This window comes from Humulus lupulus, chromosome 6 (genome assembly GCF_963169125.1).
Source record: "Humulus lupulus chromosome 6, drHumLupu1.1, whole genome shotgun sequence".
Taxonomy (NCBI): domain Eukaryota; kingdom Viridiplantae; phylum Streptophyta; class Magnoliopsida; order Rosales; family Cannabaceae; genus Humulus; species Humulus lupulus.
This window is the reverse complement of record NC_084798.1, coordinates 93,470,677-93,614,855: the sequence shown is the minus strand read 5'-3', so window position 1 is coordinate 93,614,855 and position 144,179 is coordinate 93,470,677. Positions and strand designations below refer to the sequence as shown.

Below are 144,179 nucleotides of genomic sequence, written 5' to 3'. Positions count from 1 at the left end.
AGATCAGGAAAAACATGGAAGTGTACGTTGATGACATGCTAGTCAAGTCAAAGACTGCCGATAACCATGTTTCCGACCTGGAAGAATGTTTTAAGATACTACAGGAGTATGGCATGAGGCTCAATCCACAGAAATGCACTTTTGGAGTCTCGTCGGGGAAATTCCTGGGGTTCATTGTCAACACTCGAGGAATCGAGGCAAACCCCGACAAGATCAGATCACTACTCGAGCTTCCTTATCCCAGGTCGCAAAAAGATGTCCAAGGCCTGACAGGAAGAGTGGCAGCCCTCAACCGGTTTATTTCCAAGTCCACCGATAAGTGTTTGCCCTTCTTTAACCTGCTCCGAGGAAACCAGAAGTTTGAATGGACAGTAGAGTGCAAAAGCGCATTCCTCGACCTGAAGGCACATCTGGCTGAGCCGCCCGTGCTATCCAAACCCAAGGTAGGAGAGCCTCTTTTTCTCTACCTGGCTGTTACTGAGGACGCAGCTAGTGCCGTATTGGTACGAGAAGAGGACCGAGTTCAGAAGCCAGTCTACTACATCAGCAAGAGACTTCTCGGGGCTGAATCCTGATACCCGCTGATGGAGAAATTGGCATTATCACGGCTTCACGAAAGCTCAGGCCATACTTCCAGTCCCACTCAATTCACATCATGACCGATCAACCTTTAAGGCAGGTTTTGCAAAAATCTGAAGCATCGGGACGTTTGTTGAAATGGGCGATCGAACTCAATCAATTCAAGATTTTTTACACTCCACGAACTGCTATAAAGAGTCAGGCCCTGGCCGATTTCATGGCAGAGTGCACGGGATTCCAGGGGGATCCCGCAGAAAACTCACCCCAAATCAGCTCTCCCCAGGCTTCGTGGAGGGTCTTTGTAGATGGTTCATCCAACGAAAACGGCTCCGGAGCTTGAATCATTTTGATATCCCCCAAGGGACATAGATTCCACTCAGCGCTGAGATTAGGATTCAAAGCCTCCAACAACGAGGCCGAATACGAAGCTTTGCTGGCCGGGCTAAGGGTAGCCCAGGAGTTGAAGGCAAACTCCGTCCAGTGCTTCAGTGACTCCCAGCTCGTGGTAAACCAAGTTCTGGGCAAATATCAAGCACGGGGACCCAGGATGGCTGCCTATCTGGCAAAGGTAAAATCTGAGCTGTCCACGTTTGAGCGAGGCTCGATCGAACAGATACCTCGGGAGCAGAACGCTAACGCAGACGCTCTTGCCAAGATCGCCACCTCTAGGGAAACGGAGACCTTGGGGCTAGTACTAGTCGAATTCTTGGAGAAACCAAGTGTAGAAGATCTCAGGACGGAGGTCGAGATGATCGATGCCAGACCGACCTGGGTGACCCCCATCCTTGAATATCTCGCCGAAGGCAAGCTGCCTGAAGGATGTAACGATGCACGGCGGGTCCTGTACCAAGCTCCTAGGTATACGATAGTCGATGGGGTGTTGTACCGACGTGGGCACTCCCTACCTCTCCTCCAGTGTGTTCTTCCAGGCGAGGCAAAGGCCATCCTGCAGGAAGTGCACGAAGGATTTTGCGGAGACCACATTGGGGGGCAAAGCTTGGCCTTAAAGGTCCTGAGGCAAGGATATTACTGGCCAACTCTGTCCAAAGACTCGATCTCATACATGAAGAAGTGCGACAAATGCCTGCGGTTCGCCGCAGTTGCCCGAGCTCCTCCAGTCGAGCTGAAGATGATCTCGTCCCCATGGCCGTTTGCCATTTGGGGGATAGACTTGGTTGGCGCCCTCCCCACTGGAAAAGGCGGGGTCTGTTACGCCGTGGTAGCCATCAACTACTTTACGAAGTGGGCTGAGGCAGAGCCCTTGGCGACGATAACGTCCAAAAAAGTGCTTGACTTCGTGGTTAAAAGCATTATCTGTCGGTTCGGCCTGCCCAAGAAGATCGTTTCTGATAACGGCACTCAGTTCGACAGCGACATGTTCACCGAATTTTGTGAAAGGTACGGAATTGTGAAAAGTTTCTCCTTCGTGGCCTATCCTCAGGCTAATGGCCAGGTTGAAGCTGTCAACAAGACCCTAAAGGAGAGCCTCAAGAAGAGATTAGATGAAGCGAAGGGGGTCTGGCCAGAACAGCTCCCCCAGGTCCTATGGGCATACCGGACCTCACATCGGACTCCTACGGGTCATACTCCTTTCTCCTTGACCTTTGGGAGTGAGGCAGTCCTCCCCGTGGAAATTAAGGTGCTTTCGCATAGGGTCCAATCTTACGACCAGGACCGTAACCACGAGCTCCTGTCCAATTCCCTCGATCTAGTTGATGAAAGGCGAGAAGATTCGCAACTCCAGCTCGCCCACTATCAGCAAAAGATCACTCGCTATTTCAACTCCAAAGTCAAAAAGCGCGCCTTCAGCGTTGGCGACCTGGTCCTAAGGAGAGTCTTCTTAGCCAGTAAGGACCCCAAAGATGGAGTCTTGGGACCAAACTGGGAAGGACCATACCAGGTCATCAAAATCATTAAGGAGGGAACTTATAAGTTAGCTCGGCTTGATGGAGGGGCAGTCCCGCGGACTTGGAACGCTATCCATTTAAAGAAATATTATCAATGATTCACTTGTAAGGCCTAGGAGGGTCATTTTTTATGTATTAATGAGAATCAGCTTTTTATGCATGTTTGCAAGTGTAATCTAAAGTAACCACGAAAGACCCTTTCCCAGTTACTTGGGGGGCATATGGTACCTGGATATAACCAGGTCTCCTTAATGACTTAGAAGTTGATTCATATCGATTGACCGGTGTTCTTCCTAAAGAGCTCGAGATATTGATAAGGATTAACGCTAACTAAGTCCCATCCTGGATATAACCGGGTCATAAAACTTAGAAGTTGATTTAAATCTATTGATCGTTGTTCTTCTTAAAGAGCGCGAGATATGGATAAAAGTTAACGCGAACTAAGTTTTCAAATTAAGTTCCTGGTCCTAACCGGGTCATAAAACTTAGAAGTTGATTTAAATCTATTGATCGTTGTTCTTCTTAAAGAGCTCGAGATATGGATAAAAGTTAACGCGAACTACATTTTTCAAAAAATTGTAACCATAATGCGTAAAGGCAAGAAAGAGGATCAATTAAAAGCGTTAAATCAAATTGTCTCAAGGTGGAAGCACCTCATGCAAAGGTTACATAAAAAGTATTTAAAAATATTGAAGAGAAGAAACGCCCTAAGCTCCGCCAGGTGGCCCCTTGGAGGTCACCGTCTCGCCTTGCTCAGCTGCGCCAGAGCCTTCCCCGGTCTCGGAGGGCGCCTCTTTATCAAGGCGAGCTTGGAACTTCACCAGCAAGCACTCCCAGAGGCTCGCTGACATGAAGAAGAAGTATGCATCTGGATTGTAGGCCCAGCAATGGTAGAATAGATCTTCCATGGACTTTTCCGAAGTTGTCCGCTCGGCCTCTAGGGCAACCTGGGCGGCCTGAACCTCGGCCTTAGCGGCATCTAGGTCCGTCCTCGAGGTGGCAAGGGAGGTCTCGAGCTCTTGGACCTTCGAGCGAGTTTTCTCCAACTCGACCTGCAAGGCCGACAAGGCATCCTTAGCCGCCTGCAGGGTAGTCTGGTGCTCGCTCCTCATGTCCTCGAGCTGAGTTTTGGTCCTGAAGATGCTCCGGTGAAGGGCAACAGCGCTCTGCGAAGGTGAAAAGACAATTGCCTTAGAAAAAAGGGCAAGAAAAAGCAAGGCAAAGTGTAATGATAAAAACCACAAAAAAGTAAGTTAGTTTACCGTCATGGCCATGCCCAATGAAGACTCCAGCATGCCCACCGGGCTCAATGTCTCGATGGCCCGGAGCTCCTTCTCCGTGAACTTGTATATGTGGCGAACGGCGTAGTTCGCCGACTCATACACCGTCCCCCGGAAGGCCTCGGGGATCTTCTCTAGGTCCTCGAGATTGACTGGGATGCGTACATCAGAGGGTACGAGGGCCGAAGTCCTGACCTCCATTCCTGCGTCCCGGGCGGTGGCTGGAGCTCGCGGAGCCGGTGGAGGCATGTTGCTTCCCCCTGCAGCAGGAAGAACCGCTCCCGCGACCTGTGCAACTGGGGCTTACTCCTTCTCCTTTGCAGGAGACTTGGTGGGGGTCCCAGCGGCGTTCTTGGACGTCCGGAGCCTCTTCATTCTTGGCCCAGCGACCCTAGCTGCGGCGTTCCCCCCGAAGACCGCACCTTGCAGGCTCTCCTCGGGCTGAGACATCTCTTCTGTCAAAACAAAAACATGGTTAGTATGAGTTAGCAACCATACAGAGACAAAAACAAAGGGGTAAAGACAAATTCAAGTATATGTATACTAAGTGAATCCTACCCCCCAGGCTAGAAGATGAATCTAAGTTGATTACTTCTCGAGCTGGCGCAAGTTCTGGGTCCGAGTCTGACTCAGGGCTAGATTCCTCTACGTATTGCCTAAGCCCTGGAGCTACGGCACCCCTCCGAAGTGATGACCATGTCCGAAGGTTGGTCCCATACTCCTCGAATAGGATCGACCTAAAAGCTAGGGTATTATCTACTACTACGGTACCCCTAGGCCAGCTATCTTGGTAATCCAGCACAAGCCGGTCGACACAATGGAGCAGGGTTGTATTCAGGTCCGGATCACTTCAGTGACGATGGACGAGCTACCTAGGATTGAACCTAGCCAGCCAGGGGTCTGCTATGGCCCTATCTAGATTCCTAAACATGTAAGGGTTACCTTGGCCAGAAGGACCCGCGACTGCTCCGGACTGGGTCCTCTCCTCGCCCGTCCCCGGGACGACCTCCAGAGCCCGCTTCCTATTCCTCACGAGCAGAACTTCACTATCCTCGACCTCCTCATCTTCATCTCCCGCGACCTCCTCCACGATGATGGGTCTGGTGTCGCGAGCTGGGGGGAGCCCCCGGGGACTTTTTAGGTTCAAAGTCTGATTTGGGAAAATCAGCTTGCAGGCCACCATCATCTCGTCTGTCACGAGCACGCGATAATCTTTCTCACTGGGGGGCAAGCCCGCCAGTGTCTCGTATTGGGCCCCGAGGGTCACAGATTTCTCTGTCGTCGCGAAGATGGCTGCATGATTGGTCTAAGTCAGAAAGGGATACGGGAGGAGCTAAAAGGACACTTAACTTACGAGCTAAGGATAAAAAACACTTACGAGGACGATTGAAGTAGTGGAGCTCGCAGTTTCTGAACCCCGTCGACATGAAGAACTGGTCCTTGAAGTCGTTGGGGTGGCTGGGCAGCTCGATGACCGTAGCCGTATTGGAAAATTGGGTTAAGTAGTAAAATCCGTCGCCTCGCCCCCGCTGATCCGGGCTGGCCTTGAGGCAGAAAAAGTATAGTATGTCCGCAGGAGTGGGGACCTCCCACTCGTGCTTCTGAAATAAATATCTCAACCCCGCCAACAATCGATAAGAGTTGGGGGGGAGCTGAAATGGGGCCAACCTCACGTAATTCAGGAAGTCAGCAAAATACTGATCCAACGGGAGGAAGGCCCCCGCCTTAAAATGCTCGCCGCTCCAGGCCGCGAACGATTCATCGAGCGGCGCACAGCTCCGCTCGCCTTCTGCGGGAGGTCGGGTAATCACTGACGTCCTCCCTAGCGCAATGTTGTGGGAGAGGAATATCTTATTGATCTTCGTCTGGTCGGTAATCTTTGAGACGATCCTCTCCGCCTCAAAAAATTCATCAGGAGCCACCTCGAGCTCCTTCTCCACTGCCGGCCCAAAGTAGGGGATTGGGGAGTCAGGCATCACCGCTTTGCCTTTGTCCTGCTGGGAGGCCGAACTGTCGATGGTCTTCTGTGGGGCATTCCTCTTTGGTGCCATCTGGTCGCCTAGCGAACAAAAAAAAAAGGATTTTAGAAAAGGCGACCTAAGTATGAGGAAGAATCAAAGTGTTATTTGCACGAGCTGAGGTAAGCCCAGCCCGTGGAGAGTGAGACCACGCGGATCTATGTACACGCGCCTGTGCTCCCAACAGATCCCAGATTACTCAGAATTCGTGTGTCAGGAGGGTCAGGATAAAATTTTCCTTGGGGGGGAAGTTTCGATAGGCAAGGAAGGCAAAACCGCCTGTGAGGCGTGTCCCCTAAGCTACCCGGTTTTGCACCCAAAATATGTCAAAAGTCCTACCCAGAAATTGTCCCCAGAAAAAGCATCCTGTAAACCATACTCTTAAGTGATTTCCTACAGCAAAAATACCTTAACCTAAAAGGCTTTCACCCTCCGTATCCACAAAACCCAGTAAACCCTTGCATGCGGCTACAGTAAAATATTTACCTAAGCTACAGTGAAATATATTTTCAAAACACACATGGTCAGGAAACTTACAGTGTTTGGCTGGGAGGTGGATGAAGGTGTCACCTAGGTGGGAGCTTCATCGGAGTGTTTGTTTCCAAAGCTTTGAAGGAGTCCTCACGGCTGAGCTTCTTGAACGCTGAAAATAGCAGTCTCAGAGAAGAGGGTTTTTCTTCTGAGATGAAGAGAGAAGAAGGAGAGAATTCTTGAGGAATTTCAAATGAAAGGGTGGCCCATGCTTGGGGTGGCCATCCCTTTTATATACGTGAAGGATCACGTAAAGAGGGCTGTTGGATGGCCTTGATGTGGGATCCAAGGCCCTCCACTCGAAATACGAAACGACGGCCAGGCATAGGCTAGGCCATTAAATGCGGTTCTCGTAAGACATACCGTCACCAACCACGATGTTCCACGTATCAGGCACCTGCGTAAGGTGTGGAATGCGAAGAGTTCATGGGGAAGCCTAAAAGCCCCTACTGTGGCCTTATCCGACGTCGTATACCACGAGCAAGGGCTTGGGGGAAGATGTACGCCCTGATTTTCCCATGGGCTGATTAGCGAGCTAAGTTGGGGCCTAATCATGATTATCTCGAGGACCTCCCCAAGACCGGAGCTTCCATCATAAGTTCGTACCTCCTTAGCTCGAGACAACCCAGGGGTTCGCCAAGATTGCCTAAGACTTGAGTCCGGACTCTGAAGGCCGAAGGTCGAGTTAAGTATCCAGCTCGCGGTACGAGCTGGATATGGAGGCTATGACCCTTTGTAAAGTCAACACACGCAAGGTAAACGTGCATATATCAGGCATCACGTGTCTGATATGCCCCTGACTTCTCGGACACGCAGCAGGAACGTGCGTATTCTGAACACCCACGACTGGGTTGGGCCATGCGGCCCATTATCCCCTTACCTGTTGATTTGACCACACTTATGTGTCAGGTTTAGGAATTAATTATGAATGTCATAGAGTTGATATGATAGGTAAGAAGGTCACGGGATGACCTTTTTACCAACTCCCAGGTGCCTTCTCCTATAAATATGGAGACCCTGGGAGTAAATAAGGGTTGGACTATCTCTTGTAAGAAATATCCTGTAATCATATACCCAGAATAGAGCAATAATATTGACTAGTGGAGTAGAAGGATTTTAACCTTTGAACCACTTAAAAACCGTGTCTTGAGTCACCTTTCCATTTTCTAAGATCATATATATGTTTCGGTTCATTATCAACACTAGTCCCTTTCTCTTCTTTTCTTAATTACCTGTTGGCGAAGAACCACGTCAACAGACTCAATTAGGCCATTTAATTTAATTAAAAAATCAATAAAATAATATCCATTTGGAAGCCCTAGGTCGAAATTATCATAGGCTATAGGCCCGTGAAATTTCCCATTTGATTATAAGCCCATTGGACTTAAAATCAAGGCCTGTATTATTTTCTATTGATTTAATTGATTAAATAATTATTTAAATCCTTTATCAAATTAATTATTTATAATTTGAACCTTGATTTAAATTTATTTATTAATTTAGATACCAATTTATCTTAATTAATAAATCTGCCATAATTTCTCTTTTCTTCTCAAAATTACACAACTCTCTGAAACTATCCAAAATTGACCTGGTCAACTTTGATAATTCTAATTGATGATTAAATCAATTAATTGAGACTATCTAGATGATTTTATCCAAGGTACAATGGGGACCATGGGCCTATGAAATCAAGCTCCAATAAGTTATCATAAATCTAACAAATAAATTTACTAACTTATTAATTCCTCGTGACTCCACTATAGACTTGGAATTGCACTCTTGAATTCATAGAACGCTCTATAACAAATATAGATACGCTATTAATTATCCATTGTTACAACCATAATTGTCACTCAATCCTCTATAGACGGTCTACAATGAGATATGACTAAAATACCGTTTTACCCCTTATTGTATTTTATCCTTAAAACACTTAGTTCCTTGTAAATGATATTTCAGTAAACTAATTTAATTACTGAAATGAGATCTCTATCATTTAACACCTTGAACCAAACTAAAAGGAAACCATCATTTCACTTCTTCATCAGAAGCTATAGATGTTCATATCTATGATTAACACTCCCACTCAATTATACTACCGAGTTCCCAAGATGTAAGTATGGGCTAGTCTGTAGGGTAAGCTGGTAACGAACAAGTCAAAGAACTCAAATAATACAATAAGTTAGAATACTAACCACTCAGAATTGAGATTGAATTGACCTATGGTCAACTATATGATATGACTAGAATAGATAATAACGATATGTTTACTTATCTTATCAACTGTCAATATCAGTCCTATCCGATGTAACAAATACATCCGATTTTATCTACTTTGCTAATGTTATGGAAAGAACATAACACTGTAATGTGTAAGTAGATCATATCGTAGATTGGCAAGTCAATGTAAATCTGATGCACTGATTAATCTTAGGACTAACTTATTTTGAACATATAATCATATTTATATTCCACTGTGATTACGTCACTATAAATAAGATTAGCTATATGCTCGGGATTTAATAGAAGTTTATATTAAACAAATAATCATGAAAATAAAACATGTGAGCAAAGTGATTGACCAAGTCAAAAAATGATTTCTATTCTTTTATTGATAATAAAATGAGATTACGAAGAATTTGGGTTTTAATTAGGGCAGAAAACCCCAACAAACTCCCACTTGCACTAATTGAAACTAATACCTTAATTCTACTAATCCCATTTCCTTGATATGCTTATCAAATGTAGCTTCTGGTAGTGTCTTTGTAAACGGATCCGCAAGATTGTCTTCAGTTGCAATCTTCATAACCTTCACATCTCCCCTGGCCACATATTCTCGAATAATGTGATACTTCCTTTCTATATGCTTACTCCTCTTGTGACTTCGAGGTTCTTTTGAGTTGGCTATCGCTCCTGTATTGTCACAAAACAACACAAGCGGTTTATCCATTTCTGGAATAACACCAAGATCTAAATAGATCTTCTTTAGCTAGACTATTTCCTTAGCTGCTTTTGACGCGGCTATGTACTCAGCCTCCATGGTGGAATCTGAAATTGCAGACTGCTCTACGCTTCTCCAAATCACAACTCCACCCCCAAGAGTAAACACCATTCCAGAAGTAGACTTTCTGTCATCGACATCAGTCTGAAAATCTGAACCGGTGTAGCCTATAGGGTTCAGAACACCACCCTTGTAGACTAACATATAATCCCTAGTCTGTCTCAAATACTTCAGGATATGCTTAACTGCTATCCAATGTTCCGGTCCTGGGTTTGACTGATACCTGCTCACTACTCCCACTGCATAGCAGATATCTGGTATAATCAAACGATCTTCCTATCCAACGAAAAGACTCACACCTTAGTCTTCCAAGTCGTTCCTCAAACACACAAGGACATGTGTGGGCATGTAGGATTCACAAGTTTGATTATTTAGGCTCTCTAGATGTTCTCAACACATGAGATCTAGAGAGTTTGGAGAAGAGAGAATGTTGTAGAAAGTTCTTGAATTTTTCATGTCTGGACAAATTCTATTGATACTTTTCTGAGAGTTTGATAACAACTTAAAAAATAATATTGAAAGAATCGCTTCTTTTTAGACAAGAGAATAAAATAATTTTATTTTCTTTTAAATTAATTCATTCAAATTGATCAGTTATCCTTTTTATTATAATTTTTTATTTCAATCAAATTAAGGCAATGATTAAATAATTGAATAAACAAATAATAGTTGAAATTCAAAATTCAAATCCCAGGCCATGTGGCATATGTTTGTGGCGTGTACCACATGTGTGTCTCCCTAATTTTTCTCATTTTTTTGTTTGATTATCCTTAAGATAATATATTTATTTCCAAAATATATTTATTCCCAAAAAATAAATATCAGTTAATTAAAAATTAACCTTATCTTAAAACTATCAGTTTGAATAATTATCTTATACTAGGATAATAATTAACTCTCTTTAATATTAATCCAAACACTACTTAATATTAATTTCAACTAATATAAAGTTTTTCAAATAAAAATTAATTAGTTAAATAAATAATTAATTAATTGCACATAATTATGATTAGTAAACTGTATTTGCAACCATTCATAAAAAGATTTTGTACTTTAATATGTTACTGACTATTTTATTCATTATATATGATCTTAATTCTCTTGTACGCATACAAGATCATATTCTCATAAATGAATATGAAATTTTCTTATATTTATATATAAATTATTCAAACAATAATTATAGTATTCAAATATAATAAAAATGTACTTTTATTTAAATCAATAAAATGTATTTTCACATGTTTTTAAGGCACCAACCCTGACAAGGAGAACTAACTACTTGTCAATTACACTTCTGAAACTTTCACCATTCCGAAGTCACCATGGAAGGTCACTAAAAACCCATTAAGGTAAGTTATTAAATTAGTTTCTGATTATTTTCTTTTCTTTGGGCAGAGAATAAAGATCATCCATTCATGCACACCCTTTTCTTTATTATTATTCATGTCCTCAAAGTTTTGATTTTGGAATATTCTTTGTCTCCATTTATATAATATAAAGTGTCGTCTGTATTTTCACTAACTGACACGTGGCATACTTTAAAAGGAATTAAGGTTCCACGGAAGCCGATGAAGTCTCCCGGTGCCTACTATGGGCACCACGGGAGGTAAACTCGTCCTTCAACTTAAATACACCACCACTGAAAGAGTACTTCCTCCCAGAAGAACCACCTCTCGAGGACCATGCTTCGAGATGGTGTTCCAAGTCTCACTACAAGACCATCTCCTCCATTCACTTCCCCCAGGTCTATGAGGACCTTCATCATACCCAAAAGAAGGGTAGTCAGGTGTCAAGCATAGTGACCCTGGACCATATACATTATTGTGACACCCACTGTCACATGGATCATGGTGTCAACTCCGTACAAGCGGCAAAATGGATACACCACAACGCCACCTGACATGGGAAAATGTGCAGCTACCACTCTAAAAGTGTCAGAGACGTTTCCCCCAAAAAAATAGTGGGCTAACATTCCTCACAATGTGTAATGTTCCGACTATTTCTAAGACCTCAGACCATTAAAAATTACTAAACATAGCTACTATTTTGAATACATATTTAAGAAATAACATAACTTTATTTAAAACCCAAAATATTGTGCCAAATACAAAGTAAAGCATGGGCACCCATTGTTTACATAAAACATAAACTAAATCAATTGTAAAAAAAACTAAGTGCGGAAATACATAAAACATAAATCAAAAGACTTAAAAACAACGTCATCCTTAATCTTCCAGCAGTCCATTCATCCTCAACACACATGCCAAGCTACCATGAATCCTTCCTGTCTTCCATGCTCATTTTCCTGCATCATCTAAAAAAAAGGAATGAGTCTAATGCCCGGCAAGAAAAATCTACTACAAACATAAACCATAATATCATATCATAAATTATATACCATAAACATATGACGTAAAAACATATATCATATAGGACTACAATATTAGTGGCCATTAACTCATTAACATGGTATGTGATAAAACCATCTAGGTCATCTGTCTACTAATTGAGGTAGGTTAGATCACAACTATAGTATATGATAACCCATCTAGGTCCTTTGTCTACTAATTAAGGTAGGGTAAATCATAACTCTAAACCATGAAAATGATCAAAATTCTTGGGGCTTGCTATCTAAGCAAGTCATGTGCCCAAGCGACTAAAAAACATATAACACATATCATATCATATCATATCATAGCATAAAACATGTCATAACATAAACATATAAACACATATAATCTAACCTATTTTCCTTACCAAAAACTGGAATATGGAGACAAGAATGGGATTGGAACACTCCTAAAAACAACAGTACAAACCATGAGTTTTCTAAAGAAAATGAAATGATAAGGGAACTAAATTATTCAAGTAGAAACTTACTAAAAACCTTAATGTTCAAGGAATTTAAACACCTAACCAAGAATCATAAACAAGAGTTAGGATTTGAAAGAAAACTAAAGAATCATGAAGAATTAAACTTAAGGATAGGAATATCTTGGATGAACTATGACTTGTTCTATACCTCAATACCGAAATAACACTATATCTTACTTCCCAAGTGTTTAGAAAAGCTTAGATTGGAAAAACTTTTAACCCAAAATCCAAGTGTTTCTCTCTATAGTAATCTTAGCAGCTTGGATGCTCTGAACAATGCTTGAATGATGAGTGAAATGGCTGAGTGCTAGGTCTTATTTATAGAGTTCAAGGAGTGAAACTAACCCCTTTTATTTTGAATAAATAAATCAATATAAAATGAAAAAGATTTGAATTTTCGTTCAACAGATGCCCAGAACTCGATCAAAATCGATCAAGAGCAAGTCCAAGTGGTTAAGGCTGTTTTTAAATTTAAAATCCTCAAGTAATCAAAAAATGTGTGCCAGGGGCGATATATCGCCTACCCTGGGTGATATATCGCCTAGACATATATCCCGAGCCCTCATGCTTTCATTCGTGCGAAGTCGACGTGCTTTCTGTATATCCCGTAGGCGATATATCGGCCCCTATAGCTGCGATATATCGGCATACACTGATATTTTAAACATGATTTTGTACTTTTCAGGATATTTTGAAATTGAGTAAAATAACTTTGACTGAGTAAAATGTGATCCTAACAGCTACTGGAAGGTTCTAGAGTTTCTGGATCTTTCTTTTAATTAAACTATTCATCAAAAATACTTAAATCGTTAACAAACATGCTTGTGACAAGTGTCACATTCTTAATAATTCTATCTAAACCTTAGGTTATAATAAATAATATTTTAAAACCAGCAATATTAATCAAACTTTATGTTATAATTAATATTTCTAACCTATATGTTAAACTTATAAAATCCATAACTATTGTTATGAGTTTCCAACTAAGTCCCGGCTTGAACTAAAATCCATGAAAACTAACATACTACAAGATACTACTAGCTACTACTACTACTATCTAGCTAAGTAAAATTTTGAGACGCTACACAATGGGCCCATCGAGATACACTGAAGACCACTAGCTCATTTACTACAAGGATGCTCATTTATTATGTAACAAATCGTCATTAAGGAAAAATAATTGTAATTAGCTCCAATTAATGGACTTAATTACCCCAGCTACTTATAAATAGGGCTAGGGCACATATTGTAAAATGACCAAATTTCTACTTTCAGAGTAAGCTCATACTCTGCATGAAATCCCCGAGAGAACTTGATCTTTGCAAATTCTTCACATCCTTAAACAAGTGACTCGTGGACTAGGGTTGATTTACAAACTGAACCGCATAAAAATCTAATGTTTAATCTTCTTTTCTTTAAGCTTTATTTTATTTACTCATTAGCAAAAAACTAGTCAACAAAAAGCATATATTTTTTTGACTTTGATTCTTTCTTTTGATTTTGGTAATATCATTCATATAAAGATTATATATATATATGTATGTAAATATGCATTCAAATTTCTAGTGTGTAATAGGATAATTTATATATATATATATATATATATGGTTGTATTGACCGATTTGTACAACTTAGTTAAATTTGTCATATGAAGAGTATGGGCGTTCCAAGAAATTTGTGCATTCTGGGTCTTTTTGTATCCTTAATAGAAAAAGAAAAAAAAAAAAAGAAAACAGTTAAATGAATTTTTTTTTTTGTGCAATGATAATATTTTTTATTTATTTACTTTTTCTGCCATTTTTGATTTATTGGTAAGTTTGAATTTTTAATGCTTGCCTCATATGAATTGACTTGAGTCCTTGAATTGGACGCTATTGATAATGTGGTGTATTTTGACTTTTGTGTTGTTATAATATAAACCAATGAATGTGTAATCATATCAGATTATAATTATTCTCTTTCTTTAATTTTTCTATTTCTTATTATGTTGTGTTTTGTGTCAAACCGATTTGCTTTGTTATGTGCCAAACTTATTTAAGTTTGGTCATGTGTCAAGTTTTAGCTTTGTTATTTGCTATGTTATATGTTATTATTGTATGTTAAGTTACTATCTTATTTCTTACTTTCTAGCCGCGACAGAAGGTTTCAAATCCTTTTATTTTTAATTTACATTTTTAAGCACTGGATGTTTGTGGTGTTGCTTGTATTTAGGAAATTTAATCATAAGATTTATCTACATGTTAATGAAAGATGTGGACAATATTTTTTTTGCTTGAACTATTGATATGTTATATCATTATAAATTTCATACTAAATGGGTTGAATGTTGCGGGTCAATGTATTCAACGTTCCAATTTTTTATTGGTTTTTTTTTAATATGAATGAATATGAAAGTGTTAAGCTAAGTTCTTTTATGTTTTTTCTGCTGATACCGTTGAAGAAAAGTGCAGCTTACTACTGGATTTTGTTATGCTTTTATTGAAATTGAAGATACCTACTATGCACTAGACACATTGTGTGTGAAATGATGAAAGCTAAACCAGTTTGACCCTGGAAGTTTGATGGAGTCAGTAAATTAGAGCGTCGTACGTATCATTTATAGATGATTTTAACTAATCTGATTATTGGAAACATTTCTCTTGTTAGTGTATCTCATTTGTTTCCCTCATGGTTATTAAATAATTAGATATTCATAAATTTGTAAACTGAGATTATATTTGTAGCAATATGATGTTATATATTTTGATTTATTTTGCTATGTATAATTTTTGTGTTATAGTTTTATGTAAATTGGATTTATTTATACGGACCCGGATGATGTCCCGCCCCGAGACATAGGCGGGACGGTTCTCGCAGGGTAATCCAGGCCATAGGATAAAGTTTTACTAATCCAGTAGTTGACAAAATATGTTAAGGAATAGATCTTGGCCATTGAAATATATAATAGCCATCATGTGGCTGGGGAGCTGAGTTGGGTGTTCATACTTAACTGACACCGGAAAGACAGTTGCCAAACTACAATAGTAGGGACAGCCTAAAAGTAATGGGAGCATGACTTACTCTCAACGTGTTACACTCAAATAACATTGTGGTCTAAACAAAAAAGGTGAACTTTTTTTACTTCTCAGTTTTTTGTTTTCGTTTCTTCTTCCTCCTCGTAATTTCTTCTTCATTCGTTGTTGATAGAAGCTTGGAAGTTTAGTAACTGGAGTGAGGCTTTTCTTGTGAAGGTCATCAAAAGGATTGCTCAGACAACGTCGGACCAATGGAGGATTTCAAAGGATTCTGGTAAGATGTTTTGTTACTTGATTTTTTTTTTTTGAAGTTTACTTCTACATTTGAGAAAAAAAATATCTTTGCATGTGGGTGTCATCGTTCATGGTCCAAGTTGAAGATTTATGAAAAATATTGAATTTTTATGATTTTGTTTTAACAGATTAGGGCAAGTAGAAAATTATTATTCTTACACTTAATAATTTATGTTTAGGTTGCATGTCTAGTATTTGATTTATTTATAAACTACTTTTGGATTTGTGATCAACTAATCCCTAATATTGTAATTTTATCTAGAAATATATCAACACTCTGATCATATTTTGTCAGTTTTTTCTATTATTTTGTTGTTTAATATATTTTTTTGAGCATATTGGAATCGTTTGACTGAAAATGAGCTTCTATAATTTGTTTTGTGGTGTAAAAATAGTTTGTTTTTTTTATACCTCTGTAATTTCCCAAACAAAGTTGTGACTTACAGCAACTATTCTTAGGGAAAAAGTAAGTTACCATCTTAATGTTGTCAATAGTTGAGTACTCATCCTCTAAATAGATTACTTAGTTGAATTTGTCATAGGCGTTAATTTTTATTACTATATATTTTGGTGCTTGTTTCTCATTCTTTATTGACTCAAAACAAAAATCTAAATAAATTGTGACATACAATGCAGCCTAAGGAGCTGCGTCAAAATCTAAATTATTGTAAAATAGAGACCTTATAACTAGATGTTAAGATGAGGAGAACAACTCATTTCAATTCTAGATTTTCTGGTCTTCAGTCAATTATAATAACTCCAACCACACACAAAGATGCAGAGTAGTTTTAGATTGAGAAATCTATAGAGATTTAGAAAGAAAAACTAGCCTTATATTAGTAGGGTAAACCACCACACTTATGTTAAAGGGGTCAAGTGTTATATATATGTATGTATAGATGTGTATGAAAAAAGGGTTCTAATTTAATAATATTAGTTATTTTGTTGAAAGAAAAATTTTAAAATAGATTAATGTGATCGTTTCCATGTAAATACATAATTTTTCTTGAGAAAGCTTAAGATATTATGTTGGCAAGTGTTGAGTGGTGGTGATATTGAGTGCTAGTGATACTATTATTCCACTAGTCCCACTCTATCTATTACCACCTATTTTTGCTTTTCCTTTGGCACTATGCATTATGCTAATTGTTAGAGCGCCTGCCACGCACAACAATGCCCCTACTATCTTTACTTTGTTGTATACGCAACTTAGTTTCACTTTCTCCAATATGTTATAAAACAACACAATACAAATACAAATACAATTATCATCTCCCCTTATATATTTATATATATTGTTCTAAGTAGTAAGGCCACATGTTCTACCTTAAATTCCAAGTAATTACAAAAATTATGCCTGGAGCTAGGTTTGGCATGGATGTTGCCATTGCTGGTGATGTTAGATTGATACCCTTTAGGAGAAAGACTGGAACAAAGTTACCCTATACCAAATAAAATAAACCATATTTATTCTATTCTATAATGATATTAATAAAGAAAATTCAATTAATTCACATACCCTCCAAAGGCTATCCACACCAACTGAATTATGAGCTTCAAGCTGAATTTCTTGGGCCATTTGCTTCTGTAAAAAAAGGTGTTAGGTAAACTCTTAATGCCTCAGTTGTAAGTTGTGATGTTTAGTTATTCTGTTGAAAGCAAAGTTTTAAAATAGAATAATGTGAACATTGCTATGCAAATACATAATTTTTCTTGAGAACGCTTAAGATATTAAAAACCAATGCTCAATTCTTCAAAAGGCATACTACATAGGCAGAAAAAATATATTCAAATGACAAGTTGGCATTAATGATAGTATAATTTCACCAGTTAGGTATCATTTTTTTTTGGGCTAATAGTTGATTGTTTCCATCCCATGTGTCAATTGAAAACAGTAAAAAAATAGTTGGCAATAATGATAGTATAATCAATGTGACCCTTTTATAGCAGAAACTAATAGTTTGACTTACACATAAAATAATAACACACACACACTAGTGTAAACCGAGACACTTCTCTGCTATGGTCTATCTATATATATTTATTAAATTGGCCAATAAAATAAGCTTTCAACTCTTTGCTTTTTGATGCAATTTTTCTCAAGTAATTGCCTCAGGATACTATTATTCTCTTCTTATCTATGCGTTGTATGATAACTCTTGTAAATTTCTTTGTCATCTATGTGACAATTAATAGATTAATATAGATGAATTATATGACTACCATAAAGCTAGTCTAGTGGCATGGATTGAAAAAAGAAAGAGAAGGTATGCTGTCAATATCAATACTCCAATTGGAGATTTGACCTAGAATGTTTGTGATGGTTTATTTATAAGAGTAGCATATTGTCTTAGTAACATTTAAAGTTGCAGTCCATCTAGGTGAAATTAGTTCAAAGAAGAACAGATTCATCAATCTTGTTAAATCTACTCTACTACTTGTTCTTCATTCTTGAACTTAGTAAAATCCTTGGGTTGGGTGTTATTGCTAGTCTGATTTACAGTTGAATGAACCTTCCTGCCAATGTGAAATATGATTGGCTAGGTTCAGCATAGTTCATCAACATACTCAAGTTAATATTATCATTCATTTAGTGCCACAAAAAATTTAAGCAGTTGGAACATTTTATGTTATCATTCATTTAGTGCCACAAAAAGTTTAATATTATCATTCGTTTAGTGACAGGTAGTGAATGTTGTTATTTTTATATGTAAAAAGTTGTTATTTTTTTCTAGGGAAATGACAGTTAAATGAAAACGGGGAACAACTGCAAAAAATGAAGAAAAAAAAGTTGATGTGACAAGATTCATGTGAGTTTTTTTTTAACATTATTGGTAAATTGGTATTTGGATATTTATTTTTGAAGATATTAGGTGTTTTTAACTTACATATTGTACCAATATTCTATGTTTTCCAGGAAAGACTTCGGCACAAATTAAATCTGAAAGAGGTCGAATGGAGACTTTATTAAGAGAGCAAAATAGATTACAAAATACTAAGGTATTGCTTCATATTTAGTACTTAATTTTTTTTACACCACATCTATTATATATGATAAATGTTTGATTGTAATTTTCTTCATGTTCTTAGATGCAAAAGGTTCTTTCTGGAAAGTGGAAGGCCGCTTTCAATTTGGTGCATACTACCCCCCCCCCCCCCCTATTTGACTATGTGGATGTTGGTGGCAACTGCATTAATATTTATGGGAAGAAGGTGCCAATGTCCTCGAGGATTTTCCAACGTGTTATGTCGCTTCCTGATGGGAATGTTTTTATCGACATTAAAGCAAAGGTTGACGAGACGGAGTTGAAGGATAAATTAATAGGGGGTAAAGCCAGAATTAGCTTGAAAACTTTGGAGAAGCAGTTGCTAGATTATAGTGAGGTTGATTCATTTTTCTTGGCAAGTTTTGTCCTCGTGATCCTTGGGAGCATCTTGGTTCTAGAAACCGGGAACACAGTGCGTTCGAGTTACATAAGCGTCGTCACTGATCTTGACAAGATCAAGTCCCAAAACTGGGCAACTCATGCATACAGTGAATTAATGAAATATGTGGGGAAGTACCAGGCTGGCCGTTTAATTCATGCAAAAGGATGCACAAGATTTTTGCAGCAGGTATTTAATATATTTTATGTGTAATTCTTGGTCATGTATTCTGGTATTTTTTATAAATTTTAATATGTTGATTTCTCTATTTAATATTTGTGTAGTTACTTTACTTCAATCACATTGACATTCCAAATATGTATGTCGACTGTAGTGTTTCTCCGATAAGACTTTGGACAAATAAGGCAACCAAGGGAGTGAAGACTTATGTCTGTCACAATGGGAGTTACAGTGGCTGCAAAACAGTAAGTGGTCTCCTTTCTTTAATGTTTTTTTCATGAAGTGTCAATGATTAAATTTTGAGTCTTATTCAATTTTTTTTTGCAGGTTCGTGCTGTTGACAAACTTCATCAACCCCCATAAATTGATCCAAGTGAGGATTGCGCAATGAAAGAGGTTGTTAGTTTTTTAAGCAAGAAGGTTATGAAAATGTCTTCTCAAATGGATTCATTGATGGTCGTGATTGGCAGATTACCTAAGAAAATCAGGGATATGATTGCAAGTGAGGTTAAGCACCTCAATTTCAACACTTCAGTGGCGGATGCCTCTGGAAAGGAGGGCTTTATGGGTGTGAAAAAGAATGATGGAAATGTTTGGCCTGAAGTAGGAGAAGAACATATAATGAATTTGACAAACCTTTGTGATGAGGTCAATGTTTTGGGTGATCATTTTAAACAACCACAAGAACAGCACAAGTGGGGGTTCATTGGTTATGACAATTTTCGGTCACACGAAGTGATCGTGGTTGGCACTTTCAAGCTTTCTATGGTCGTATCAATGTAGATGCTGAAATTGGTTGAGTACGTCTACAACCCTACCCTTCAAGACTTCTAAGTGTTTATTCATTTAACTTTATGTCCTTTTTTGTTAGTTAACTATATTTTATATTATTATTTCTTGTTGTTCCTGTTAAATCTAACAGATTTTGTGGTTACTTGTGTAGAGTCCCAGAATATTTACTTAACTAGGTAGTAGTAGTAGTAGTAGTATGCATGAGGTCACTTGTGTAGAGTCCCAGAATATTTACTTAACTAGCTAGGTGGTGGAGGTATTGGTTTGTAGTATGTTAGATTCCGTGGATTTTGTGGTGGTGGTATTATTAGTTTGTAGTATGTTAGATTTCGTGGATTTTGGTTTAAGTCAGGACTTAGTTGGAAACTCATAGCAATAGTTATGAATTTTATAAGTTTAACCTATAGTTTAAGAATATTAATTATAACATAAGGTTTGATTAATATTGCGGGTCCTAGGTGTATTATTTATTGTAACTTAAGGTTTAGATGAAGCCAATAAGAATATGACACTTGTCATAATCATGATTATTAGGGAATTAGAGTTTGTTATTTTATGGATAATTGTAGATTAGGTTGTTATTTAGATAATTAAATAGATTTTCTGTAACTTTAGGGTACTGTAACCGACCTATTTTTGACCTAGTTATATTATGAATTTCGAAAAATAGTATTTCTAGAAAGTTGTAGATAATTTAATTAGCTTTCTAACGGTATAAATATGGTCTAAATTGGAGTCCTGGAGCTCGAGTTATCTTTATTTTACTATGGGTGAGTTTAGAGTTACGAGATTTAGGAAGTTAGAAGTTAGAATTCTATTTTTTTTTTTTTTTAAAAAACAAGTTTTGACTCCTTAGACCTACTTCTGAACGATTTGACCAAGTCCTAAGCCTTTGATTGACGAATATTCAAATATTTTCATTTAATATTCATTATTTTTATTCAAAACCAAAAAGAAGATATTTATTCCTAGAACTCTATAAATAGGACCTAGTACCCAGCCCTTCCTCTCATTCTTCAAGCTGTGATCAGAGACTCCAAGGTACTAGTGAGACCATAAGAGTGATAAACATTTGGGTTGGGAAAAAGCTTTGCCATTCTTAAGCTTTATAAAATACTTGGGAAGTGAGGATTAGTGTATTTCGGTATTGAAGTTAGATCAATCCATAAGGTCAACTAAAGTATTCCTATTCTTAAGTCCAATTCTTTAAAACTCTTTAGTTTTCTTAATTTCTTTTATTCAGATCCTAACTTTCGTTATTGGTTCTTGATTAGGTTCTTGAAACTTAAGTTCTTTCTTGGTAAGTTTCTTCTTGATGGTTTAATTCCACATTCATTCTTTATTTGTAATGCCCCGGAATCCCTAATGCAGTTTAATGACTGGATTAGTAGGCCAGGAGGGCCATAACTGTTTAATTAAGTCATTAAATGAATATATGCATGTTTATGTGAATTATATTATAAAATGATGTTATATGCATGCATGTGAGTCCACATTTGATTATTAGGGTATTTTGGTAATTTGGGCCGTTGAGGGCATATTTGTGAATTTGGGTGCATATTATGATTTGTGAATGAGATTCCATTATTATAGAGATATATTCGAGCTATTCAACATGAGACAGTCTTATATTTAAAATTAGTGGTTTTGTCATAACGGGGGTCTTTTATTGGGATATTGAGTAATGAGAATGTTATTTGATGATAAATTGGGAGTTATTGAGATCAGGATGAAATTCTGGAGGTTTTGACTATAATGTCCCCGAGGGTTTTTTTTGGGATCCCGAGCCTTAGGTTTTATTTGAGGTTACTTAAACTTGAAGTAGCTTGTCAGATAGAACCGTACATTAGAAACCTCTCATTCTCTTCCCGTTAGTTCATTTTACCGTTCGAAGCATTTTCAAGGAAATCTCGAGTTCTAAGAGTCGGAATCAAGCGAGGATCGAGGCATAGCGATCCTAGGAAAGATTAGAAGCTTCTTGATCGAAGAATTTGACGAGAAACAACATAATCAAATGTAATCTAAGTTTTGAGTTTTTAGAGTATCTAAGCTTAGACTTGGCTTTTGTGAATCGTTGAGTTTTTGATTCGTTTGAGCCTTGGGATTTGATGGTTTTGGATTATTGGGAAGCTTGGGAACTTTGATTTGATGATTTGGAAGTGTTTAGGTATGTTTTTGGAGGGTTTGGGATGAAGGAGAATGAGTTTGGGGATGGTTCTGGGTTAGGGGCCACGGCCCTAACTCGAAGAAGCAGGTGGAGCAAGTTTGGCCTTGCTGGGCGCCGCGGCCCTTGCTCCTGGAGTGGCTGGGGGCCGCGGCCTAAGGTGTTAGGGTCGCAACCCTTGGACAAGTTTGAGCCCGTTTGAGTGTTTTGGCCTCGGGAACTTAGTTTTAGGCCTCGGGATGGTTCCTACTACCCGAATTAGAGGGGATTGATGTCCCGGAGGCTAGATCTTGGTTTGGGAACCTTTGATGTTCATTTTATTGATGGTATCCTATATTTTTTTATGACTTGTGACCGCTAAAGGACTAAAATTCAGATCGTTCGCAATGGTCGTTCTTTTATTCATTCTCGCTCGAATCAGAGGTAAGAAAACTGCACCCTGTGTATGTAACATGAATGATTGTAGTTGAGGCATGTTGGTTGATAAATGTGGACATTGATTGCATATTAAATGCTAGCGAATATTGTTTACTTGTATATGGCACTGACTAGTCAAGGACACTGACCTAAGAGTCAGAAACGGTATAAGCGTCCTGAACGCAGCGCCGAATGAAGATTGGATCTAATCGATTTCAGCGTTGAATGACTCTAAGACATTAATGTTGGACCGGCCCTAAGGTCGATGAAACTTATAAGCACTTGACTAGCCTAAGGTAGTTACTCAGAGCCAAGGCCTAGGTGACCGTTTGTCACATGGCTGGGGAACGATGTTCCATAGTTATGACTCTAGAGTCATGAGGAATGTTATGTTGGTGACTAGTCATCATGCACCTATCATGTTTACGCTAGTGAAAGGTTCACTTATCTGTTAATCCCCGGTGACCCTATCGTCACATGGCTAAAGGAAGTTGTACCCACATTAGTGACTTTTGCGACTGTCACTTACCTGTTTTGGACTGATAGTCCTGAATGATTATTATGATCATTTTTTATATTATTTCATGCTATATTGTGTTTTCTTGCTGGGCCTTGGCTCATGGGTGCTATGTGGTGCAGGTAAAGGGAAAAAAAATCTCACCCAGCCTTGAGTGGAGAGCTTAGGTGGTGATGTGTACATATGCGGTCGCTTGACCACCACGGCCAAGGAGTTCTCAGAGGAACTAGGGGGTTTACCCTATTTTTGTCACTTAGGTCGGCGAGTTTGTAAATTTGAAACAGTAATGACAAGTTTGAGTTGTAAATAACTTGTAAATGTTTTTGATGGGCCCATGAACAGTTTTATGTACTTAATAAAATATATAATTTCCTTTTTATTGGTTTTCCACCTTAGCCTGTTAATAACACTTAAAAGCACGTTTTTTAACCAAAGGGCTCGGGTGGCAAGTCAAATTTCCGGTTCACCGTAACTGTTCTGTGGTAACCAGGGCGTTACAACTTGGTATCAGAGCCTACCAAGGTTAGGGTTCCTGTAAACTGGCTGGGCATGTACACACATCACTGAAGTCAAGCTCGACTCATGGTTTGTTAACTTTTTATGTAGTTATATGTATAACTGCTTAAATATAGTATATATTCTTTACCTGTGTGCATGAGACACCATGTTAAACCTGTGCCCTGAAATATTATATATTTAGCAAATGTGTGCTAATTAGTACTGAGATTGTTGGAACATACTTATTAGTATGGTTGATTGTGAATTATTATGTGATACATGCTAAGTGCTAAATGCTATAAACATGTATATGCTTGTATATTTGTATGACTGTGGAATATGATAATTGTCTGCTTGTTCTTGGACCGTAAGGCGGCAAGAGGTTTAGTTATTACTACCTGATTGGCCGTATTGATCATTATTTCAGCAAGGTATAAGAGATAAGAATGAATCCAGGGCAAACAAATACTTCAGTTGGCCAGAGTGATCAAGGCCAGAATAATAATAGTTAGGGTCAGGAAAATGATCAGTCCTAGATTCCACAGCCAGCTCCTGTAAACTGGCAGCAGATAATCAGTGATTTGTAGACAATAGTGTTGAGACAGGGAGAAGAGCTTCGTCTCCTAAGACAACAATAAGCGCCTGCAGTGACTAGTGTATCAGAGGCACCCCTATGTCGGTGCCAGCAGCTAAGCAGCTGCCTGAGGTTGGAAATAAATGGGAGCCTCTTTATGAAAGGTTCAGGAAGCAACAACTTCCAGTTTTCGAGGGCAATGCAGATCCTGCCAAGGCAGAGCAATGGATGAGTATGATTACCACTATCCTTGATTTCATGAGGGTATCTGGTAATGAGAGGGTGTCCTGTGCTACTTATATGTTTCGGGAGGATGCCCGAATTTGGTGGGAGGTTATTACCCAGGCCAAGAATGTTAATGCCTTGAGTTGGGAAGAGTTTCAGACTCTGTTCAATGAAAAATATTACAATGATGCTATCAGGGCAGCTAAAGTTGATGAGTTTATTAGGCTACTTCAGGGAAATTTGTTAGTCACTGAGTATGCTTTAAAGTTTGATCGTTTGGCGAAATTTGCCATGGAGCTGGTGCCCACTGATGGGACCAGGAGAGAGAGATTTCTTCAGGGGCTACAGCCCAGATTAGTCCGTGATGTACGTATCACCAATGTGGCTGGGGTTACTACCTATGCACAGGTGGTCGAGAAGGCACTCACAGCAGAGAGTGGAGAGAACAGGCTCTGACGAGATAGTGCAGCCAGAAAGGATTTCAGGAGGACAGGTCCTCCATTTGTGGGTTCTGGTAGGGGTATAGGCCCCAGTGAGCAGAAGAGGAAGGTTCTTGACACCCTTCCCAGTTCCAGGTCCTGATAGGCAGCCCTGTGGTATTTCTATGGGTCGTCCAGGTGGTGGTGAAGCCTGGAAGTCTTATCCTGAGTTCCATAGATGCAAGAGGCATCATTTGGGAGAATGTAGGGCAAGGGTCTGCTTCTCATGTGGAGCAATGAGTCATCTTAAGAAGGATTTCCCTAAGGCAAGAAAGGAAGAACCCAGGAAAGCAGACAGCTCGGCCCCAGCTCAAGTGTTTGCATTGACTCAGGCAGAAGCTGAGGCTTCTCCCTCAGTTGTTACAGGTTAGCTTCTTAGTGTTGGAACCCCCTATAATGTATTGATTGATTCTGGTGTTACACATTCTTTTGTTGCTAGTAGTATTTTTGATAGACTGTGTAGACCTTTTGATTTCTATGTTGTGGGGTTTGGAACTTTGTTACCCACTAGAGAGTTAGTGGTATCCAGGAGATGGGTCAGATCTTTGCCAGTGACAGTGGAAGGCACGGAGTTATCGGTGGACTTGATAGAGTTGGTTATGACTGACTTCGATATGATATTGGGTATGGATTGGTTGGCAAAGTATGGGGCAACTATTGATTGCAGAAGGAAGATGGTCACCTTTGAGCCTGAAGGTGAGGATCCTTTTGTGTTTGTTGGTGCATTGCATGGACCTCGCATACCTATGATTTCTGTATTGAGGGTTAGGGATCTATTGCAAGGAGGTTGTATTGAATTCTTAGCCAGTGTGGTTGATACCACTCAGCTCGTGCCAGTGAGACCAGAAGAGACCAGACTTGTTTGTGAATTTCTGGATGTGTTTCCAGAAGATTTACCAGGGTTGCCACCGCACAGAGAAATTGAGTTCGTGATAGAACTGACACCAGGAACGGAGCCAGTGTCTAGAGCACCTTACAGAATGGCCCCAGCTGAGTTGAAAGAATTAAAAGTACAGTTGCAAGAGCTGTTGGATTTAAGTTTTATCAGACCTAGTTTCTCACTTTGGGGTGCGTCAGTCCTATTTGTAAAGAAGAATGATGGTTCTCTGAGGATGTGCATTGATTACAGAGAACGGAATAAGTTGACAATCAAGAATAAGTATCCTTTGCCAAGGATAGATGATCTGTTCGATCAGTTGCAAAGTAAGAAGGTATTCTCAAAGATCGACCTTCGTTCTGGTTATCATCAGTTAAGGGTCAAGGAGGGAGACATGCCGAAGACTGCTTTTCGTACCAGGTATGAGCATTATGGGTTCTTAGTTATGTCATTTTGATTGACTAATGCCCCTGCTGCTTTTATGGATCTAATGAACAGAGTGTTCAAGGATTATCTGGATCAGTTTGTGATCGTCTTCATCGATGATATTCTGGTATATTCTCAAACTGAGTCAGAGCATGAGCAACATCTGAGGTTGATTCTACAGAGATTGAGGGAACACAGACTGTTTGCTAAGTTCAAGAAATGTGAGTTCTGGTTATCTCAGGTATCATTTCTTGGGCACATTGTCAGTAAGGAGGGGATTAAGGTAGATCCAGTAAAGATTGAAGCGGTCAGAGATTGGCCAAGGCCAAAGAATTCTTCTGAGGTTAGAAGTTTCCTTGGATTGGCAGGTCATTATAGGCGTTTCGTGGAAGGGTTCTCAAAGATTGCTACTGCATTGACTGAGCTGACATGCAAAAGTCAGAAATTTGTGTGGTCAGATAAGTGTGAGAACAGCTTCCAGGAACTGAAGCAGAGATTTATTACAGCTCTGATTCTGAGTCTTCCGACAGATCGGGAGAAGTTTGTGATTTATTGCAATGCTTCTCATCAGGGTTTGGGCTGTGTTTTGATGCAGTCAGAGAAGGTAATTGTTTATGCCTCTCGTCAGTTGAAGGAGTATGAAAAGAGATATCCCACTCATGATTTAGAGTTAGCAGCTGTGGTTTTTGTTTTAAAGATATGGAGGCATTATCTTTATGGAGAGAAGTGTGAGATCTATACAGACCACAAGAGCCTGAAATACTTCTTCACCCAGAAAGACTTGAATACGAGACAAAGGCATTGGCTGGAGTTAGTAAAAGATTATGACTGTGAGATTCTGTATCATCCAGGAAAAGTCAACGTGGTAGCTGATGCTTTAAACCGGAAGAGTCAAGGTCAGATTTATGGTATGAGGTTGATAGCCAGAGAGTTAGCAGATAATATGACAAGAGCTGGTATAGAGTTGCTGGTGGGCCAGTTGGCAAATATTACGCTACAGTCTACACTGTTGGAGAGAATCAATGAGGTTCAGCTGAGTGATCCACAACTGATCAAGATCAGAGAGGATATTCTGGCTGGAGCATCCAAAGATTATACAGTGTCTGAGTTAGGCTTGTTGAGATACAAGTGGCGGATATGTGTTTCGTTAGACAATGCTTTGAGGCAAGAGATTCTGAATGAATCTCATACTACACCTTACTATTTTCATCCAGGCACCACAAAGATATATCAGGATGTGAGATTTTTGTATTGGTGGCCGGGGATGAAGAGGGATGTGGTAGAGTATGTGGCTAAGTGCTTGACATGTCAACAGGTAAAGGCTGAGCATCAGAGGCCTGCAAGGTTATTGCAGCCTCTGGATATCCCAGAGTGGAAGTGGGAGGACATTACGATGGATTTCATGGTGGGCTTACCCAGGACTGTTGGTCAGCATGATTCTATTTGGGTGATAGTGGATTGCTACACCAAGTCAGCTCACTTCTTGCCAGTGAGGACTACTTATATAGTTGACCAGTATGCAGATCTCTATGTGAGAGAGATCGTGCGCCTTCATGGAGCGCCCATGTCGATTGTGTCAGATCGGAACCCTACTTTTACTTCCAAGTTCTGGGGGAGTTTGCAAAAGGCCATGGGGACACAATTGAAGTTCAATACTGCTTATCATCCTCAGACAGATGGACAATCTGAGAGGACGATCCAGATAATGGAGGACATGCTACGGGCATGTGTACTGAACTTTGGTGGATCTTGGAGTAAGTATCTACCTTTGATAGAGTTCTCCTACAATAACAGTTATCAGTCTACCATTGGAGTTGCACCTTATGAGATGTTGTATGGTATGAAGTGTAGATCTTCCATTCATTGGGATGAGACAGGTGAAAGGAGATACTTAGGTCCTGAGGCAGTTCAGAGGACCAGTGAGGCCATTGAGAAGATTAGAGCTCGGATGCTCGCTTCTCAGAGTAGGCAGAAAAGTTATGCAGATCTCAAGCGCAGGAACGTGGAGTTCCAAGTGGGAGACTATGTCTTCCTTAGAGTCTCGCCATGGAAAGGGGTGAAAAGGTTTGGAAATAAAGGCAAGTTTAGCCTTAGATTTGTAGGTCCATTTGAGATTGTAACGACCCAAAATCGCTAATAAGGCTTAAGGGCCTTGATTAGTGTGCCAGGAGGGCATGTTGGGATTTATGTGTGATTTTTATGAGTTAAATGCATGGTTATGATTTAAAGCGTGTTATATGACTATTTGACTATTTGAGATGCATGACTATGTGTATTAAGTATGCATGTGGGCCTTGATTGTGTTAGAAGGGCATGATTGTAATTTTGGCCATGTTGGACATAACTGTATTGATATGTGCTGATTGTTGAGACCACAGTGGTATGTGGGTATGTCCGTGATTTGTGACTCGAGACGATCCTAGAAAGCAGGTTAGCGGAAAAGTCATGGCGGGAATTTATATTCGGCTCGGGGCGAGCCTGGGGGTATAAGCAGGAATTTAGAGAATAGATTGAGATTAATTTTGATGATGGGGAATACTTATTTGGTGATTATCAGGTGTTGGAAAGCAACGGGAAAATATTAGAGACACTTGAGGATTAGCGGGAATTAGGTAAAATGACTAAAATGGCCCTACTTGGACAAAAAGGGTTTAGAATTAATATGGAGGGCATTTTGGTCAATTGGCTTTTAGAGATTGATTTATGAGGCTTTATATACTTAGTGGGATTGGTAGAGAGAGTGAATGGCTGAGGAAAAGAAAGAAAATGAAGAAAAAGAAAAGAGAGAAAAACAGAGGGGTTTTGTTTCAAAGGATCGGTTTGGGGTTCTAGCACCATTTCTCTTCAAATTTCTTGGAGCAAAGCTCAATGGAGAGCTATGATAGGCTGAGCATCAAGGATCTTGAGTTAGACTTGAAGATTTGGCAAGGATTAGCAAGAACACATCAACTTTTGAGGTAAGTTCTTAGAGTTTTCAGTTTTAAGGGTTTGGCTGGTTTGAGCTGTGTTTTGGGCTGAGATGATGGGAATTTTAGGGAACTTCTGGGCAAGCTTTGAGGAAGAGCAAGCTAAGGAGGTTTAGGAAATGAATCAAGGTCGAAATTGCATCAACGGTATGAATTCTAAGCCTTTAACTTTGTTGTTTGACTGAATTTCTGGGTTTAGGGTTGATCATGGTGAATTTTGAGATTTGGGTTGAATGTGCTTGGGTTTTGAGGATTTGGGATGCTTGGGATGAGTGGAGAGTGTTTATAAGCTTGATTTTGAGTTTGGTAAAGATTTGGGGAAGTTTGGGTTGAGATTGGCTCAAAGAAATCGCAGAAAAGAAATTTGGGTTTTGCCTGCCTGCAACTAGCGCTACAGCGCTAGTCTTTGGGCGCTATAGCGCTAGGCCCTGTTTTTGGGGATGCTGATTCTGCTTGTAGCGCTATAGCGCCCCCTTTTGAGCGCTGTAGCGCTACCCTGTTCCCAGAAAGGGGTTTTTGGGTTATTTTTGAGGGATTTTGACCTAGGGTTCGGGGTTCGATTCCTCCATCTTGTTTTGTGGATCTAGGACTTCCCGGGGGCTCGGGATTGGCCCCGAGGCTAGGTTTTCGGACTTGGGGTTCGGTGTTGACTTTGACCTATGGCTGTGTTTAGGTGTGCGCTAAGGCTCGAGTGGGATCGTGTTCAAGGAGTCAAGTGTTGAAAGCTATCAAATTGACAGGTAAGAAAACTATAGCACCCGTAGGACAGGGCATGGGCCCATGATGTGATTGCAGGGCCCGGCCCTACATTGCATGCTGAGATGATTGCAGGGCACGGCCCTATATTGCATTACATGTTAGGGCGCAGACTTAATTGAATTGATATATGTTTGAATGCTACTTGAGTTATACTATTTGCATTTATAGTAGAGAGAACGGCAAGGGCCGAGAACGGCAAAGGCCAAGAACGGCAGTGGGGCCGGAAGTAACACTTAGCACGTGAAGTGATTGTAGTCAGGGTGGGACTCCATGGATACATGTGATATCCTTTCGATGGAGACCGAGACCCCAGGCTTTGGTAAGGCCTCTGGGACGGCATGGCCGTGTTTGTTTAGTCTAATGGAATACTTGGTTATCTGTGGATTATCTGATATGTTAACTGTATAAATCGCATATGTTATGTACTGTATGAGTTTTCTGTTGGGCTTCGGCTCACGGGTGCTCTGTGTTGCAGGTAAGGGCAAAGATTGAGTCAACCAGCCATGAGTACGGAGAGCGTGAAGCGACGCGTACATGTTTGGCCTGCCCGACTGCTTTGGTTGGGGGTATTTTCGAGAAATGGCTGTAATAACCTGTGATTTTAATAACGGACCAACTGTAAACTTATTTTAAGTTGTAAATGGTTTTCAAACCTTATTTTGGGATCCCAAATGTTTAATACTAGAAATTTTCAATGAAACAACGCATTTTCAAAGATTACAGCCTTAACTTTTGCTTAGTCACACTTTTGTTTTAAAAACCTCGGTTAGCGAGTTCATTGCACCTTTTTCGTTTTAAAACTCACTTAGTAACGGATCTAAGGAAGTAGGGCGTTACAGAGATCCTGGAGAGGGTTGGTCAAGTGGCTTACAGATTGGCTTTGCCTCCGGCATTGTCTATCGTGCATAATGTGTTTCATGTTTCAGTTCTTCGGAGGTATGTATTTGATGTGAATCATATTTTGAGTTATGAAGATCTGGAGCTTGAGGCAGATCTCTCCTTTGAGGAACAACCAGTCCAGATTCTTGAGAGAAAGGATAAGGTCCTCAGGAATAAGACGATACCTTTGGTTAAGGTATTGTGGAGGAACAACAAGGTCGAGGAAGCGACCTGGGAGCTGGAGTCAGAAATGCAGAGTTAGTATCCCGAGCTGTTCAGGTAACTTTCGATGACGAAATTTATGTAAGAAAGGGATAGTTGTAATGCCCTAGAATCCCTAATGTGGTTTAATGACTGGATTAGTAGGCCGGGAGGGCCATAACTGTTTAATTAAGTCATTAAATGAATATATGCATGTTTATGTGAATTATATTATAAAATGATGTTATATGCATGCATGTGGGTCCACGTTTTATTATTAGGGTGTTTTGGTAATTTGGGCCATTGATGGCATATTTGTGAATTTGGGTGCATATTATAATTTGTGAATGAGATCATATTATTATGGAGATATATTCAAGCTATTCGACATGAGACGGTCTTATATTTCAAATTAGTGGTTTTGTTATAACGGGGGTCTTTTATTGGGATATTGAGTAATGAGAATGTTATTTGATGATAAATTGGGAGTTATTGAGATCAGGATGAAATTCTGGAGGTTTTGACTATAATGTCCCTGGGGGTGTTTTCGGGACCCCGAGCCTTAGGTTTTATTTGAGGTTACTTAAGCTTGAAGTAGCTTGTCAGATAAAACTGTACGTTAGAAACCTCTCGTTCTCTTCCCGTTAGTTCATTTTACCGTTCGAAGCATTTTCAAGGAAATCTCGAGTTCTAGGAGTCGAAATCAAGCGAGGATCAAGGCATAGCGATCCTAGGAAAGATTAGAAGCTTCTTGACCGAAGGATTTGACAAGAAACAACCTAATCAAAGGTAATCTAAGTTTTAAGTTTTGAGTTTTTAGAGTTTCTAAGCTTAGAATTGGCTTTTGTGAATCGTTGAGTTTTTGGTTCGTTTGAGCCTTGGGATTTGATGATTTAGAAGTGTTTAGGTATGTTTTTGGAAGGTTTGGGATGAAGGAGAACGAGTTTGGGGATGGTTCTGGGTTGGGGGTCGCGTCCCTGTTCTTGGGCGCCGTGGCCCTAGCTCGAAGAAGCAGGTGGAGCAAGTTTGGCCTTGCTGGGCACCGCGGCCCATGCTCCTGAAGTGGCTAGGGGCCACGGCCCAAGGTGTTAGGGCCGCAACCCTTGGACAGGTTTGAGCTCGATTTAGTGTTTTGGCCCCGGGAACTTGGTTTTAGGCCTCGGGATGGTTCCTACTACCCGGATTAGAGGGGATTGATGTCCCGGAGGCTAGATCTTGGTTTAGGAACCTTTGATGGTCATTTTATTGATGGTATCCTATATTTGTTTATGACTAGGTGACCGCTAAAGGACTAAAAGTCATATCGTTCTTAAGGGTCATTCTTTTATTCATTTTCACTCGAATCAGATGTAAGAAAACTGCACCCTGTGTATGTGACATGCATGATTGTAGTTGAGGCATGTTGGTTGATAAATGTGGACATTGATTGCATATTAAATGCTAACGAATATTGTTTACTTGTATATGGCACTGACTAGTCAGGGACACTGACCTAAGAGTCAGAAACGGCATAAGCGTCCTGAACGCAGGGCCGAATGAAGATTAGATCTAATCTATTTCAGCATTGAATGACTCTAAGGCATTAATGCTGGACCGACCCTAAGGTCGATGAAACTTATAAGCGCTTGACTAGCCTAAGGTAGTTACTCAGAGCCAAGGCCTAAGGCCTAGGTGACCGTTTGTCACATGGCTGGGGAACAATGTTCCATAGTTATGACTCTAGAGTCATGAGGAAGGTTATGTTGGTGACTAGTCATCATTGTAACGACCCCAAATTCGGTGTTAAGGCTTAGGGCCTGAGATAGCGTGCCTGGAGGGCATAATGGAATTCTGTGTGGGTCTTTAATGGGTTTTATGCATGATTATGATTTAGTGCACGTTTTATGATTATGTGATTAATTGTGGTGCATGATTTTGTGAATTAATATGCATGTAGACCTGATTGAGCATATTTGTAATTTGGCCATGTTGGGCATGACTATGTTGATACCTGTGATCTATGACTCGAGACGATCCTAGAACGAGCGGGTTAGCGGGAAGTCAAAGCGGGAACCTGTACCAGGCTTGGGTTAAGCTTGGGGAGTTAATCGAGAATTTGGGAATGTATTTGGTGATTTATTAGGCATTGGGTAGCGAACGGGAATTATTAGGAACACTTGAGGAATTAGTGGGAATTTGGGTATTAGGACTAAAATGCCCTTTATGGACATAAAGGCTTAGAATTGATAAGAGAGGGTATTTTGGTCATTAGGCTTGCAAGAGATAAAATAAAGGAGGCCTTTATACTTAGTGGATTTAGTAGAGAAAATTTTAGGCTGAAAAGAAAGAAGGAAAGAAAGAAGAGAAAAGAAGAGAGGGAAAGCTGAAGGGTTGGCTTTGAAGGTTTGGTTTGTGGTTCTCCCACCCTTTTTCTTTGATTTTTCTTGAGGTGAAGCTCAGTGGTAAGCTAGGTTTGTGGATTTGCAAGAGATTAGCAAGATCAAATCAGAGATTTGAGGTAAGTTCTTGAGGTTTTCGGTTTTAGGGTTTTGCTGGTTTTGAACTGTGTTTTTGAGCTAAATGGATGGGGTTTTTGGGGAAATCAGGTCAAGGTTGTAAAGGTGCAAGCCAAGGAGGTCTAGGGTGCAGTTCAAGGTCGAAATTCCACCCACGGTATGATTTCTAAGACCCTATCCTTGTTGTTTGATTGATTTTTCTGGTTTTGGGGTTCATTGGGTTAGATTTTGAGTTGTGGGTTGCTTGAGCTTGGGATTGAGTTCTTGGGGTGCTTGGGATGAGTGTGTGGTGTATATATGTTTGTTTTTGGGCTTGGGAAAGAGTGGGAAAAGTTTGGGTTCGAAATGGGGGAAGAAAATCGCAAGATGCGATTTTTGGTTTTGCTGTGCTGCAACTAGCGCTACAACGCTAGGCAGGGGGCGCTGTAGCGCTAGCCCCTGTCTGGTGAGGGTGGTTCTGCTTGTAGCGCTACAGCGCTACCTTTTGAGCGCTGTAGCGCTGCACTGTTCACAGAGGGGATTTTTGGGCTTTTGTGAAGGGATTTTGACCTAGGGTTCGGGGCTCGATTCCGCCACTTTGTTTTGGGGATTTAGGACTTCCCGGGGGCTCGGGATTAGTCCCGAGGCTAGGTTTTGGACTTGAGGATTGGTGATGACTTTGACTTGTGGATTTTGCTTAGGTAAGCGCTAGGGCTCGGGTAAGATCGTGCTCAAGGAGTCAGGTTGATCAAGGCTACTTAATCTAAAGGTAAGAAAACCGTAACACCCGAGTTTAGGGCATGGCCCCACTGTGTGATTGTAGGGCGTGGCCCCGGATTGTATTACGTGCAAATGCTTAACCTTAAATGAACCATGATGTGTGTGAATGTTTATTTTGAATATACTATATGTGTTATTATGATGAAACGAGCGGCAGAGGCCGGGTACGGCATAGGCCGGGGCGGCCGTGGGCCGAAAGTAACACAGCACATGGGATGCTTATATTCAGGGTGGGACCCAAGGGATACATGAGTTATCCTCGCGGTGAGAACCGAAACTCCAGGCTTTGGTAAGGCCTTGGGAGCGGCATGGCCGTACTTGTTTATTATGGTGGTTTTCCTATGTATCAGTGAATTATTGCCAGTTATTTTCTTTGCATATGTTATGTGTTATTTGGGTTTTCTTGCTGGGCTTCGGCTCACGGGTGCTCCGTGTGGCAGGTAAAACCAAGGAGTCAGTCAACCGGCCATGAGTATGGAGAGCGTGGGGGCGGCGCGTACATGTTCGGCCTGCCCGACTGCTTTGGTTGGGGGCATTTTGTATATGGCTGTATTTAACCATTCTTTTGATAGATGATCAAGTGTAAATCTATTTTGGTGTTGTAAACATTTTGTAAACCTTATTTTGGGATCCCAGATGTTTTATATTTAACGTTTTCAATGAAGTCGACCATTTTAAAAGAATACAGCCTTAAACTCTGGTTTAATCACACTTTTGGTTTTAGAAACCACTTTGAGTCAATTAAACGCACAATTTCTGTTTTAAACTCACTTAGTAACGGCTCTAAGGTAGTAGGGCGTTACAACTTGGTATCAGAGCGAGCCAAGGTTTATTGGTTCTGGAGATTGACCGAACATGTACGCACGCTGCCATTGAAAAGCTCGACTCAGGGTGGTTTGGTATGGTCGATTGATATATTCATGAATATGTGTTTAATGCTTTGTGTGCCTGCCTAGATTGTTATGAGCATGATGATTCAATAACATATGCATGATGCCTGGGCGAGGCCCGTTGTATGCTGCATGATACTTGTATGTCATTCTGGTCGATTGATCTTGGTTGTTGTTGAGATGGAGAGGTGGAAATTGGACCTTGTTATCATGCCTAATGAGCGGTGTCATTGATTGCAGGCATTTAGTGGCAATGCCTCGCCAATCATCGAGACTCCGCGGCATTCAGGCCGAGAATGATAACCAGGGGCAGGACCCTCCACCTGCTCCTCAGAACTGGCAGCAGATTTTAGCAGAGATGGAGGCTAGGTTGAAGAAAACAGAGGATGAGTTTAGTCAGTACAGGCAACCAGCTCCTCCACCGGCCACTGTGACACCACCACCACCACCACCGCCTAGTGTGGTACTGGCTCCGGTTCAACCTGTGACCGGGAACAGGTTGGAACCTCTATATGAAAGATTCAGAAAACAACAACCTCCTACCTTTGAGGGGGGAGCAGACCCACTGCAGGCTGAGCAGTGGATGAGTACAATGTCTGTAATCCTGGACTTCATGAGGGTTGAAGGAAGGGATAGGGTTGATTGTGCAAGTTATATGCTTAGGCATGATGCACGAATATGGTGGGAGGTGGTAGGGCAGCGAAGGGATACTGCTATTATGACCTGGGAGGAATTCAAGAGCCTTTTCAACGAGAAATACTACAGCGTAGCCGTTCGAGCGGCAAAGGCGGATGAGTTTAACAGTCTGACTCAGGGCAGGTTATCTGTCACTGAGTATGCCTTGGTATTTGATAGACTGGCGAAGTTTGCGCCAGAGCTTGTGCCGACTGATACAGCCAAAAGAGACAGATTTGTACGGGGATTAGGTGCAATGATCGCCCGTGACGTGAGTATTACAATGGCTCCAGAGACTACCTATGCGCAAGTGGTGGACAAGGCCCTCACTGCTGAGAGGGCTGAGGATCAGATCTGGAAGGATAACGCTGCTAGGCGTGATACCAGGAGGGTAGTGCCTTCTTCTTCTGGGCCTAGTCGGGGCAGCGGCCCCAGTGAGCAGAAGAGGAGAGTACCAGACTCCTTTACTCCCTATGGTTCTGACAGGAGGGTTCGCGGTTCTGTGGGTGGCCGCCAGGGCGGTAATGACAACTGGAGGAGTTATCCATGGTGTCCTCGATGCAGGCGACGGCATCAGGGCGAGTGCCGGTCCGCCTCTGGGGCGGGTACCGGCATCAGGGCCTGTTTTGTTTGTGGAAGCACCAGTCACTTGAAGAAAGATTGCCCACAGGCTAAGAAGGAGGAGCCTAGGCAGGGGGACAGCCTCGCACCTGCTAGGGTCTTCACCTTGACTCAGACTGAGGCAGAGGCCAGTCCATCAGTGGTTACAGGTCAGATTTTTAGCGCTGGATCCTTGTTTACTGCATTGATTGATTCTGGTGCTACGCACTCATTTGTTTCTGCTAGGGTGATTGATCAGCTGTGTAGACCTAGTATTTTGTATGCTAGGGGTTTTCAGACTATATTGCCTACAGGGGAGCTGGTAGTCTCTAGGAGGTGGGTTAGAGCCTTACCAGTAGTGGTAGACGGTAGAGAATTGTTTGTTGACCTGATTGAACTAGATATGGACGATTTTGACATAATACTAGGGATGGATTGGTTGACGCGGTATGGAGCAACAATTGATTGTAGGCGACGAATGGTGACCTTCGAACCGGAGGGCGAGGCACCCTTTGTGTTCGTGGGAACGGTGGATGGACCGCGGGTGCCTGTGATCTCGGCACTGAAGGCTAGAGACCTGATGCAAGAGGGTTGCATAGGATTCCTAGCAAGTATAGTGGATTCCTCTAAGGTGGCGGCAGTGGGATCGAATGAAACCAGAGTCGTCTGCGAGTTTTCAGACTTGTTTCCAGCAGATCTACCGGGGTTGCCGCCACAGCGGGAGATTGAGTTCGTCATAGAGTTGGCTCCGGGAGCAGAGCCAGTTTCCAAGGCACCTTACAGAATGGCTCCAGCAGAATTAAAGGAATTGAAGATTCAGCTGCAGGAACTACTTGATTTGGGGTTTGTCAGACCGAGTTTCTCGCCGTGGGGTGCTCCAGTTTTATTTGTTAAGAAAAAGGATGGATCGCTCAGGATGTGCATCGATTACAGGGAGTTGAATAAGTTGACCATCAAGAACAAATATCCATTGCCTAGGATCGACGATTTATTTGATCAGCTTCAAGGGAGTACAGTGTTTTCGAAGATTGATCTCCGATCAGGCTACTATCAGTTGAGGATCAGAGATGAGGACATACCAAAGACTGCATTTCAGACACGGTATGGGCATTATGAATTTCTGGTTATGTCCTTTGGATTAACCAATGCCCCAGCGACATTTATGGATTTGATGAACAGAATTTTCAAGGATTACTTGGATAAGTTCGTGATTGTGTTTATTGATGATATCCTAGTATACTCCCAGTCAGAGTCAGAACATGAGCATCATCTGCACCTGGTGTTGCATCGGTTAAGAGAGCATAAGTTATATGCTAAGTTTAGCAAATGCGAGTTCTGGTTATCGCAAGTTTCATTTCTAGGCCACATTATCAGTAAGGATGGGTTCCTAGTCGACCCAAGCAAGACGGAAGCAGTAAGAGATTGGCCTAGACCCAGCAATGTTCCGGAAGTGAGAAGTTTCCTTGGACTAGCAGGTTACTACCGGCGGTTTGTAGAGGGGTTCTCCAGAATTGCTACTCCGTTGACAGAATTGACAAGGAAGAAGACCAAGTTTGTGTGGACAGATCGATGCGAGAATAACTTCAAAGAGCTGAAGCGGCGGTTGATTACTGCACCAGTGTTGAGCCTGCCAACAGATAATGAGAAGTTTGTGGTCTACTGTGACGCTTCCAAACAGGGTCTGGGATGCGTGTTGATGCAGGCTGGGAAAGTGATAGCGTACGCATCAAGGCAATTAAAGGAGTACGAGCAGAGGTATCCCACGCATGACCTGGAATTAGCTGCAGTGGTATTCGCACTTAAGATTTGGAGACACTATCTGTATGGAGAGAGGTGCGAGATATACACTGATCACAAGAGTCTAAAGTATTTCTTTACCCAGAAGGACTTGAACATGCGCCAGAGACGGTGGCTAGAGCTGGTAAAGGATTACGATTGTGATATCCTATACCATCCTGGGAAGGCTAATGTGGTGGCTGATGCATTGAGCCGGAGGGGCCCAGGACAGTTGTATAGTTTGAGGCAGATATCTGACAGACTAGCAGGAGAGATGACCAGAGCGGGTATAGAGCTAGTGGTTGGTAGGTTAGCCAACATTACTCTTCAGTCAACGCTCCTCGAGAGGATTAAGGAAGCACAGGGAAAGGACCCTCAGTTAGTTGAACGTAGAGAGAATGTCCTATCGGGAGCAGCTAAGGACTTCTCTATTTCTGAGATGGGTTTGTTGAAGTACAAAGGACGGATTTGCGTTCCGATTGATCCAGACATTCGGCGAGAGATTCTGGACGAGTCTCATACCACTCCTTACTCCTTACACCCAGGTTCTACGAAGATGTACCATGACCTGAAGGTTTTGTATTGGTGGTCAGGCATGAAGAGGGACGTGGTGGATTATGTGGCTAGATGCCTAACCTGTCAGCAGATTAAGGCAGAACACCAGAGGCCAGTAGGATTATTACAGCCTCTTGGGATTCCCGAGTGGAAATGGGAAGATATTGCCATGGACTTTGTGGTAGGATTGCCAAAGACCGTGGGTCAGCATGACTCGGTATGGGTGATTGTGGACAGGTATACGAAGTCCGCCCACTTCTTACCTGTGAAGACGACTTATACTGTGGAGCAGTATGCAGAGCTTTATGTTAAGGAGATTGTTCGACTTCATGGGGCTCCAAGGTCGATAGTATCCGACAGAGACCCCACTTTCACTTCCAAGTTTTGGAAGAGCCTGCAGAAGGCTATGGGCACGCAGCTTCGGTTTAGTACCGCTTATCATCCTCAGACGGATGGACAGTCTGAGAGGACAATTCAGATACTGGAGGACATGTTACGAGCGTGTGTGTTGGATTTTGAAGGATCTTGGAGTAAGTATCTCCCTCTGATTGAGTTCTCGTACAATAATAGTTATCAGGCGACTATCGGAGTGGCTCCGTATGAGATGCTGTATGGAAGAAAGTGCAGATCACCGATTCACTGGGAGGAGACAGGGGAGAGAAGGTATTTAGGTCCTGAGATGGTTCAGAGGACCAATGAGGCACTTGAGAAAATTAGAGCTCGTATGCTCGCCTCCCAGAGTCGCCAGAAGAGTTATTCAGATCTGAAACGCAGGAACGTGGAATTTCAGGTTGGTGACCATGTATTCCTCAGGGTTTCACCCCTGAGAGGAGTAAAACGATTTGGCGTTCGGGGCAAGCTGAGTCCCAGGTTTGTTGGTCCATTCGAAGTTCTAGAGCGAGTTGGGGAGGTGGCTTACAGGTTAGCAATGCCTCCAGCTCTATCAGGGGTTCATGACGTGTTTCATGTATCCATGCTTCGGAAGTATGTTTCGGACACTACTCATGTGTTGAGCTATGAGAACTTGGAGTTGGATCGGGAATTATCGTACGAAGAAAAGCCTGTTCAGATCCTTGATAGGAAGGACAAGGTCTTGAGGAGCAAGACAATCGCCTTAGTTAAAGTACTGTGGAGGAATAGCAAGGTCGAAGAGGCGACGTGGGAACTGGAATCGGATATGCGGGAGCGGTATCCCGAGTTATTCAGGTAAATTTCGAGGACGAAATTTTCATGAGGAGGGGATAGTTGTAACGACCCCAAATTCGGTGTTAAGGCTTAGGGCCTGAGATAGCGTGCCTGGAGGGCATAATGGAATTCTGTGTGGGTCTTTAATGGGTTTTATGCATGATTATGATTTAGTGCACGTTTTATGATTATGTGATTAATTGTGGTGCATGATTTTGTGAATTAATATGCATGTAGACCTGATTGAGCATATTTGTAATTTGGCCATGTTGGGCATGACTATGTTGATACCTGTGATCTATGACTCGAGACGATCCTAGAACGAGCGGGTTAGCGGGAAGTCAAAGCGGGAACCTGTACCAGGCTTGGGTTAAGCTTGGGGAGTTAATCGAGAATTTGGGAATGTATTTGGTGATTTATTAGGCATTGGGTAGCGAACGGGAATTATTAGGAACACTTGAGGAATTAGTGGGAATTTGGGTATTAGGACTAAAATGCCCTTTATGGACATAAAGGCTTAGAATTGATAAGAGAGGGTATTTTGGTCATTAGGCTTGCAAGAGATAAAATAAAGGAGGCCTTTATACTTAGTGGATTTAGTAGAGAAAATTTTAGGCTGAAAAGAAAGAAGGAAAGAAAGAAGAGAAAAGAAGAGAGGGAAAGCTGAAGGGTTGGCTTTGAAGGTTTGGTTTGTGGTTCTCCCACCCTTTTTCTTTGATTTTTCTTGAGGTGAAGCTCAGTGGTAAGCTAGGTTTGTGGATTTGCAAGAGATTAGCAAGATCAAATCAGAGATTTGAGGTAAGTTCTTGAGGTTTTCGGTTTTAGGGTTTTGCTGGTTTTGAACTGTGTTTTTGAGCTAAATGGATGGGGTTTTTGGGGAAATCAGGTCAAGGTTGTAAAGGTGCAAGCCAAGGAGGTCTAGGGTGCAGTTCAAGGTCGAAATTCCACCCACGGTATGATTTCTAAGACCCTATCCTTGTTGTTTGATTGATTTTTCTGGTTTTGGGGTTCATTGGGTTAGATTTTGAGTTGTGGGTTGCTTGAGCTTGGGATTGAGTTCTTGGGGTGCTTGGGATGAGTGTGTGGTGTATATATGTTTGTTTTTGGGCTTGGGAAAGAGTGGGAAAAGTTTGGGTTCGAAATGGGGGAAGAAAATCGCAAGATGCGATTTTTGGTTTTGCTGTGCTGTAACTAGCGCTACAACGCTAGGCAGGGGGCGCTGTAGCGCTAGCCCCTGTCTGGTGAGGGTGGTTCTGCTTGTAGCGCTACAGCGCTACCTTTTGAGCGCTGTAGCGCTGCACTGTTCACAGAGGGGATTTTTGGGCTTTTGTGAAGGGATTTTGACCTAGGGTTCGGGGCTCGATTCCGCCACTTTGTTTTGGGGATTTAGGACTTCCCGGGGGCTCGGGATTAGTCCCGAGGCTAGGTTTTGGACTTGAGGATTGGTGATGACTTTGACTTGTGGATTTTGCTTAGGTAAGCGCTAGGGCTCGGGTAAGATCGTGCTCAAGGAGTCAGGTTGATCAAGGCTACTTAATCTAAAGGTAAGAAAACCGTAACACCCGAGTTTAGGGCATGGCCCCACTGTGTGATTGTAGGGCGTGGCCCCGGATTGTATTACGTGCAAATGCTTAACCTTAAATGAACCATGATGTGTGTGAATGTTTATTTTGAATATACTATATGTGTTATTATGATGAAACGAGCGGCAGAGGCCGGGTACGGCATAGGCCGGGGCGGCCGTGGGCCGAAAGTAACACAGCACATGGGATGCTTATATTCAGGGTGGGACCCAAGGGATACATGAGTTATCCTCGCGGTGAGAACCGAAACTCCAGGCTTTGGTAAGGCCTTGGGAGCGGCATGGCCATACTTGTTTATTATGGTGGTTTTCCTATGTATCAGTGAATTATTGCCAGTTATTTTCTTTGCATATGTTATGTGTTATTTGGGTTTTCTTGCTGGGCTTCGGCTCACGGGTGCTCCGTGTGGCAGGTAAAACCAAGGAGTCAGTCAACCGGCCATGAGTATGGAGAGCGTGGGGGCGGCGCGTACATGTTCGGCCTGCCCGACTGCTTTGGTTGGGGGCATTTTGTATATGGCTGTATTTAACCATTCTTTTGATAGATGATCAAGTGTAAATCTATTTTGGTGTTGTAAACATTTTGTAAACCTTATTTTGGGATCCCAGATGTTTTATATTTAACGTTTTCAATGAAGTCGACCATTTTAAAAGAATACAGCCTTAAACTCTGGTTTAATCACACTTTTGGTTTTAGAAACCACTTTGAGTCAATTAAACGCACAATTTCTGTTTTAAACTCACTTAGTAACGACTCTAAGGTAGTAGGGCGTTACAATCATGCACCTATCATGTTTAAGCTAGTGAAAGGTTCACTTATCTGTTAAGCCCCGGTGACCCTATCGTCACATGGCTAAAGGAAGTTGTACCCACATTAGTGACTTTTGCGACTGTCACTTGCTTGTTTTGGACTGATAGTCCTAAATGATTATTATGATCATTGTTGATATTATTTCATGCTATATTGTGTTTTCTTGTTGGGCCTTGGCTCATGGGTGCTATGTGGTGCAGGTAAAGGGAAAGAAAATCTCACCCAGCCTTGAGTGGAGAGCTTAGGTGGTGATGTGTACATATGCGGCCGCTTGACCACCACGGCCATGGAGTTCTCAGAGGAACTAGGAGGTTTACCCTATTTTTGCCGCTTAGGTCGGCGGGTTTGTAAATTTGAAACAGTAATGACTAGTTTGAGTTGTAAATGTTTTTTATGGGCCCATGAACAGTTTTATGTACTTAATAGAATATATCATTTCCTTTTTATTGGTTTTCCACCTTAGCCTGGTAATAACACTTAGAAGCACGTTTTTTAACCAAAGGGCTCGGGTGGCGAGTCAAATTTCCAGTTCACCGTTCACCGTAACTGTTCTGGGGTAACCAGGGCGTTACATTATTCTTTAGAAATACTCCCCATTTGTATTGTTGGTTTTAGGAGTGTTCCAAATCCCGTCTTTGCTCTCAAATATCCTGGTGTTGGTAAGGAAAATAGGATAGATCTTGTATGCTTGTATGATATGTTATGCTTATATGTTATGTTTATGTATAATATGTTATGATAACTTATGTTATAATATGTTATGTTATGTTTTTATGTTATCTAGGGTTCATAGTTGCTTAGCTAGCAAGCCCTAGTGTTTATCATTTTCCTGGTTTAGAGTTATGATTTACCCTACCTCAGATATTAGATAGGGGACCTAAATGGGTTATCATATACTACCATGTGATCTAACCTACCTCAGATATTAGATAGGGGACCCAGATGGTTTATAACATGCCATGTTAATGAGTTAATGGCCATTAATATTGTAGTCCTATATGATATATGTTTTTATAGTCATATGTTTTATAGTGTATGCTTATATGGTATATGTTGTAGATAGTCTTATGTTCTTATAGTATATGATATAGTCTTATGCTTATGTTTGTGATGTATGTTTCTAGTAGATTTTCCTTGCTGGCATTAGGCTCATTCCTTTGTTTGATTTTAGTGTGATGCAGGAAACTAGATACGGAGGCGGAAATATTCTTGGTAGCTTGGCTTGTTTGTTGAGGATGAACGGACTGAGTGGACTGCATGTCGATCGAGGATGACGTTGTTTTTAGTTTTTTTTTAAATTATGTTTCTATGTATTTTCCGCATTTAGTTTTTTTTATACAATTGAATTAAAGTTTATGTTTTTCTTTTAAACAATGGGTACCCATGCCATATTTTCTATTATTATGTATTTGATACAATATTTTGAGATTTAATAAAGTTATATTATTTCTTGTGTATCTTTCCCAAAATAGTAGCTATGTCTAGTAGTTCTAATGGTCTAAGGTCTTAGAAATAGTTGGGTCATTACAACTTGAGCCTTCGAAAATGGTGCCGGAATAGGTAAGTGTTAAGACTCAAATTTTTGGTGTTCAAGCTTTTTTTTTATTATTCATTGATCATATGTGTTGTTTATAGTGTTTTATAAACTTAGAACTTTGTCCTAATTTATTTCAGATAATATCAGCCTTTGCTAGAATCATGACTTATAAGGAGCGGCTCAAATATCCAAACACCACACTTTTGGTGTGGTTCATGTCACCTAACATTTCAGTAATAAAATAACTTTTTTGTTATGTTAAATTTTTTTTGGATAGTAGATTGGCTCTTTTACTGTCAAGTGTAATAACCTTAAATTCTAATACAGTAATCCTTTTTTTGGCCAGCAAAAATACTTTGGTGAGGATTTCCCAGTTTGTTGGGCAGCTTATGAAAACAAATGAAAGCAACATCACTGTGGTGATTTTCGTAGATGTAATGAGGTGAGTAATTTCTCATATTGTTGTCTTTGAGATTTCCTTTGATCTAATAATTTCTTCTTTATTTAGATCACTACTTAAAATTTTGAGTAAATTATTGTGCAGATGTCGTATATTGGTTCATGGCAAGAGTGGACAAGGCCAACCAAAAAACTACAATTTGGGACTCCAAGAATTCTGAATCTGGGAGGGAAGTCATACTGGAACATACCAAAGAATTGGTAATTTTAAAAAATTTATGAAACTTATTAGGCAATAATATTTTTTTATACATGTATTGATTGTCTTGCTTTTCTATGTTAAATTAATTAATTTTTTTAGCTAGCCACGCTGGACGCGTTGTTCAAATTTGATATCTGTGGGATTCAATCCGACGGTTTTACATTCACACCCTTTACGATTGGTTTTGAAAGTGGTTGCCCCAACAAGAAAATGGTTTTGACTCTGGGATCTTTGTTTTAAAGTACATGGAAGCATTGGGGGATGGGAATAACGTTGTGTATGAGGTAAGAGTCTCAACCAATTATAATAAAGGACATCCATTATAAAATTTAAAATTTTTGTTTGCTGAGTTAGTTTAGTTGTATTCACAGTTTGATGCTATAAGTGAGCAATATCGTTTCGGTAACGAAATAGTCTTATATGAGCTTAATAAAATTGTGGAGCAAGTTGTGAGGGAAAGTGAGGACCATTTTCAGTTTGAATTTGGTTCCTCAATTGAGGCGACTGGGGTATATTCAATGGGGAAAGATGTTGCTGAACGTGAATCAATTCGCTGTCCAAGTCGGGACAACCCTGACAAGCGATTCTCAACAAAGAAAGCAAAGCGGACCAACATGATACCAACTATTTCATCTCGGACACGAAGTTCTGCAAAATACGCAGTTGCACGTAAGCTGAACGTCGGGGATACTAGTCCTTAATATGAACATTTGTTCCTTATATTTTGAGACATGGATTGGATGTGGAAATTCAAAGCTTGTGATGATGCTTATATTAGTTTTCATTTTTGTTTGTTGAATGTCACTGGTTGACTTTATTGGTGGCAGCCTACCTTTTTTGGGACAATATTTCTCTTACTTCAACTTAGTTATAGGATAGTATTTCACTTACATTAACTTATATGACTTGTTGCTTTATAAGGATATCACATGACAACTTTAATACATGAAAAAGGTTATGTAACATAAATCCAAAAAGGGTCAATTGGAATAGTGCTTCCAAAAAGAGATGTCAATAGTGGCTAACATTGTGGTTTTTCTAGTCAGATTTTTTTAATGTACCCCCACCTAATTATCAATCTTTGTAGTAGTATTACCAAATCTTGGCTTTAAAATGGATAAATAACTGTTAGGGATCATTAAAATAATGTCACTTACAAAGATGAGACTAATAAAGCAACCTAAGTATTCATAGTACAGCAGAGGAATTACTGAGACAAACCCATTCCCCAAACTCAAAGTGAGTGAATTAATACATGAATCAGAGTAACAACTCAAGTTAAACATAATTCATTAATCCAGATAATACGAGACCTACTTGTCACATAACTTGACAGGAGAACTACACCAAAAGACCCAACCACTACTTGGTTGACCACTAAATATTCAAAGTTAATAAAACATGAACTTAAACAAAAAAAAAGTTATGAATATAAGATACAAACAGAAAGTCAATATCTTCAGAATTTTATTAGTGACCATAAGTTTGGCATATTTTTTCTCGACTACATCAATCCGATCTAACAATGTGCAAAGGCGTTCGGTTGCCCAATTAGAAATTTTTGCCTCACACCAACTAAATTTCCACAACCCGCTTGATCAAACTTTGTCTATATCAATGGTATAAAACATTTCAAATGTAAGTAGTCAACATTTATACTCTAGTTTTGCAAAAAATACAATTAATTATTATGCATGAGTTTTAAAACTTACGCAGTTGGGGCATCCGTAAAATTGTCTTCCCAGGTTGTTCCTTGTCCATGAAATATGAATGACCCTTATCTTCCCACAATGACATTTTCTATTAATGTCCACATGTGCTTCAAATCCAGAGGTCGAACCTTCGGTGGAAGTCTCACTTGCTTAGTTAGGGTCCTTATCATTTTGTCTGGGTGGCTCCGAAAATAGCCTTGTAAAATCACGGGACTCTTCTTTCCTTTTCCTCTCCATGTGAATACTATGGTTCAAGAGAAGTTTAATGTAATATCTTATTTTATGACTTGTTTAAATTGTAACGACCTGTATTTTCGGGTACCTTAAAACGACTCGGGTCGGGATTTTTATCCCCGAGTTAAGAATATTATTTTAAATAATATTATATTTTTTTGGAAATTATTTCATGAGTTATTGCTGGCCATATTATGAATTTTGTGATTTAAAAGTCAAGATAAGACTTTCGGTTTTGGACCGATACAAAAAAACCTTGATCGGGTAAAAATCTCGTAAAATAAAATGAAAAATTATGGCAAATATATTTTGGGCATAAAATACATTCATAAAAATTAAAGTTTGGTAAAAAATAATAAACCTAAGAGAAAATGGAAATTTTAGGCAATTTTGTGTTAAATGCCTAATTTTACCGAAATGGAGAATTTTATTCCATAAATGGACCTTAGGTTAAATTTTATTGTGTGATTAATTAAATTAAATGTGAGAGACATTTAATTTAATTATTTAATGTTAAGTTTTGTGATTTAAAACTTAATAAGAGTGAAAAATGTATCAAAAGTCAATTTGGACTTTTCTTCTCATGAATTAATTATTCACCATTATAAAAAAATTTATAAATGGGTATTTTAGGATAGGTGGCCGGCCATGTGGGGTGTTAAAAAGGATAACAAAAAAAAATTATTTAAGTATAAATCCCATTTAATTTAGAATTCAAGTGGGCAAGTAGGTAGAAAAGCACTTAAGTATTTTGTGATATTTTGAAGAGTTTTGTGAGCCATTCTATACCCCAAACCGACCACACCTCTCTCCCATTCACTCTCATCTGATTTTGAGGACTCTCTCAAGTGCTCTCTCCTTTTTCAACCCCAAGAACACCAAGGAAACTTGGAAGCTAAGTCTTGGTCTAGGAAGGGGTAAAGTTTCATTCATCTAGACTTTTGTAAAGTTTTAATCATATAGTTTCAAATAGTAATTAACTATGTTATTGGGGGAATTTGGTTAGGGTTTTTGAAAGGTTTTGAAGGAGCTAAAGCTAATAGGAAGGTCCAAACCTTAAGCAAGAACAACAAGAGGTAAAAAGTTTACTTTTGATGATTTTTGTTGTAGGGTTTTTAGTTTTAAGCATTATTTTGTATATTTAATGCTTAAAGTTTCTTATTGGTGATTTAATAAGGTTATGGTAGCTATTTTATAATTTTTATGATGTTTGTGTATTGATTTTTGAAAATTGGAACCAAAACCCCCAAGGGTTTTGTAGGAAACCCTAAAACAAAACATGTTTTGAGCTGTGACTTCAAAGGGGTCAAGCAGCCACTGTATATTGATTTTGTAAAATTAAATTATACTGTGATGTTTTTGATATTGATTACACAAGATTGAGCTTTTAAAACACTTAAAAATGTATAGAAATTAGTAAGTTATGCTATTTCAAAGTTTAGGTAAAAAACTGTTTTTTCGTATTCTTATTTTCGGAACCAAGTTTGGACAGCCACTGTATAGAGAAAATGAATCTAGTTTTTTCTAAAATTTTGTGGACATATTGTTGGCATGACCTAGTATTCCACTGTAAAATTTAGTAAGAAAATACTGAACGGTTTGAAAGTTATTAACTGTCAAAGTTTGGAAAAACATAAGGACTTTAAAATAAGGTCATTTTTACCTCATTGTTGAAAAATAATTTTACCAATAAAAAATGCTCATTTTCACCTAAGATTTTACAAAGACCTAAATGGCATACCAAAAATAGAATTAGAAAATTTTGGTAACAATTGGGTAAGTAAATTTCAAGTTATAAACTAACGAAATATATAGTTAAAAATGTGAAAATTAGGTTTTTCACACTTAGTGTAAAAATGAGATTTTGGAACATAAAGTAAAAAGTAAAATTTTTCTTATTTCAAGATATAAACTTGGTAAGTCTTGAAAACTTATTTTCACTAAAATTACCACTTTGAGTTTAGTGTGAATTATTTTTATTCTTTTTAAAAATAAGAGAATTAATTTATTAATAGTTAATAAATTAAAAGAGGGTTTAAAACCCTATATTTTGATAAAATAATTAAGTAAATTATTTTTCTAGTAAGTAAAAATTGATTAATTGATTTGAGAAAAATTAACTAGTCAAGATGGGAAATTTTTAACGGTTTTCCTAATTAAGACAAATTAGGCAATTTTCTTAAAACGGTTTTTAGAGATTAAAACCTTAAGCAAAAAAAAGGGAAATTAAGAATTTATTTTCTTTAAAAATAATTAAGGAATTTAATTAGTGAGATATAATACCGGCTAAAATCTTACATATTTTAACCAACTTGTTGAAAGTGCGGGTTAATAGCGATACCTTTAAAAAAATAATATTTTTAGCGGATTGTGGGAAAATACTATTGTGATACCCGAGCCTAGGTATCGAGACCATAGGATAGATCTCCCCGAGACTTAGAGTGTAGTCTCAAATATTTTTGTATGAATTTCCTTAATGGGTTTCAAACAAAAGAAGGATCATAAATCCTTACAAATGATTTTGAAAATGAGCAAACTGCCCAAAATAATAATAATGAACTATGTGCCATAATTAATCCGAGTATACTGTATGGATAACTACAGTGTTGGCTAAGCGTAACTGGACTGAACGTTGGAGGGTTAAAACCTGCTGAGCGCTAAGGACTCCAAGTAAGTCAACTTATATTGTATCGCTGCAACATGAAACGATTATTGTATTGTATGTTAGTATAAGTATACATGCACATATATAGACTGTCGTAGAAAGTTTCTTAGAGACGTTAGTCTAGTGAGTGCTTATTTAGAAAATATGAATGGTAGATATCCGTCATATCCTAGACGGTTGATCCCCGTCACACTGCTTGATTTTATTATGTCCGGCTCATCACCGCGACGAGTGGCCAAGAGGTGAGGATAAGCTGGTTAAACCTAGGGGTGCCAAAATAAATGGGACCTAGGGGCCCTCATGCTTACTTAATCAGTGAATGGTTAGAACCCGAGCAAGTGCTCTGATAAGTTTTTCTCAGATAGCAGCCGTGAATATTGGCCATTCAGTGAGAGTGCCTAGAGATACTAGGGGTTGCCAGATTGAGTGAGGCTGAACACCATAGGGGTAACTGCTCACCAGCACCACTGATTAGCATAGAAGTCTCTGTAAAACTGTGTAAATTCGATTTAACTCTTGGATAAGTAGTGATGCCCTAGGTAACGCGATAGTTACCCTCGATGGAGATATTTATTGGCTAGATCTTAGTGTTGAGACTCGGTTCTCTCTTACAGATTTGCAATTATGTTGGAAGGCGCGTTACGCCTAAATTGTTGGAAATTTTCGAGCGTTGGTCTCGAATTATATTGTGATATGATATATCTATTTGCTCTGGGATTTTCTGAGTGCAGTGATATATTTGTTGATAAGATATAGTTGTGATATAATATATCTGCTTGCTCTGGGATTTTCTGAGTGCATGGATATACTTGTTGATAAGATATAGTTGTGATATATTATATCTGCTTACTCTAAGATTTTCTACGTGTAGGGTTTTATCTGTTTATAGGAATAATTTATCATTGGTTATCAGACATAACCATAAGTTTACCAGGATGCTTTGCGTTCTTGAAATTGATTTTGTAGGGTCCGGATTGATCCGGAACCGTAATTCTCTACATGCTTTTGTTTGAAAGTTGAACTTACTAAGCGTTTTCGCTTACCTAGTTGTTTCATGTTGTAGGTAAGAGCAAAGGCAAGGCAGAGCAGCGAGCGTTGTAGCTACCTTACAAATGTACATGTGGACCGACTTTTGGGAAGTCATTTTATTTTTGGAAATTTTGTGTAATTTTCCTAAACTATGCTCACTCTACTCTTTATAAAATATGCTTGTAAATAAATGTTAAGTATGTCCATATGACTTTTTAATAAGTTTTTTTTATACGGATTTTTGAAGCCTTTTGTTAAATGAAAACGTTTATATTTCCGCATTATCGAGTCTTGAAAGTCTAGGTCATTACATAAATAATACCTTTGATGCTTTTGGTTGAGTTCTTTTGGGAAGGATTTTGTTTATTAGCATTCAAAAATTGATAGAGTAAGTGGCGAGAAAAATAACTTGTATGAAATGGGTCTCTAAAGGTAAGTATACAGGCAAACTTTTACACATTTTTTTCCCTCCCAAGCATTCTTATTCCATAAAAGGCATATATTTTACTGTTGGACGTTTTTACCAATGTAAGAGCTTTTTTTGGCAAACTTTCTTCTCACCTTTATTACTATAATTTGATTTATGAAGAATGGAGGCAAACAATAATTAACACGTGGTCAACAACCTAACTACCAATTACCACATGCATGCTATAACAATTTTTTTGGATATAGTGATTCAAATCAAGACGTGCAAGTAGTATCATTTTACAAATAACATTAAATTAAAGTTGAGTTTTAGATTTTAAAGTTCAGTAGAAAAAGATTTTTTAGCTTACGTAGTGCTGAAAGTCAAACTATAATAATAAATCCATAAGTTAAATAAACACTAAATGTGTTCTAAGTAATATTTTTATTTGAAGCATTATTTAGCAAAAAAAATTGGAAAAAAGTGTTTTTGAAAAATATACAAAATAAATAATTAAATAATTACAACTCAATTTACCTCACCCAAAAGTGTGACAAGTGGCATCGAAACAAGTCCAACTCGAATGACCTCACCCTAATGTTTGTCTACGTGAATCGAAACTAGTCACAATCAGGTACAACCACCCTAATCGGTGTCTCAGTGAACCACAATGAGTTGCGAAGAAGGCGGCGCTCCTGAATTAGTGACACTAGACGTTAGCATCCTACTGCGGGATAAATGGCAACGAAACGAGTCAAACTCGAATGACCTCACCCAAAAGCATTCTAAAGGAATCGAAACGAGTCCTAATCAGGTACAACCACCCTAATCAGTGTCTCGGTGAACCACAATGAGTTGAAGAGAAGTCGACGCTTCCGAATTAATGACGCTAGGCGTTACCATCCTAATGCGGGACAAATGGCATCGAAAAGAGTCCAACTCAAATGACCTCACCCAAAAGCATTTCTAAAGGAATTGAAACGAGTCCCAATTGGGTACAATCACCCTAATTAGTGTCTTGGTGAACCACAATGAGTTGCAAAGAATTCGATGCTCCCGAATTAGTGCCACTAGGCATTACCACCCTAATGCAGGACAAGTGGCATCGAAACTAGTCCAACTCAAATGACCTCACCCTAATGTGTGTCTAGGTGAATCGAAATGAGTCACAATCAGGTACAACCAACCCAATCTGTGTCTCAGTGAACCACAATGGGTTGTAGAGAAGTAGGTGCTCGTGAATTAGTGCCGCTAGGCAGTACCATCCTAATGGGGGACAAGTGACATCGAAACGAGTCCAACTTGAATAGCCTCACCCTAATGTGTGTCTAGGAAAATTGAAATGAGTCCCAATCGGGTACAACCACCCTAATCAGTGTCTCAATGAACCATAATGAGTTGTAGAGAAGTCGACACTCCCAAATTACTGCCGCTAGGCATTACCACCCTATTGCAGGACAAGTGGCATCGAATCGAATCCAACTCGAATGACGTCACCCTAATGCATGTCTAGGCATATTGAAACGAGTCCCAATCACGTAAAATTACCCTAATCAGTGTCTCAGTGAACCACAATGAGCTGGAGAGAAGTCGGTGCTCCTGAATTAGTGACGCTAGGCGTTACCATCCTAATGCGGGACAAGTGGCAACGAAACTAGTCCAACTAGAATGACCTCACCTTAATGTATGTATAGATGAATCAAAACAAGTCTTAATCAGGTACAGCCATGCTAATCAGTGTCTCAGTGAACCACAATGAGTTGCAGAGAAGTCGGCGCACCCGAATTAGTGACGCTAAGCATTACCATCCTAATGCGGGACAAATGGCATCGAAATGAGTCCAACTCAAATGAACTCACCCAAAAGCATTTCTAAAGGAATTGAAATGAGTCCCAATCGGGTATAGCCACCCTAATCAGTGTCTTAGTGAACTACAATGAGTTGAAGAGAAGTCGGCGCTCCCAAATTAGTGACACTAGGTGTTACCATCCTAATGTCGGACAACTGGGATCGAAACGAGTTCAACTCGAATGAACTCAACTAAAAGCATTTCTAGAGGAATTGAAATGAGTCCCAATCGGGAACAAACACCCTAATTAGTGTCTCGATGAACCACAATGAGTTGCAGAGAAGTCGGTGCTCCCAAATTAGTGCTGCTAGGCATTACCACCCTAATGTGAGACAAGTGGCATCGAAACGAGTCCAACTCGAATAGCCTCACCCTAATGCGTCTAGGAAAATCAAAACGAGTCCCAATCAGCTACAACCACCCTAATCAGTGTCTTGGTGAACCACAATGAGTTGTAGAGAAGTTGGCGCTACCAAATTACTGTCGATAGGCATTACCACCCTAATGGGGGACAAGTGGCTTTGAAACGAGTCCAACTCGAATAGCCTCACTCTAACACGTCTAGGCGAATCAAAACGAGTCGCAATCAGGTAAAATCACCCTAATCAGTGTCTTGGTGAACCATAATGAGTTGCAGAGAAGTTGGCACTCCCGAATTACTGTCGATAGGCATTACCACCCTATTGCGGGACAAGTGGCATCGAAACGAGTCCAACTCGAATGACCTCACCCTAATGCATGTTTAGGCATATTGAAACGAGTCCAAATCGAGTAAAATTACCCTAATCAGTGTCTCGGTGAACCTCAATGAGTTTCAAAGAAGTCGGCGCTCCCAAATTAGTGACGCTAGGCGTTACCATCCTAATGTGGAACAAGTGGCAACGAAACTAGTCCAACTCGAATGACCTCACCCTAATCTGTGTCTAGGCGAATCAAAATGAGTCACAATCAGGTACAACGAGCCTAATCATTGTCTTGGTGAACCGCAATGAGTTGCAGAGAAGTCGCCGCTGTTGAATTACTGCCGCTAGGCGTTACCACCCTAATGGTGGACAAGAGGCATCGAAACGAGTCAAATTCTAATAGCCTCACCCTAATGTGAGTCTAGGCGAATCAAAATGAGTCCCAATTGGGTACAACCACCCTAATATATGTCTTGGTGAACCACAATGAGTTGTAGAGAAGTCAGCACTCCCAAGTTATTGCCAATAGGCATTACCACCCTATTGCTTGTCAAGGTGAATCGAAACGAGTTCGACTCGAATGACCTCACCCAAAAGCATTTCTAAAGGAATCTAAATGAGTCTCAATCAGTTACAACCACCTTTTTAGTGTCTTGATGAATCGCAATGAGTTGTAGAGAAGTCGGTGCTCCTGAATTAGTGTCGCTAGGCATTACCACCCTAATGTGGGACAAGTGGCATCGAAACTTGTCCAACTCGAATGACCTCACCCTAATGCATGTCTAGACAAATTGAAACAAGTCACAATCAGGTACAACAACCCTAATCAGTGTCTCGGTGAACCACAATGAGTTGCAGAGAATTCGGTGCTCCCGAATTGGTGCCATTAGGCATTACCACCCTAATGCAGGACAAGTGGCATCAAAACTAGTCCAACTTGAATGACCTCACCCTAATGTGTGTCTATGTGAATCAAAATGAGTCACAATCGGGTACAACCACCCTAATCAATGTCTTGGCTAACCACAATGAGTTCCAGAGAAGTCGGTGCTCCTGAATTAGTGTCGCTAGGCATTACCACCCTAATGGGGTACAAGTGGCATCGAAATGAGTCCATATCGTATAGCCTCACCCTAATGCGTGTCTAGGTGAATTGAAATGAGTTCCAATCAGGTACAACCACCCTAATCAGTATCTTGGTGAACCACACTGAGTTGTAGAGAAGTCGGCGCTCCCAAATTAGTGACGCTAGGCGTTACCACCCTAATGGTGGACAAGAGGCATCGAAACTAGTCCAATTCGAATAGCCTCACCCTAATGTGAGTCTAGGCTAATCAAATGAGTCCCAATCGGGTACAACCACCCTAATCTGTGTCTCGGTGAACCACAATGAGTTGTAGAGAAGTCAGCACTCCCGAGTTACTGTCGATAGGCATGAACACCCTATTGCTTGTCAAGGTGAATCAAAACGAGTCCAATTCGAATGACCTCACCCAAAAGCATTTCTAAAGGAATCGAAACTAGTCCCAATCGAGTACAACCACCCTAATTAATGTCTCGGTGAACCACAATGAGTTGGAGAGAAGTCAGTGTTCCCGAGCTACTGTCGTTAGGCATTACCACCCTGATGCGGGATAAGTGGCATTGAAACGAGTCCAACTCGAATGACCTCCTCCTAATGCATGTTTAGGCGAATAAAAAAAAGTCCCAATCGGGTACAACCACCCTAATTAGTGTCTCGAAGAACCACAATGAGTTGGAGAGAAGTCAGTGCTCTCAAAATAGTGCCACTAGGCATTACAACCCTAATTAGTATTCGGTTTGTAATTAAATTTGTAAAAAAAATTATTGATATGGCATTATATTAATTTCATTAATTTTTTTCCTTTTACTTTAAATTTTTAAAATACAAATAGACATATTTTTAGTGGTTTCAAACTTATATGTACGTAATTACATTTGTAATTTTTTTTAATGATACGCCCTTATTTTAATTGCAATATTTTTTTTTCATTTTACTTTTAAATTAAAAATATAACTAAACAGAAACAACATATAAATTTTATGTGGGCCTCAGTTGTTAACCACTGTAGCATGTATCATTTTAACCCAAGTTAACCACTTCTAAATGAGAGTGATTGTATTACTTTAATTAACTAACTATTATTTAACATCAGACGTGATATGTTCTTATCACCTCCGAAAGTTAATTGTTAAATGCATGGGATGTTTTAGAGGAATCCGATATTTCCTTTTCTATGAAATATTGTAAGACACCTTTATTGTTTTCTCATTACTAACCTAAAAGCATTACCTAATACACAACACTATGGTTTAATAACCAGGTTTATCGTTGTTCTTCTAACCACAATAGGAGATCATGCATTGATGCAAACTCATTCAAACCAAGATTAGGTTAATTACAGTTCTACTTTTAAAGCATGCAGTAGTCATTCGATCCAAAACCATCTTTTATCCAAAACTCTATAATCAATCCATTGTATATTACCATAATCATGAATATGCCAATGCTATATTAGAAATGTAGTGTCAGACTTACTACAGCTAGCATTAGCCAATAAAAAAATATGTGTAGGTGATAAATTAATAAATAAACTTATGAATAGACTCCAAATGCATAGTTTCTAACATTGTTTATTTACATGGTTGTATAGAAACCTCTCTTACGTGAAATGCATCATAATTTTGAGCTGGTCATAGAACATAACTCCTAAGCTAAAGAAAATGTCTTCTAAAGGCTTCACTACTCCTAACCGCACTGTGACAATGGCAAGTCTTGCTGGTTCAAGGAGTGAACGACGTGCAACTCCTGCATCTGCGCATAGTCATCGTCTCCGATCAGCTGGAACATGTGGTTGTGCAAACTATGTCATTCAAGAATCTCTCTGAAAATAAGACCGAAGGCTTCGCGGTGTAGCTGCTAAACACGCACGAAGAGGGCATAGTGTCTCACTCGAGCTTGCTACCATGTTGTATGCCATTGTGGAGGGGGCGCAAGCATGTATCAAAAAACTGCGAGAAATTGAAGAGCATACCGACCGAGCTGTTGATATTAGCAATATGGACAATGATGACCCGGATGTGGTCTAAATTGATTGAAAAAAGCTTGAATGTGTTTATCTTTCTATGGTTATTAATATTATGTACCTAAGGATGATTATAATCCATGTTAGTCGTGGTTAGCATAGTTATCAGCTGCTCCGCTAGAGTCATGGAAAAGATCTATTTTCCCTTTTGTCTAAGTTTATGGTATTTTGAACTTATCTGTAACTTTTTTTTTTCTTTGGTATTGGAAAGTAACTTGAATGAACTACTAGTATGTAGCGCACCAAATTTTGATTTTATTTTATTAATTTTTGTGCTTTGTTTTATTTTTAATTGTTAAGTGTTAAGAATTATTTTTACTTGTTGTTTGAATTGTGTGTATTTAATTGTTAATTGTTTTATTTATTTATTAATTTAATTTGTGAATAAAATGAGTTTTGATTGAATGCACCAAGGTGCATGATAAGTAGAGATGCACCTTAGTAATTGGGTGTGTGCATGTGCATGGTTGCATGGTGTGCATGCAATAGATTTTTCTACACATGATTTTCCTTTTTATTGGTTTATTTTATTAAAAGAAGAAAAAACAAAGAGGAAAGAAGAGGGGTGGACAACAATAGAGTGGGAAAGGGAAGGATTTTATTCCCATTTATTTTTTTTTAATCAAATAGATTGATTGGATGACTATAGCTATTTTGGGTGAGGGAATTGTTGACATTTCTTTATTTATTTATTCTTTTTATTATAATTTATTTTAGGCTTAATTAGAAGAAATGGTTTGGGAAACTTACCCATTTCCAATTAGGACTAGTTATTGCTAGGTTAGATTAAAAGGAAGGAAAGAAAAGAAAAGAGAGCATTTTATGCTCTTGTGACCGTCGGCCTAGAGAGAGAAGGAGGGAAAGTGAGCGTGAGTTAGAGAGAGAAAGAAAGGAAGAGAGAAGGGAAGAAGGAGGAGAAGAAGAAGAAGATAAAAAGATTAAATCCAAGGGTATGTCTCCTTGTATTTGTGGTTTCTAGACTCTCTCTTCTTTTGTTTCTTGTGTTTTGATAAGTGTTATTGGTTGTTGTTGTTGGTTTTCTTCTTTTCTTCATGTGGGTTTTGAAACCCTAGGCTTGAACAAGGGGTCGCTATGTGTTGGTCACTTTTGTGTTCTTGATTCTACAATCAAGAGAGGTAATGAAATCTTTAGCCCTATTGTTATTATGATCTCTTGGGTTATATGGATTGATTGTTATTTTTATTTTGAGATGAAGGATTGTATTATTCGATGCATGAAGGATGTTGACCTAGGCGTGTGGCTTTATAATTTTATGTGGTTTTGATTTATGGCATCATTCTATTGTTGGTCATGGAAAAACTTGTTGATTAAACTATGGAAGGATTTTGTTTTTATTTGTATGAGATAAGATTGATGCTATGTTTTGTTTGGTTTAAAAAGTTCTATGTAAAAGCATGAAGGGGTTTAGTTGTTTTTGGCTAGGGGAGTTTCGGCCTAGGGGTGATGCCCAAACATGCTTAGTATCATCTTATATTTTAATGCCAATGTATTCTTAGAAACATGATACGCTTGTAAGATTTTAAATGGGTTCCTTTAAAGATGTTAATAGATGCATGCTAGGGCTTGTCTTGATCTATTTCATGCTAATGTAATTCTTCCCAATATTTTGTAAACATGCAAAAAGAAACATGAAATGTGAATGATGAGGTTTCGGCCATAGGTAAGATGCATGATGTGTTGTTTTTATTTTTGTGTCACTTATGCATATTAAGAACATGCTAGGTTAATTGGTTAAATGAAAGATTGTCTTGAATCCTTTATAAATTGATATATTAGTGATATGTGAACATTATATTTGAGTTTTGAAGAAGCATGAATTACAAATGAATTTTATGATGAATTATGCTTGCTGATTTTATGTATAATTGGTGAGTAGATATGATGAAACAATGATTTACATGCATAAGTGATGTCCCAAATGATGTGTTGATTTTTATGTAAATAAAAGGGTATTTTATTTCACATTTAAAATTGTATTTTTACTCAATTAATACCTACAGTTTTTTTATATATATTTCATGAAGAAAATATAATTTTTTAATCCAAATTTATGATTTTTGAGTGATTAAATAGTTGCTGGAAGTTTTGATTAAAAATAAGAAATGTCTTTTAAATGAAATAAATCATGTGAGTATATTGAATAAATTATTTCATAAGTTATGTATATGTTAAATTGATATTTTTAAAATGTAACCATGAATTTTCACATTATTATTAAGTGCAGCTTTTCTTTATTTTTTTATGAGAAAATGTTTGGATTTAAATTCACTTATGATTTTTAAACAAAATAAATAGTTGTTGAAAGTTTATGTTATAAAATTAAAAATAATTATTTTGTTTAAAAGTAATGGGTTTACACTACATAATTTAAGTCTTAAATAATACAAGTGAAAATATATTTTTCCCACACTTAAAATTATATTTTCTCACACATAATCTTGTAATTTTATTAATTTAGAAGAAAATGTTATTTTCTAATGGAAACATGAAATTTTATAAGTATTTCTAAATAATTACAAGTCTTGTTGTTTCTAAGCAATTTAAAATAATAAATGAAAATATTAATTTATGAGAAGTTTAGAGAGGTTAAATGAATTATTTTAATCAACTTTGAGACTTAAATAAGTAATGGTAAAAAGAATATGTTGCTGAATTTTTACTTGAAGATGTTAGAAATGAGCATGTAGAAATTATCGTTTTAAAACGTCACTTTTTAACAACGCTCTCACGTATGCATGTCGCATGCAAATGCACTTTTACGTTCAAATATGTGTCTATTATACAAACATATAATTTTCACTTTGTAACCATGAATGGATAATAGGTAGATTTGACATTATTCTTTTGTGATTTTATATGGAAATGTGCATGTTTAGAATTTATGAACAATTTGCACCATGTGTGCATGGCCCATGCACACATAGGGTATATGTGTTGGGCACGAGAAATCTCGTGTTGGGCACGAGAAATCTCATGGAAATATTTGATTATGATTATAGGCTCGTTGTGAAGTTTTTCTCATTTTGTTTTGCTCGGACCTGAGGTAAGGAAGTTAGATAGAATTTATATGTTTATACTATGAAATGGTAAGAATAGTCTGTTATGAGAATAATGATATGCTATGTATGATGAAGGACCATGAAATATGAAGTATTGAAATCTATAATGAAATGCTACGATGAATGTGAGTGCAACATGTGTTTTCCTTTGTGTTGTTTGAAATGGATTTCATGTGTTTATGTGCTGTGTGAAAAAGAAAATGGTTGTTAGCATGTTGAATGTGACACAACAAGGAGGTTACTAAGAATATAAGGCGTAACCCAAGTTACTAAGGATATGACATAACTCATAGGACGGACGTGCCGAGGTTATTCAAGGACCAGAGCCTCCTGTTTACCTCAAAATGTGACATGGACAATAGAGGTGTCATGTTCACAAAGAATATGATGATGATGTTTGAATATGATGATGATGTTTGATTTTGATGATGACGTTTAATTATGATGTATGATGATGACGTTTAATTACGATGTATGATGATGTATGGATATGATGTATGTTATGAGCTTTACGATATGAATATGTTCTTATACTATTAGGTGAGTAGTAATTCTAAGATGACAATTGAATAATGTAAAACCTTAATTAGTTGGCCACCTAACAAGAAATCACAAAATTCATAACATTCAATTGGAAAAATAGAAACAATTTAATATTAGGAGAAATTAAAGAATAATGCTCATTATCAACAATCAAGAATTCATGTCTTGGGTTTTGAATTAACCCTTAACCTAAAAAGAACCTACTCCATAATAGTAATCATAATCACAAACATAATATTAATCAAGATTAAAGAGATTAAAGGAAAAAAAAGAAACTAGATTGATGAACAATAGTGTTGTAGTGTTGTAGTCTTCTCTTCAGCTCTTTCTAAGTCTTTTTCTCTCAAAAACCGTAATAAAACTTAATCTCCAATTAACCCTAATAATCTTTTATAGTCTCATTTAAATTATATTTAAAATGTAATTAAAAATTCCGAAAACAACGTCGCAGGCCGCGGCCTAAAAAATGTGTGTCGCGGCCTAAAACAAAAATATGCACAAAATCTGCCACACAGGGCGCGGCCTGAAAAAACTAGGCAGTGGCCTAACTCCACTTTTCTTCACAACAGGTAGCGGCCTGAAAAATCTGGGCAGCGACCTGTCTGGAACATAAAATCTAAAACGTCAATTCCAATTAAAGTGTCGTGACCTGAATTTTACGAGTCGCGACCTATCTTCAATTCTCAACCATAGATAGCTTATACGCTGCCGCCACTTCAACATTTCAATCTCGAAAGCCTTAAATGCTTCTAAAACTTCATTTTAATCTCAACTCAGCAAATCTTTTTTTTCTACCTATGATTCATAGCCTACACTTGCCATCAAAATGTCAGATTTATCATCATAAAATACAATGTAGAAAATATGTTGTAGAGTCACGAAATTAAGTTAAAACTACTAAAAATGCTATCATAACACTATCTAAGCATGGAAAAACTAATCAAATATTAATATAAAAATGACCTTATCACTTGTGGTTTAATTTTTAAGCATAGTGGTTTAAATTTTATGTCATTTAAGTCTAGTGATTTAAATTTTAAGCGATTTAAACCTTGTGATTTAAATTTTAAGCTATTTACGCATTATAGTTTAAATTTTTAAAGATTTTAGTTTAGAATTTAGACACTATGCTATATAACTTAAAATTATATATAGTTTAAAGAGGTTTTGTTTATATTTTCAGCCTAGTGGTTTAAAATTTAAGCTTAGTAGATTAAATTTTAAACCTTGTGGTTTAAATTTGATGGTAATTAAGCCTTGTGGTTCAAATTTTAAGTCATTTAAGGCTTGTGGTTTAAAATTTAAGCTTAGTGATTTAAATCTTAAGTCTTGTGGTTTAAATTTTAGAAACTATGTTATATAATTTAAAATTATAATTTAAAGAGACTTGGTTTAAGTTTTATGACTAGTAGTTTAAATTTTAAGCTTAATGGTATAAATTTTAAGCTTAGTGGTTTAAATTTTAAGTCTTTTAAGCCTAGTAGTTTAAATTTTAAGTCATTTAAGCCTAGTAGTTTAAATTTTAAACTTAGTGATTTAAATTTAAGTCATCTAAGCCTAGTGGTTTAAATTTTAAGACTAATAGTTTAAATTTTAAGTCATCTAATCAAAGTAAGATAGTTGAATAACCTTAAATGCTCCCAAATCTTTGAATCTTCAATTAATACAATTCATATCATTAACATGGACTTTAACAAATTCACAAACTCTTTCACACATTTATTATCACTAATACTTTATAAAGATTAGAGTAATAGATTATTACTAAATTTATTCTTAATCCCAAAATATTTATATATTTGTGCAAAAACTAATGAGAAATAAAATTATGGATTAGGGGATACTACTATTGTCTTATTTCCACGGGAATCACGAAGTTTACATATTTGCATACATGGACGGACCCAGCTTAGGACTAGTTGGGCTATAGCCCCAGATAAAAATAAGTAAAAATTAAGTGTTTTATTTATTTTATTTTTAAAAAATTAATAATTAGTCATGAAACAGAAAAAAACTATTGTGACCCAACTAAGATTTGAATCCTCTGTTAAAAGAGAGAAAGCCAACTTTGTCATTCTTCTAATAACTTTGTTTATTATAATTGTTTATAATTAATATATTATTTTGTGTAAACATGTTCCCAGCAGTATAAAATAAATGAAAATTACAAAGTCCCACATTATTTTTTGAGTTAAATTTTCTCTAATTCTCATCTATATAATAACTCAATTCATTTTTATCTAAACAAAATTACTTCTTTAAGACTTTTATAGTTTAAGAAGTGTAGTTTTTATTTTTTTAGTTAATTTTAAATTATTATATAATAATTTAAAAAATTTATAATAGAAGAAATATTGGCATTTACTCATCACTTGGTGAAGGGATATATGTATGTAAGTGTAATTGTACATAAAAAAAAAATTGTTCTTTTATATTTTTATCAATAAAAAATTTGTTGTTTAATATTTCTATCAATAAAAATGTGTAATTTATGATTTGTTCTATATGTATTTGATATTTTCATCAATATAAATGTGTAATTTATGAATACAAATTATGTAACAAATATTTATTTAATATTTTTATCAATATAAATATGTAATTTATGAATACAAATTATGTAAAAAAATTATGTGTATGTGTTGTACATAAAAAAAATTGTTCTATATTTATTTGATATTTTTATTAATATAAATGTGTAATTTATTAATACAAATTAGGTAAGAAAATGTGTTCTATATTTATTTTACACAAATATGAAAACTTATTATAAAAGAGTTTCAAATTGTCACATTTTCTGAGATGGAGGTTGACAATTCAAAAAGACAAAAAAATTCAATTATGTCACGTTTTCCTGAAATAGAGGTTGACAATTCAATCAATTCAAAAAGACTAAAAATTTCAATTATGTCACGTTTTCCTGAAGTAGAGATTGACAATTCAATAATTTGATAATCCATATTCACAAAAAGTAATCTTCATAATTTTAATCAACTTTTTAGCATATTATATTATTTTATTTTAACTAATTCACTTGCATAGTTTATTAGTACCTTAGGACAAATTATTTTGTCTCTGTGATCATATAGGAAATAATAGATTAAATAAATGAAAGAGTATTACGGGGAGAGAGGGTATAAATGAAAATGTTTTAAAAATTGGGTAAAAATTAAACATGGTAAATAAAAATGGGTACTCAATTTAATTTTTACCTTGTATTTTGACTGATGTAATCAACAATTTTATCAATGAGCATTAGTTTTTTTTTCAAAAAAAATACTTGCTTCTCTAGGAATCTCTTTTAAAAATAAAATTTTTTATTTGAGTTTTAATGAAATTTCATCTCTTATTTTATTCATATTATTTCAATATAAATATCTTTATTACAATTAATAAAAATTATAAAATGCATTAAAATATTTTTCCATTATTTAAAATATTCTTGTAGATTATAATATCCAAACATTGTAAAAAAAAACTTTCTCTTATTTTTTTATGGTCTTATTTTCTTCTATTGTCTAAAAATAAAACAAAAGCTAGGTCAAACAATCCCATAAATTACTTCAAATGGTTTTGCCATTTTATTACTAATTTAATTTAAAAAATTAATTGTTCAAAATTGCAATAGGACATAATTCCAATTAGAAGATTAGGATAGTTCTAAAAACATACGAGTCAAATAGAGTTAGCGAATCCTCCCAAATCAAGAGATTTTTTTTTTAATCTTCTCTTAACTAATTAAGAGAACATTCAACTTCTTAGAAGGCAAAATGGTAATTGATAAAAACTTTAGAAGTTACTAAATGTACTCACTAGAGGTGTCAAAGTGTCGACTATATCAATACAAATATAATGAATGGGAATGTGTTGAAGGTGCGAATGAAATTGAACATTTTACATGCTCATCATACACAAACCTTTGGTGGCATCTCAAAAGAAGAAAGAGGGGGCAAGTCTTTGTCCAAAAATTTGATAGTGGACTGTAAATATACGTCTCTCCTGCTCAAACATGACTTGGCAGTCTCCATCAGTTTGGAGCATATTACGTATATTTCTGGACTTGGCTGCATAAATATGACCCCCAAAATAAATATATTGCATAGGATTGCAGAGCAACAAGCATCATGCACTAGTTCGAGAATTTAAAATAGTTACAAGAAGGAATCATCTCATCATTATAATCTTCTTATGTGAAGATAAACAAATCTTCCTAAAGAAGAGATTTTACATGGATTAGTGAGGATAAGAGGTGCACTTGAAGGGAATGGAAATGGAGAAAGAGGAATGAGAATGAGAGAAATAATAGGAATAGAATAAAAATTATTATGAATAAAAAAATTAATTTTTTTTAATATTGCATTGAAATGACTTTTCTTCTTATTTTCAAATGAAATTGTCATTTTGGTGAAAAAAATATTCTATTAGAATGACTTTCCCATACTCTAAAATATAACAAAACAAAATAATTGAATGAATAAAAATTGATTCATTTCTATTTCATTACCTCCAACCAAACATCACTTAAGTGAATTTTATAAGAAAGATCATCAACTATAGAATATATAAATGTTAAGAGGTCTTGTTGAGGTACCTACGTTGAAAGATGATGCAATGCAGTTGCAAGCTTCTAGCGCCAGGTTTCCACGAGCAACCTTAGTTTAGGCCAGTAGCACCATATCATAATCAGCACAAAAAGTAGAACTTTGGAAAAACAAAGGCATTGTATTCATATATGTTTATATATATATATATATATATATAAATTAGTATGTAGATAGTTATATTTACCGAGGACGGCTCTTGCTGAATGGAATCAACCAAGTCTTGAAGAATCAACTTAGACAACGACACAAGTTCATGTGAATAAGATAAATCGCCATAGAATAAATAGTCATTTCCTAGAACCTGAATAATCAATCAGATTAGAAAATAACACCAACAATGAGATATTTTGTACAAGCACACATTAGAAGGGTTCTTCATTTGCAGAATGATTGTCATTAACTCGGATCATAGAGTTTAGTTTAGTTCTGGTATATAAAAACATGGGTTGGTCTGACAAAAGATAATACTTTGCATTCATGGAACTACTAAAGAAAATTTACCTTCCCACAATCAGCAATGTAAGGAAGCTTATTTTGAGATAAGGCTGCAGACAGTGACAATAGTGAGCACAGAATCTTTGTCTTGATTTTTGGTTTCATCCTATATCAATTATCAATAACTTAAAAACACCACCACAAAATCTATAGATGAACTTGTTGACAAAACCAAAGACAACAAATTTTAATGTTAAAAATTGTAATGACTGAAACTTACCGTGATTGAGAGTTAACAAGTGATATAATGGTTTTGAGGAAGTAAGTAGCTCCAATCTCAGGATTACCTTCACATAGAAAGAAAAATAAACTACCAGAAAACAAATACTTAATGCAAGCAGGTGATCGCACCAAACTCCAGTGCACAAGAAGTTATTATGCCAATGGTACGACAAAAAGAGTACAACCAGTCATAAATTTAGAGTTTATTGAGCTCTTCAATTTTCATGCGCCACTTCATCTACCAAAGTGAGGCCTCTATCCACATATTTATCTTTTCCAAGTACGAAGACCTCAAGTATGGCATGCCAATTTTGAAACATGTTAATGTGAATAAGTAGTGCTTTGAAATTGGAGAGTTTTGGCTCATCTAAAGGCTTATAGTACATGAAATACAAATCTACTAGAATGACAAGAAAAGAATTAGAGATCTCCAACCTGGAACCATAATCAACAGACTGCATAATTTGCGAATTGAAGAGAGTATTCCATCAACATCTTTCACCATTTTTGAGCCTACTCAAGAAAATGAAAAGGAATTACCCTTAATATCATAGACATTCAAAAATGCAAATAATAAAACTTTAAGAGATGAAAAATTAGGAAAGTACATCATATAAAGTACACGATCATAGAAAATGTAAGCATAGGACAACAGAATTATCAGTATTCCCATTGATGCATAACCATTGTCAAGTCTAATACAAAATAATATAACAATTAAATTAACATAAGAACTTTACAGAGAGAGACAAACTAACCCTCCATCGTGTCTAAACTAAGCAAACAACCGATTGCGGAATTTAATAGTCCATCCGAATGAGAAACCAAACCGCTTAATAAAGCAACCTAAACACAATGATATACAAACACGTTATATGATTATATTCAATTTGCATTAAACACAACTATTACAAAAGATGAAAGCATTACCTCAGCTGTCTCAAGGTAAAGATTTAGTTGTCTAGTCTGAGATGAAATAGAAGGAAGTGTGACTTCACAGAAAGCTATACATGATTTGATAAAACTGAGATGTTTATTGCCACATTTCAAAGCCTTGACGGCTAGACAATTGCTTGAGTGAATAAGAATTTCCTGCAAGTCAGCAAGTGACAATTTAGTTGTTCAAAGTAAATATATCAAATGATAACAATATATATTTTCAACTCATCAATAAATTTTCATAATTGACATTGGGTCTCCACATTGTACTCTATAATCTTCGGGGCGAGAAATTATAACAAATTGCTGGATAGATCTCAAAAATCCAATCCCAAATCTCATGGTAGAAAACCATGGACCTACCCCTAACCTTACCCCTCATGGTTACATCCATAGAGAATTTGTTAGGATCCTACATCGATTAAGTATGGTCCATGGAATTGGTTGGTGGTTTATAACCCCTTGGGCACCCTTCACTTGTCGGCTAGTCTTTTAGAAGTGATATCCAAGTGGTTGTAACAAAAGATATCAGAACCAGCACCCTCTAGTTGGACCCATGCACATAAGAAGCGACCTGGGAAAAACTCACAGAGGGATGCTGTGGATTTGGCTCTAAAGGAGGTATATAGTTAAAATTCCACGTTGACTAATTATAGGATTGGTTGGTGGTTTATAACCACTTGGGCACCCTCCTATGAGGCTAATCTTTTGGGATCTAACCTAGTGGTTGTAATAGAAATTTAAGTCAAAAGATATCACTAAACATTGCAACAACAAACACAAAATTGGAGTTTTAGTACATGAAAGAAGCTAACAACAAACATCCAGTATCAAAGCTTTATGGATAGCATACAAACACTAGAAAAAAAAAAAACAGCGTCAACACTACTTGTATTATTAATAAGGTTTATAATACAAGGAATAAAAGAGTGTACATTAACAGTAACATTCAGAAACACTCAACATAAAATACAGCTATAAAATATAAGGCCAATCCCTGAGCAAATCAGAAAAGAGCAACCCTTTCAATTCTTTAACATTATATACCCAAATTGCAACTATTTAAATCAACTGTTTTTTCTACATAAATCTTGTTATTCCTCTCATTCCAAATAGATTACTTAACTGCCATTACAGCTACTCTCCATAACAAACACTTGGACTACCCATCTAAGATATCCATGGATTATAAATCTAAACAGTGCTCGGGGATGCTTTATTGAATCTTCATCTCAGTTAAAAGCTAATAACACAGCTTGAGTGCAAGCCGACATCATAAAAACAGATGACTCGCTGTTCTTTTTTCTTCTTTTCTTTTCTTTTTTCTTTTGGGAAAACAAACTTCTTTGTGTTAATGTGATGAATAATACAAAGAATTGAAATTGGAAAAGATTTCAGTACATCCATATACAATTATAAACAACAATCACCACAAAAAATAAACAATTTTAATACAAAAAACTCACCCAATCTTTGATAAGATCTAGGAAAGATAATCCCTCAAAGCCTTTAACTTTTTAAACCCATGTTGCAACCCAGAATTTAACCTGTAGGAAATATTATTCGGTATCCCTTTTAGAATGGAAAACCTAGCTGTATATTTTGTATAGTTTTCATATTTAGATTATTGTAGGCTTATTTTGTTACCCTATTCTTTGCTGTAATTATGCTAGGATATTCGGTATTAACTACCAAATATCTTCTCATTCACTGTACAGTGCCTATTTAAAGGCATAATTCTAATTCAATAAAAGATAGAAGCATTATTTCCACATGGTATCAAAGCCTAAAAGCCTAACCCTAAAGCTGCCGCTACTCTTTGTCTTTGTTTTCTGCTTCTTTCTTCCATCATGGCCATTGTAACCCATCCAAACACTCAACATCCCACTGCCTCTGTCACTGATGACACCTCAATCGATTCCATTATCAACAAAACCACCTCTGATGTCTCTTCCTCATCCTTTGATCACCAAAACTCTCTCCAAATTATCATACACAAGCTGAATGGTTAGAACTTTCTGCAATGGTCTCAATCCGTGAAGATGTACCTTCGAGGGCGTGGACACTTGGGATATCTCACTGGTCCTGTTCCTACTCCTCGAGCTAATGATCCCTCTTATGCTAAGTGGGAGTCCGAAAACTCTCTCATCATGGCCTGGCTTGAAGTGGACATTGGTAAGACTTATTTATTCCTTTCTACTACTAAATAAGTGTGGGAAACTGTTCAGGAGGCTTTCTTGGACTTGGAAAATTCTGTCCAGGTTTTTGAACTCAAATCTCGACTTCGGGATTAGCGACAAAATTCCCTTACAGTAACACAATACTATGGCATCCTTTATAATCTTTGGCAAGAAATAGATCTTTTTTATGTTCCTGAATGGAAATGTTCTGCTGATGCTTCTTTCTACAAAAAAAATGCTTGATCGAGAGACTTTTTGACTTTCTCCATGGCTTTAACCGAGACCTTGAAGAGGTGCGTGGACGTCTCCTAGGCAAGAATCCTCTTCCCACCATCCCTGAGGCTTTTGCCGAGGTTCGAAGGGAGGAGAGCAGGAAGAGAGTCATGATGGGAACCCAAGTCGCTGCTGAAATTAATCAATCTGCTCTTGCTGCCCGGCGCATTAAGGATGGTGATGACCCTCGTGGAAATCGACATGAACGTCCATGGTGTTCCCACTACAACAAGGTTGGTCATACCAAGGGAAAATGTTGGCAAATCTATGCTAAATCAGCTGAATATTTACAAATCTACAAGTCAATTCAATTCAATGCAAATCTACAAGTCTTACACACAGATAATGGAACTGAATATTTTAATTCAATCTTGGGTGATTATCTTTATCTCATGGTATTGTGCATAAAAGCTCATGTGCAGGCACATCTCAACAAAATGAGATTGTTGAACGCAAAAATAGGCATCTTTTGGAAATTGCTAGAGCCCTAATGTTTACAAATTCTGTCCCAAAACATTTCTGGGGCGAGGCTATTCTTACAGTCGTATATCTCATCAATAGAATGCTCTCTCGAGTGTTAAAATATAACACTCCTCTCTCAATGCTTCTTAAGAAATATCCATATACACCACTTGTTTCCAATCTTCCCTTAAAAACGTTTAGATGTATCTCTTATGTTCATGTTCTTGGTCCTAATCTTTCTAAGTTTGATCCCCGAGCTCTAAAATGTGTTTTTTTGGGATACTCTTCTATCAAAAAAGGGTACAAGTGCTACCACCCTTCTACTCGACGTATGTATGTCTCATTAGATGTTACATTCAATGAAGAGCAACCTTTTTATCTCAACTATTCACTTCAGGGAGGGACTGTAAGTGATGATTTTAGTTGGGATACTTGTCTTCCTAAGACTACTCTTGAATTCTCTTCTGAGCAACAACCTCAGCCGTCACAACCTCAGTCGCCCAAAACTAAGGAACTCCTAGTTTACTCTCGGCGACCAAGAGCTCATCAAGTAATACAGTCAACTACTGCTCCAACATCTCATGACTCTGACTCACAGACCAATCCTGATGTAAGTAATTCTCCTCTTAACCCTATTGTACCTACTGATATTTCTAATATTGAGTCTTCCAGTATGGTAGAACCTGAGTCTAAGTTACCAATTGCCAAAAGGAAAGGAGTTAGAAGTTGTACTCAACATCCAATGTCAAGATATGTCTGCTATAGTAGACTGAATCCTCACTACAAAGCCTTTTTAGCAAAAGTCGAGCAAGTAGTGATTCCCAAGACTATTACCGAGACTCTCACATAAGAAGACTGGAAGAAAGCAGTGTATGAAGAAATTGGGGCACTAGAAGCCAACACCATATGGAAAATAATCAAACGGCCTCGAGACAAACATGTGGTGGGGTGTAAGTGGGTCTTTACAGTTAAACACAAGACAGATGGAACAATAGACCGGTACAAAGCAAGACTTGTTGCAAAAGGATTCACTCAGACATATGGGGTGGACTATAATGAGACATTTGCTCCGGTTGCCAAGTTAAATACAGTAAAAGTTTTATTATCTGTTGCTGCCAATCTTGATTGGCCTTTACAACAACTTGACATTAAAAACGTTTTTCTCAATGGACATTTGGAAGAAGAGGTTTTCATGAAGATTCCTCCAAGGTTCGAAGGAAGATATGGAACAGAGAATGTCTATCACTTGAAAAGTCACTCTATGGCCTAAAGCAATCTCCAAGGGCGTGGTTTGAAAGATTTAATCAGGTGATAAGAAAGCATGGATATAAACAAACTCAGTCAGAACATACCCTGTTTTTCAAACACACACAAGAGGGGAAGGTAACTATCCTCATTGATTATGTTGATGACATGATAATAACAGATGATGATTATGAAGAGCAAGGAAGACTCAAGGGAGTGCTAACCCAGGAATTTGAAGTTAAAGATCTTGGGCCAATGAAGTACTTTCTCGGAATGGAGGTTGCAAGAACAAAACAAGGTATTTCGGTATCTCAGAGGAAATATATTTTGGGTCTTCTCAAAGAAACTGGAATGAGTGGCTGTAAACCAGTTGCGACACTGATTGAACCAAGAGGCAAGTACAAAAAGGAAAAAGGGAAGACAATTGACAAAGGTATGTATCAGCGGCTAGTGAGAAAACTAATTTATCTATCTCACACAAGACCTGATATTGCATTTGCTGTAAGCTTGGTTAGTCAATACATGCACAATCCTTTAGAAGAACACTTGGAAGCTGTGTATAGAGTCTTGCACTATCTAAAGAAAACACCAGAGACTGGGTTATAGTTTAAGAAAAATAAAGAGCGAGGTGCTGAGGCCTTCACAGATGCGGATTGGGCAGGATCAGTTGAGGATAGAAGATCAACAACTGGTTAGTGCACTAAAGTTTGGGAGAACTTGGTTACTTGGAGGAGTAAGAAGCAACCAATGATAGCTCGAAGTAGTGCTGAAGCAGAACTTAGAGTACTTGCTCAAGGAGTATGTGAATTAATCTGGATTAAACACATACTCGAAGAACTAAAACTTCAAAGGATTGCTCCGTTGAAGTTGTACAGTGACAGTAAATCAGCCATTAGCATCGCACATAATTCAGTTCATCATGTCAGAACTAAACATGTTGAAGTGGATAGACACTTTAAATTGATGAAAAGTGTGGATTTATTTCAGTAATTAGTTAGTTGACCACAGCTGTAAATAGGGATCAATTTGGTATTAATACCAAATATTTTGTATATTTATTCTTTCTAAAATTAGGGGATTTTACAGTTGTACTTTCTAGAATTAGTTATTTGTATTTATTAGGTCAGATCCTAGGTTGTATATATATTCCCTCTCTTTGAGATAATAATACACAGAAAAATATTCAAATAATCACATGGTATCAGAGATCTCCAATTTTTTCTCTGCCTAGCTCTCCAATATTTTTTTTTTCCTTTCCTCTTCTCCGTGTGTTTCTGTTCTTCTTTCCTGACTGCCATGGCTGCTGAAAAAGACAGCTCCATCTCAGAGGTAACCTCCAAGACCTCCTCACTAGATCAGCCCCTCTCTACTCCAACTTCCTCTCACGGCAATGAAGCTATCTCCCTAGTTACCAGTCACAAATTCAATGGGCACAATTATCTTCAGTGGTCCCAATCTGTGGTGATGTATATTGGTGGAAAAGGCAAGGAGGAGTATCTCACAGGTGAAATCTCTGCTCCAAAACAAGATGATCCTGCCTTCAAAACTTGGAAATCTGAGGCCCTTCAGCAGCTTCTAAATCAGTCCTCTACATCGTTGACTGCCTCTCATGGTACTGGAATGTTGGCAGAACGAGGTAATAAATCAGTAGCTTATTTTGTCAATAAAAGAACTACTAAACCTTGGATTCTTGATTCTGGGGCGTCAGATCACATGACAGGAGATGCATCCAATTTTTCTGAGTTTCACATGAGTACAGGAAATCAAACTGTCAAAATTGCTGATGGAACACTCTCTAAAGTTGAGGGTGTGGGTTCAGTCATCATAAATAAAGACTTAACCCTCACATCTGTACTCTATGTACCAAAATTGGATTGTAATTTACTTTCTATTAGTAAATTTACTCGTGACCACCATTGTGTGACTAAATTTTTCTCAAATCTTTGTGTGTTTCAGGACTTGGATTCGGGGAAGAGGATTGGCAGTGCTGAGATGTGTTCTAGTCTGTATGTTCTAAGGAATGAAACTCAATCTACTCGCACAGCCCAAAAATTTAGTTTGCTTTCTTTGAATAACCAATCCATTTCTTGTTCTAATAAAGATAGTGATATTATGCTATGGCACTATCGTCTTGGTCATCCAAATTTTTTGTATTTGTCAAAAATGTTTCCCTCTTTATTTATTAATAAAAATCCAAACTCCTTTTGCTGTGAAATTTGTCAGTTTGCAAAACACACTCGCAATAGTTATTCTAGATCAACATATAAACCATCCAAACCTTTTTCATTAATTCATAGTGATGTTTGGGGCCTTCGCAGGTCAATACTATAACAGGAAAAAGATGGTTTGTATCTTTTATAGATGATCACACGAGATTAACTTGGGTGTTTCTCATGAAAAATAAATCAGAAGTGGGTGAAATATTTCAGCGCTTTCATTCTATGATTCAAACACAGTTTCAAACTAAGATTCAAATTCTCAAAACCGACAATGCCAAAGATTTCTTTAATTCTATTCTTGGTCCTTATCTGATACAACAAGGCATCATTCACTTAAGTTCTTGTGTTGATACTCCTCAGCAAAATGGAATTGCTGAACGCAAAAATCGACATCTCCTTGAAGTTGCTCGATCTCTCATGTTTGGGACTCATGTTCCCAAATTTTTCTGGGGTGATGCCATTCTTACTGCTGCATACCTCATCAATCGAATGCCATCCAAGGTGCTAAAATTTCAAACTCCTTGTCAAACTCTTTTGCAACCATTCCCTCATACTCGGTTCATTAGTTTTGTTGACCCTAAAATCTTTGGATGCATTGTTTTTGTACATATCTATTCACAACATTGTAGTAAGTTGGATCCTAAGTCTATCAAATGTATCTTTATTGGTTATTCCTCCCATCAAAAGGGTTATAAGTGTTATTCTCCTACAACTCGAAAAACTTATAACTCTATGGACGTAACCTTTTTTGAAAAACATGCTTACTACAAATCTGAGATTCAGGGGGAGAATGTAAATGAATCTCATCTTTGGGAGAGTATTCCAGGTACCCATACTGACATTATTCCAGGTACTCATACTCATACTCCACCTCTCGATCATACTCATACTCATACTCCACCTCTCGATCAATTTTCCAATCCAGTCAAAGACACTTCTTCGACCTCTTCAGTCATGGAAAATCAAGGTCCATCTAATTCTTCTCAAGTCATAGAAAATCAAGATCCACTCATGACTATTGAGTATCAACAACAAGAACCTAAAGAGATTCGTGTCTACCAAAGAAGGAAATATTCTGACAAAGAATTAAAAGATCAAACACATCTTGAGTGCCGCCATGAATCGGAACTGGATCCACATCCTCCAGAAATACATTCAGGTTTGAGTAATCCTAGTCGTGATAATGTTATTCATATAAATGATGACCTGCCTATTGCTTTAAGAAAAGGTGTTCGAGCTTGTACTCAACATCCTATTGGCAACTTTGTGTCCTACAAAATCTTATCTCCATCCTATCAGGCATTTGTTTCTACTCTTGACAGTGTACAGATTCCTCGTACAATTCAAGAGGCACTAACTGATCCTAGTTGGAAAAAGGCTATACAAGATGAGGTCAACGCCCTGGTGAAGAATGGTACTTGGGAAATCACAAAATTGCCAACTGGAAAGAAACCCGTGGGATGCAAGTGGGTATTCACTATTAAGCATAAAGCAGATGGTAGCATTGAGAGGCTTAAGCTCGCTTGGTTGCCAAGGGTTTCACTCAGTCTTATGGGATAGATTATCAAGAGACTTTTGCACCCGTTGCTAAACTCAACACCATCCGTGTCCTTCTCTCTCTTGCTGCAAATCAGGACTGGCCACTACACCAACTAGATGTTAAGAATGCTTTTTTGAATGGTGACCTTGAAGAAGAAGTCTATATGGATATCCCACCTGGTTTTGAGAATTCATCCAGCCACGATAAAGTATGTAGACTCAAAAAATCTCTATATGGCCTTAAGCAATCTCCACGAGCATGGTTTGGAAAATTCACTAAGTCAATCATTCAGAATGGCTATACACAATGTCAGGCAGATCACACATTGTTTGTCAAACTCGACTCAGATAAAAGGATAGCTATCCTAATCGTTTATGTTGATGATATAATATTGACAGGTGATTACGAGGAACTAGTAATGTTGAAAAGTTTCTTATCAAAGGAATTTGAGATTAAAGATCTAGGGTATCTCAGATATTTTCTTGGCATGGAAATTGCACGATCAAGACATGGCATTTTTGTTTCTCAACGTAAGTATGTTCTTGACTTACTCAAAGAAACAGGAATGCTTGGGTGTAAACCAGCCTCAACTCCAATGGAATCAAACAAGAAAATTGGCTCTGGGATTGATCAGACACCTGTGGACAGGGGGAGATATCAAAGGCTAGTTAAACGTCTTATTTATTTATCTCACACTAGACCTGACATTGGTTTTCCTGTTAGTGTGGTGAGTCAATACATGAATAATCCAACAGAGGAACACATGGAAGCAGTTACAAGGATCCTGAGATATCTCAAGATGACTCCAGGAAAAGGCGTGCTTTTCAGGAAGAGTGAAAATAAGGAAATCAGAGTGTACACTGATGCAGACTGGGCAGGAGATATAACAGACAGAAGGAGTACTTCAGGTTACTGTTCTTATGTTTGGGGTAATCTAGTAACATGGAGAAGTAAGAAACAGGCAGTTGTTTCTAGAAGCTCAGCTGAAGCTGAGTTTAGAGCTCTAGCTCTCGGCATTTGTGAGGGAATTTGGCTGAAAAAGTTACTTGTGACAATCAAGCTGGGAGTATTTACAGAAGAGTCTATCCAAATGTTTTGTGACAATCAAGCTGCCATTAGCATTGCAAAAAATCCTGTACATCATGACAGGACTAAACATATTGAGATAGATAGACACTTCATCACTGAGAAGATTGAGAATGCCATCGTTCAAACCGTTTATATTCCATCAAGATTTCAAACAGCTGACATCCTCACTAAAGCTCTCCCAAGAACCAGCTTTGAAGATTTAATTTGCAAGCTTGGGATGTTTGATATACACAACCAAGCTTGAGGGGGAGTGTGGATTTATTTCAGTAATTAGTTAGTTGACCACAGCTGTAAATAGGGATCAATTTGGTATTAATACCAAATATTTTGTATATTTATTCTTTCTAAAATTAGGGGATTTTACAGTTGTACTTTCTAGAATTAGTTATTTGTATTTATTAGGTCAGATCCTAGGTTGTATATATATTCCCTCTCTTTGAGATAATAATACACAGAAAAATATTCAAATAATCACAAGGAATTGTGTTGTCTACATTCCCAGCAAGCACCAACAGGCAGATATTATGACTAAGGGTTTGTCTAAAGAAAGTTTCAATGAGTTAGTGTGCAAGCTAGGCATGTGGAATCTCTATGCACCAGCTTGAGGGAGGGTGTAGGAAATATTATTCGGTATCCCTTTTAGAATGGGAAACCTAGCTGTATATTTTGTATAGTTTCCATATTTAGATTATTGGAGGCTTATTTTGTTACCCTATTCTTTGCTGTAATTACGTTAGGATATTCGGTATTAACTACCAAATATCTTCTCAGTACAGTGCTTATTTAAAGGCTTAACTCTAATTCAATAAAAGATAGAAGCATTATTTCCACATAACCTTCTCCCACAGTCCTTCCACCACAACCTCTTTATCTTCAAATATTCTGCTATTTGTTTCAAGCCATACTGCCCAAAAAAATAGCAAGAATGGCTGCTGTCCACAACGTAGAAGTACTCCTACCCATTTTCAATATGCACAGTAACAGCTGAATACTTGAACAAGGCATACACCACTGGATGCCAACTTCAATAATCATTTTATACTGTAACAGCTGAGTAAAAGGACGCTCCAAAAATAGATGTGTGATAGTCTCCCCACTTTTCTTACAGCAAACACACCACCCTGGAGAAAACAACTGAATAGATGACTTGCTGTCTCATTACTATTTACACAAGACACACCATCCTGGAGATAAAAACTAGAAAGGTCTGCTTCTTTGCAGCACACTATGAACATTTAACCTTCCAAGCACAAGCAGCAAAACATTATTTCTATTAGGAATAAGACTTTTCCACACAAACGTTGCCAAAGGAAATGATTACCATTCTCATCCAAAGCCAGTACTTCAAAAGCTGACTTGCAAGAGAGTATCTCCAAATATCCCCTAACCAAGCTATTCAATATTCCAAAACCCTGCAAATATTCTTCCTGTCCAGCCTACTTGTAGGTCATCAATTCAATCAAATCAGGAATTTCTCAATCTGCAAGGTTAATGTTGAAATGAAAATTTCAGCCTCTACTCATACCTTCATCTTCCAAAAAATCAACAATATTGCAATTTTGCCTCGTAGAGATTCTGACCAGTCTAGGAAAAACACTAATTAGAGGCTCCCTTCCCAACCAAGCATCCTTCCAGAAACAAATCATGGTGATGGTGCTATTTTCTACTTTAAAAATTGCAAGCAGTAAAAATTCCTCATAAAGGAAAGTGATTCCTTTCCAAGGGCAACAACATGACAATCTTTCTCCTAACTTTGTATCCCATCTACTCTCATTTAACCCATAAATATGTTAGAACCCAGGTAAATTCACACACACAAATGATGGTATTCGAGAGACCATCCCTCTTCCAGAGCAATAGCTCCTAATCTAAATTCATACAATACATAACTCCCTCAATCTCTCTTACACTATTTAAATAAATTCATTGTTTCTAGAAAGTCTTTTAAACTTCCCCAAAACCACCTACACTCTTTTGTCCCCCCCACCCCCAATGAATAATTCTACCTTCCCAGGACAAGTATGCAATTTTCCACTTATCTCAAGTGTTGTGCTCACACAAGCAGCAATTACATAGAACACGCCTCTATTCTAACATTCAAGCATTCAAGCATGTAAACTATCTAACCATCCCTAGCATTATTCTCATGCCAACATTACCATTGCAATATTACCAATCACAATATACAAGTACATAAAATAACAAACCATAAAACAAGGTTGTATGTTTAGACATACATCCTGTGTGCATATGTCCACTCTTCTTATCTCAATTGCAAATAATTTCTCTTGTTCTACCTTGAACCCCTTTCTGAGTTTCTTCGTTGAGAACAAGACCCTAAGCACTCAACAATACGACACTCAAAACATATTCATAAAACATATCACATTTCATTTAAGCACATAAAACAAATCAATTACAACCAATTAATCAAGTATGTAAGCATAATAAAATCAAATAGCCCCTAAGTTTATTTTATTCCTATAAACTTAGATTAGTGCTCAACATTTATTTTAATTATTTATTTCCAATAATGAACACTTTAACTACACATAATTCACAAAATAAATAAATATTCCATAAAATTATCTAAGTCAGTGTCTAACATGTTTGTAAATCACTTTATAGAGATTATAAAACATAACTATTTATTTTTAAAACATGTACCAATTATTATAATTATTTACACATAAAATCACACTTTTAAAATGCATAAAATACCAAATAATTATCCATAAACTATAAACAACCTAATCATGTTTTAAATAGCTTAACAATATTTCTAAATCTTTTTTTTTTGAGAAAGAGATAAAGGTCACATGTCCAAGAGTGACCTTCTCCCAAATTTATTGAAAACCCTCACTTATGGCGGAGGAAAACCTTGGAAACAAACAGAAAACTAGAGAAATACAAGAAACTAAAGACATCTCTAGCAACACAATCAAAAGACAAAAGAACAGATAAATACAAACTTTTTTTGAACAAGCCCTACTACAAAAACCAAAACTACACAAACAAAAAACTACACTCCCTAGTCAGGTCTAAAAAAGATAACCCCTCAAAACCTCTCGTGCGATACAACCAAGTGGCAACCCAGAGCTTTATCCTCTCCCAAATTTGATCACACGAAGAACACTTATCTTCAACAATACACAAATAGTGAATAACGAATTATACCATATATTTTAATTCAAACCCATTTATTTCACAATTATCATCAATTAAATTCTAAAATTTCTTTACAGTAACATAACATGTTCTAAGTAATTTTCATAACTAATCTAGAAATTAAATTAAATAATTACATAAACAATCAAACACTCAATCCAAACATCCAGAATTGCTTCCTAACACATAATTACTCAATTTAAAATTATTTCAAGCATTTTACAATAGTCTAAGTATTCTTAGAAAAACACCAAATCATTTACAATAATTCAAGAAAAAATCCCAAACTCCCAAAAAATCATGTAGAATCTAAAACAGGAAAAAAAAATAAGAAAAGACCTTCCGAAATGCCCAAATCGGGCTTCTCCGAAGCCTTGCCGGAGTTGGCTTCTTCTCCGGTGCCGGCGGCTCTAGGGCTTTGATTTTCGAGGCTTTTGACGTCTTTCTTCGAGTGGAGACCCTTCCCAAGCCTTCTAGCACCTCACCATGACCAAAAACAACCAAGAAACTTTCCCATAGCCACGGTTTCGAAGCCTCCTTCCCCAACTCCGGTATACCGCCGAAAATGGCTATCAAATTCGGGTTTTGAGTTTTGGACCTTTAAGATTCGTTTCTTTGCGTCCAAATTGCTCCTTGGAGTCTCCTAAGCTTGTACACAAGCCTCCACGAACCCAGAACTCGTCCTAACCCACTCAAATCTGAAATCCTCTCAAGAACACCAACTTTAATGGTGAAAAATGATGAATTTCGAAAACCAACCCTCCATTCCCTTTTGCCATGTCAAGAAATCTCCTTAGATCTTAGGAAAGACATTCTAAACACTCAAAACCACCCAGAATTTCTGTAAAGCTCTCAAACTCGAAATCTTTCTTTTTCTCTCTAGAAAATTCAAGAACGTCTCTTTCTACCATTCGTGTGACTCTCTCTTCCCATGATTTTGAATTGTTCAGAGGCGTTCTAATCGTGTTTACACAAAAAGAAATGAAGCCCCAACCACTTGGTTGTTGTTGACCGATTCTTCTCTACACAATATAGTTTTTTCCTTTTTGTTTCTTAGAAAAAAATATAAAGGAAAATACATCTGATTATACCCAACTTGGAATTTGAATTTGCTTGATTCAATTGTTTTAAAATCACATAATAATCATAAGATAATCTCTTCTAATGCCCTTCGACCAAACTCAAACTTAGGGATATTATGATCTTTTCACAATTACATGCAAATATTATTATTTAATTTATTTAAATAATAATAATAATGTAATAAACCACATAATAAAATAAAATAAACATACCATATTATTACTATTATTATACTCATAATAATAATAATATTTTTTGAAAAAGAGACAGAGGTCAAAACATTGACCTTTCCTCAATAAACATTAGAATCCTCACTTGTGGCGGAGGAAAACCTTGATACAACAACAAAAACCAAAATACAAAGACAAACACCAAAACTAACTGAAATGAACACCCACAGACTCAATCTCAAAAACAACTAAAACTACCACAAACTACTCCACTCCCTACAAAGATCCAAAAAGGAGACCCTCAAAACCTTTCGATCTAAACACCCAAGTGGCAACTCAGAACTTGATCTTGTCCCAAATGTTATCCATTGTACAATAAACGTCTTCAAAGATCCTACTATTTCTCTCCAGCCAAATTGCCCAAAAAGTCGCCAAAATAGTATATTGCCACAACCGAAACACCCTCCAACCACCCTCTAATTGGTTTAGGAGCATTTGAGAACAAGAGGAGGGCATGCACCAAGAAACTCCAAATTCTGTCAACACTTTAAACCACACCTCCCTAGTAAATAAACACTCCAAAAACAAATGGCGAACGGACTGCCCCTCGATCTTACAACAAACACACCAATTTGGCGACAGATAGTGAAAAGGTCTTCGCCTTTGCAAGATAACGTGAACGTTCACCTTATCCAAGAACAACAACCAACCAAACAATTTAATTTTGGGGGACGACACACCTCCATAAATCCTTAGCCCAATCCAATTCAGGGCCTAGATGAGCATAACTCAAGCAATGAAAGGCGGAATTGCAATTAAACACTCCGCTGGAATCTGGGATCCAAAGCCTCCTATCCTCCAAAATTGAAGGAAGAGCCACCACCTGAAGCATGTGCATCAATTGAGAAAAACTGGACACCTCTCTATCAAACAAGTTCCTTCTGAACCGCAAATTCCATCCTAGGCCCCCCAAACTCCCTTCACCTTCCGAGACTACCAGGTCTTTAATCACACAGTTCTTGGCCATGGACACCAAAAATAAATCAGGGAATTGAGACTTTAAGGAAATATTGCCGAGCCAAACATCCTCCCGAAAACGAATCCTATTCCCCTTTCCCACCTTGAAAACAACCATCCTCCTATACTCCTCGTACAATTCCGATATATCCCTCCAAGGACCACGAGCCGACCATCTTCCCCCTCCACCCGTGTCCCAATGACCATCATCTACCCCATACCTACTCTTCACCACCCTATTCCATAAAGCATTATTTTGTAAGGGAAAATGCCATAACCATTTCATAAGAAAAGCCTTATTCCTTTTCTCAAGATTCCTAATACCCAAACCGCCATGGCATTTAGATATACAGACTTCTTGCCAAGAAACCAAGTGATCCCCCCCAACCGATCCGCACCCTCCCACAAAAAATCTCGCATCAACTTCTCAATAAACCCTACCACATTCTTAGGCAAACAGAAAAGAGATAGATAATAAACTGGGATAGAAGACAGAACTGACTGAATAAGAGTCGATCTACCACCTCGTGACAAAAAAGCATTCTTCCACCCATCCAAACGTTTAGCACACTTCGAAACAATTGGCTCCCAAAACACTTTGGAACGAGGGGAAGCTCCCAGAGCGAGGCCCACATACTGAATAGGCCATTGGCCCACTTCACACCCTATCTCACTAGCCCGAAGATCCACTAATTCCTCGGGCAAATTAATTCCCAACAACTAACATTTCTGCAAATTGATAGATAGCCCAGACACAACACTGAAGACCTTCAGAATATCAATGAGCACACCCAAGGACTCCTCGTCGTTAACAAAAAATATTGTATCGTCTGCAAATTGAAGATGACTGACGTCCACTTTGTCACTGCCCACAGTAAATCCTCTAAATGTCGAAGTAGTTTTAGCTCTATCAACCATTCTGCCCAAAACATCCACCACCAAAATAAACAAGAAAGGGGACAAGGAATCCCCTTGACGAAGACCCCTTGAGCCCTTAAATTTTCCCCTAGGGCGACCGTTTAAAAACACAGAGAAAGACGTAGAAGACAGACATCCTTGCATCCACCGGCTCCAGACCTCTCCAAACCCTTTTTTAAACAGAACAAAATCCAAGAATCCTCACTCCACACAATCATATGCCTCTGTAAAGTCAATTTTGAACCCCCACCCCTTTTTACCCTTACTCTTGTACTCCTCCACCGCCTCATTTGTAACCAAAACTGTGTCCAAAATCTGCCTACCCTCCACAAAAGCTCCTTGAGTTTCCGCTATTGTGTTAGACAAAACGCCTCGAAGTCTGTAAGCCAACACTTTTGAAATAATTTTATACAGACTAGTGACAAGGCTAATAGGCCTGAAATCCCTCACGACAACTATTGATTTTCTTTGGAATAAGGCAAATATAGGTTTCATTGGCCTGCCCTTGAATAATCCCATCCTTAAAGAAACCTTGGAAGACTGTCATGGGATCACTTTTCACAATTTCCCAATTTTTCTGATAAACAGCCATAGAGAAACCATCTGGCCCCGGTGCCTTGGAGCCATCACAACCAAACACTACCTGTCTTAATTCCTCCTCAGAGAAAGGCCGATCAATTAAAGAAGCCAAAACAGACGGAATAGGTTCCCAAGAAATCCCATCCACCCCAATCCACTCTTTGTATACCGATGTGTACAGTGAAGAATAAAAACCCACTATAGCCTTTTCAATATCAGCGTCATTAACCAAAAATGGTTCCATGATCTTGTTCAATCCTTGAAATGAAATTTTTAGCTTTCCGAGCACTAAGAATGTTGTGAAAAAGCTTAGAATTTGCATCCCCTTACCTAGCCCATTGACACTTAGACATGAGCTAGACTCTTCACTCTTCTTCCAAGACAAGCTGCTGCCATTCTCTCTTCACCTCGAATCTTTCCTTAAGAAGTTGTTCATTCCACAACCCCCCCTCCTCTAATCTATCCAAAGCAACCAATCTTCTTTCCAGCGAATGTTTAATCGTTGTTCTTACACCATAGACTTCCCGACTCCACTCCGTAATTCTATTTCTGACCCAGGCTAATTTACACATGAACTGATACCCGGGCCATCCTTGCCCCTCTGCCAAACCTCACCACTTCTTGAAAAGGCTAGGAAAATCCTTATGATCCAACCAAGCATTATCAAATCTGAACGAACTTGGCCCCCAAACTATGATCCGACACAGCACGAACCAACATTTCCTAACAAACAAAGGAATAAAGACCTGACCAAGCTGGAGTACACAGAAATCTATCCAGCCTACAACAAATAGGCTTTTGTCTGTAGTTCGACCACGTGAAACAACCATTTTGAAGTTTTGGATCAATTAATTTTAATTCTCTAATCAGTGCATCAAACATCTTCATACTCTGGGTATTAGACCCACTGCTCAACTTCTCATCAACATTTCTAACCTCATTAAAATCGCCTCTCACACACCACTTGTCACCGCAAATAGTATTCAAACTTGCTATTTTATCCCAAAAACAATCTCTGTTACCATACACCACTGGCCCATACACACCAAAAAACCACCAAGGATCCTTCCCCTCTGCCTTAATACAAACGGAAACAAAAAAATCTCCCACTAAAGAATCAATAACAGACACTTCTCGTATCCCAAGCTACTAAAGTACCTCCCAAACAACCTGAAGCCTGTTGATAAATCCATGCTCTGAATCTAGAGCACCAAATGCTTCCCACTAATCTTCTATCTACTGTTTCCTTTTTAACCTCTTGAATAACAATGGCATCTGGACTAACTTTACAAATAGTTTCTTTGATCGCCTTCCGTTTTTCCCTATTGCCACACCCCCTCACATTCCAAGTCAGAATCTTCATAAAACACTTCGGCTCCCCACTCCTATCTTGTTCCTCTTTTTGTAATTAACATTGAAACTCAATTTTCTTAGTTCACGATCACTCTTTTGAGATAGACTAATGGAATATCCATTCTCCTTCTCCCCCACATCGTTTGGATACACTAAAATTCCTAAAGAATCCATGGCCTTAAGAAGTCTGGATGACTCAACCATATTATCCTCTTCCATTCTCACAAAAAAGCCATAATCCCCTGTTCCACCTTGCATTGGAACCCCATTCTTGACACTCACGGTCTCGGCTAGGTCCAAACCTTGTCTCAGACCCCTTCCTTATTTACATCACTACCCAGGTCTCCTTCAACATTATCTTCATTCCATAGACTACTCCCCAGAACCCCACTATCCTCCTCCTCCCTCATGTCACCTTCACAATCAGCCATCTCCACTTCATCTTCCGAGCTACCGGACTCAAGATCATCAAGTACTAAAGAGATGAAAACCTCTTCGTGCACAGAAAGATCATTGATGAACACCCCATCTCCCTGTTCTTCAATGAGAAAAGTACTTGCTGCACTATTTTGAGGAGGTTTCCGAGTATACACTTTCCAACTAGACTTCTCTACAATTGATTTTGAGTCATCCTCATCTAACTACTCTACCAAAACGCTGGATTTCCTAGATGGAGGCTTAGAAATCGTATCATCCCAGAATTTGATAACTCCTTTTAAAAAATTGTCACGTGCCTTGGGTCTAACCCCACGAAAGGCTCCCAATCCAGAAGTGGTTCGACCGACAACATGGTGGCCCAAAGCCTTATACACCCATCTTGGATTGAAGAGAGTTCTACGAGAACTAACATCCGCTTTAAATAAGCAAGGCCCATTCTCCAAAACTAAAGCCCAGCCCAACCCATTAACTGAAAGAGAGACCTTAGCTAACCCAATAATGCACGTGTTGGACTTACAACCATTTCCCTGCCCAAAAGGACACTTGTACGACAAAGAGCTGTCCACCTTTTTAAATCCAGAACACGTACAATCCATTTTAAATTCTTTAACCGAGAGATTCGCCAGCATTTCATTAAAGATTTTATTTAAAGGTAGACAGGAGTTTCGGGAATCAATCACCACTGATTTTGCTTCCGAAAAACCAGGAACTGATAATTTCCCAAATTGGTTATCCAACCTGTCACCAATGGCCGTCGTGCCCCGACCAAGCTCCTCATCGTGAAACTTTCGGGTCCCTGATCTCTTCCCCCCCAGACACTCCTTCCTCCTCTGATCGGAAGCCAACCAAATCTTCAACCCCAGAAGACTTCTTCCTCAAAGATTTCCTCATCCAGACTTGCCCTAAACTTTTGGCTTCCTTCTCAATTCTCTCCTGACACCTAAACAGAGACAAAGTTATCATCTCACCCTCATACAGAAGAGTAATTGTCATGGGAGTGAACCCAGAATTATCCCCAATAACTTTGAGTCGAGCGCAATTCAGATTTTCCCCCTGCAAAGTGTTTTTATCAATTTCTAAAAAGCCTCCACAAAGAAAGCCTATCACCTTAAACACATGAACATTCCAAATGTTCAACGGGACTCCTTCAACACCGATCCATGCATTTCTGCACGAAACCTTCCTGTCCAACATTTGAATCCTCCAACTCCATTTGACAAAAGATACTGATGTGACTTCCGGGATGATAACCGAACCAAAAGAGACCAAAGACTCTTGCTCCCTCTCATTGGCACACCAAATGACAACTCTGTCATCTGAAAAACTGGAAAAGCTCAAATTTTTCCCCCACCATCGTTGCACTCCAATTTGGACCACAGACCATGGTAGTCAACAGTCTTCTCTAAACATGATAACAACAAAACGCCCTTCCCTGACCGAATTCTCCCCCTTCTCCCCCACATCCGTCTCCCCCAATGTCGTCTTCACGCCTTTGGCACCCACTTCCTTCCCTCCTAAGATCGGCTCCTCCTTTAAGGTACTAGCTTGTAAATTCCTCTTAACAATGGACGCCCAAGATGCCGCTCTGTCCACCTTCTGACCAGATGCCATTTGAGAATTAGTACCTATTTTCCTAACCAACATACTCAAGCAAGCCACTAAATCTTTCCAGCCCTTGCCGAACCCCTCCTCAGGAACTATGATTGACTCAATAGCATTATGTTTAATACAGATAATTTTAGGAAGACTCCTCTAACATTCTTGAACCATTCCAACAACAATCTCATGGAGTAGTTCCTAAATGTCCTCCGATCTGCCTTGAGATAATCCTTAGCATCAATCATCCATTCCACCTCTTCTAAGAGCCAAATGGTTGCATCTAGCGATAAAACAATCTCATACCCTGTAAATCTAGTTCTCTCACAAATCCGAACTGATCCACCATCCTTTGAAAGGGTCAACATGAAAACCTTGTATGCTGTTCTAAAACTCCAATACCTAGGATCAGAAAACGATCTAGGTGCCTCCGAAACTAATTTTTGTCTAGATCCAGTGGGGAAAAATACATTTTTCATCCCATAACCTACTGGTTATGATGCACTTTCGACCTAAAAACCATCAGAGCACGCTACTCGTAACAAACTAATAACCAAATATCTTCTACACTTGCCTCCAACCTCAATAATCTTAGAAATAGACCATTCTACTTAATCGAACATCTTTTTGAAGTCTATAATAGTTTTTGACAACACCGCTCTCAACTTTTCTCAAAAAGAAGAACATAAATGAAGAAGCAATGCTGAAGTTACATCATTTTCCGGAAAAGGAACTAGGATTCCATCTATTATATTGAAATGAAACCAATGCATCCATACAGTAAAATATAATAATAATAATAATCACAACATAAATAAATAATTAACGTAGAAACAAATATTACAATTATACGTGTGTTTCATGTGTCACAACTTCAAAAGTATGTGTCAGATCCATCGCATGTCCTGAGTTATGAGACATTGGGTTTGTAGGAGGATTTATCTTTCGATGAGCGCTCGGCGAAGATTCTTGGTTGAAAGGATAAAGTTCTAAGGAATAAGACTATTTCCTTGGTAAAAGTGTTGTGGAGGAATAGTGTTGTAGAGGAAGCGATTTGGGAGCTTGAGTCGGATATGCTACAGTTGCATCCCGAATTGTTTGAGTGAAATTTCGTCCCAAAATTTCCTTTCAGGGAGAGATAATTGTATTATCCGTATCTAATTTAACTAATTATTATTATTATTATTATTATAAGCACAACAACAATATTAATAATACTAATATGGTGACTTTATTTTATTTTATTATATGGTTTAAGACATTATTATTATTTAAATAAATTAAATAATAATATTTGTATGTAATTGTAAAAGAAGACCATAATGTCCCTAAGTTTGAGTTTGGTTGAGGGGCATTAAAAGACATTATTTTATAATTATTTTGTGATTATAATCCAATCAAATCATGCAAATTTGAATTCCAAGTAAGTTATGATCAGATGTATTTTCCTTTTTATTTTTAAGAAAAAAACCATATTGTGGAAAAGAATCGCTCAACAACAACCAAGTGGTTGGGGCATCTTTTTTTTTTTTTTTTTTCAACACGATTTAGAAGGCCTCTAACAGTTCAAAATCGTGGGAAGCGAGAGAGTCACACGAGTGGTAGAAAGAGACGTTCTTAAATTTTCTAGGGAGAGAAAAAGAAAGATTTTAGATTTGAGAGCTTTATAAAAAATGGGGGTGGTTTTGAGTGTTTAGAATGTCTTTCCTATGATCTAATGAGTGTTCTTGACATGAAAACTGGGGTTAGAGGGTTGGTTTTCAAAATTCACCATTTTTCACCATTAAAGTTGGTGTTCTTGAGAGGATTTCGGATTTGAAGGGGTTAGGACGAGCTCTGGGACGTAGAAGCTTAGGGGACTCCAAGGAGCCATTTGGACATAAAGAGATGAAGCTTAAAGGAACAGAACTCAAAACCTGAATTTGATAGCCATTTTTGGCAGTGTACCGGAGTTGGGGAAGGAGATTTCAAAACCATGACTTCAAAACCTGAATTTAACGATCCCACCGGTACTGCTCGGAACCGAGAGAGGAGTAAGTTCTTCAAAGTAGCCCATGAAGTAACCATTCGACTACGGTTCTCCCACTGAAACTAGGTCAGCACATCCCCTTCTAACACGTTGATAGTCGCTTCCAACATGTGAGCTTCCGTCAACTGGTTCAAAAGAAAGTAACGTTCTGCATGAAAAATCCACCCATCGGGGTTGTCCCCAGAGAACACAGGCAAATCCATCCGTGGTGGTCTGTAATCCTAGCTGAATAACTGTGGGAAAGATGGAAGTGAGCTGAGTCTGAAGTGGCGCCATAACTAGATCCAGCGATTCTCGCGACAGTGCAGTCGACGACCCATCCCCATCCACCGCTTGTCGCTGACGGTCATTACTGGCAGTTGTGAAATCGATACTTGCGCACCCCGATGCTTGAATTAGCTAGGCCAAATGGCCAATGATCAAATCTACCTTCTCGACAGCCGGCAACCTTTGAATATCAAATTTGACCATGTCTCCCTCCACAAGTTACACTACTCAGTTTCTCCACACCCTACAAAATAACTCTCCCTCCCTATTTATTCTCTACTCTCTACAGTACATCATAAGCATCTGTACCTACTATACTCTACCCAAACTTACTACACACGTCCCTATATAACTAATTCTCTACTGCTTCCCCCTTTGATGCTGACTTGGCATTCCTCTCCTCTTTGGTCCGACGTGTATAGACATATGTGATAGGTGGTCTATCAGTATTACTATCTGAAATATTCCGTGCACAGTCAACTAAATTTAGTTTTAAGAGTTCTCTCAAATTACGAACATCTTCATTATCTATGTTATTATATATATTTTTGACAGCCATGTTTGTTATTATACCATACAATATCTAAATATAAAGTTAGTTCAATACCAGAACTTCAAAGAAATAGCATTTACATATTGATTAACCGCACATGACACATATTGGGTTAACTTAAGCAAATGATTAAAATAGAAAGGAAGAACGGTTACAAACCTTCAGCCCATTGATTCCACCAAAAGATCCACGACATTCAATTAAAAATGTTAAATGACGTTCCATTGCTACCCCATAATCAACCTAAGCAAGATAGAGGAAAACATCTCAGATCATTGTGTCCCAAATTTAAAATTTAAGTATGCACCTGAAATGCATAAACAAATCAGAAGTGCATAGCTGAATTAGTTACCATGTTAACAAAACGGGAAATCAAACGTGCCGGTTGGTTATCTGCATCCTTCACATTCGCAAATTCAATACCATCATACAAAGCTTGAGATATTTCGAAAAGTAGTTGTATGGTTGTTGGATTACATATAAAACCATCCCTGTGCATGAAATTATCCTCGATATATAAATATGAGAAGGAAGAGGCTAGTTCAATGAAAGTTAAACAGTATGAAAATGAGTAGGTTCCCAGAAAGTATGACAGCATTAAATAAGATGGCACTGTAGACTAAGTGGAATACCTTGTTGCCATGTTAAGGATATGCATATTGACAATGGTCCGTGAGCTCCCGTACATTACATCCAAGATCTCAAGAAAATGATTCTAGAAAACACAATGGATGACAAAATTTTATTGACTTTTCAATTAGATGAATCCCTTGGAAAAATTACATCACAGATTATTGAATAATTTAATATATAAGGTGTTACAAAGAGAGCGGTAAGGAAAAGCAAATAGAATTAAAGTAATAAGAGAATATACCAAAGCAAACATATCTTCTACACGGTTGTGATGAGATAGAAGCTTCACCAAGATGGACTGCAAGTTTGTTTGTTCACTTTCAGCAGTTCCTGCTCGCTTTGACATACCTTCTAAAATGGTATTCAGATGGTTATCCTGAAATAAATTATTAGGTCGGCTGAGAACTACTTAGTATAAGTTCATACTAATACACCCATGACGCATTGACTTGAATACCAAAGGGAACAACAAGAAGGCTATTCCAAAATATGCAAAATACGAAAATCAACCAAAATAAAGTTCTAAAAAAATTTCAATGTTTATGTACTTTCCAACCTCTTATTAAAACATCTGTACTTACATCATTGAAGTCAATCATTGATAAGCCTCCAGTCAAGTTAGTTTACACTAGGAGGCCACGTGACACATAAGCCCAGGACTACTTTATATCTTAGCTATACATTAGTTTGTATTAGTATTTTTTCAATTTGTTTATTTTATTTTATTTTTATCCAGCTGTATTTTATAATATAAAGGGGCTGAGTTGTATTAAGTCTTTTTTAGATCCTAGCTGGCAGTTTCTTTAGCCTGACCAGTTCCTATAAGTAAGGGTGGAGATTCATTTGTAAGGGGAGGAGAGGAAACTAGAAGAGAATAGGTCCTTGGGAGAGAGCAGCCCTCTCGAAAGGCTGTGGTGGGAGATACTGGTTGATTGTAATTCTTTTCTTTTATTTTATCAATAAAGAGGTTTTCTGTGAGGGATTTCATATAACTATGTTCAAGAATAGATAGTCTTCTTCTCAACTAAGAAGATTCTATCTGTCATTCACATTGAAAGAAAAGACTAAACTTAAGCTCAAAACTTCATACTGTGTTTTTTCTTCCGTATGTTTTTAGTTTTTGTAATCAACTATAATTAATCAAGAATCTCTGTTATGTACACAGAAAACTGAAAATTTAACTTCACCCTTTGTGCAAAAACTTGCAGTGGACACAGAGAATACTGTGTAACATAGTGACTGATATATAAATGTAGAAAATATTGTATATTAAGAATTTACTCAGTATCTTTCCAATAAAGAAATCAAGCTGAATTATTATAAAGTTACTATAATTAAATTATATAGTTTTAGGCTAATTGATTTACCCTAGAATATCTCTAATTACTTTAGAATGTTTGGTATTAAATACCAGATTTATTTATACATGTGCAGTGCCTTTTTAAAGGTCTTATTCTCTATCAATAAAGATTATCAAAGGCTAATTTTTCACCTCATCAATCATATGCCCTCTCGAGTGTTGAACTTTCACAGTCCACTCTCTATCCTTCTTAAAACATATCCACGTACTCATCTTGTTTCTAATCTCCCCTTTAAAAACGTTTGGTTGTACTTCTTATGTCCATGTTCTAGGTCCAAACCGATCCAAATTTGATCCACGTGCTCTTAGGTGTGTTTTTTTGGACTACTCTTCTACCAAAAAGGAGTATAAATGCTATCATCCTATTCACATCAATCCCTCATCTCCTTCTCTATCTGACATAGGAACATTTGAGCAACAATCTCAGCCCCAAACTAAAGAACTTTTAGTTTACTCTCGCGACCAAGAACTATCAGCTAATACAACCAACTACTGCTCCAACATCTCACGAGTCTAACCCACAGACTGTTCCTAATGTAAGTGATCATTCTCTCAATCCTATCTTGCCTAATGATATTCCTAATGTTGAGTCTTCTAGTATGGTGGAACCCAAGTCTGAGTTACCTATTGCCAAGAGGAAAGGAGTCCGAAGTTGTACTCTACATCCAATGTCAATATATGTCTGCTATAGTAGACTAACTCCGAAATATAAATTTTTCCTAGCAGAAGTCGAGCAAGTGGTAGTTCCTAAGGACATAACTGAGGCCCTGTCACCAAAAGAATGGAATAAAGCAGTCTACGAGAAAACTGGGGCACTAGAAACCAACACAACGTGGACAATAGTCAATCGACCTAGAGATAATCATGTGGTTAGATGTAAGTGGGTATTTACGGTTAAACACAAGGCTAATGGAACGATAGACCGATACAAAGCGAGACTAGTTGCAAAAGGATTCACCCAAACATATGGAGTGGACTACAACGAGACGTTTGCACCCATTGCCAACTTAAACACAATCAGGGTTCTGCTATCAGTTGCTACAAATCTCGATTGGCCCCTACAACAACTAGACATCAAAAATGTCTTCCTCAATGGGCATTTGGAATAGGAAGTTTTCATGAGAATCCCTCCAGGGTTCGAGGAAAGATATGGAAAAGAGAATGTCTGTCACCTGAAAAAGTCTCTCTACGGCTTAAAACAATATCCACGAGCATGGTTTGAAAGATTTAATAGGGTGGTAAAACGGTATCGATATAAGCAGGCTCAATCGGATCACACCTTGTTCTTCAAACACTCACAAGAGGGTAAGGTAACTATTCTCATTGTCTATGTTGATGACATGATACTCACCGATGATGAATATGGAGAGCAAGAAAGACTTAAAGGCTTGCTAGCCCGAGAATTCGAGGTAAAAGATCTTGGACTAATGAAGTATTTTCTAAGAATGGAGGTTGCAAGAACAAACAAGGAATTGTCTTGTCTCAAAGGAAATATGTCCTAGATCTACTCAAGGAAACAAGAATGAGTGGTTGTAAACCTATGACAAAACTAGTTGAACCAAAAGGCAAATATAAACCAACAAAAGAGAAGCCAATTGACAAGGGAATGTGTCAGCGGTTAGTGGAAAAATTTATCCACCTATCCCACACAAGGCCTGATATTGCATTTGCTCTGAGCTTGGTTAGCCAATACATGCACAATTCATTCGAAGAACACTTGGAAGCTGTGTACAAAATTTTTCGCTATATGAAGAAAACACCAAGAAATGGATTACTGTTAAAAAAAAAATGAGGAAAGAAGTGTTGAAGCCATCACAGATGCAGATTGGGCATGGTCAGTTGAAGATAGAAGATCAACAACTGGATATTGTTCTAAAGTATGGGGGAACTTGGTCACTTGGAGGAGTAAGAAGCAATCAATGGTATCCTGAAGTAGTGCCGAAGGAGAACTCAGAGCTCTTGCTCAAGAAGTATGCGAATTAATTTGGATCAAATGCATACTTGAAGAATTAAAACTTCAAAGGACAGAGCCTTTAAAGTTGTACAACGACAGCAGGTCAGCATTCAACATAGCACACAACCCAGTCCATCACAACAGAACCAAGCATGTTGAAGTAGACAGACACTTCATTAAAGAAAAAATTGATGGAAAAGAACCATGTGTTGTATATATTCCTAGTGTAAAGGATGGTGAATAGAATTGTGTATTTTATTCATGTGAATGTCATATATTTATACAACCTAGGAGAAACTAAAATAGGAAAGTATGAGAGAAAATAGGAAACGAAATAATTACAATTGACCCTATCTTCTAGCTAATTTACAGCTAATTTACAGCTAATTATTCTAACACTCCCCCTCAAGCTGGAGCATAGATGTTAATCATGCCCAGCTTGTTACAAAGATAATCAACCCGCACCCCATTCAAAGCTTTCGTAAAAATGTCTCCTAATTGTTCTCTAGTTTTCACATATCCTGTAGAGATCAAGCCTTGTTGAATTTTCTCACGAACAAAATGACAATCAATCTCAATGTGCTTAGTTCGCTCATGAAACACAGGATTTGAGGCAATATGAAGAGCAGCTTGATTATCACACCATAATTTTGCTGGCACTGAAGTCTGAAATCCTACTTCAGTCAAAAGTTGATATATCCACATTATCTCACACACAGATTGTGCCCTATATTCTGATTCAGCACTGGATCTAGACACAACATTTTGTTTCTTACTCTTCCAAGAGACCAAATTACCTCCAACAAAGACACAATAACCTGAAGTGGATCGTCTATCCACCTTGGAACTAGCCCAATCTGCATCTGAGAAACACTCCATCTGGGTGTACCCATGATCCTTGTAAACAATACCTCTTCCGGGTGCTCCTATCAAGTAACACAAAATTTGCTCTAAGGCTGCCCAATGATGAATTGTTGGAGATGACATAAACTGACTGACAACACTAACTGAGAATGCAATATCTGGACGAGTCACAGTAAGATAATTCAGCTTTCCAACTAATCTGCGATATTTCTCAGGATCTTCAAATGGTTCCCCATCACGTGGCAGATGCACAATTGGATTCATTGGAGCACTACAATGTTTTGCTCCCAATTTTCCTGTCTCAGTTAACAAATCAAGTACATACTTCCTTTGAGACAGAAAAATACTTGTTTACTCCAAGTGACTTCAACTCCCAAGAAATACTTGAGCACCCCCAAATCCTTCGTGTGAAACTGAGTATGAAGGAATGATTTAAGGGAAGAGATGCCTTCAGTATCATTTCCAGTAATAACGATGTCATCCACATACACAACTAACAAAATGATACCGGCAGTTGATCTTTTATAGAACACAGAATGATCTGACTTACTTTTCAACAAACCAAATTTCTCAACAGCCTGACTAAATTTACCAAACCAAGTACGAAGACTCTGTTTCAAACCATATAAAGACTTGCGAAGACGACAAACTTGACCTAACTCCCCCTGAGCAACAAACCCAAGAAGTTGCTCCATATATACTTCTTCCTCAAGATCTCCATGAAGAAAAGCATTTTTAATATCAAGCTGATGCAAAGGCCAATGATGAGTAGCTGCCATGGAAATGAACAGTCGAACAGATGTGAGTTTAGCAATAGGAGAAAAAGTATCACAATAGTCCACTCCATAAGTTTGAGCATAACCCTTGGCAACAAGACGGGCCTTTAAGCGAGCAATTATTCCATCCGGATTGACTTTAACCGTAAACACCCATTTGCACCCTATGGCCCGTTTTCCTGAAGGCAAATTAACCAAGTCCCAAGTACCATTTGCAACTAAAGCATTCATCTCTTCTATCATTGCAGCAAGCCAGCCAGAATGAGACATAGCTTCACGAACAATTTTAGGAATAGTGATAGAATCAAGAAAAGCAATAAAAGAGCAAGAAGAAGAGGAGAGATGATTATAACAAACAAAAGAAGAAATAGGGTATGTACATTGGCGTTTACCTTTACGTAGTGCAATGGGAAGATCATCTTTGAGTTCCGGATCTGATGATGAAGATGCAGGTGCAGGACATGAAACGGGAGATGGAGGAGGTGGACGCCTGGTGTACACTATAGGAGGCTTAGGAAGTGGTGGAGGTGGTGGAGGTGTAGGCATTGCGGGAGCTATGACCGAGGCAGGTGAAGGAACAAGAGACTCGTCAGAACATGTATCAGGCGCAGAGGATGTGACAGAATATACCAACAAATCATCATCCTCCCCCTAACGAGTAGGAGTAGGTGAAGATGAAAAATAAGGTATATTTTCCACAAAAGTAACATCAATAGAAACAAGATATTTGTTGAGATCAGGACAATAACACCTATACCCTTTCTAAAGACGAGAATAACCAAGAAAGACACATTTTAATGACTTAGGGTCTAATTTGGTGACATGTGGACGAACATCGCGAGCAAAACAAACACTGCCAAATACCCGAGGAGCAACTGGAAACAATGACTTACAAGGAAAAAGAATTTTAAATGGGATCTCACCATTAAGTACAGAGGATGGCATGCGATTAATAAGAAAGCATGCTGTGGAAACTGCATCGGCCCAAAAAGGTTTAGGAACTTTCATTTGAAACAAGAGGGCACGTGCAGTTTCAAGAAGATGTCTATTTTTATGTTCTGCTACACCATTTTGAGGTGCAGTATCAACACAAGAAGTTTCATGAAGCATGCCATTAGAGGTCATGTCAGATTGAAATTGAGCAGATGTGTACTCTTTGGCATTATCACTTCGCAAAGTACGAACAAACACATTAAATTGATTTTGAATCTCAGCACAAAAAGCACAAAATATAGAAAACAACCCAGAACGATTTTTCATTAAATATAACCAAGTTACACAAGAATAATCATCCACAAAAGTAACAAAATACCTGAATCCAGGTTGAGACAAAATAGGAGGACCCCAAACATCATAATGAACTAACTCAAAAGGAACACTAGCACGTTTATTGACTCGAGGACTCAAACTAATACGATGATGTTTGGCAAACTGACATGACTCACAATCTAATGAAGACACCTCACTATACTGGGGACAGAGTTTCTTGAGCAGAGGAAGGGATGGATGGCCCAAATGACAATGAGCCTCAAAATCAGAAGCAACACTTGGACAAGCAATAGAGGCTGGTGGAAGTGGATCAAGAACATACAGGGCACCAGATTCATGTCATTTACCAATAATCTTCTTCGTCATCAGATCCTGAAACAAACAATGATCGGGAAAGAATGAGATTGAACAGTTTAGATTATGAGTGAGTTGACTAACAGAAAACAAATTAAAGGACAAATTAGGTAAATGTAAGACTGATGACAAAGTGAGCAAAGGTGTGGGAGCAACAGTGCCAGATCCAAGAACAGAAGATGGTGATCCATCAGCTAAGGTAACAGTAGAAGTGGGACTATGAGACTGAAAAGTGGAAAAGAGACTGGAATTACCTGTCATATGATCTGTGGCACCAGAATCAATGACCCATTTTGAGGATGTGGAAAGAAGGCATGCATTAGAGTTACCTGAATCAGCTATCGCAGTGACAGAAGGAGATGAAGACTTAAGTGATTCCTGATACCTCGAGAACTTGGCAAATTCATCAGCAGAAATAAGGACCGATTTGTCAGATGCATCACTAGTGCTTGCAATATTAGCAGTGTTTTTGCTGATTTTTGAACTATAACTTCCTACACTCAAACTTGGTGTGGCCTGGTTTCTTACAATAGTTGCACATGATGCTCCCGGAATCTGGTGTTCGATTATCAGGTCCTTGTGAATTACCTCCTTTGTATCCACTTGGAGTAGAGTTTTTCCATGGTGCAGAATTGTTACGACTCACCAAGGCGATATTAAGAGGAGCTGAAGAGGTAGTTTCTGTGCAAAGAACACGAGTAAACACATCTTGTAAAGAGGAGACATCAGAACCAAACAGAACTTGTGACTTTGCAGAGTCAAATTCAGATGAGAGTCCTGCAAGAAAACTCATAACAGCCATCTGCTCTCGTTGGTGCTGTTGAACCTTCACATCAGGACTAAATGGCAATAACACATTAAGCTCTTCATATGTTTTTTTAAATGCCATAAAGTAACTCATAAGAGATTGATCTTGTTTCTCCGCACGATAAAAGGCTTTGCAAACATCATATATGCGAGATATGTTGTCTTTGCCAGAATACAAAAACTCCAAGTAATCCATTAGTTCTTTAACCAATTCACATTGATTAATCAAACTAATTACCTCATTATCGATAGAATTTCGAATTTGAAGGAACAAGCGAGCATCCTCACGAAGCCATATTTTTCTTGAATCGTCTTTTTCTTTGGGAGGATCGTCAGTCAAGTGATCATCTTTGTCAATACTCCTCAGATACAATCGAATCGTCTTACTCCATTCCAAATAATTCGAACCAATCAATTTATGGTCCGTGATTTTAGACATCACAGGAACCACATCAGAAACAACCACTGATTTCGAATCTGATTTTATCTCTGCCATAATCTCGAAAGCAAAAACAATTGAAAGAGAAAAGGAAGAAAGCGAACACCAAAGAATGAACACCCAAACACGAAGAAGGCAAAAGTATCAAAACCACAAAAGGATTTGGGGGTTTTGCAGATCGGCAGCTGGGCAATCCGTCTATGTGGGCGGTGAGAATAAACTCGCACTCCAACTAGGGTTTCCGAAAAAGGAACACTAAACTCAAACCCTAATCTTTTTTCTTTTTTTTTTTAATGAATCCTAATTTCGAATTTCGAATCACAATTCTAAGTATGCTCTGATACCATGTAAAGAATGGTGAATAGAATTGTGTATTTTATTCATGTGAATGTTATATATTTATACAACCTAGGAGAAACTAAAATAGGAAAGTATGAGAGAAAATAGGAAACGAAATAATTACAATTGACCCTATCTTCTAGCTAATTTACAGCTAATTATTCTAACACCTAGCAAGCAACAACAGGCTGACTTACTGACTAAAAGGCTATCAACAGAAAGTTTCAACGAGTTAGTTTGCAAGCTGGGCATGTAGAGTCTCTATGCACTAGCTTGAGGGAGGGGTAGAAAATACTGTATATCAAGCATTTACTCAGTATCTTTCCAAAAATGAAATCAAGCTGAATTATTAGAAAGTTACTATAATTAGATTATATAATTTTAGGCTAATTGATTTACCCTAGAATATCTGTAATTACTCTAGAATATTTGGTATTAAATAACAGATTTGTTTATACATGTACAATGTCTATTTAAAGGTCTTATTCTCTATCAATAAAGATTATCTAGGCTAATTTTCCACAATAAATATATATATTTAAGAAAAAAAAAACAAAACCACTTGATTATTAAGCATTAAAATACATTAAAATACAAGTAAAAATGAAAAACCATCAGCACAAGCAAAATAAACAAAGATTACAAAATAAAACTCCACTCTCTCTACCAGACCAGGAAAGGAACATATATTTATTTATTTTATTTTATTTTTAACAATGGAAAGGAACATTTATTAAATACTCTTCATTATATAGTCATAATACAACACACACTTTGATCCTATCCCACAATCTAGCCACCTCACTCTCCTCTTCTTCAAAGATTCTTTTGTTTCTTTCCAACCATAGTACCCAAAAAACAGCAGCCACTTACTGCTGTTTTCCACAGCTTTTCTTTTTCCTGTCTTCATTTAATCTGAAATTATAAAACTTCCATACAGTGATCTGGGACAAACCATATTAATCTAAATTCTTTCAGTAGCCTATACCAGATCTGTATTAAAAATGAACAATGCAGAAAAAGATGAGTCACAGAATCGTTGTCTTTTCTAAAGAGTGCACACCAACCCAGAGACAGCGACATATAGGGTCTTCTTTTCTGCATCACATCATGAACATTCACTCTACCCCACATATATAGTTTGTAAGTGCAAGACCTTAAGGCCTGTATTTCATGTGTATCTGCTTGATTATCAAGCAATTTGTGTAAATGCCTGATATGCTGTATTCTAACTCAGTTATTTAATATTCGACTACAAAACTGAAATTTGGTACAATGTTGTATCTAATAAGGCAATTTGGCACAAGATTGAGTTATGTCAGTGGCTCACCTCCTTAAAGCATCGCTCTTAGGCTTTTGATCTCCAACAAAATAAAGAAAGAGAAAAAAAAGATGTTTCTAAATCTATAGCTAGTATATAAAATCAAAATAGCATACAATTGAAGAAGTTCTCGGAAGTAGAGCTTGTGGTTGAAGTCAACAGTGACTGCCATTTTTTTTAGGGGAGAGAGGGAGCACCACCAACATAAGATAATCGTAATTTTTTTTTTTTTGAAAAGAGACAAGGTCAATCAATGATTGACCCCCAATTTCATTAGAAACCCTCGCTTAAGGCGGAGGAAAACCATGGATCATTACATAGAAAAACCAATACCTAGAACAGAAGTACAAGTTATACATCAGATACGATTCTAATCATGGTCACTATCGTAGGATAAAATACAGCCCCAGTCTCTATTGAGATCTTGAAATGAAAGGTTTTTAAAGTATTTTGTCCTATAGACCCATGTTGCAACCCAAAATTTAACTTTATCCCACACCTCTACACTCTTCTTTTCTATATTATCAAAAATTCTGCCATTCCTTTCTAACCATATTGCCCAAAGGATAGCCAATACAGTAGCTGTCCATAATCTAGCAGACCTCTTCCCCCCATCTATCTTGCAAGACAAGAGATCAACACATTTCTTTGGCATGCACCAGCTTAATCCAAATTCTCTCAGTAATCTATTCCATAGGCCTTGGCTAAAAGGACACTGAAGAAATAGGTGTGACAAAGATTCATCAGCATTCTTGCAGCAGACACACCAGCCCGGAGACAACACCTGGAAAGGTCTTCTCTTTTGCATTATCTCCTGAACGTTTACTTTTTCCAAAGCTAACAGCCAACCAAAAACTTTGATTCTAGATGGAGCGCAACCTTTCCACACCAACTTAGCCCAATTTCCTTGTGAATTATACTCGTATGAGACTAAACTTTGAAAGGCACTTTTACAAGAGAAAATACCATTAATCCCAGGAGACCAAATTCTTGAGTCATCCACTACATCAAGAATTGGTTTCTGTTCAAGAAGCTGAAGCAGATCTACTAAATGGGGGGCCTCCCACTCTCTCAATTGTCTTCTGAACTGAAAATCCCATCCAGAGTTAGATCTTGAGAGGCCTTCTCCCCCACCCGCCATTTCTTTTACACTCTTTTGTCTCGCATTAGAAATCTGCATTAGATCAGGAAATAGTCTCATAAAGGCTACATCACCCACCCAAACATCCTCCCAGAATCTGATTCTATTCCCCTTACCAACCTTGAAGCAGACCCTAGTCAGGAATGCATCATACAATGCCGCAATACTCTTCCATGGTCCTCTAAACGACAGAGAATCCCCTCTTTTCGAATCCCAGAAGTTATCAGCTCTCCCATATCTACTTTTAATCACCTTATACCAAAGGGTCTTGTCTTCCAGCGGGAATCGCCACAGCCACTTCATCAAAAAAGCCTTATTTCTTGCTTCCAACTGCCCAATACCTAGCCCTCCTAGAAAAAGAGGTTTACACACCTTTTCCCAAGCCACTAGATGCTCACCCCCACCCAGATCACCCCCTTCCCAAAGGAAATCCCTCATCATCTTTTCAAGGGCGATGATCACAGTTTTGGGTGCTCTAAACAATGAAAGGAAGTAAGTTGGTAGGGATGATAACACAGATTGAATGATAGTTAGTCGACCCCCTCTAGACAAGTATGCACCCCTCCACCCATCTAATCTTTTCGCAAATTTTGCTACAACCGGTTCCCAGAACGCTTGTTTTTTAGGATTCCCCGCCAAAGGCAACCCTAAGTACTTCAAGGGAACTGACCCACTTCACACCCTACCGACCTCGCCAAAGAATCAACCACCTCCTCCACCATGTTCAGCCCCAAGATTTGACTTTTACTCATGTTGATTTTCATCCCGGATGTAGAGCAAAACGTCTTTAGAATATCAAGTAACTTTTGGACTGAACCTTTATCTTTAATGAAGAATATCGTATCACCTGCAAATTGTAAATGACTTACCGAAACCTTTTCCCTCCCCACAAGAAAACCATTATACAAAGAGGAGTCAATAGCTTTGTCTACCATGCTACCAAGTACATCCACCAACAAAATGAATAGAAGAGGTGATAACGGGTCCCCTTGCCTTAGCCCCCTTTCCCCACAGATCTTTCCTCTCGGTCTTCCATTTATAAATATAGAGTAGGATGCTGAGGATACACAGCCTTTTATCCACTTCCTCCATTTATGGCCAAATCCTTTCTTTGCTAGTACCATGTCTAGAAATTCCCAATCAACATAGTCATAAGCTTTCTCAAAGTCTATTTTGAAAACTATACCACTTAGTCCTTTGCTTCTATATTCCTCCACCGCCTCGTTTGCCACCAAGACCGAGTCTAATATCTGTCTATTTTCCACAAAAGCAGACTGAGTTTCAGAAATAGTGTCATCCAATACCCCTCGAAACCTGATAGCCAATACTTTGGAAATTACCTTGTACAAGCTTGTAGTTAGGCTTATCGGCCTATAATCCTTTATCTTACAGCTATTCAGTTTTTTGGGAATAAGGCAAATGTATGTCTCGTTCAAATTCCTTTGGATAATACCATCTTCTGAAAAACTTGTAAACGCCCTCATCAGATCCCCTTTTAAAATATCCCAATTCCTCTGGTATACTGCCATTGAGAAGCCATCTGGACCTGGTGCTTTGTCCCCATCACATTCAAACACTGCCTTTTTCACTTCCTCTTCTTCAAACGGTCTTTCCAGATGTGCAACGAGGAAGTCCGGGACTGCCTTCCACTCAATACCCTCGATTCCGATCACTTCTCGGTGTCCTGATCTATACAGCTTTTTATAAAACGAAGTGATTTCATCTACTATCTCGTTCTCTTTTTCCAATAATACCCCATCCTCCCTTTCAATTCTGGATATGAAATTTTTTGCCTTTCTGGCATTAAGCAGCCGATGGAAAAACTTGGAGTTTGCATCCCCTTCTTTTGCCCACTTGCATTTAGCTTTCAGCCAATTTCCTCTCTCTTCTTCAAAAAGCAATTGTTGCCATTCTTTCTTAAGAGATCTCCTTTCTTCCATATATAGTAAGCTCCAGCAATCACTTCCTTCCATCCTATCCAACTCAGAGATTCTCCTTTCTATTGTTTGTTTTAAAATCTTTTTGCTTCCAAATTCCTTCATGCTCCACTCCTTCACCTTCTCTTTGATTATTTTGAGTCATTCCATAAAGTTGTATTCTGTCCCAAACTTTTCTCCAGCATCCTTCCACCAAGTTGCAAATTCCTTCTTAAAAGAACTGTGTTCCAGCCACATATTGTCAAACCGGAAGGGACTTGGCCCCCACTTGGGTGGGTTGGAGTCCAAGACAACCGAATTATGATCTGAAACAATTCTAACATGTACCTCTTGCCTAACAAAAGGGAGTATCTCATTCCATTTGCTGGAAAACAGGAATCTGTCCAATCTACAACAAATTGGGAGCTGTCTAAAATTTGACCATGTAAATTGACCATTATTCAGCTTGGGATCAACGAGTCTCAGCTGTCTTATTAGATCATCAAACAACTTCATACTTTTGGTTACTGTCTTACTGTTTAACTTCTCTTCCAGCCTTCTAACTACATTAAAATCACCCCCTAAACACCATTTATCACCACATATGGCACTTAAGCCTGCTATCTCATCCCAAAACGCAGCTCTCTCGCCATATCTACTAGGTCCATAGACTCCTGAAAACCACCAAGGCTCCTTTCCCTCTGCTTCAATAAGTACCGATATAGAAAACTCTCCTACTAAAGAGTCCAACACTTTAATTTTCCTCGAATCCCAAACAATTAGAGTACCTCCTGAACTCCCCATGGCTGGAAGTAGAGACCATGCTTTAAATCTAGACCTCCAAATGCTTCCAACGAATTTTCTATTCACCAACTCCCTTTTGACTTCTTGTAACACAATAAAATCCGGATTAATCTTGCAAATCGTAGCCTTAATATTCTTTCGTTTCTCAGCTGCCCCACTTCCCCTCACATTCCATGTCAAAATCTTCATTTATCTGTAGTCCCCTTCCCCCTTTCTTCTTAGAGTTGTTATCATAATTTATGTTACATGCCAATTTTCTCAGTTCCCTACTCCTCCTTGAATTCTGAAATATCACCTGCATCCCCAACTCATGCAAAGATTCAGCTACCTTATTCCAATCATTCTCGGGACTCTGACTTGGCTCCATTCTTCCTTTCTCCGTACTTTCTTTCCTTGATTCCCCTCTCGTGAAACCGTTAGAGGATCTGTGCTCCAAGGATATATTATCCCCCATCTCTTCCATTACTCCATTACTCCATAGCTTTCTCATATCTGGTAAAATCTCTTCTACTCTCTCTGTAGGAATTACAGAGTAATCATCTTCCTCTTTTGAACTACCCCCCTCCGAGCTGTCATCATTCATAACAACCTCTTGAAAGTCTTCAATCCTTTCCATTTCTTCTATATTGCATTCCATATTATTTTTCATTATGTCTGGGTACATCCTATCCCCCTTAGGAGTACTTTTCTTTTTCCTTCTATAAACAATCAGCTGTCCTTCTACCTTTTCCTCCTCTTTTTCTAGCATTGTTCCATCTTTTATCAGGATTGAATTCTTTTTTTTCTTTGCTGTGTTGACAAACTCAGACCAATAACTTGTTGCTGCCTTTGAAAAAGCAAGCCTAACCTTCAGGCTCATTTTCCTGAAGCTATTAATAAAAAAACCCCTCACTAAAACCATTTGCTCCCTTTCTTTTTGAGCCATTCTTAACTGGGGAAAATTGGACCACTACATTTGACATCTCAGCAGTATGGAGCTGCCTTTCCTTGCTGCCACGTTGGCACCCCCAAATCTCCCACCTTGGTTCTTTATTTATTTTATCTGAGTTCATTCCCATAATGGCCCGATCCTCTATACTCCAACTCTCCTTTCTAGAGTCCAGAAAAGTGAATAAGGGCCCACCAAGCCCATAGTCCTTTTGGCCCCAATCTCTCTGGTTTATATTTAAATTTAAATAAAACCAAGGCTCCGGTTCCTTTAAACAGAGTGAGCAATAAATGCGATTGAAAACCCTTTGGAGACTAATCAGCTTCTCCCCCCTGAATTTCTCTGAAGTCGTGCAAAGCTGCAGCTCTTTGTTTGAAACCTCCTCGATTCCCCCACTCGCTTCTGCAGGGAATGGCCGCCGCCCCTTTATGCTTGATGATTGCATCTCAAAATCCTGGGTCTCTCCTAGCCCGACCTCGACAGCTACGCCTACACCTACGATGTCTGCATTCCGAAGCCCTTCGGTCTTCTCCTCACCAGACTCCTTGCCGCCGACAATAGCCGCTCCACCTACCAGCGGTACTGGAAGCTGTTTTCCGTCGACCGTTTCCCCTCCGTAGTCGCCAGTCAAACCAGCTCCTAAAAAATCACCCTCTTCCTGCCATCTTGTGTTGAGAAATCCATGAAATCTATAACCCCAATCATTTAGTCTGAATAATTTTAAAGAAAATTCAGAACCCTCATACTGGAGTCGAATGTTTTTAGGTACAAAGCCCTCTTTATCCCCTTCCATCTTGAGTCTCAAATGATTCAAGTACGTTTTCTCTGCTGTATCCTTCTCCACGTCTAACAATCCTCCACACATGTCACCAATTTTCCTCATGATCTTAATATTCCATAAATTCAGAGACAGTCCTTCAACCCCAATCCAAGACCTCCTGCATTCTATTTTGATATTTCTGTTTTGTTCTTCAAATGACCATCTCCTAAAAGAGACCTCCGTGCCCCCCGTACCCGGTATTACAGTCTTGTGCAATTTCATCAAACTCTCCATCTCTTCTTCGTTCTTGCACCAGATTATGATTCGATCATCATACATTTGGCTAGCCTCCCAAAACCTCTTAGTTTCCCGAGAGAGATTATAAAAAATAACACTCCATCCCACCTTACTGTTATCTCTAAACATTATTAGTGCCTTGTTCCAATCCTTGTCGCAATTTTCCGCTTGTAAGAATTCGTGAAAGTTTTTCTGTTTCATTCTCTCTCTCGGGAACTTGTTCCTTGGTCTGAAACTCCCATTCCCCATAGGTAAGAAGTCCCAATATCTTAGCTTATTAGTGTCCCGATTCTGTATTGTTTTGTGGAAGCTCTTATTTGTTATATGGTGGTGTTTCTGTTGTATATACTTGCTCCTCCCGCCAAATACCTTCATACCCCCATCGAGTGCCTTCCTTCCCCCTCCCATCTCTGGCTCGTTATATTTGGCATCAGGTTGTTTTCTTATTTTTTCTTTTGTCTGTTTAACTATGTTCGCATAAGAAGGCTTCAAAGCTCCTTTCCTTACAGACTCGCAATCCTCCATAATCAAATTCTGTTTCTCGTACTTCTGCATTTTTTGTCGTTTTAGCACCCCCCTAAGACACCTTGCAAGCTCGCTCCACCCCCTAGCTTGTCTTTCCTCCGGAATTATCACCATGGACATCCTTTTATTCTTCAGGACTGATATCTTGATAAACCCCCCTCTACTATTTTGAAAACTCTCTAAATAACAGCTATTCGAAGTGTTTCGAAAAGATCTCTTGAAGTTCACCCTCTGCGTCTCCTCCTTGTTCTGCATTTCTTCCAGTAGTTCGATAAGCCATGCAGCTGCATCTAGTGTTATAGTTATTTCATAACCCGATAATCGGGTCCTCTCGCATATTCTAACCAAACCCCCGTCAAATGATAAGGTGAGCATAAACACCTTATACAAGGTACGAAAGCTCCAGTATCTTTGCTGCCCCTGGTCACCAAAGGATCCAGGTTGTTTTTTTAGGCCAAAACCAGTGGGGTAGTAGCCCTCTTTCTTCCCAAAACCAGTGGGGTTTTGGTGCCAACCATGGCCGGAAAGACCACGGTCGTACCTAACGTGCATGGGAAGACTCTTAGATTTCTCTCTCTACCTTTACGTGTCTTTTTCCTTTCGCTAAAGAAAAATACTTCCAAATTACGTGTCTTTTTCCTTTCGCTGCAATAATTAATACACTGCAAAGAATTTTCTTATATATCCTTATACAATTTTCATACAAAGAATCTAAAAAGGGAACAATTATACAATAGATAGATAGAAAATGGTACATGCATGATCTGATTGTATTATAAGATAATCGTAATTTGACATTAGCAACACTTAAAAGTCTAAGATTATTTCCATCATCAAGAGACAGAGAGAAATGTAAACAAAGTATCATAAAGTTTCACAGCCATTCAAACTCACCATTTGATTTTGAAGAATAATATCCATGAAAGCATCAACAACTTTCAAGTACTCATCAAAGTTATCATATTGAGTCATGACCTGAAATCATTGCCATTAAGACAATATAGAAGTCAAAAAATAGAATCGCATAAATAAACACCATAGAAAAAATAAATTTTGACCTAAAAGCAAAAAGAAAATGGAAGATCAATTACATAGTCTGACCAAATGCAGGACTTTCACCTAGCTACAAAAGCAATTATTGACATGTAGACTTTACGCAAGAATCTAAATCAAGGTCTTGGTGACTTAAATCATATAAGCAAATAAAAAGGGAAAAAAACAATAGAATACTCAAGTCAAGTAAACTAAAACTATGGTTCTAATTACCTGGATAATTTTATCTACCACAGCACTGGCATCCTCTATCTGAGATTTACTTTCACCAAGCTTAAATCCAAGTAGCCTGTAATTCAAGTACTTTTCACCAACAAAGAGAGCAAAAAGAGATCAGTATTGACTGAAGATTGTTACCATTTTGTTTTTGTTTTTTGTTTTTTTTTTTTTTTTTTTGAAAAAAAAAACATAGATTGTATTAGATATAGGGGAAAAAAACCAAAAGGTTTACAACAGATGATAAGATATCATCTACTACTAGTACAAAGGAAAAGGAGAGGGGGAACAACTTTGGTTGCACCCAAATGTTCCAATCTCTAGGTAAATCTGAAAAAGAACATGTGGTGAAATCCTTGGTCCTAATCCAAACAACCACCCAGAATATAATATTCTCCCACAGCTGTATCCCATCTAAATTTGTATCCTAAAAGATCCTATTATTCCTATTCAACCAAAAAGCCCAACAAGTTGCATGTATAGTAGTAGTCCAAAGTTTTTGCCTTCTATTAGAATGTGGCCTTGTTACCATTTTGTTGAAAAATATTCAAATTTACGAGCTCTAATACACCTTTGACAAATGAAACAAGACCCATGGACAAAACTTCATACTGAAGATCAAAGATGAAAAGGGAAGCTCGATCAAGGATGAAGCTAACTGTTGAAATGATAATTCTTTTGAAAAGAAAGAAAAAAAAAATCAGCGTCACCTATACCTGAATGAAGGAAGAATCATTGTTGCATTCAATAAGATGAATGATTTTCACTGCACTAGAACTAACTATTTCAGTTGGAAGCTCCTTGAGTAGATGATGAAGAACCACTGAAACACATGGAAAGGCTCCAAACAACTCCTCTTCGTTCTGTCCTAGTCCAAGCTCCACAACTACAGTTTTCACCTGTCTCTTTTATATAAGAAACATGTACAAACAGCCATAAGACCCTCACAAACTATCCAACATAAACCATGTGAAAATAACTAATCATGCAACAGAAACTCCATATCAACTTTTTCTTATGAATATAATACACTTATATGGGTAGCTCAAACGGTTAAGCTTGTAGCTTGCGCCCACAAGGTTTGATGTTTGAGTCCAACCTGAATACCTATATAACAATTACTATGGTTTCCTATTATTCCTCAAATATTATAGGGTGGGCAAGGGGCCTAGTTTCAAAAAAATAAAGGATGGAAGTGATAAAATCAAACTGACAATGCAAAATATGACTGAGAACGATAATATGTAACATCACATTGGGTGCCAACAAAATATGACTGAGAACGATAATATGTAACATCACATTGGGTGCCACCAAGAACAACTAGAGGTTTATGTAGTAAAAACTCAAGAGGAAAAACTATTGTGTTTTTTTATTTGATAGGGTTAGAGCCTTTAAATAGGCAAATACAAACTATGTGACAGATCTGTCAAATAATTGCAAAATATTCTAGACTATTCTAATCACTAAGAATCATGAAAGAATAAGACTATATAAGGAAACAAATAAATTGGATTCCATAGGGAATAACCGAATTAATATTGTACAGAAATTTTCCAAATCTTTACTGATTTGGTCCCCTCAAGCTGGACAAAAAATATCTTTCATGGACAGCTTGCCAATCAAGTATTCGAACTGTTTGGTTGGTAACCGTTTGGTGAGAATGTTTGCAATTTGATCTGTAGTGGGAACATAAGGCATATAGATGTGTCCATTCTCCAATTTTTCTTTTACAAAATGTTTGTCGATTTCCACATGTTTGGTTCGATCATGGAGAACTGGACTGTGGGCTATTAATATAGCTGATTTGTTATCACTTTACACCTTCATTGGTAGTTCAATTCCCATCTTTAGTTCTTCAAGAATTTTTTTAATCCATAATATTTCAGAAATGCCAAGTGCAACTGCTCTAAACACAGCTTTAGCGCTACTTCGTGCCACCACGCTCTGTTTCTTACTCTGCCAAGTTACTAAGTTTCCTCCTACAACGGTGCAGTAGCCTGAGATTGATCTTCTATCAGTGACACTGCCTACCCAGTCAATGTCATTCTTTCTAAACAACAATCCCTCTCCTTGAGTGCCTTTTAAGTACCTTAGTACCCCTTTGACTGCATTGAAGTGTTTTACTCCAGGGGAATGCATGAACTGGCTAACAACAAGGCAATATCTAGCCGGGTGTGGGACAAGTATATGAGGTCCCACTAAACGTTGACACTACTCTTTATCCACTTGTTCATTTGAACTTTTAAGTTGAAGCTTTACATTGTAGTCCATAGGTGTTTCAACAGGTTTACATCCAAGCAGACCCGTTTCCTTCAACAAGTCCAAAACATACTTACGTTGTGAGACAACCAGCCCTTCTCTAGACCTTGCAAACTCCATACCAAGGAAATATTTGAGGTTTCCAAGGTTTTTGACTTCAATTTCTTTTGTCAACAATTTTTTAATCTCTGCAAGTTCTATATGTGATCATCCCCTCAAAATTATATCATCAACATAGACAATTAATACTGCTACCTTACAACTTTTTAAGTGTATAGAACATGCTATCATCAGCCTGACTTTTGTATATAGGCATGTCCTTTTACTGCCTTCCCAAATCGTTCAAACCAAGCTCGTGGTGACTGTTTAAGGCCATATAGAGATTTTTTTTAATTTACACACCTTTTCATTTTCAAAGTTTCCTTCAAACCCAAGAGGTAACTCCATGAACACCTCATCTTCTAGTTAGGCACTTTTAATGTCTAGCTGAAATAAGGGCCAATTGTGATGATCTGCTAGAGAAAGTAGGATGTTGGCTGAGATTACCTTAGCAACGGGAGAGAAAGTCTCTTGGTAATTGATGCCATAGGTTTGAGTAAAGCCTTTCGCCACCAATCTCGTTTTGTATCTCTCTATGTTGCCATTTGCTTTGTATTTGACAGTAAAGACCCATTTACAGCCGACTGTCTTCTTCCCTTGAGGTAGATCTACCACTTCCCATGTCATGTTTTTATGAAGAGCTTTCACTTCTTCTAAAACTGCTAACTTCCAATCTGGATCATCAAGTGCTTCCTAGATGTTTCTTGGTACAAACACATGAGAAATATTAGAAGTAAATGATCAATGAGTTTCTAATAATCTATGCTAGAATAAATATTTTGCAATAGGGTGTTGGGTACACAACCTAGTTCCTTTCCTAAGAGCAATAGGTTGATCTAGATTAGAAAATAGGATTATTGAAATTGTTAGGAGAAGAATTACCTGAGGCATCCAAGTGACCAATTTCCGAAGGAGACGATTGGGGTGGAGCAACCAACTAATGTTCATTAGTTTGATGAAATCGTCGTCTAGTACAAACACAAAGCTCAGGTTTATTTGGTGATACTTCTGCTTGTGTCTCAACATGCTAAGAACGTAGTTCATCAATATTTTCATGGGTAGGAATATTAGAAACATCATTTAGGATTTGATTATTTTGATAACCATGTAAAGAGTAAATCCTTGGAATAGGAGTTGTGGACTTTAAATCCAAAAACTAATCTTCATTACTCCTCTCCCCCTGAAGATGTGTTTTTTCCAAAAAAGGATGCTTTTCAAGAAATATTACATCCATACAACGGATTTTTTTAGTGACTGGATTCCAGCATTTATATCCCTTTTTATCAGAAGCATACCCCAAAAAAATGCATTTTTCTGCTCTAGGCTCTAACTTGGAGCTTGGAGCGAAATGGTGAAGAAATATGAACAAAAACCACACAACCAAATATGTTTAAAGCAAGTTTAGAGATTAAACAACTTGCTGGAAAATTGTTTTCAAAACAACTCAAGGGAGTTTGATAGTTCAATACACGACTAGACATTCTATTTATTAAATAACATGAAGTTAAACCAGCATTTCCCCATAAATATTTAGGTACATTCATAGAAAACATTAGAGCCTGACTTACTTCAAGTAAATGATGATTTTCAATGATGATTTTCATTCGGCAATACCATTTTGTTGAGGGGTGACACAACACGTAGACTGGTGAATAATGCCTTTAGACTGTAAAAAATATACTAGGCACTGATTAAAATACTTAGTGCCATTATCAGTTCGAAGAATGCTTATTTTACTTTGAAATCGGGTTTCAATCATTTTGTAAAAAAATTAAAAAGTTTTCAAATTTATTTTACTATTAGAAGATGGCTCCTTTTCATAGAAACAAGCAGCATTAGCATCAGAAATGAGCAGAATTTTCAAGAGGTTCACTTTATTTTTTTCTTGTTACAGCATGTATATAGTTGTCAATTAGTTATCAATTAGATTAATTGTAGAGATCCTAATTGACATAGTTTTCTAAGATAGCTATACTAGTTTGTATATAAATATGTATCATTTTTCAATGAAAAGTAAGTGAATACAATTCTTTTCACCTCAGATAACATGGTATCAGAGCCAGGTATAAAAAATGGAATGGAGCAACCTCCTAGTTTTGTTGCTCAGGGGGAGTATGGCCGAGTTTGTCTTCTTCGAAAGTCTTTGTATGGTTTGAAACAGAGTCCCCGGGCTTGGTTTGGTAAATTTAGTCAGGCTGTTGAAAATTTTGGCATGATGAAAAGTAAGTTAGATCATTCTGTGTTCCACAAACAATCAGAATTTGGTATTATTTTGTTAGTTGTGTATGTGGATGATATTGTGATTACTGGAAGTGATACTGTGGGAATCTTATCTCTCAAGTCTTTTCTTCATACTCAGTTTCATACAAAGGACTTGGGGATGCTAAAGTATTTCTTGGGTGTTGAAGTCACAAGGAGTAAGAAAGGTATTTTTTTATCTCAAAGAAAGTATGTTCTTGACTTGTTAACTGAGACAGGAAAATTGGGAGCAAAGCCTTGTAGTGCTCCAATGACGCCGAACATGCACCTTACAAAAGATGGAGAACTATTTGAGGATTCTGAGAGACAAAGAAGGTTGGTTGGAAAGCTGAATTACCTTATTGTGACTCGTCCAGATATTGTATATTCAGGCAGTGTTGTCAGTCACTTTATGACACCCCCAACCATTCATCATTGGGCAGCGTTAGAGCAAATTTTGTGTTATTTGAAGGGAGCACCAGGACGAGGTATCTTATATGCAAATCATGATCACTCTCATATTGAATGTTTTTCAGATGCAGATTGGGCAGATTCCAAAATGGATAGAAGATCCACTTCAGGTTATTGTGTTTTCATTAGCGGAAATTTAGTTTCTTGGAAGAGTAAGAAGCAGAATGTTGTGTCAAGATCCAGTACAGAATCAGAATATAGGGCTATGGACCAATCTGTGTGCGAGATAATATGGATTTATCAGCTCTTGACTGAAGTAGGTCTTAAAACTTCAGTACCCGCAAAATTATGGTGTGATAATCAAGCTGCCCTTCATGTTGCATCCAATCCTGTATTCCACGAGCGAACTAAGCATATTGAATTGATTATCATTTTGTCCGTGAGAAAATTCAGCAAGGTTTGATTTCTACTGGGTATGTGAAGACAGGAGAACAATTAGGGGATCTCTTCACAAAAGCGTTGAATGGGTTTCGGGTTGATTATCTTTGTAACAAGCTGGGCATGATTAATATTTATGCTCCAACTTGAGGGGGAGTGTTACAGCATGTATATAGTTGTCAATTAGTTATCAATTAGATTAATTGTAGAGATCCTAATTGACCTAGTTTCCTAAGATAGCTATACTAGTTTGTATATAAATATGTATCATTTTTCAATGAAAAGTAAGTGAATACAATTCTTTTCACCTCAAATAACATTTCCCAACATGACATTTCAGTGACTTTCTTCACGCCTAACTTCAGAGAACACCTCGCCTATTTGGGGGCTGTCTACCAATGATACGTCCACGAACTTCATCAAATTCGACTCTAAGGTCAGCAAGAAATTTGTAGATCAATCATCCTTCATTTTTTTTCTGATGATGAGCAAGATCCTTAGTGCTCTCCCATTCATAGCCATCAAACAAATCGAGATCCTGCCAAATCCTCATTAAAGAATTGAAGTACTTTGTCACATCGTCATCTCCTTGTTGAGTACTTCCAAGCTTCAATTGTAGTTCAAAGATTTGAGATTGGTTCCCCAAATCTGAATACATTTGGGTCACCTTATCCCATAATTCTTTTGCTGTGGAATAACACATACAGTTAGCACTAATATCTTCATTCATAGAATTTACTAACCAGGTCATAATCAAGGAGTTTTCAGCATCCCAAACAGCATAATTGGGGTCAGTTTTTCCTAGTGCCTTAGTGTTTCCGGTTTGATAACCAATATTGCCTCTCCCACGCACAAACATCTTCACGGATTGTGACCACCGCAAGAAATTGGCTCCATTCAATCGTGTAGTAGTGATCTGGACGGAATGGGACTCGAAGGTTATTTTAGTAGCTGAGGTTTGAGAAGTGGCTGCAGGAAAAACAGGGACAGCATCATTGGTTTCAAAAATTTGTGACATTTTTTTTGTGGCTAACCGAGATCTAAAATGGCTAAAGGAATTAAGGAATAGAACCTGGCTCTAATACCATAAAAACTCGAGGAAAAACTATCGTGCTTTTTTATTTGATAGGGATAGAGCCTTTAAATAGGCAAATACAAAGTATGTGACTGATCTGTCAAATAATTACAAAATATTCTAGACTATTCTAATCACTAAGAATAAGGAAAGAATAAGATTATATAAGGAAACAAATAATTTGGATTCCATAGGGAACAACCGAATTAATATTGTACAGAAAGTTTCCAAATCTTTACAGATTTGGTTCACATTTTCAACATGTAGTTAAAATAGACTAGGCTTCTAAGGTTTGCATTTAGTCAATACATATGATGTCACATATTAGATAGTATAAATATAAGAGCAATTGCAATTAGATCCCTGCCACATAAACTATTCAAGGCAAGATAAACTCACTATATAACATACCTCAGAAGCATCCTTAAATATGCATTGCATGATAAACTCAATAGTTGGTTCCATCAGACTGAAAAGCAATCTCGTGTTGTTTATAATATTTCCCTCTGCGCCTCCCTTTGCTAATATCATCCGCCAGTACAAGGCTTTGATGTCATTAACACTATTAACTAGAAACGCTGTTACATAATTGTTAGGAGACGCTATGTTAAATTCTTGCTATAAAATGTTGGTGTTATAAAAAGTGCATTTAACTATGGAATAGTTTCAAAAAGGTACATATAAATTTTTTAATATAAATACAGAATGAAAGATTAAAGTATAAACACAAAAAATAAAGATTCAGACTACAGACTACACAAAGCCATAGCCAAAAATTCCATGTGTAAACCATCATGGTTAATCCTTTACTATCAAATTATCAACTTTCAAACAACAGTTATGTAGTAAAGTCATCCTTGATCAGGATATCTAGGAAACCTATTTTCTTAGATCTACCAATGCCCTTCATCTTTTGGTCTACCTTATTTGCTTGTCATCCTTTCTTCCCCTAATTCCTAGCACCTTGAAATTAAACTAAATCACTTTTCACCTTGTGGAAAAGTTGTGTACCTTCCAAAGTTAAGGTATTTGGATGGTTGGTAGCTTTAGAAAAGCTGAATGTTCATGAGAAGTTGCAACAAAGAAGACCTTATCAAGTTTTATCTCCAGGTTGGTGTGTGTATTGTAAGGCAAATGGGAAGTCTATTACTCATCTATTTATGGAGTGTGCATTAATTCAGTAGCTGTGGTTGACATTGTTTATGGAATTTGGCATTCGATGGTGCATGCCATGTTCCTGTAGTCAAATGATTCAGAGTAAATCAATAGGGGGCAGAAGATTGTCAAAGATGTGGACAGCTTCCATCTTAGCCATTATGTGGGTAGTTTGGCTTAAAAAGAAACTGCAGAATTTTTGAAGGCACAAAGACTACAGAAGAAGCTTTATGGGAGAGGATCAGATTCTGGATGGTTACTTGGGTTTATAAAGCAAAAGACTTTGAGTGTCTTTCATTTCTAGATCTTAGTAGAGAATGGGGAAGTTAACTGTACTAATTTTGTGTTTTGTGTTTTGTGTTTTTTTTTTCATTACACGACTTTCCTTTGTCATAAGTGAGGGCTTCTTAATAAACTTGGGAGGAGGCCCCCCATGGACATGACCGACATCTCTTTTTCAAAAAAATAAATAAATCACTTTTTACGTTCGTGAAACATGGAGTGTTTACCAATGTCATAGGAGGGTAACTTCCGCAAACTATAAGCCATGTACAAACGACAATACGAAGATGCCAGTGGATCTGCTAACCCTCTTGTCATCATTACCAAGCGATGGAGGCAGTTTTCATGTCTGTCATGCAGAAAACGTCGGCAAGGCAATATTGCCAGCTCCAAGTAGCTGAAACACAACATGATAAACAATAATAAGTTCCATATTCAACAAACAAAATAAGAAGGAAATTATACACCTGTTACAGATGGCACATAAAGTAAAATAATATATTTATGTATTAAAAAAATGATAAATTAAATAAAACTAGTCTGAAAGTTAAACTTTAAATGACCTAAATTAGTAAGCTCATAATTTTTAACAAATGTTGCATGACAAACTACAAATGTATTAGCCACAAGTAAAAGTTATCCTTAAAAAATCATTTATTTGAGGATGGGGGAAATGAAATAGATTTTATTCAGGCGTTTGCTAATGGTATAGAACCAAGAATAGATCATAGATTCCATAGTCATTGCTAAGGAACTCACATGCGTGGAAGTAGCTCTCTGATGGCACCAATTTTGCAAAACCAATTATAGCAAGTTTCTTTGGCGTCAGGGCAAATATCACTTGTTTCAAAGTTTTCTACCATAAATCACAAAGCAGTTTCAGAAAGAAAAAAAAGGCACAAAACTGGTACATCATAATGGACCCAACATTCTTGTTAAAACCTAAAGAAGATTAATGAAACATTGGTGAGAAAAGAAAAAGCAAGATAAGGAGGAAAGAGATGTAGAAGATTTAAGAGCATGGTGACAATCACTTCATCTTTTCCACAATATCATAAGATAGGACACCAATTAATTACAGGGCATTATAGTTTTGCATTATTTTGAAGCATTTGCTAGATAAGCTTATCACATTACACTATCAAAAAGTGCAATCTATAGTCAATCATTGTATTTTAATAAATTAAAGTGCCCACAAATGATATTCTAATGGGTAAAAATCTATTTTTTAATCAAGAAAATACATTGCCCAAGCATGAGGATAGGGTCTGCAGATTGAAATGAAGTATACATTACAATCAAATAGAAGATGCAACAGAATCTGATTAAGCTAAAATCTCGCAAGCACTGATTACTTCGAGCACAGGCATAAGGACGAACGTGAGAAACAAAATACACGACCTATGTCCTATTTAATTATTCCTTCTATCAAAAGCTACACTAACATTACTCAAGAAAGACAAACAACTGAAGAGAACAAGTCCACATAGAAAGACCTGGTAAAGAGTATAATTTTGTTCCATCTTCTGAAAATTCAGCTTTTCGCTTGATGCGTTCCCACACTAAATCCCCAAGCATGTCCATAATTTCTGTACCAAGAACGAAAACAGTACCATAAAATTGTAACACTGACGTATCTGACAAGAGCCTAGCAACCTGCAAAGCCAAGAAATGGTTCCAAAGATAATTAACACTTTCACATTGGAGGGTATCATTGTTAAACTTGATGTTCCTAGATAGAAACTGGTATTCTTAGTCCAATATTATGCTCAAATTAAATCTTAGTAAAGATGATAAATAAACTTAAGTGTGCCATATCGAAGATTACAGGTCAACAGAACTGATATCTTCATCATATATTGAAGGACCCTACTTAAAGGCATTGTAATAAACCTTTTCATTTCCCACATAAAGCAACAAATTAATTTATTTCTTTATATATGTAAGAAACGATAATTATGTATTAGATAGATATAAAAAATTACAAAAGCCAATATGGCATCACTCATATTACAGCCAAAGATGTCAATCTCTGATTAACAACTTAATTAGTGTTAAGCAAATAAAAAGTCCACAAAGAAACATATTTTTTGCAAAGTAACCTTAATAGACAACTTCAAAGATGTGACACGATCACCAGCATGCCAAGCACGAACAATCTCATCCTTGAGTTCATGTAAACGGGAGACATACTCCTGCCGTGTTATAGTTCTAGCTCCCTCTTCCATGAACTTTTGCGGGTCTTCCAACTCCTCCAAATGTTTACTAGTTGAAGATTTCTCGTATGCTGCAAAGTGGCACTATTAAGTAACTACAGCATGTATCCCTGCTCTAAAATAAGGTTTGTAAAAAGAAAATTCATGGTACTAATGCTTCCAATTGACAAAATCTAACTTCCAAGGCAGAAGAAAGGACACTTTTAAAGGATGGATTGGCATACTTGTTCCACCACCTTTAATTATTGCATTAGACATCTGCAATTGAAGGGGGGCGGGGAGGATGAAATATTATACGATTAGTCAAAGAGATTAGACACCATTAAAGTAAGTACAACAAGAAACTAGAGAAGAAAGCTATAGCAATTGTAAATACTGCAAATTTATATATAAAGGTCCTCAAAGCTTAAGCTACACTGTGAATTACTCAAGCTTACAATTAGCTTGAAGACACAAACAGAACTCAGAATTATCAAACTATAACATAAACACACGGCACAAATAACGAGAAGGGGAAAAATGCTTACAGATGAAACTGAAACCATTTTAGAGACTGGAAATCTTTGCATCAAAAATCTCTTGAAAGAGGACCATTCTTTATCTGGGTTTTGCATAGAAGCTTCATTAGTAAGTTTTACGGTAGAACTAGTATCAGATTCCTGTAAAACGTCCACAGAGACTGCTCCATTGTCATCTAAAGCTCTCAAAGGATCATAGAAGCTGTTACTTCCACTGTCCAGAGCAACAATCTACAAAGATTTTGCTAAACTTTGTCAATAATTTCAAATTCCTTATTTATGTTATCCATGATTTCGATTTCTAGATAGTACAAAAGCAATTCAAACTTTGAATCAAGCTTGGAAGTGATCATCGATCGTTTTTAAAAATATATATTTTTGTGAGAAATTATGAATATTTAGATAATGAGGACAATTCACGGCACTATCTTAGCAGCCAAACAGATAATTAATGTCAATAAGAATGGAAATTGGAGAATTTTCAGCAAGGACCTGGAGTTGAGACGGAGACGATGGAGCTAATAGGGGATGAATGTCGGCGCGTGTTCGACGAAGCGCGTAGGTGATACGGTCGGCGGAGTAATTTCGAGGTCTGAACTCCATGGAAACTTCTCTGTTCTTATCTTTTTTTCTTGTGCGCTTCGCAAGAAAAAATGAATTTTGTTTTTTATATTTAGTTTCTCCAAGGGAGATTTAAGGATCTCTACATCATAGCAATGGAAATTATTTTAATATGTAAACATAAACGCTCTTTATCATTAATGTGTCCCAATGATGTTATGGTTAAAAATATTCCTTCATTTAAAATGATTAGATTTTAACATCTAACACATTTCATTCTCTCTCTCTCTCTGCCTTCTCCATCCACTCATGCAATTCCAAATATACTAAACCGAACAGCCATTTATGTTTTGCTCAATCTGAAAGTTTCATTTAATGGGAAAGTTGTCATTCTCGGGATTTTTTAAAAGAAAATTTCATCTCATTCTATATACTAGTTTCGAATTATTCTAGTATTGAGTTTGGTATTTTTTTTATACATTTTTTTATTTGTTCTTCGGGTCTGACAGATTTGGAAATATATATGTATAAAAATGTCAAATCATGCCAAATTGATGCAAATGCGATTGCGTAAAAGAACTAGACAACCTCTAAGAACAATGCCACATCGATGCTCCTGCAATGCAATTTTGATGCTGAGACGATAATAGAATTTGGGAATTATTTGTGATGCAATATCGATGGTATGACGATACCATGTATATTGGTGTGTTTCAGCATCAAAATGGCATCGAATTAGCATCGAAAATGCATCGCGTATAATTGCCAACCAGCAACATCGATGTGGCATTGCCAATGCGAATGGCATCGCACAGGCATCGATTTTACTATATTTTTATAATTTTCCTAAGCTTTTTTTTGTAAATTTGCAGGTTCCAGAGTTAATATAATTGTTTCTTACAACGAAATTTGGGAACGGAAATGAGAGAAATGGAATTTCAAAGGTAGTTTGAACACTATAATACACGTACCCATTGATGTTGGTTACACAAAATTATTGGAGAATTTGTCTTTAAAGCTGAAAATGGATAGATCATTGTTTGACTTAAAGTTGGCAGTGTCGTTTTCATGCAATGATTTTAGCTTAGATCTCATTGAAATCACGGATGATGAAGGAGTGATTGCTCTTATTTTAGAGAACTCGAAGTCCTTACAACATTAGGCGAGTTCCTTTATGTGTCACTTCGATTACAAAGAACATTACTCTTCTTGATCCATCACCTAGAGCGAGTGTTAATAAGGATTTTCATAACCAATCTTACACGGTTGTTCCACAAACAGCTCCTGGCACAAGTGTATGCATCGAAGGTCCTATTCAAAATGAAACTTTTCCCCAAACAAATCTATCGCATGATGATGGGTATGAGTAAGAGCCTTATGTCAATGACGACCTAGTTGCAGTAATTTTGATGATAATTCTGAGGATCGATTCCCATGCTACATGTGGAGCAAGTGGATAATGGTAATGTACGACCTGAGCCAAGACTTCAAGAAAGTCAAGGACGCAGGACTCCTGGCTCAGGGAGTAGTCATCCAACTACACAAGACGATAGAAATAGATGGATTTCTTTGACATATACTGTTGAATATATTTCATGCCCCTCTTATGTTATCCCCACGTCATCTAGAGTGAGTTGTGGTGTAATAGAAGTTGGGAAGGTTTTTGAGAACAAGTTAGAGTTGAAGATGAAGGCCCACTTGTATGCCATGAAGTAGAATTTCGAGTTTGTAGTGAAGAAGTCAGGTAATGAAGTTTGGTATATTACCTGCAAGGATCCTAATTGTTGGTGGAGATCAAGGGGGAAAAGAATGCCTAAATCTGATATGTTCAAGATAACTCGTTTCACCAATAAACACACTTGCTCACTTGAACTCTGACATAAAGGCCACCGCCAAGTTGCACCTTGGGTTATTGGGCATTGCATAAAAACAAAATATCAGACTAGATCGAATGCGTACATGGAAAACAACATAAGAGAAGACATAAAGAATGATAATGGCATTGAGCTATCATATGGAAAAGCTTGGAGATGTCGAAAGAAGGCTCTTACATTGGTTAGGGGGACACTTGAATCATCTTATCAGAAGTTACCATCGTATTTTTTCATGCTTCAACAGAAAAATCCTAGTACGTTGACAGAATTTGTCACTGAGGATGATCGGTTCAAATATTTATTTTTCTCACTTGGAGTTAGTAAAATAGGGTTTCTTACATGTCGTCATGTGTTATGTGTGGATGACACTTTTTTAAAGACAAAATACAATGGGCAGATGTTATGTGCAGTCGCTTTGGATGCAAATAACCATTTGTATCCAAATGCATTTTGGAATTGTGGATAGTGAAAATCATGAATCTTGGACATATTTCATGTCAAAGCTAAAGGAAGTGATTGGGGAAGTTGATGACCTAGCATTTGTATTTGACAGGCATGCTAATATTACACATGCCTTGGACATTATTTTCCCTGATGCATATCATGGTGCTTGCTACCACCACATTAGTATGAATGTGATTGCTGAATTCAAGACTGATCATTGTCATAAAGAGATGTATAATGTGACATGTGCTTTTAGGAAATCTGAGTTCCACACTCACTTCAACAAAATCAAATCAAAAGACCCACCTATAGCTCAATACCTAGAAGGCATTGGTTTTGATAAGTGGCCCCAAGCTTACTCTCTTGGAAAAATGTATATAATTGTGAATTGTAATTTAATTTATTAAATCTTTTAAATGTACATAATTATTAATTGTTAGTTTTTTTGAATACTAGGTACAATATAATGACAAGCAATTACGTCAAAAGTTTCAACAACAAGACCTGAGATGCAATGAGCTTTCCGATAACTACATTCGTCAAATTTATTCCTTTCACACTTCAGTCCTTGTTCTGTGATAGGAGAGAAAGTAGCGAGAAGACTACTACAACTCTTGCACTGACATACGAGAGTGATTTGGTGGACATGGCTGAGAAAGATCGATTCTTGATCCCTTATGCAGTAGAGTTCCATGTGTTAGATGATGAGTTAAATGGTGAAGTCGACCTCCTGAATAAGACATGCACATGTGGTGTGTTTTAGCCCATTGGCATTCTATGTGTTCATGCACTATTTGGATCCCTTAAGAGAGGGGTCAACTTTTATTCTCTGCGTTCAGATTACTATAAAATTAAGACATGGAGGTCATCTTATATAGAAACTATATACCCTTGTGGTAACAAGAAAGAGTGGATTGTTCCACATGACATCAAGATAATGAAAGTGAGAACACCCGCTCAAAAAAATCTAGTTGGTCGTCCAAAGAAGAAACAAGGTAGGCCGAAGAAGAAGTGCCATCCTTCCAATGGAGAAAAATTGATTGTAGAACGCAAATGCAGCACATGTGGAGGTCGGGGCCATAATGGGGCAACTTGTAAAGTTCGAGTTTGAAATTTATGAGGACTTTGTTAGACTTTTAATTTGTGTAATAATATACTTTGTTAGACTTTTAATTTGTGTACTACTAGACTTTGTTAGACTTTTAATTAGTGTAATAATGGACTTTGTTAGACTTTTAATTTGTCATATAAAAATTCCTTTAGCATCGAAATGGCATCGAATTATTATTGAAATGGAGTTTGTTATTTTAAATGTTGGGAAGCATCGATTTAGCATCGATATAGCATCGTGTGATAGTCCTCTATTCATGTCTGTTTTCCATCGATAGCATCGAAATTATTATATTTATGTTTGGAAATGGAATCATCATCAAATTAGCATTGATTTATCATCAAAATGGCATCTCATTAGTGTTGAATATATTGTTTAAGTCTTTTATCATCGATAACCATCGATCCTACATCAAAGTGGCATCGATTTATTTTCAGTTTTAAATTCAAGTGTTTAAGTCAAAAGCATCGCAATGGCATTGATTCTCCGCCGCATCTGCATCGTGTATTATATAACACAGTTTGGTTACACGTAGTTAGCATCGACAAACCATCGATATAGCATTGATTTTGCATCGTTTATATACACTGCGATGCAGAAATCAAAATTAGTGTTCTAACAGTATTGAAAGTTCAAGGATACACATTCTCATAAAAAATATCTATGCATAATTATCCCTAAAGTATTGGATGTGGTTGTCAATCGCTTGTGATAGGGGAACATCTCCAAGAACAAACTCCAAGTGCTTGATCACGAATACACCACAATCTTCGCTGAAATCAATAGATCAAATTTTCTGAGTTTTTTTTAAATTAAAGAAAAACAAGGTTATGCAACACTAAAGTTAGTACATCTAAATACCAAGATCTAGATTGTGGGACCATATCCCTCGATAGGCGCAGCCAATCAAAGTCTTGAATGACAATCTTCGGTCTAGATATCTTCAACCGTGGGTGTTCTTTAAACATTTCAGAAGCATTGAGTAAAGATGGAAGCATTTTAACCCAAGGCTCCATCAAAGTGTTCAACTCATCATTGCTAACGTTGGAGTGGTCTGAGTAAAAAATAATGATCATCCAATCTGTCAAATTTATCTCACAAAGTACTCAATGATTACCTTTTAAGCACCAGTGGAAGTAGATCTTGGTGCATTATTCCCATGGCCTCTTAAATTTGTTCTTGTCTCCTCTCGTGAACTGAAGGACGTCCTCATCCCACGTGTATGTTTTGGGGCTCTTCTTGTACTCATCATATCTAGCAGGAATATATTGTGCAAAGGCAAATCAACGATCAGGACTTTCAGGGTACATCTTTGGCAACTCAATGAGACGTCTCCGTAGCAGATAACATGTTGCATTGAGGTGCTGCAAAAAATAGAATCTCGTTAATATAGAGTTTGGTTAAAATGAGATGGATGTGTTAACAATGAATATAAAAGACTTACAATTTCTACCAACCATTCTTTTGCCACTTTGAACTTCAGAAACCATACAAGGGTGCCATCACAACTTTCCAACTTCCTCAGTCTGTTCTTGTTAATCTCACCGAGAACCCATCGGTTAAAATTTGTCAACATATCTTGATCCAACTCCTTTAAAGGATTGATCTACACTGGGTCTTTAAATTTTGGACGCTTGGTTGTTGGAGTATAGTCTCTGTACCTTAGTTGTCTCCTGCTAGTGCGTTTAATTGTAACAAAGCAATTAATATACAATCTACCTCATTTAAAAAAATGTACTCATAGATTAGTAGTACCTAGGATCGTTTGCACTGGCTGAGGAGGTGTAGCTTCTCCAACAGGAGGCTTGTACCATGTGGGGAGGATGTCATAGGATACGTCCTCTGATCGAGTAGGTACAGGACTAGGTATACCAAGTGTGCTCGACTTCTCTAATATAATTTCTCGATTCTTAAGCATGGTACCTAGAGTGGCCTTAATCTCGTCCACTGCACCTGATAGTCTGGCCATCTCACCCAACATAGCCTCATAAGCCCCAGGAGCAAGGATCGCACCAGGTTGTGCAGTAGTATCAGGAGCAGCCTCTGTCGTGGAGTCCTCCATAAATATGCTAGCCTCCATGGAAATTTCAGCTATCGCAACAGCCTCTGCCTCAAGATCAAAGGGTCTTCCTTCCTCAGGCGCAGGCTGGATCATATCCCCCAGCATCGCATACCTAGGAGCATCCCCTTCTATCCTGACATATATAGTTGCGAAGAATTCTCATTCGTCTGGTCAAGGCCTGAGGATAGAAATGCATGACACCTGTAATGGAAATAAAACAAGAAGGTTAAAAACTCCTGAATTTGATTGGTATATGGAAAAAGTTTTTTTAGATTTTTTAAATTTAAAATAACTTACACGTTTCTTCCCAAGTATATCCTTCACGTGCATATGCTTCGGCTGGCGTATGCTCTCCCATTGTAGCATCCTAGGGAACTTGAATCCACAGGGCTTGGCGTATTCCTTCTACAAATCGAGAATGGTCTCATAAGCCCAATAATGCAAGGCTGGTGGATATCCCTTGCAGGTGTACTTTGACTCCACATGCACACGCTTAGAAGATTCCTCCTCATTGGTCTTCTTACCTTCTTAGCTAGTATTGTAGCACCAAGTGCTTTCATATCTCTGCTGAATTATTTCACAGTTGTATTGAATGAAAGATCCCCATAAATACTTGTAAAAATACTCTAAATCCTCCACCATCAACAGTGAATCTCGCCAAATAACATTATCGGTCTCGGCGGCCAATAGTATCCCCTCCAAAAAATAAACCAACTCGTGCTTGAACGATCCTCAGGTACATGGTACATGGCACATGATAAATGCTCATTCCAACATAAAGAACCTAATGTCTTTCTTAGGTTCCACATCAAAATATCTATCGATGATACTGGAGGACGTTAAGCGAGGTTAAATGTCAGCAACAAGTGGTGAACAAGAGCAATACAGTCTATTCATAAGGGCAAACTCATGCACCCCAAACTTACAAAGTGAGTTTGGGCCCATCAAGAAGTGTAACTCATCATCACGCAAAGACTTGACTATAATGTCCCAAATTCCCTAATAAGGCTTAGTGCCTTGATTAGGGGGCCATGATGGCAATAACTAGTTTATTGTATTATTATGTGATAATATGCATGATAATGTGAGTTGTGTTATTATAAGATTGTATTTGCATGCATGTGGGGTTGTTTCTTATTAGAATGGCATTTTAGTAATTTTGGCTCGTTGATGGGCATAGTTGTATATTTGTGTGTATATGGATTGAGACCACATTATTATTTGGATATATTTTAGTTATTCAGCAAGAGGCGATCCTAGGGAGCAAGTTAGCAGTTTAGTCATAACGGGGTCAAATACCAGGCTCGGGGTGAGCCTAGGAGTAATTTAGTACATTACCGGGATTGATCGGGTAATGGGAAATAATTTGGTAATTATTTGAGGATATTTGAAGTAACAGTAATTATAAGGCGTTGATTATGATTAACAGGATATGTGACAAAAGACCAAAGTACCCTTGAAGGCATGTGATGAGTAAGCTTAGAGCAAAGGGGCATTTGGGTCATTTGTGCCAAAAATAGTGACTTAGCTACTAGCTCCTTCAGCAACAAGAAACCCCAAAAACAGAACAACACAATCAACTCTCTCTCTCCCCTTACGTTTCTCTCTCTCTCTCTCTCTCTCTCTCTCTCTATCTTGGTCTGATTTTTGGAGGAAACTAGAGAATTTTAGAAGCTAAGGCTTGGGAATTGAAGGCTTGGGGTCTAGAATTTGATTAGCTGCAGCTAAGAGGTGGAATTCACAGTTGAGGTAAGCTATAAACTCTGTTTTTAATTGAATTCTGTTTTGGTTTTAGGTGTTCTTGAGCTTTGAAGCTCAAGGTTTTGGATTTGAATTTTTGGTGGGGTTTTGAGTGAGTTTGAGCTTGGGTTTTGTTGCTGGTTTAGTGTTGATAATGTTATGGGATTGTGTTTGTAATATCCAACATTTTCATAATACATTTTTTTATTATAAATCAGAGTTTCAATACATAAAATGTACAAGTTTACAAATTTAAGAAATAGTAATGGAAAAATAGTGTTTAAAATATGATTTTATGTTATTAACGAGATTAAAGAGAGAGAAACTTGAGTAGTCAAGTATTGGACCCAAATGTCATATAATTTTATTTGGGGATTTTTACAAAATTAAGAAAGTTTTGCTAAAGGGCTTATTTGAAAAGAATTTTAATATTTCGAGTCCAAGTGTAATTTAAAAAAAAGAGAGGGCTTCAGCCTTTTACTCGTAGCCTTTCTCTCTCTGTCCTCAGAAAAAAAAAGATATTCTCTTTCTCTCTCCCCTTCTCTTCCTCTTTCTTTCTCTTTTTTTTTCCTCTTTGTGTGTTACTGTTGCCAACGACGAACGACCACTTTCCGGCCGCCACATATAGCCACGCGTCAGACCGTTGGATTCAGAGGCCTCTGAACTATCGACTACGCGAGAATCTAGAGCTCACTCGCCGATTAAACACCTCAACCGATCAATTTAAGTTCGGCCACCCTGCGACTTCAAAGTTGCGATTCGGCCACCTCGAGCATCCGTTTGCTGATCTGTCACCACCATCGTGTCCCTCGTGTTGTGGGCTTCAAAACCAAATAAATTGTTCCTACATCTACCATAGTTAGGTGGTGGGCCCACCACGATCCACCATAGACCGACAGTCGAAACTTAGTGTTCGAGGTTCCGAAGTTCGTTTTGAGTTTCAGAAAATCATCGTTTGACTTGTTGTGGAACCCGATCTTTGTGGTATAAATTCTTTGACCTATATTGTTATTGATTAGAGTAATTTTTATTATGTGTATTTATAGTATATAATTATATATTATTGATATATTAAATATTTTTCTGTAATTATACTGGCTATCTGTGATTATATGTATTTCTGATACAGGTTTTGATTTTGGGATTGTCCATTTTATAGTCGTTGTGCTATCCAATTTTCTAGAAAATATTAGATATTAAATAAATTATAAAAATACATATTTAATTGATTTTCCATTAATATGGAAATTATTATGATTAATTAATTTTAATTTTAATTATTATTGTTATTGTTTTGTTAAGTAAATCAAGAATAAAGTTTCATGTAATATATATATATATATATATATATATGAAAAGTGTGATTTATAGTAAACCTATTATTTAACAATTATTATTGTATATTAATATTTTGTTAATATTTGAATATTAAAATAATATCAAATATTAGTTTCTTACAGTTATTGATATTTGTAAGACCAGCGAATTTTAGAGAAAGTATATTTATTATATCACTGGGATTGATATTATGACTAATTAATAATAATATAAATATTTATATTTATATTATTATCATTATATCGATTATTACAATTTTATGTTAAAAATATGATTTCTTTTATAAAATGACTATTTGAATATATACATTCACATACGTATTGTTATTGATGTATTTTGTTATTAATATTGAAATAAGTTTATTTATAGACGATAATTATTATTGTTGTTGTTGTTGTTATTATTATTATTATTATAATCATGAGAGTACATTATTTTATGAGCAATGTTTAAAGTATGGTTTTATATGAAGAGTTATTTGTATTACATTGATAATAATTATTATTATCATTTATATAGTTTCTGGTATTGTTAATATACACTATCAATAGTGTATATTTACGATTTTATAGAATTTAATAAATGATGTGCCTTGAATAGGATTTGTATGGATTTGATTGATTGACTCTTGGTGAGCAGTTTTAAAATAAGCTAAGGACCTAAAGTAAGTAAATCTCACCTTTTGTGCTTAAGTGTAAGACGCATGACTCCATTGATTGTGTATATCTGATGAGTTAAGTATGGGATGATGATGATGCATATGATAAGTATGTGAAGAATGATTATATGAATATCATAATGATGTTGTGTGATATGTAATTGATGAATTTCGTGATATGTGAAAGATGTCGTACTTGGTTAAGATTGATATGAATTATGTGCAAGTATGTGTTCTTATGTTGATAAATATGTGGATTACTTTTATGTTCATGATTTTGTTATATGTTATGATATATGAAGCATTTAAGTTTTTAGGCTGGAAACCTTAGACCTAAGCCATAGCTCTACGTTAAGGTATAACAACGCCACCAACCCAAAGCTTCATGTATTATGACTAAAGATGTTTTGAGTTATATGAGATGTGATACAATGCCTTGATTGAATACCATCAAACATGAATCATGAACATGAACATTGGCATTTCAGCATCAGCATGTATGCATGGCATGTACAGTTATGTGATACATTATTATGTGATATAAGACCATGCATATGAATATGAGAAAAATTGTGAAATGCCTTGAAAAGTCTTATGTGAAGTTGAACATTTTAATGACAACAAGGCTTAAGCAAAGTAATAATAAGATGTTTAAAAAGGGTGCCACTGTTTCGATGAAGCAATTAAGTAAGTTCAGTAAAGAAGACGGAGGTCTTTAAGGCTTATAGAGGCTGCCCACTAGTGTGGGCTAGGTCAGAGTTGACCATTCAGATATGTTTGCCATGTTCCTGTCTTTCTCCTCCATATGTGTAATAAGTATGGCAGCTATGGCAACGATGAAAGGAGTGTTATTATGAGCCTAGCTGCGATGATGGCTATCCGGGGGAGAAGCCATGGGATTCTATATGATATGTGTAACAAGCCCTGCAGGCATTGGCCGAATCAAACAGTGTGCACAAGTGAAATCGAGCCCATAAAAATGTGAAAGTAAAAGAAAGAGCATAAAAGTAAAGTTTGAAAGTGCATGAGCAATAAATGAAATGCATAAGTATATAAGTCAGCATATTAGTATACGTGCACTTCAAACTCACGACATTCATGTGTATGTGTATGCATGAGATTTACTTACTGAGCGTTAGCTCATTATGTTTTTTTCCAACATTTTTCCAGGTGTGGCTTTAGATGTTGAGCAACTTGTGGAGCACGGACTCAGTAGCAATGCAATAGTGGTTTAGAGTTTTCATATGGCTACATTAAATTTAAAGTATTCATACGTCTAATAATTTATATTAATAAGTTTATATAAAAGTTTTAAACTTTTTTGTATTTCTTAGTATCATTTTATTTAATTCATTTGGTCAAGTGCCTAACATACTCGTAAACCCTAGAATTACGAGTATGTGACGGACATACCCTACCTTAGGGTCGTCACAATGTTGATGGTGAAAACTCTTCAACGATGGTAGGTTAGAAAACTCAAAGGTAAATATGGAGATAATTGGATATGAACTTAGAATAGATTCAAGGAAAAATAAACACAGATCAACAATGGAGGCAATATTTGTATATTACTTAATATCCTGAGTATACAATGAAATTTCCAACCCCTTTGCTGGAGGGGTGAAGGTCTATTTATATTGGGGCTCTAATGGCTCCTCATACATCGTGGTCCCAGGGGACAAGATTGTACATATGTACATTGTCAGGGTTGTGGCGCAGGTCATAGTGGAGCAGAAGGTGGTGGTGTCGACCTGGTACATAGTCAGAGGTATACAGGTAGTGCATCCACTCTTTGTACAAATCCGTACCACCATTATTTGTACGATACAGATGTCAGGATCACGCCTCTGTCCTCCGCATGGTTGTACATCCTACACCCGTATACGTACAAGTACCTTGTACCTAATGGTTATTCTTACGTCTCCAAGACATGTATTTGCTCAAAGCTATTCCATATTTCGCTAAGTGTAGGAAAGCTTGTGAGTTAACATGAATGATATACTCAGGTCTCTACATCATTATTGGCTTGACACCAAACAGTTCTTGGGTCTCTCTTATTGCTCCTCGCACGCCCCTTCAAGAGGTCTTGGACTCCATATGGGTTTGCGAGGCACTGGCATCTTGGCGAGACGAAGTTCTGGCGCGCGGCAGGGGTACGCGACACCTCGGCACGGCTGGGCGAGGTCTGGTGTGAGGCAGGCACGAGGTGCGAGACACCCTGGTGGTGTGAGGTGCGAGGCGTTTGGTGTGAGACACCCCGGTGGCGCGAAGCGCGAGACACCCTGGTGGCGCGAAGCGCGAGACACCCTGGTGGTGCGAGGCAAGTGTGAGGCACGAGACACCCTGGTGGTGCGAGGCAGGTGCAAGGCGCGAGACACCCTGGTGGTGCGAAGCAGGTGCGAGACACCCTAGTGGTGCGAGGCAGGCGCGAGGCGCGAGACACCCTGGTGGTGCGAGGCGCGAGGCTTGATCTAACCATGCATGAGCCCTTGCTCCGCGCGTGCGAGGCCCTTCCAAGATGTGCGACACCCTTCTAGGCGCGAGGCCCATCCGAGGCGCGAGACACCCCGCGGGTGTAGTCGATGCATACGACTCGAGTGCCCACGACATCTCTCGGCGTCAAGGCAGGTAGAGCCTTGCTATGCGAGGCTCCCTTTGCATGGATATAGGCGTACAGCTCGGGTGCAGTTGACAGCCCTTATGCATGTGCGTGCATCTCGACTCTTGAGCATATCAACCTCGCGTAGGCACATCGGACCTCGCTATGCGGGGGCCTTGTGCACCCGTCCTCTTGCGACGCTTAGTTTGAACCTTTAACTTAGCAAGGCCAAACTTCATGGCTTATAATGAGATGTTTCCCTTAGGACAACTTCCCGTATTCTCAGGTGCCTAGCGCCATCACATGAGAAGCCTGAAGGTCTGCACACGGGGATTGGGCCACGCTATGAGAGGTCATTGGTCAAAGGAAATGTGCGCCTAGGGTTTTCATACCCTCACCGAGGGAAGCTTTAAGGAAAATTATTCCATATTCACAAGACCTACACTTTTATAAACAACATGACTGAATACGAGTTATTAAAACAATAAGAAGGAATTACAATTTGACAATCAATACTCAAGAAATTGTCACCCATAAGCATGCATACAAGCTAGCACCAAAAAAAAAAGAAATTGTCACCCATAAACATGCATACAAGCTAACACCAAAAAAAAAAAAAAATTGTCACCCATAAACATACATACAAGCTAACACCAAAAAAAAAAAAAAGATAAGTTGAAAATTAGTCAGTTTAATCTGCACTTGACTAAAATTACCCACCAAATATGTTTAGTTTAATTCTACCCATTTTATCATCACACTTCCACAAAAATACCCTTGACTACATGGTTCACTTCCAAATACACCATCCACCATCTATGATTCTCTCTAGCCACCACGATCAACTCAAACCAGCCTCCAAGCTTTTACGACTGCCACTCTGCCACAACGCCTCCAACACAGCCTTTCCACCGCCATCGTGTGTGCCTTTGTCATGGACACCCTAACTTTGTCATCCAACTAGTGAGTTCTTCAAATTTTTGAATTGCTCCCTATGCTATTGTCACTGCACCTCCCTACACAGAAGAATCATTCGTCTACCATTGCCACTGCCACTGTGACCATTATTATTATTATCATGGTGAGTTCTTCTTCATTTTTAGAAATTCACACTGCTAGGTGTTTGATAAAATGCCCTTATGTAATCTATTTATTTGGAATTTGAAGACTACTCTTTTACTATTGTTTTGAGTATGTGTTCTAGTGTCTATGCTCTCCAGACAACAATACATGTAATATATGTTTGTCCATACTACCTAAAATATTTGATCAAATCTCTCAACCTCCTCTCTCCACCTCTATAAACCTTTCAAATATTTAATGTTTCTTTGCATTTTATTTTTTGAGGGGTATGTATTTGGATTTATAATTAATATTAATTTAAACTTTCTCATAGTTTACTATATATTAATATATACATATAGTTATATATCTTCATCATGACCAATTACCATTGGTTTCTACGCTTGATATTCTATTAGGTATGGCTTGATATTCTACGCTATTGGTGCCACTCTTGACTATCTTACAAGGTATGTTTTCTTTGTCTATCAGAACTTTTTAAAGATTCAATTTCTTCTTTGTTCAATTTCTTTTATTAAAAAAAGTTTGATGTTAATTACCTCATTGTCTTACTCTTTAATATTTTAGAAAATTTATTAGCAACCTTCAAGATATATTTATTGCGTAAAAGCATAATATGTGCTCCTATTAATTATTGGATTCCATTTCTCTCCAAGACTCAACCACTATACATATATCTATTAACATGCTACTTTTTCTAAAATGTCATTAAAGATATTAGTTTTAAAACAACAAAAGAATAGAATGATAGAGTAATAAAATATTTGAACTTTAATACTCTATCATTGTAATAAAGTTATATCTTCATTGATAATTAGACTCAAGATATATATTCATTATTTATATTTAGCAAAATTGATATAAATGAATTCTCAATGACCATCTTGCTGGCTGGAGTGTCATGTGTTAAGTAAAGGCTTTGGTGGCTTGGGCATAGATAAGATGATCACTTTGATATTGATAGGGGGTTATAGGTATACTTTTTAAAGTGTGGAAGTTCATTTTTGATATTGAATTAGACTAGGGACCTTTGTTGCCCTGCCTTGGATTTAGGATTAACTTGATTTGGTTAAGTCCAAACCAAGTAAACTTGTGTGTTTGTGGTGTATGACTAAAATCCTATAATCTGACTTGTTTTTTTGATATTGTAAGTTATTTTTCTGTGTGTTTGTAATTAATTTTTGCAGGAGTTAATAACACAACAATTAGGATATGAGATTATTACTTTATTCCCATGTTTTTCAATTGAGAAGTGATTAATATTGTTGATAAAGAATATGTGTGACTGTACATTTGAAATTTTTTTTAGTAATACTATTTTATTTTTACTTGATGTTTTATTATTTGAATTTGAAGGTATGAGGAGTTGTTTGCCAAAAAATTAGAATACATATATATTTATTTTATGGGAGTTTGTTCAAGATCAATTTTTTTGATAGACTTTTCTTTTAAGTGTATTAACAGTAATTTACACTGACAGATTTTTTTAGAGGATGAAAAGTACTATAAAAAATTGCCAAAAGGAAATAGAATTACATGCCAACCAAAGTTAAAAACAAAGAGAATGGCTTATACTTCCTTCTATCATAGAGATAATTAAGCAACTTTAAGGCAACACATTGTAATCCTGAGAGATTATTAGACTTTAAGATTTCTAGTTAGATTGAGAGCTAGGGTATATTGGGGTATATGGTGTGAGAGCTCGAGTGCTTGTCTGTGAACTGTTGTACTTTGAATGTGCTTGTTCTTTTCAACTCTGTATATGGTGTAATCTCATATTATTGATGCTTAATAAAGACTTGTGGTGGTGCTCTTAACTAGATGTAGTACACTTTGTCCAAACCAGTATAAATCCTTGTGTCTCTCTTTTATTTAAGTTCTTTTGCATTACTTTGATTCTTCTTATTGTGTCATTGTTATTATTAAGACCTAGTTCTGCTTAAACAAGTTATCCATAAGTAAATAATTCAAAAACTATGTAACTAAAATGTAGTAGCAAAATTTAAGTTTAGTCAGAGTGTCTCATCTCTAAGCTGCAAAGCATTAAGAAATATACACTTGTATGGTATCGAATTCACACACGTGATGAATTTTATAGCTTTGATTAATCCAACCCAGATATTGGTTGCTTTTTAAAATAGCAGCAGATAGTTTTTCATTTTTGGGTTGCTACGATTGAGTCCTGCTCTATCATCTCTTGCCATTGTGATTGTTAAGTTAAGAACAATTGCTTTATTCTATTACAAGGTGCTTGATGCATTACAACTAGAATTGAGAGGGAAAAATGAACACATTCATTTAGCTTATATTTACTAAGAATAACATCAACTCTTTTCATTCCCTACATATGAAAAGCATAAATATTTTCATAGGTCAACTCCTCAATTGCAAATATTATATTATGAGCTACAAATGTAATTTATCTTGTGCTAGTATATAAATATCTTCATGCAAGAGTTCTTTTGCATTACTTTGATTCTTCTTATTGTGTCATTGTTATTATTGAGACCTAGTTCTGCTAATATGTGTTTGCCTGAAGTTGAGTGGAGTTAATGCAAAATGATATTATATTGATTATCATTTTGTCGTATTCTATCTAAGTTTAAGGAAAACTTACTTGATTGCGTTATTTTTTATTGCAGGAAATTGAAAAAATAATCTTGTTTGTAGTTTTTAACGAAAGATGGAATGTAAACAACAAATATGTTGATCATGAAGTCAAAATTTTGATAGTGTAAAATGATATTAAGTACTTGGAATTGGTAGAAAAGATATACAAAGAGCTCAGTTTGAATAAAAAGTTGATTTCAACGAATATCTTCTTTGATGTAAAAATGGATACAAGCATAGGAATGAAGATAGAAAGCGATGAAAATTTACAAGTTTATCTAAAATTAAACAAGACTATGGAAGAGTTGAAAAATTGTCCTCTCATCATTGAAGTACAACAGAGAAACCAATCCATTTCTTTGTCAAGAGAAGCTAGCATTGCAACTACTTCAACAAGCAATGCAACAAATTACACTTTGACTATGAAAGACACCAATATGATTACCGCAAGCACTAGTGAGATAAAAGGCACATCATCATGAGAATCCCATAGAATTACAGAAAATGGGCAAGAAGCTCAATTGCCTCTACATGTGTTTCCAAATATGGAGATTGAAGACTTAAGAGTCAATTATGTTTTCAAGAACAAGACTGATCTAAAATCTACACTTGCGAAAATCACCATCAAGAAACACTTTCAGTAAAGGATTGAAAAATCATGTTCAAAGGCATTTTGGGAAAAATGCATAGATGATAATTGTGGCTGGAATATATGTGTGAGAAGCATAAAACTTTCAGACTACTTTAGAGTTATCAAGTACCATACACAGCACACATGCTCCTTAAATCATAGAAAATTTGAGAATAGACAAGCAAGTGCAAAAGTCATAAGTAATTTCTTCAAAGAGAAGTTTCGTGACCCAAGTTCAACTTACCAACCAAGGCAAATAATACAAGACATGAGAGATGATTATGAGGTGGGTGTAATGTACAATAAAACATGGAGAGCAAAATAAATTGCATTTGATGATGTTAGAGGCTCAAATGAGGAAAGTTATGCATTGTTACCTTCATACTTGCATATGCTAAAATTGGCCAACCCAGGAACTATCACAAGAATAGAAAAGGATGAGGAAAACAGGTATGAATAATACTTGTGATTTGCATTCCTATATTCAGTGCTTTACTTTTCACAATCCATACCTTACCTTTCTAGAAATGGGTTCTTTTTTAATTTTATAGGTTCAAATATATGTTTCTTGCTTTTAGTGCTTCGTTGGATGGCTGGAAACACTATAAACTAGTTATAGTGGTAGATGGTACATTTTGGAAGACAAAATGTGGAGGCACACTATATTCAGCTTGTGTTAAAGATGGAAACAATCAAATTTTTCTGCTTGCCTTTGGAATTGGGGATTCAGAGAGCATGACAATGCATGAATATGCTTTTTTAGAAGACTAAACGAAGCAATAGGAGATCGAGAAGACTTGTGCATATTATCTGATAGGCACAAAAGAAACTTTGTTTAAATTTTAAAGAGTTTTTGCTTAGATTTTAAATGTTATACTATATAGTTTCAATAAACTTGGTTTATATTTTAAGCCTAGTGGTTTAAATTTTATGCCATTTAAGACTTGTGGTTTGAATTTTAAGCCTAGAGGTTTAAATTTTAAGCTTAGTGGTTTAAATTTTAAGCTTTATAGTTTAAATTTTTAGAGGTTTGGGTTTAGATTTTTAATGATATGCTATATAGTTTAAATTTATAGTTTAAAGAGACTTGGTTTATATATTAAGGCTAGCAGTTTAACCATTTAAAGCTAGTGGTTTAAATTTTATGCCATTTAAGCCTCGTGGTTTCAATTTTAAGCCCAATGGTTTAACTTTTAAGCCATTTAAGCGTTGTGGTTCAAATATTAAGCCATTTAAAGCTTGCGGTTTAAATTTTAAGCATTTCAGTTTAAATTTTAAGCCATTTAAGCCCGACGAATTAAATTTTAAGCAATTTAAGCATTATTTAAATTTTAAGCCCAGTAGTTTAAATTTGAAGCCTAGTGGTTTAAATTTTTAAGAGTTTTGGTTTATATTTTAGATGTTATGATATATAATTTAAATTTATAGTTTATAAAGACTTGATTTAGATTTTAAGCCTAGTGGTTTAAATTTTAAGTTATTTAAGCCTAGTAGTTTAAATTTTAAGTCATTTAAGGGTTGTGATTTAAATTTTATGCCTAGCGGGTTAAATTTTAAGTAATTTAAGGGTTGAGCTTTAAATTTTAAGCCTAACGCTTTAAATTATAAGCCATTTAAGCCTAGTAGTTTAAATTATAAACATTTTGGTTTAAATTTTAAAGAGTTTGGTTTAGATTTTAAACGTTATGTTATATAGTTTAAATTTGTAGTTTAAAGAGAATTGGTTTATATTTAAAACCTAATGGTTTAAAATTTATGTCATTTAAGCCTTGTGATTTAAATTTTAAAGAGTATTGATTTAGATTTTAAACACTATTATATATAGTTTAAATTTATAGTTTGAAGAGACTTGGTTTAGATTTGAAGCTTAGTAGTTTAAATTTTAAGCCATTTAAGCCTAGTGGTTTAAGTTTTAAGCCTAGCGGTTTAAATTTTAAGGCATTTAAGCCTAATAGTTTAAATTTTAAGCATAGTAGTTTAAATTTTAAGTCTAGTGGTTTAAATTTTAAAGAATTTGGTTTAAGTCGAGGAGTATCACTGTCCAAAATTTCTATTCCAAGCCTTCCCATTGTTGCTTGAAGCTTCACCAAGACAGAATAAGATTTGAGATTTAACAAACCGTTGAAACTCACACAATTCAAGTAATTCACAATTCAAGAAATTCTTTGTGAGTTTCTTGGAGAGAGATTAGACAGAGTTGTAAAGTGTGATCAAAGCTTTACAACTCTAATAACCCATGGGAGTAGTGGGAGTGGTAGAAGTGGTAGCAGTAATAGCAGTAGCGGTAGTAGTAGCAGTAGTGGTAGCAGTATAGGGGTACTAGTAATAGTGGTAGCAGTATAGGAGTAGTAGCAACAGTGGTAGTAGTTGTAGCAGTGGTAGTGGTAGTAGTGGTAGTAGTGGGAGTAGTAGCAGTGGTAGCAGTAGTAGGAGTGGTAGAAGTGGCAGCAGTGGTAGCACTAGCAGTATAGGAGTAGTAGTAGTAGTGGTAGCTGTATAGGAGTAGTAGTAGCAGTGGTGTAGGCATCGTCATTAAGTCTAACCATTAGGATTAGAGCTTTTAAACACATCATTTAGAGCTAAAAACATGTAACTGTACGAACAAGTCAAGCAATGCGTTGCCTCCCTGTAGGCCAATGCATCACGTGTAGTGTCTCATCAAGTATTTCACACAGGTGATGCATCGCCTACATGGAGGTGATGCAACACCATATAGGCAGGTCCAACTTCTCAAAAGTGACCTTAAACACCTCCAAATGCTCCAAAACTTTTTGGGCATGTTTAGATACCTCATTGTATCACTTTAGACTCATAAAAGCCAATTATAGATGCCTACAACAAAATCTCACATTTTCACTTCAACTTAAGTGAAATCAATAAATGTTTTGCACCACATTATGTAAACAACTTAACCATTATATTTAACCAATCACAAAGTAAAAGCCCTTCAAATAGGAAGTTGGGTCCAAGACTCCGCATTTTGGAATGAGGCAATAAATGATGAGATGAATTCAATTATGTCAAACCACACATGGGAATTGGTAGACCTTCCACAAGGTTCAAAACCAATTTGGTGAAAGTGGGCATTTCGGAGGAAATATCACACCGGTGTCAACTTATAAACCTTCAAGGCTAGATTAGTATCCAAAGGGTTTAAACAAACAGAGATAATCGATTATTTTGACACATGCACCGATTGCTAGGACAACCACAATAAGATTTTTATTTTCCTTATCATTAATACATGACATTTATGTTTATCAAATGGATATCAAAACGACATTCCTAAATAGAGATCTCGATGAGGAGATCTATATGGAACAACTGGAGGATTTTGTTCTAAGGGGAAATGAACATAAAGTGTGTTGGCTTGTTAAATCATTGTATGGATTAAAATAGCTAGGCCTATACCTCATTCTTCCAAAAAGGGGTTAAGAAGCTCAAAGGAAAAGGCAACAAACCCTTAGAACCTAACAAAAAGGAGGGTCAATTTAAGTGCTTCAAAGGACCTTACTTTGTGTGTGGCAAGAGTGACATTTTACAAGAGATTATAGGTTCAAGAAGAACCTTAGCAATGAAGCAAAGGCAAATTCAACCGAAGAAGACTTAGTGGCTACACTAAATGAGATTAATTTCATCCATCGAAAGGTAAAATGATGGTGGTATGACACTTGTGCCACCGTCCAATATGTCACACATAATAGGTCTCTCTTCAAGACTTTTGAGAGTTCAAAGGATGGGAATGAAATCTGAATAGGAAATGAGAAGAGTTCCAAGTTTGAAGGCAAATTAACAATTGATATTTTCTTCACTTCAGGCAAGAACGTTCTACTCACAAATGTGTTGTATGTATCAGACATGAGTAGAAACCTTGTAAGTGGTGATTTGCTTGGCAAACCGGGAATCAAGGCAATGCTTGAATTCGACAAGCTTGCTTTGTCTAAGGGGAATGTTTTTATAGAAAAGGTTTATGCTTGTGAATTCATGTTTAAACTTTGTACTTCTATTGATGACATGAACAATAATAAAACTTCTAGTTCTTCTTGTTATATGCTTGACTCAAAATCTATTATTTTATGGCATCCTAGACTTGCAGATATAGGTTTTATTAATATTAAACGAACAATTAAATGTGGATTGATTAATTGTGATAATTATGAGCATGATAAATGTGAGCTATGTGTAAAATATAAAATGTTTAAGAAACATTTTGCTAGTGTTAATAGAAATTCTAACTTGTTAGATTTAATACATATTGATTTATGTGAACTTAATAGAATGTTAACTTAAGGAGGAAGTAGATATTTTATTATTTTCATGGATGATTGCTCTAGGTTCACTATAATGCCCTACTAATCCAAGACCATTACAATGTGTGTTTAAAATAGTGCTTAACTTGTTAAGCGAGCATTTGGACTCAAAAATGTAATTAAAATTAAATAAAGGTTTAGATACTAAATTTTTTGGTCAAAGGGATTAAACTTTTCATTAAAACTTTAAACATTTACAAGGGATCCCAAAAAGAGTAGCAACAAAACATAATTACATCCATTGTTCTAAAAAATATTTGACCTAAGCGAAAAAGTGAACTTTTAAATGCAAATCCCTCAAATATCTCGACTCTAGCGGCCGAGCAGGCCGAATATGTACCCGCTGCTCTAGAGCCCTCCAACTCATGGCTGGTCCACCTTCCCTTTGCTCTTATCTGCACCCTAGAGCACCCGTGAGCCATGACTCAGTAAGAAAACTCAACTAGGCATAATAAATATTCAATTAAACATAAACAATAAATAACATGCTTCACAAATTATAAACAAACTCATGTCAACATCTAAACCATTTACACGACCTATGTTGAGTGAGTGTGTACCGCACCCCCATAGTGGCCCCGCCATCACGATCTACATTTCACATGATTATCGCCGAATAGGGCCCATGCCGAACAATCACAAACAATTACAGAACAATCAGATGCAACAAGTACAAATATAAAACAAGGGTACATAACCCTAAACAGATTCAATGCACGATTGTAACCGCGTTCAGATATCAGGGTCGATGCCCTACTCTAGGTGCATGTGCCAATTTTCTTACCTCGAGTTCTGCGTTGAAGGTGGAACAACCCCGAGTGCGATCCTTTCCCAGAGCCCCTCGAAAATCCTAGCCACAATATTATAATATGCTTATTAAGAACTAAGTCAAATAACGGGCTCCAAAATTATACCCTACCTCTTGGGATCTCTAATTCCATTCAACAAGGTAATGGAATCGTCCCCTGAGCCCCAAAGTGGGCCCCTAAAACAGATCATCGAAACCCCGAGCCTAATTCCCAAAATCAGAAAATCATGTTTTCTAGGTAGCTGGCGCGGTCGCGCCCACATAAAGTTAGGGCTTTGTGGGGCACTAGTGTGGTCGCGTTCGACCCTAGCACGGTCGCGCTAGGTCCCTGGAAATGCAAATTGCAACCTAGAATTTTTCGAAACCCCAAATCGGACCCCTGCAATTTTCCTACATTTTTAGACCTCAAACTAAACCTAATATTCGATTCTCAGCCAATTTTTACACAAAATTCGACCCAAATCAATTACCCAACTAGCATACAACTTATAATTCCAATCCAACCTTAATTACACATGATATTACACATAATTGTAAACTTAGGGTTCTAAACCCAAATTTAGCCCCAATCTAAAAAGGTCAACCCCAAATCATGTTCTCAATCCCAATTTGAGTTTCCATACAGAAGTTTAAGTAATTTCTATCATTAAAATACACATTTACATAGCCTAACACACAAATTTTAGGATTGAAAATCAAAACCCCCAAATCACCAAGAACACTTGATGAACTTGAAAATTAGAGTGGAGAAGTTGTACCTCATTGAATTTTCATATCCTAGCTGGTTGCAGAAGCCCTTGGTAGCTCTAAACTTCGTTGAACCCTTGAATTCTCTCTACAAATCCCCAAATGCGACAAGATTGAACTTAGCTTCAAGCTTTGGGTGGCTATGAAGAAAACTAGAAGAAGAGGGTAAGTCAGAAAGGCCTAAAATGTGAAGCATTTCTGAACTCCCTCACTTAGTCACTATTGTCTAATTTCATGGCCAAAAGACGAATACACCATTCCCTATAAACCCCTTTCTTAATGAACCTCAACAGCAAAATGGTCACTTGCCTATAATTCCCACTAAACCTCAAATTACACTACTAATTCCTACATTTATCAACTAATCCATTATTCATAATTATTTTACCACCTAATTTTATTTTACCAAAGCTCTCCAAATGTAGAAATTCCCAAATTACTCCTAGCTCGACCCGAGCCGGGTATTTATCCTCGTTGTGACTTTTCTGTTAAAACTGTTTGGGAGGATCCACTCATGCCGAATATCACACATATTCACATAATAATATGGTCTTAAGCACATAACACATAAAAATCACAAATATACCCTCAACGGGTCAAAAATACGAAAATGCCACTATTAAACAAAAGTGGGTCTTTAAGCACATTTAATACACACAGTCATGCATAATCAATCATATAGTAATATAATTCACATATTTATCCCACGTGTCCTCCAGACACGCTAATCAAAGTACTTAATCATATTAGGTGTTTCGGGACACTACAAACTATCCCCTCCTAATAGAAATTTCATCCTCAAAATTTACCTGAACAACTTGGGATACTGGTCCCACATATCCGACTCTAAATCCCAAGTCATTTCCTCTACCTTGATGTTCCTCCATAACACCTCCACTAAGGCAATAATATTGTTCCGCAAGACTAATCCTTCCTGTCGAGGATTTGTACTGGTTTCTCCTCATAAGACAAATCCTATTGCAACTCCAGGTTCTCATAACTCAGCACATGTGTTGTATTCGACACATATTTCCGAAGCATCGATATATGAAACACATCATGAACCCCCGATAAATCTGGAGGCATAACCAATCTGTAAGCTACTTGCCCTGTAACGACCCAAATTCGCTAATAAGGCTTAAGGGCCTTGATTAGTATGCCGGGAGGGCATAACTGGGATTAGAGTGAATATTATTGACTTAAATGTGCGCATATGTGATTAATGATATTATGTGATATTATGAATATTTATGTGATATATGTGAGAACCACATTATTATGTGGCCAGGTTCATAGAGCGCAACTCGAGACGATCCTAGGGTCAGATAGCGGGGAAGGTCACAACGGGACTTAAGATATGACTTTGGACAAGTCAGGGGTATTTTAGGTATCGGGTAGTGATTTGGACTATCGGGTCATGAAAATAAATATATGGAGATATATTTTAGGTTAGGATGTCTAGGCGGGAATATTGGGGGATTTTACCATTTTGGCCTCGGGGACAGTTCCGGCACCCCGAGCCTTGGGATTAGCTTAACAAGTAAGACAAGAGTTAGGAAGCCTTTAGGGAAAAATAAACCGACCTAATCTCTTACTCCGCTGGTTACTCTCACTCTCACTCTCAAGAAAAACAAAGGGAACTAAATTAGAAGCACTCAAGGGAATTGGGGATTGGAGCTGAAGAATTGTTGGAAGTTTAGTGAGATTTAAGAGTAAATCTTGAGGCTTAGCTCAGTGAATAAACCAGGACTGAATCAAGACTAAGGTAAGGGTTTAATCCATCTGTTTTTCTGAAATTCAACCTTAAGCTTCAGCTGGATTATTGAGGGTATTGTTCAATTGATGATTAGGGTGGAATTGAGCAGGGGAAATCCTTGGAATCAGCTGAGTTTTGGCTAAGGGAGGAGTCCAATCAAGGAGGTAAGATTTGTTTCATGAATTGATGATTTGAGTTTGAGTTTTGACTGGTTATAACAGGGTGTTTGTGTTCTTAGAGTCTCAAGGATCGGAGGTGAATCTTCTATGGTTTATTGAACTGAATTTCTGTTGAAATTGTGTGGCATGAGTTGGGGATATGTTGGGTGTTGAAGTAGGAAGCTTAGGGGTGGTTTTGGTTGAGGTTTTAGGCTTTAAAATGATGGGTTTTCTGGGCATGAAGGGAAGGGCTACAGCTCTGTTTTAGAGCGCTGCGGCCCTAGGATGAAAAAGGGCCAAGGAGGCTCGGCCAAGGGAGGGCGCCGTGGCGCCCAAAGCAAGGGCCACGACATGGGTTTTGTTTGAGATGGCATTGGTTCTGTTTTGAGGCTAGGGCCGCAGCTAAGCTTCAAGGGCCGCAACCCTTGAATGCACACCTGAGCTTTTGAGGGTTTTAGGCATGGGAAAGTGGTCTAGTATGCTCGGGATTGATTTCACCACTGTGCTTGGTGGAATTTGGAGTCCTGGGAGTCAGTTTTGTAACTGGAAACCTATATTCGAGTATTAATGGAACCCTATACTTTGGTTGTGACTAGGTGATAAAGGCTTAGGCTAGGGAACGGATCGTACTTGAGGGGTGTTGCTCGTAATTCGATAACCGTACAGACTAAAGGTAAGAAAACTACACCCGGTTGAATATTTAAACGGGACTAAGGGCTCCCTAATATAGATGATTGAAAGAATGGTATTATGCCACGTAAATTGTAACCAACGGCCTAAGCGAGTCACGGTTAACTTGTGCAATTGGCACGACTCGGACACTGGTATCCAAGGACAACTTATTATGCACTGAGCTCGGTTTAAGCGGGCCGGAGTCAGTGGGTTAAACAGAGGGTGCGACCTAAGATGTCGGCCCTAGTGTTTGTGTAAATTGAATACTATATTTGGCTATAGATGAGGTTGTTGAGTAATCTAAGTGTGGTTGAAGTTGCTTGTACCTTGAAATATGCTTATATGCTATGGATTTGGTAACTGAACATGCTTGTTAGAATATCTGTTTGAGATTGCTATATATGTTATGTATGTTGTTTTCTTGTTGGGCCTTGGCTCACGGGTGCTGTGTGGTGCAGGTAAAGGCAAATGCAAGATCGATCAGCCTTGATTGGAGAGCTCTGCAGGGTGAATGTACATGACAGGCTGCTCAGCCGCCACGGTTGAGGAGATTACAGGGCCGAGAGGACCAGAACCTTGTATTTTGCCTTAGTATGGATAATATTTACTTTTAACTGTTGGGTTCTGTAAACCAGCTTTTGAACACTGATGTTTTGGGGATCCATACTGTAAATTGTTTATAACTTATAAAACGTATCTTTTGAGACCAAAATGTCTTTTAACCCTAGAACACTTAAACTAATGACACATTTTTAAATTGATGACTTGATTAGCAAGTCTTGCATTTTATAAGTACACAGTGTAGCGGTCCTGGCTATCCAGGGCGTTACATGCCCAATCCTCCCCAAGAACTCAAAAGGTCCAACAAACCTAGGGATCAACTTTCCTTTCTTCCTAATCCGTTTTACTCCTTTCAGCGGTGAAGCTTGGAGAAAAACGTAGTCCCCAACTTGGAACTCCACATTCCTATGCTTTGGATTTGCGTAGCTTCTCTATCTACTTTGTGAAGCAAGCATTTGAGCTCTAATCTTCTCAATGGCTTCACTGGTCCTCTGAACAGCCTCAGGATCAAGATACTTTCTCTCACCCATTTCATCTCAATGGATGGGTGATCTACACTTCCTACCATAGAACATCTCATACGGAGCCACCCAAATCGTTGATTGATAACCGTTATTGTAGGAAAATTCAATCAAGGGAAGATGCTTACTCCAGGATCCATCAAAATCCAAAACACATGCCTAAAGCATGTCCTCTCCGATTGTGCATCTATTTGAGGATGATAAGTTGTACCGAACTTCAGTTGTGTGCACATAGCCTTCTGCAGACCTCCCCAGAACTTGGAAGTAAAGATGGGGTCCCAATCTGATACTATAGACTTTGGTCCCCCATAGAGACATACAATTACCTTCACATCCAATTCAGCGTACTGATCCATAATGTAGTTTGTTCTCACAGGCAAAAAGTGATAGGGGTGGTGAATGCTATGCTATTACATTATAAATTGAGTTTTATTTTGTGAGGTGAAGCCTTGTTATCTGATCATACTTTGAATCATATTCCTATGAAGAAAAACAATGTCTCTCCATATAAGTTATGGAAATGAAAGAAACCAAATATTGGTTATCTTTAATTGTGGGGGTGTCTTGCTCATTGCAAGAGTACGGATCCTAAAAAGAACAAAGTTAGGCCCAAGGGCTAAAAGATGTGTATTCGTTGTCTATGCCTCAAATAGCAAAGCTTATATGTTATTAGACTTGGAGTCTAATGTAATAATTGAATCAAGAGAGGTTGAGTTCTTTGAGAACAATAACTCTAAAGAACCTATTCAAATTAAAAGCCTCAAGAGGCGACTCCTAAAAGCCTCAAGAGCAACCTTTATTGCATAGAAGAAGCCAAACGCTTAAAGAATTGGACTCAAATGAAAAATGTTCTCAAATGGAAACACTATATCTAGTAGAAAGAAATCATAAAGAGGTTACATGGAAATTTCCAATAGTACTTCAAATATAAGATGATCCTAAAACTTTCAAAGAAGAAATGTCTTTAAGAGACTTTGTTTTTCAAAAGGAGGCAATAAATGATGAAATTGATTCAATTATGTCTAATCACATTTGGGAATTAGTTGACCTTCCATAAGGGTCCAAACCAATTGGGTGCAATTGGGTATTTAGAAGAAAATATTGCACCGATGGCTCCATACAAACTTTTAAGGCTAGATTAGTAGCCAAAAGACTTAAAAAAATGAGGGAATATATTACTTTGACACATATTGATTGGTAAAATATGATGTGCAAGTATACACAATCAATTCAAGTAATAAAATAGTAAGTAAAGTATCGTTCTT

General features: G+C 37.7%; 2 protein-coding genes across 7 annotated transcripts; one reads left to right on the top strand and one right to left on the bottom strand.

Annotated features, from left to right (window-relative positions):
• Positions 1-63,466: 63,466 nt before the first annotated feature.
• LOC133782367 (uncharacterized) lies at positions 63,467-117,519 on the bottom strand. 6 transcript variants are annotated; one of them, XM_062221645.1, is made up of 23 exons: positions 117,163-117,517; positions 116,680-116,901; positions 116,377-116,410; positions 116,039-116,223; positions 115,433-115,592; positions 114,696-114,792; positions 114,164-114,333; positions 112,911-113,077; positions 106,693-106,881; positions 105,974-106,063; positions 105,602-105,682; positions 89,095-89,229; positions 88,853-88,935; positions 88,573-88,711; positions 88,380-88,463; positions 66,033-66,194; positions 65,861-65,948; positions 65,538-65,615; positions 65,101-65,167; positions 64,887-64,986; positions 64,570-64,686; positions 64,373-64,433; positions 63,467-63,845 (listed from the first exon to the last, which is right to left on the bottom strand). In XM_062221645.1, the coding sequence occupies exons 1-23, from the start codon at positions 117,271-117,273 to the stop codon at positions 63,712-63,714; spliced, it is 2,754 nt and encodes a 917-aa protein (XP_062077629.1). In that variant the 5' UTR covers positions 117,274-117,517; the 3' UTR covers positions 63,467-63,711. The 6 variants fall into 6 exon arrangements, with proteins under 6 accessions (XP_062077629.1, XP_062077628.1, XP_062077627.1 ...); XM_062221644.1 differs by having other exon boundaries at positions 64,377-64,433; positions 106,693-106,875; positions 117,163-117,515; XM_062221643.1 differs by having other exon boundaries at positions 64,377-64,433; positions 117,163-117,514.
• A 1,671-nt stretch (positions 117,520-119,190) lies between these two features.
• LOC133785300 (uncharacterized) lies at positions 119,191-120,660 on the top strand. Its single transcript, XM_062224548.1, has 4 exons — positions 119,191-119,393; positions 119,503-119,922; positions 120,132-120,301; positions 120,389-120,660. Exons 1-4 carry the CDS (start codon positions 119,191-119,193, stop codon positions 120,658-120,660), a joined length of 1,065 nt encoding a protein of 354 aa, XP_062080532.1.
• Positions 120,661-144,179: the final 23,519 nt, after the last annotated feature.

Excerpts from the sequence above, each read along its gene's own strand:
- LOC133782367 (XM_062221643.1), bottom strand. The coding sequence starts at position 117,273 with ATGGAGTTCAGACCTCGAAATTACTCCGCCGACCGTATCACCTACGCG. Across the intron at positions 114,793-115,432 it reads AAAATTATACTCTTTACCAG|AAAACTTTGAAACAAGTGAT; the intron begins GTCTTTCTATGT and ends GATTTATGGTAG. Across the intron at positions 64,987-65,100 it reads CTTGTTAACTCTCAATCACG|GATGAAACCAAAAATCAAGA; the intron begins GTAAGTTTCAGT and ends TAATTGATATAG.
- LOC133785300 (XM_062224548.1), top strand. The coding sequence starts at position 119,191 with ATGGAAAACAACATAAGAGAAGACATAAAGAATGATAATGGCATTGAG. Across the intron at positions 119,394-119,502 it reads TTTGTCACTGAGGATGATCG|ATGTTATGTGCAGTCGCTTT; the intron begins GTTCAAATATTT and ends TACAATGGGCAG. Across the intron at positions 119,923-120,131 it reads GCTTACTCTCTTGGAAAAAT|GAGAGAAAGTAGCGAGAAGA; the intron begins GTATATAATTGT and ends GTTCTGTGATAG.